Source organism: Primulina eburnea, chromosome 7 (assembly GCF_022965805.1).
Source record: "Primulina eburnea isolate SZY01 chromosome 7, ASM2296580v1, whole genome shotgun sequence".
In the NCBI taxonomy this organism is placed as follows: domain Eukaryota; kingdom Viridiplantae; phylum Streptophyta; class Magnoliopsida; order Lamiales; family Gesneriaceae; genus Primulina; species Primulina eburnea.
The window spans coordinates 5,354,446-5,464,574 of NC_133107.1; the positions used below are offsets into that span (position 1 = coordinate 5,354,446).

Sequence of the window (110,129 nt, forward strand, 5' to 3'; positions counted from 1 at the left end):
GGAATTGTTGTCTCTTGAACTTTAGGTTATAGGTTCAATTCTCACTGAAATCATTTTTTTATTCTTTTATTTTTATTTTTTTTAATTTATATATCAAAATTACAGTGTAGTCCCTCATTATTTCTTATAATCATATTTTGATTCTCATTTAGATATAAATCAAATGAATTATCAAAAATATTATACAAGCACGCAACGAATGCATCGGTACACTAATAATAATAAAAGCCGAGAAAGCTATTTCAAATTTGATAACTTCCAGACGCTGTTATTTATGGTAAAGTAGACCCTACCCCTGCGGGCACTGCCCGCAGGGTAGATCCAACGGCTCGGAAAAATCCGAGCCAATTTTTTTTTTTTTTAATACATGGTGGTGGGCCCGGATCACTCATGTGAAGTAATCCGGGCCGTTCACTGTCTGTGCAGCCACTGCCTGAACGGGCAGGGTGAAATAATCCGTTATTTATGAGTTATGACCCACTTTCATAAATTAGGTTTGAGAAAGTGAAAAGTTTGATGGCTAGTAAAATTGAATTCGGTTGGAGGGAACTATAAATTCATTATTTAATTCAATTTAATTTAGATCCAAAAACTAATAAGGTGAGCAATTCTGATTATTCCTTCCAAATATAAATATTATATTTTTTCGTTAATCTCAAATATTTAATTTAATATAAATAAATTTACTTTACTAAAACTTTCTATGAAGAGCTCCAAATGATTAAATAGAATATATACCACGCCTTAATTATTATCGTGTTAATAAATATTCGTTATCCAACAATAAAGATTTTTACTTTTTCATCAAAATTAATTTATTGGGCATAAAAATTAGAAGAAAAATAATAATAATCAAAGAAAACTCAACATTTAACACAAATAAAGAGACCTGACAAAAATTTATTATCGTTCTTATATAATTTAACATTGTTGTTGTGATATTTTCTATTTTTATATAATCATAATTTTTTTATAATATAATAACATTTTTGTCCATATAGTCATTGTTTCGTAAACTTAATTTTGACATAAAGATTAATTAAGGCGGTGGCCAAAAATAATATTTTTACGTTTATTGGATGTGATGAAATTGTACATTCCATAGCAGGATGTTACCGTATGGGTGCTCGTTTAGATGCTCACAATAAGTGCTCATAAAATCAATTTCTATATATACTAGTAGATCATAGCACACACGATGCATGTGTTTTGTAAAAAAATTGAAGTATAGAATAAATTTTTATTTTAAAATAAAATTTATAATTTTTTGAAATTGAAATGTCATGAGATTGAATAAATATTAGAAAAATGTTATTATAATGTATTGAATTGAATTTATTTATGTGTTTGAATTCACAAATTTCAAATTAATCGACTTGCTTGAATGAATACAATTAAAGTGAATTTCAAATCAACTTCATTCAATTTAGGTTGTATTTGAATAATTGATGAATTTGATTTATAGGTAGATATTTTATTTGAGAAATAGTTTGATGAATGAATTTGAAGTGAAACTCAAGTGTATTTAAACTTAAAACAAATAATATTGAAATTGAATAACTAAATATGAAGTACATTTGAACTTCACTTTGATTTATTACTCCAAACAGGTCATGTGATTTGAAATTTATTAAATCAAAATCATTAATCCAAGCAAGACCTAAAACATTTAGATTTGAGAAAGTTATTTGACTGAGGTATTTGAAATGACTCTGTATTATGATATATTTGAATCCACTAAAATGACTCAAAAAATAACTAGTTTGAGATTTAAATTACACTGTCAAATAAATTTACCAAAACAAACAAATTGTTTGTTGTTATAGATTTCAAATCATTGTCTTCAAATCCATCAATCCAAGATTCCAAACACAACCTTCTTGGATTGATGAATTTTATATTAAATAATTTAATGAATGAATTTCAAGTGACATAAATTACATATTTTGCTATGAATTTAAAATCCAAATAAGTCTATAAATTTGGAAGTTATGGATTTGAAATACATAATATCAAATGCATCAACTCAAACAGAACTCTATTCCAGTTTGAAATATTTAACAAAACAATATTGTTTGTGTTGGAAAATAGAAGAAAATAAAGAGTTTAGATGAATCTAGAGAAAATCCACGCTCATTGAATCACAAACTTGGCTATTATATAATATAGCCTTACAAAACAAATATAAATATGTAGTACCGAGCGCTTGCCGCTTTACCAAAAGCTATAGCTGGTGGTAATGGTACGAGTCAAATATTTTAAACCGCACAGCAGCTCAAGCACAACGGTTCGATCACTCTACTAAACAGGGACAATTATTACACCCAACAAAATAACTGAACAAACGTGAAAATAGTCGCATTTAAATGAATATTTGATCAAAGATCATTTCTCAAAATATCCTTTCAGCTGGTAAGTTTTTTTTTTGGGTGTTAAAATACCACAGGCCCCTCGTTTAAAATAAAAATCCAGACAGCAACCCCAATCTGGTTTTTTCTTGTCTCCCTCCGTATTTTTTATTTTACAAATACAGAGGTTCGTGTTTGTTTCTTTGCTATGACTCACACCTCTATTTTGATTTGTACGAAAAGGAAAATAAATGGTTAGTTAAAGGCGGACTTCATGCAACTGTAAAAAATTGTATTCGGATGCTTTTATTATATAATAATAAGGACAAAATATGTGAAATCCTATGTAGTTTCACCATTATGGTTAAAACCTCACTTCATCGGCTCCTTACATTGAGGAAAAAATTATAAATTCAGTCCTGATAATTTTTTTGTTGTATAATTTTATTTTTAATATTATATATATATATATATATATATAATTTTAACTATTTTTCGGCTGGTGGGTCGCTCACATAAAAAAATGACTAAAATTGTAAAATAAAAATTAATGGTTGCATGATTAAGACCGTCATTTAATAATATAAAAAACTAAAATCGCAAACAACAACATCCAAATTACAGTTTTTCCTGAATTCTTTTGACGAGAAACTGAAAAAAAATAGCAACACAATGGATGTATGAATGTCCTGTCCTGTTAACTAGTAGTTTTCCCATTCGATTTGAAGACTGGACAACGACCAAACTTGCCAAACACACACACACACACACACACACACACACACACACACACACATATATATATATATATATATATATATATATATATATATATATCGTGTGGCGGACTCATGAATATGATTTTACTCGGGTTAGAATTTTAAATTTTATAATTTTTTAATATTTTAAATTGATCTATCCAGGTTAATATCAAATCAATCCAAAATTCACACATATTTTTTTAAAAAAAATTTGGGCCACCCGGGCTAAAGCCCTAATATCATATAATGTGGCTCCGCCATTGTATATATCTTAAAAATATTTGTGAGACGGTCTCACAGATCATTTTGTTACAAGAATATTTTATTTGGGTCAATCAAAAATAATATTATTTTTTAAAGCAAAACTATTAATTTTAATCGTAAATATAAACATGATTATGTATATAATATTTTGTTGGATTATATTTCATGGCCAATTTAGCAATCTACATTCGATAGAGCATGTGGTATCCCAATCAATACATGCAAAACATACATATTTATGTTGTGTTTATTTTGGGTGATTAACATATGATAGAGTTGTTAATCCTAATTAATCCAGTATTTATTTACAAAAATATAAAAACAAATGAAATAACAAAATTTAAAATTTGTTAAACTCAAAAGTAGGGATGGTAATTTCCTCCGAACTTATTGTAGGATCCGATACCCGACCCGAATAAAAGAGGGTATGGAGTGATTTTTAGACCCGATTAAATAATTGGGTAATCGGGTATGGGGATTTCGTGTTTGGGTATGGAGGCGGGTTTGATATAATCCGACCCACGTCCTACCCGAATACCCGTTTAAATTAATATATATATATATATGTATATATATATATATATATGTATATAGTAATTAATTAGATTTATTTATATTAAATATTCATTTTCTCAAATCCAAGTAAATCGATACTTTTTCTTTTCTCTTCCCTTTCACTTTCACGTTTACGTTTCAAGGTTTTACCGCTCTTTTATTTTTCATTCAATTTCTCATCTTCTTCATTGGTAAGTTTATTCCATGTTTGACTTTAAAAATTGAAAAATAATTTATTTTTTTTAAATTGCGTACTTTTGTTCAACTAATATAAACTATTTTTAATATTTTGTTATTTTTTTTATAAAGTTTACTTTGCAAATTTTTATCAACAATAATTTTTCTTATTGTTCATTTAAATAATTTTTTTAAATATTCATAACTTCATTGAAACAATTTAAATTTGAAAAAATTCAATTGTATATGATAACGGGGTATTTGGGTAGGGTATGAGTATCCGATAATCCGATGGGTATGGGGATGTGGATGAAATTCAATACCCGATGGGTATGGAGATGGGTATGAGGATGAATTTAATAAATGGGTATGTGGATGGATGTATCAAATCCGACCCATACCCTACCCATTGTCATCCCTACTCAAAAGTTTATTAATAATTGGATTTGAACATAGTCCTTAATTTCAGTAAGTATGAATAATTTGCAATCTACATAAATGGAAATAAAATAAAAACATATTTTTAATTTTACTCATTTTTTATGACTTGAGAAAAATATTTCATAATCATTAAAGCACATTTTAGATCGAAATCTATTATTTAATTTTTTTTAGAATAATTAATTTGTACTATGATGTGCAATCACCAAACATGATTTGATATGCTATAGTCTTATGTGTAATAATTATGTACATTAAATCTTCTTTTCTCATGCTGCATGAATTGTTTATATTTGATATATGCATAATTTATTATGTTAAACTAAGGCCATATTTATTTTTATTTTTTTTAAATATAAAGCATGAATTTTTAGAATATATAGTCATTTCCTATATAACATGTCATTTCATTATTTGAATCATGGAAATCTCGTGACACATTGAAATTTTGGTTTGATATTTAAAGTTTAATGAAAGAAATGCGATTTGACTATTCTGCAATCTCTTGTGAGTCCTTTTATTTCTTTTCTTTTCTTTATTTCGACATAGAGTTTATTATTATTGAAACTCGCATTTGACAAAAATTTATGTGATACGGTCTCATGGATCATATTTTTTGAGAATCCATGAAAAAATATTACTTTTTATTGTGAATATCGGTAGGGTCGACCCATCTCATAGATAAAGATTCGTGAGACTGTCTCACGAGAGACTTGCTCATCGAATTTTAAGATATTGATATTAGATAAGTTACAAGTAATCGGCTCAGTTGTTCAATTTCTAATTCGACTTATTGGCTATTTTAAAAAAAATAATTTTTTTAATATATTTTCATAAAGTTTTGTACAAGAAATCAAATAATCGAAAATATTTTAAAATTAAAAGAAAAACCTAGAAAAATAAAAAAATAATCATGAAATCAGTTTATTTATTTAATTTGAAATTAGCGAGAAACTTCTGGTCTGCCCCGTAGCCAAGCCTAGCCTAGCCTAGCCTAATTGGGCAAGCTAAAGTAGCACAAAATATCAAATAATCACGCTCTTAAATTGATTAGCTATCATAATAATCATATTTAAAATCGTAGCTTTAAATTTTTCTCGGCGGTGGAACGGCACGTTGACTTGCTGGGCCCAACTTGTTCAGCCCAAAATCATTCGTTTTCGTGCTCCACAAACTTGCTTTCTATTTTTTTTCCAATTGAACCCTTTCTTTGAAAAATATTGAGAAACGGCCCTAAAACTTCACATTTCTAATTTGATGACATGTTTTTGTTTCATCAAACGTTTATCTCGAGTTCTATAAAATATCATAGTTACAAATCATTATGTTATTCACGTATACATATTTATCATCTCTATATCATATATCATGAATAATCTAATTAATTAAACGTTTACGTTTATTTTTGGCAAAAATTTGTGTGAGACGGTTTTACATGTCGTATCTTGTGAGACATATCTCTATTTGGATCATCAATGAAAAAGTATCACTTTTTATGCTAAGAGTATTACTTTTTATTGTGAATATGAGTAGGGTTGACCAATCTCACAGATAAAGATTCGTGAGATCGTCTTACAAGAGACATGTTCTTATTTTTTGTCTTTATGATTATTGTGGGTTTATTCTTTTATTTTATATCTTGTGATTTGTGAAACTATCTCACGAATCTTTATCCATGAGACGAGTCAACTATGCTCATATTTATAATAACAAGTAATAATTTTAACATAAAAGTATTATTTTTAATGATTACCAAATAAGATATGTGTCTCACAAAATTAACTCGTGATCGTCTCACAAATAACTAATACTATTCCACGGGTTTATTCTTGTACCATAACATATAACATCTTCATCTAAATTTAAATCAGACCCTTCTTCAAATAAATGAATGAGACGATCAATCAATTTTTTCACAAACAAAGAGTCATCTAGTCTTCTTAATCATCCAATAACAATAATAAAGATGAATATTTAATATGATTCGAGCCATAAATTAATTGAATTTTGTCATCTAGTCTTTTGTCCTCGTGAATTGTTTGCTTGTTTCACAATGATATATTACAATTGATTAAGACTTGATTCCCATTCCGACCTATATTTATATAAGAGTATGTCTTTTGTGAGACGATCTCACGAATCTTTATCTTTGAGATGGGTAAACCCTACTGATATTCACAACAAAAAATAATATTTTTCCATGGACGATCCAAATAAGATATATGTCTCACAAAATACGACTCATGTGACTGTCTCACACAAGTTTTTGTATTTACATAATGTGTGTTTTTTAGTCAAAAGTAGATAATTAGTTTAATCTTGTAAGAGCCAATTTTGCTACTTTTGTTTTAGGCTAGGATTGATGCAGCAAATGTTAGATATATTGCATGTTGATTAGGGCACTGATTAAGTTTTATGGGAAATTAACAGAACATTAATTATTAATTATAAATTAATTAATAAAAGAAATGTAGCCATTTAAGGAATTTATGTGAAGCACACTCCAATCAATTATTTGTCCCTACTTATTAATTATTGCTTATTCCATAAACAAAATATTTATGATAAATTAATCGTTTTAATTTCCGTATTTAAATGTCGGTTTCAAACCACACTGGCGTGGGAGTTAAAATTGATCGATGATATTTTGTAAACTAATTAAACAATTATCACATGTATTGATTATATTATTAATGTGTTATGTATGACACTACAAAAAAAAAAAAAAAAAAAAAAAAAATTAGCGACGGTTTGGGTAAAACGACAGTTTTAACGACGGTTTGAAAGTCCGACACAGAAGTGCGCGTCGCCTTCTCAAAGCGACGATTTTTGAACACACGTCGCTTAATAGCGACGGTTTATTTAAAGAAGACCGTCGCTATTTAGCGACGGTTATACAACACCGTCGCTAAAAAAAGCGACGGTTATTTGAACACGGTCGCTATATAAAGCGACGGTTTTTACATTACCGTCGCTTAATATAGCGACCGTTATCACAACACCGTCGCTATAAAGAGCGTCGGTTGTACAAAAACCGTCGCTATTTATAGCGACGGTATATGTAAAACCGTCGCTATATAGAAAACCGCCGCTTAATATAGCGACGGTATGTAACAAAAGTCCACCTGATGCACCGCGACGATAATAAATTTAAGCAAAAATTAATGTATTAAATTTACACAAATAAACTAATACGTAAAAATTAAATCATGTATTAAATTTTCGGTACAAAAAAAAAACTTTAAAACCTGATGTTGTGCGAAGATATAGCTGCTTCCACGTGACGCTGGAAAATCGCCTGCGTAGCAAATCTACAAAATAAATACGAAATAGTTAGTACAAAATAAAAAAAAAACGAAACTTCGAAAAATTTAGAGAGTTTTGTTACTACCAGAGATAGGTGAAAATCGCTCAAGAAAATTGTTCGAGAACTTCAGTATAAATAAAATCATAGCGACGGTCTAAGGTAAAACCATCGCCAGTAGCGACAGCTTTTCCATAAACCGTCGCCGATTTAGATCGGCGACGGTTTTCGATCTCAATATATTACGACGGTTTAATAAACCGTGGCTAAAAAAGCGACGGTTTTTCAAAAAACCGTGGCTAAAAAAGCGACGGTTGTTTTTAAACCGTGGCTTTAGAAACGACGGTTTTGTTTATACCGTCGCCTGTTTATAGTAGCGACGGTCTATTAAAAGGGTCGCAATATATTACGACGGTTTATTAAAACCGTCGCAATATATTACGACGGTTTATTCAAGCGGCTAAAAAAGCGACGGTTTATTGTAAACCGTGGTTAAAAAAACGACGGTTTTTTATTAAACAGTGGCTAAAAAAGTGACAATATTTATTAAACCGTCGTTTTTTTTATTTCGCGACGGTTTTGTAACAAACCGCCGCTATATGGCGACGGTTTTATAACTGTCGCAACATCTGCGACGGTTTCTGTAAAAATCGTCACTAAACCTTCCGTTTTTTTGTAGTTTGACACATGTGATGCATGTAATTCATAAAAAAATAGAAATAAATGGTTTTTTAATTTTAAAAGAAAATTTATCAATTTTGAAATTGAAATGATAGTTAATAATAAATAGATATCATTTTAAAATTTTGGATTTGTTTAAATAGTTTTTAAGCTACAAATTTTGTATCCAAATCCACTATTACTGCAGAATCTTGAATTTATTTTTCTATTTCGATTTTTTTTTTGCCCAAAATCCTCAAATTTAATTCTAAAGTTTTGGAGTTTTTTTTTTTATTTAGTTAGAATTTTTTTATATATAAAAAAGACACATATACTATTTTTCCATGAAAATCCCTTCAGATTCATTTTCCAACTCGATATATCTGATCGCTAGCTGCGTAATTTTTGACGATCCATTTCAATTTTGGGGAAAAAAGGTTAAAATTGAAAATAAATATATAATTACTACAATAAGACTGCAAATTGATCTGTAACAACAATAAATTTGAAAAAAAGTGCAGGTTAATATACTAAAAATATAAGTTTTCCTATAAAATATATCAAAAACGACAACTCATGGAAAATAATTTTTATTTTGAATAAAATATACAGAGTATTGATTAAAATAAAATTAAATAAAATTTGACTTGCATTATTTTGAATTAGAATTGTCTATTAAAAATCAATATCTTGTTCTTCAAAAAAATTACCATCATTTTGAAAAAACCTTTTTTCCATACCTTAGATTTTACATGGTGAAGAATACCTTGATGTATGCTTTTAGAGAATTTTTTGAACTCCTATATATATATATATATATAAAGCCTTTTAGTTAAGCTATTTATTAAAAATAATTTTGATGAGATATATTTGTATATATTATATATATATATTAATATATTACTAATATTTTATTATTCAAAACATTTTTCAGAAAAAAACCACAACGATATAGTTACATTTTATCAAAAATGTATCGTTAATTAAATTATAATTTATATTAAACTTACGAATACACAGTAAATTGAACTATATGAATTAAATATTTATAACCAGTATGGTGAGAAAAAAAATCAGAAAATTTAATATTATTTTATTTAATTATATGCATCATATAATAAATGACCGACTGAATCTCGTCCAATTGACATGCGTTCATAACTTGTTAAAACGTATACCCTCCAAATATGATCCCGCTGGGACAAGTTTTGTTAGATATCCAAATTTTAAATTCTTTAATTTGCTCTGATGTATTAAATAAAAATGGATTTCATATTTAAAATATATTATTCAGATTCTTTCGAGTTGAGGATCTACATTCAAATTCAAATGCAACATAATATTAAATCATTCCATACTTAAATATGCACTTATAATACCATGGAAATCGATGATTTCGTTCGAATTTTCCCTCGTACGATTCCAACTTTCACCTTCAATCGCTGCCAACCATCGATGAATAGCAGTTGTAGTTCTCAAATTTTGGAGAAAATGAGGCAGGCGAGACAACTATCGTCGATCGTTGTGACTGGTGAGTTGGTAAATGAGTGCGTTGAAGCAAGTTTAGGGGCAAGCTCGACGAACATGATTGTTTTGGAAAAAAAGTGATGAACAAAAAAGGAAAAAATGTGTATTAAACATTGATCGATCAAACAAAGCATAATATTATTTCGGAATTGTTATTTACACTCTATTTGTTTTTTGTTTTTTTTTGTATTCTACTTTATTAATAAGTTTTACACATAAAATTGAAGTATGTAACCCAAACTTAGTGCAACTAACAGATCTCCGTTATTTATTCAATATTATTTCATTTCTTACTCATTTTTTTTAATAATCACAATATCGATATTTATCCTCACAATGCCATCAATCCAACCAAAACGAAAATCAAGATCAAAATAACGTGGGAGACCATAGCTAACCAACATAAAAACTGATGTGAGACGATTTTATAGGTCAATTTTATAACATAAATTTTCAACTCACCATTATTAATGAAAAAAATTATTTTTTATCCTAATTTTTTTTCACTTTTTTGTATGGATCGAGTTTATCAATATAACGAAAATAGATAATTGAGATGTCACATAAAAGACTTCGTCTTATTAATACACAAGGCAAAAATTTGTGTGAGACGGTTTCACAAATCATATTTTGTGATATAGATATCTTATTTGAGTCATCCATGAAAAAATATTAATTTTTATGCTAATAATATTAATTTTTATTGTGAATATCGATAGGGTTGATCCGTCTCACAGATAAAGATTCGTGAGACCGTCTCATAAAAGACCTACTCTCAAATCAATTAGTGAAAGATTATTTCAAAGAATTCAATATTTTTTTTTATTCTGAGCTTGAATCAACCGAAAATCACTCGAAATAATAAAGATTAGGATCAAATCTACTAAGTTCAAGTTTAGATTAAAAATAACACTAATTTTCCCAACGAAGCTTGCATAAGTAGGCCAATAAATATTTAAAACTTATTGATGACCTCCTATAGCCATAGCATCCAATAATTCGATTTCACTTGGTTTAAAAAAGGAAACGGAAAGAAGAAACAAAGGACTGTGTTATTGTCGTGTAGTAATGGAGGGAGCGTTTACGGTGGCTGTAATTTGACGAGAAGGACGAGGCCAAAACCGACAACCGAGCAAAACATAGGTGATGGCAGAAGAAAAAATTATCAAGAATCAAAACAAAGTACTACCACTTCGTATTGCAATTATATAAACAAATAAATGGAAATGGAAATGGAAATGGAAATGGAAATGGGACTGTGTAGGGTAGGTGTAGGATAGGACAGCTTTTTTTCTCTTTAACACAATTTTTTCACTCCCCCATTAAACAATTCTTGAATATTTGGTTTTCTCTCTCACGCATATTCACTGCTTTTTGGGGGAGAGAGGAAGAAGAACCTGATGCCCTTTACGATGTGTGAGTGGGTGGTGCTGTTTTCTCTTCTTACTCATACATACAATCACCTGTCTCTATATCTCCCTCCCTCTTTTTATCTCTCTTTTCTTTCTTTTTTTTCTTTCTTTTCCATCAGTCTATTACATTCAGGGTCGTGTTTTCTATCTACTCTATAATTGTTGAGAATAACCCCATTTGTTGCTTTACTTGCTAGAACAGCTTACAGGTCTGTGGATTGGTGTCTTATTGCCTTCGTAAATCGGGTTTTCTTTTCATTTTCTCCTTTTTTTTTGTTTAACAAGGGGATTTGTTGAAATCCCTTTGCTTTTTCTATCTGGGTCTTTTCTTCATTTGCGATCTTTTTCAGATTTTTTGGCCTTTATTTTTTCTCTCTGCTTTTTGGCTGTTGGTGGTGAATGAAAAAAATTCACCTGGGTTTCGAGCTCTTTTTTTTAGAAACTTTCTTCTAGATTGAAGTCTGTGTTACGATCTATGGTTCTCGGTGATTCGTGGTGCGGTTCGTTTGCCTTTGAGGAAGGATTTACTCCACCATTAGTTTCTCTGCAACCGAAGCAAAAATAAATCTGGTCCCTGGGCATTCTAAAATTTTCTCTTCATATGTCTACTGTTCACTCAGACTGACCAAAGATTTGGATTTGGGACCTTCCGAGTCTTTTTTCTCATCCATAGATATCTTCGACGGATGACTTTAATTTCGAGCTGGCTTTATACTATATTTCATGTGAACAAGCATAAAATTTTCTTGGGTCTTCTTTCATCCACGGTCATCATTTCAAGTCGATTTTACTTTATTGGGTTTATTATTTGAATTGCGTGGATCCTTAGTTGTTTCCCATATTGAAAAGCTTCGGCGAAATTCATGAACTTTGTCCTAGTTCTGCCCACATAAAATAACGTTTAATGAGGGTTTGATCATTGCTTGTATCTTTCTTTATCTGCCAAAATTTGTTATTTTCTTGCTAAATCAGGCTGTCTGAAAGAGCTTAGATGACTTGTCTGTTGAAACTCTTCAAAATCTCTCTCCGACCACATAAAATAACACTGTTGAGGGGTCCATAATCTACTATACTTGCAGTCTTAACTACCTGTTTTCCTCCATCAAAGTTCTTTATCTTATGCAATATCGATTCTTTTCAGGACTCAAGGATGGATGGTTGAATAAAAGGCACAGTAGCTGGAGTTGTTCAGTTTTTCGGTGGCAGCTGTGGACCTTGTTGAGAGAGGCCTTTTAGGCTACTGTTATGCTGAAAGCCAAGTATAAGAAGATAAGGATTTGCTTTGGTGGAGGAGGAGAAATATCAAATTCTTGTGTCTGTTGGCTACACAGCACAAGAAGAAAGAAAAGGGTATCGGCAGATGTTATCCACTGAAGCTTCTCCACCAGTTCTCCCACGTCCTTGTGTTATCTCACGACAGATTAGTGCTGGCAGTAATATTTTTAGTATTGATGAGAGGGATTCTGATAATAACCAGCAACAGCTTGAGGTAGATCTGTTCAAGTCAGACCTTGATGACAACAACAACAACCCACTTCCCAAGTTCTCCATAAGGTAATAACTTTACCTTAATTATCTGTAGTAATTTTTACTTTTGATTGTTTTGTCTGATTTTGGTTCATCCATCACTTGTTTCCTCGAGATGCATAATTATCTCTTCACCTTGCTTCCCATCATTTGTTTCCTCAAGATCCATAATTATCTCTTCACCTTGTTTTAAATTCATATTTTATTTTAGATTTATTCCAATCTTGGATTAATGACCTTGTGTATTAGCAGGTCTCGGTGTAGCTGATCTTCCTTGTGGAAATAAACTTGTAATTTTTCTGATCTTTTGGATGACCTCCAGTGGATAGTCAATTCTGAGTAGCTATTTTTAGGAAATCAGTTTCTTTGGTCATTTTATGAGCCCATGTCTGTGGAATAATAAGAAATCGACCAGCTTGAGTTTTTTTTTTTATTGAAGCCTTCAAATTTGTTGAAATTTCTTTTCTTTTCTTTCCTTTCCTTTTTTTTTTCTTTTTCGGTTTTTTGCCAAGAGATGTGAGTTATTTTTCTTGGGACATTCACATTGATCTTGAGGTACACTTTTTTAGATATGTTTTACTACTGTGCTGGAAATCATGGCATAAATTTATTTAATTTCGGTATGTATTTGTATGTTAATTATTTACGGAAACCACTTATCTTTCTTGCAGGGATTATGTTTCCAGTGCACGGGGAAAAGATATCAGGAATAATTGGCCATTTTCTCAGAAGAATTTGCAACTTTGCCTGGAGCATGGCGTGACAGATGTGTTGCCACCTTTTCAGTCTCTTGATGTTGTAAGAAACCCATCACGAAAGAAATGTGTTGATGTGAAGCTTCCCGCATTGAGCGATAAGATTTTGTCAAGTGCATTTCAGGAAGAAAAAGAATTTGAATCGACCACCTGTCCTTCGTGCTCGAATATAAATTCTGGTCCGCTGATTAAAGCTCCTTGTTCAAAACCAGAAGCGGTGAGTTCTTCGGTGGAAAAGCCCGATTCTTCGGCTCTGACATCCAGAAAGGTCGAAAAAAGCACTCAAAACTCCGGTAAGAATTGTAAATTGATTGTGAAGTTGGGCAAAATTGCTGAACCTCTATCAATCGAACACTCTGAAACTATGGCTTCAAAAGTGTGCCCGGTGTGCAAGACTTTTTCGTCTTCCTCTAACACCACTCTGAATGCCCACATCGATCAGTGTCTTTCTGGGGTCTCAACAATGGACTTGATATCACATTCTAGAGTGAGTAAGCATAGAATAAAGCCAAGAAAAACAAGATTGATGGTGGACATCTACGCAACAGCACTACACTGTACATTGGAGGATCTTGATAAAAGAAATGGAACAAATTGGGCATCAAACATGGTTTTTTCGACCAAGGATTTGGAGGCATGTCCAAAACAGAAGAAGAAGAAGATAGATTCGTCTAGCGACGTGGAAGGCAACGTGGAAGGTGCTGTATATGTTGACTCAAGTGGCACAAAGTTTCTTAGTTTATCAAAGTGCAGTGATCTTTCATTTAATTCAAATGCTAAAGATAATTGTGGAACAAGGAGGCTCATCGCAATGAATAAAGAAAGCAAATTTCCTTTGAGAAAGAACAGAAAAGTTCTTATCAAGAGACACAAATCACTGAAGCATTCTCATCATGGACGAGCTAGTTCCTCTCCGGAGCCTAGTCCTTGTCCTGAGGTGCGCTCCATACTTTCCTCCTGCACTTTAAATTTTATTTTTATCATACACAATGAATAAAAGTCCGAAGTATACGACTCTGTGGTTTGCATGTTTATTCTTTTTTAAAGAAACACAATATCGAGAGTGGCAACATTTTGAGATGGACACACTGCTTCTATTCGCTGTCAAACAAATGTTGTGTTCAATTATTAATTAGTTTTATACGCTGCTAATGACTTTATTAAGTCCGTTCAGATTTTGAAAAGCCTTAGGGCTTTCTTGAAGTAATAAAATCTTTTCTCCCCGTAAAAAACTTGAAATGACTGAATTTGCACGCTATCAAAACATGAAATGGGTTTATTTACAGGTTTACAATGTTCAACAAAAGAAGCCTTTCCTTGAAGATGCTTACGAGGAAGAATGTACCACACAGCCTGTCAAAGCCTCATCTGGTGAGATGGGAACGGTAAAGCAGTGGGTAGTAGGCTCAAAGCGTAATGGTTTCGGAAAAATCAGTCATGAACATGAACACCAGCGTCCAGATAAAACTGACACGAACTTGATAGTCAAAGATAGTCATTCATCACGTGGAGATTCATTCATTAAGGGAACAAGTAACTCAAATTCCCAGGTTTTCTCTGATGAAAATGCTCTTTTACCATCCGAATGCCGCAAAAGAAAGGAAAACTTGCAGTATACTTCTCGTGATGAACACATCAAGCAGCCTTATTTGCGGAAGAGGGCTGGATTGTCCGTGATGACGTCTCGAGACTGTCATGGTAAGAGAAACTGTCTCGCGCTGCGTAAGTGCATTATGAAACAGTCAAGAAAAGATAGCCCCTTGCATCAAAACCGCCTTATAGACCCTCCGAGTGGTACAGAAAATCTGAACTTTTCTGGGGGTAACAAGAGAAATGAGATAAATACCAGTACGGGTTTAAATGCCGAATGCTCTTTTAGCAATTCAAGAATGTCCCACCATCATGCATTCTCATATGGATGTAAGGATTTAGCATATCCGAGGCAACCACCATTGGATTATGTAATTTCACCTGGACATAATAAGAAGTCATCTTTTAGGAAGAAGTTGTCTGCCACTCATGCATCTGTTCCCAAATCAAAGGACAATTCAGGGAACATGCATTTGAACTTCAAGAAGCCTAGGCTGCGTTACACGTCAGACTCAGATGATGAGGCAGTAGTGCCACGATCTGCAATTTGTAGACGAGATAATCAGGTAGAAAAACTGAGTGTAAATGCAGCTCAAATGGAAAAAACTTCTGTTCAGTCATCCACTGGGCCAGCCAGGGTTTTGAAAATTCGAAAGGAGGGCATATTCTCAAACTCTGGTAAAGAGATGGACATGGCTTCAAAGGGCTCTGAGATATCACCTGAGTTGGATAATCATGGTGTTGGAAAGAATATTGATTCTGTTATGGGTGGCAATGTTCCTGCAAGTACATCGAACGTCTTAGATGCTGTGAAAGAGGCTAAAATTCAAGATGAATTTGTTTGTGAGTTGATTTCTGAAAGAGCCGATGGAGAAGCATTTTTAGCCTTGAGCAAATCTTTGGATTCTTCATTCTATGAGTTTGCTGGTCCATCGAATGTCAAAAGTGTTTCACAAGGTTATAGAGAAACATACAACAAGCATTGTCCGGCCGAACTATTATTGGGTGGTGAACCAGATATGTTTTATGCAGACAAAGTTGCCAAAAGTATGACTAGTTCCAATACTAGGATGATGGGTGAAACGGATGCTAATGAAGTACAAGGAAATTACTATGTTGATGTAGATCCAATACCCATACCAGGACCTCCAGGCTCGTTTTTGCCAAGTCCGGGGCGTATGAGCTCAGAAGAACTTCAAGGAAATTCTTCATTAACCACCTGCAGGATTCAATCTTCTGAAGACAAACATGAATCGATGGATGTGGATTCGTTAGATTCTCCTATATCATCTGCCTCGATGTTGTCTGCATCTGCTGCTGGAAGATCTGATTCAGTATCAGCGAAAAACTTGTCAGAGCTTTCAGATGGTATTCAAGACCAGAGTCGATTTAACATCTCCGAAGATAGGGTTGTTGAAAGTTCCAAACTTTCTGAACTGGCCAGTCGTGTGGAAGGAGAGCCCGAACTTGATGAATCATTGGCCGACTTGATGTTAACTGCAACGAATCCTCACATATTCAAGAACAGTCAACCGTGTTGTTGCTCTAGGAAAGAAGGAGCTTTTCTAAAGGATTCTCTTGATTGTGAAGGGTCGCAAATTTTACGGCAAAGGAATACTGCTTCTCTTGCACTTTGTACCCAGGAAAAGCATTTTGGTGGCGATCTGAGCAAAACACCCCACAAGTCTAATGTGATGTCACAAACACCACCCAGGGAAGTGCGAACTCCCGGAGCTGAAAAATGTATGTCAAATTCACAGACGGGGTATGCTCCTATAATCGTCTCTCAGAATTCTGAGACCAAGTTTCCAACATGTAGTGATTGCGAGTCTCCCAGTCCATCAACTACTAATCCTGTACTCAGACTGATGGGAAAAAACTTGATGGTAATGAACAAGGACGAAACATTGTCTCCTCAAATGATGAAAACCCATTTAAGTATAGCGAAAGACAGCCATCCTAGCATGCTGTCCATTGTTGATAATGAGGTTACAACTCTCAGGTTTCCGAATGAGTGCTATTCCATTCATCAAACTTTGTCTCAAGTTCCTTCCAGATATGACTGTATGCAACCCAGCATGCTGGCACAACATTTAGATGCAAGTTCCTCAAATTGTTTCGAAAACACTGCTAAGATAAGGATTCAAGGGTCGATCCCACATCCATCAGCATTTATGCTCTCAAGTAAGAAGAGTATTGGTGGAAGTCTTGCAACCTCTTTGGAACACCACGAGTTTGCCAGCGGGAGCAATCTGATTTCTGAATTCGGATCTAGTTTTGGACCAGCTTCCATGACATATGGTGTTGAGAAAGTTAAAACTCATGGGCACCAACTAATCCGGTCTACAGACTTCTCTGGTTCGAAAAACAAGGAAACACTTGTCATCAATGAATCACCGGAAAGTGAACCTGGGTTGGCTGTTAAAGCAATACATGGTGGGGCGAAGATAGAAGCAAGGAGATCTCCAGTTGGGATTTCTGCTCCAGTGGTATTTGGGCATGAATCAAGACATGTGAATCCAGCTTTCTGTAATAATCAGACACGGGGATATCCTGTCTGCAGTGGTTCTCAAGCTTTTTATGCCGCCGATATCCAAGTGCCATCTTCTATGGGAATCTTTAGAGCAAATTCAGTTCAATGGAAATGCACACCAGAAGGTTCAGCCATACTACATCCAAATTCGCTGACAGCTTCATCTCCAGCTACTGGTCATCCAAGGTCTTCACTGTATTTTTCTCCTGGCTTTTCAGAGTCATTTAGCTTTACTTGACAGGACCATTTGCTCATATCACATGCATGGCTTCGTGGTGAAAGTTTCTTGCAACGTATAATATTCAAGCACGCACGTTACTATCTGGTTGACCGCTTACACATCAATGGCAATAGTTTATTTGAACGACGTGAGCACAATCTAGTGAAGGAGAACCAGCGTATACGTATGGCAACAGATGAGTTTCAACTCCGGTATTAATTAGCTTTGCTTGTTTATAATATATAGAAAGCATCTGAAAAGTCTGGTAGTTTTAAAGCAGTTTTGAAGCTGAAAGTTTCCTGGAGGCATATATATGTAAAACAACTCTTTGAATAATGAGTCACCCGGAGAAAACTTGGTTCTTTCTACATCTTTTTTATTCCGCGTTTCCTCCTTGTTGCATGTTCATGCTTGTAAAATGTACATCAGTTCATTTAAATCCTAGATACACCAAAAAAATAAGGTCAGAGCTGGAAAGGGAGTTTACATTAATACTTGGTTGTGCTTAATTAACCATATATAGCTCGTAAAAATGGCTTAAATAATTTTTACTTAGGACATATATATATTCAGAAGCACTGTCACACACATGATTTACTTTAAAGACAGAAACCCTTTATTTCATGCTTGAATTAAACGGTAAACAATCATGTATATTCATGAAACTTCAGCAACAACATTGAACCCACGTGCTTCTTCTTCTAGTATAAGATCGGATTCGAGGGTTTTGTTTCAGGGATGAAAAGGAAAGAATGCTGCATGAAATATAGCCGTTGTGTGCTGTGAATTACCGATGTGATACATGTGTATGAATGTGAAGAAAAAAGAAAGAAAGAAAGAAAGACAGACGGATTCATATAAAGACAATACAGGCAATATGCCCATTTTGGTCACCACTAGTTTTTGTCGCGATAAAATCAGTAATCATTTCCCTCTCTTTTTACCTTACATAAAGTTTGGTGGGTATTTTGCATAATCTTATCTCGACTAATAATTAAGTTCGATAGTTGTCTACCAAACTTTTTTTAATATATGTTTTTCCCTTTTTCCCAACTCCGATCTTTGTTTGATGTTGTTCCATGCATTTATTCTTAAAAAAACCTTTTATTCAGGATAAATATTAGACATTCTGATCATTTGAAGAAAATTATATGTTTGCAACTGAAAGCTTTCTGGTCACTGAAATAAAATGATAATTGTCCTAGCTATCATAAATTTTTTTTCTTTCTTGAATTCAAATCGAGGCATTTATATATAATTTTAGATTATTTTTTTTGATTTAATAGAAATTCATTATCTTGTTCTACAACAACTCAAAAACATCCAACGAATTCACCACAAAACTCTCATACGACTGATTCTCATTTCACGAGTCAATTTTGTGAGACATATCTTCGACCCGATCCGATTTATGAAAAATTATCAGTTTCATCCGTAAATATGGATCAATTCAATCTGTATCACATATATAAATCTGTGAGACTTACTAAAACTTAATCCGAATTCACATTCATTGCAAAGATTAGTGCTGCCATTTTTAGGATAGTTGGGTGGTGTTATATAGATTTTGATGTTACTGAATTGTAAAATTATAAGTTATCTATCTTGAAATGGATATTTGTGTATATATAAGAACGATAAATTTATGGAAATAGTGCATAATTAATATTTAAAAACTTCATATATTAATTAAACTAATCTAACAAATAGTTTTCTTGAAATAATTATAAATTTAATTTGACTGATCGAAGAGTTCAAATTGATCATATTTCATGTACTTCCGTTGCTAAATATTTTATTAGTTTTTTTTAGCAATTATTATTATTTTATTAGTTAAAACCTTTTTTGTAACGCCACTTATCTATATTATGATAGGCCCCATGCATGCAATAAAAAATATATTATATTGTTCTTGCATGCCAATCGATCGACTTGACATCCACCATATCTTCACCCGACCACGCAAGTCAATTTACTAACAACGTAGGAATTAAGGCACTAAAGTCAAATTCTTTAGATATAATAATATGTAAAAGCCTCATTTTTATTATTAAATTGTTTTATATTTAAATAAAAATAATATTATAATTATAAAAAAATGACGAAGAGTTATAGTGTAATTTTAATTGATTATATTTATATATGATCATATTATAATTGTAAAAATTAATGATGAATTAAATTATAATTTAAATTGATTAAATCAAAAACAAAAAAAAAAACCAAAAGGAAATAAAATAAAATAGAACATAACACCGATTTTTTGTCTATGTTATGCTTAGACTTTAGGTAGTGTTTGAATACATTAAAAAAAGTGATTATATATTTTTTTTTATTACAAATGATTATTAATTTTTCTTTACAAATTTGAATTTTTTTTTTTTAAAAACCTCATGATCATTTTTAGGCACGTATAAACACTATTTTAATAATGTCAAAAATTTGTGTTAGACGGTCTCACGGATCTTATTTGTGAGACGAATCTCTTATTAAAAGTATTACTTTTTATGCTAAGAGTATTACTTTTTATTGTGAATATGGATAGGATTGACCCGTCTCACAGATTAATATCCGTGAGACGGTCTCACATGAGACACACTCTTTAATAATACGAATAGATAGATATATAAACATTATTTAATTGAAAATTTCAATATCAACTCTTATATTTAGTCAATTCATTTGGCAGACAAATTCAGTAAAATCTAAATTGTTTACTTAAGTTTCTTGAGCCTAGCTATATCATAGCTAGATTTCTCTGTCAAAGCCATTCGAGCATTTCCCAATCGAATTGCTTTCAAATTAATGTTAACGGATGGTCTACGATATGCTACAAGAGGGTAATATTTCTTCGCTCACGATTCGATGGTCGTCATTGACTCAAAAATGTGAGATTCATAAATATCTATCGGATAAATATATGTTGAGGCTGCGTTTGGTTCGGGTGATTAGCCGGGATAGATTATTTTATCCCGGCTAATCACCCGTTTGGTTGGATTTTTAGGAAATACGAGGGCCCGTGATAAAATTGAAAAGCCCGCACTGTAGCTACTATTTGTTGGACAAATAATACTGACAATTTAGGTGTGATAAATTATCCCACTCTTAATACCTCCTATTTTTCCATTTTTACATTTCTCCTAAATTCAAACTCAAGTTAGCGACGGTTTGTAAAAATCTGTCCCAAATAGCGACGGTTTTTTCAAAAACCGTCGCTAATAGCCACGGTTTTCTCAAAAACCGTCGCTAATAGCGACGGTTTTTCAGAAATTGTCGCCGATCTAAACAAGATCGGCGACGGTAAATCCGTCGCAAGACCATTCGGCAGACCATTTCCGGCAAATCCGTCGCTAATAGCGACGTTTCAGGCCCTCTCACCCGCCGACCTTTTCCGGCAGACCATTTCCGCCCGACCGCCGGCCACCACCGCCACTGTCGCCGTCGCGAAGGGGAAGGGCAAATTCGTCTTTTCATCAAAAAATTCAAAATAATCCTACACTTAAAAATCTTACCAAACATAATATTATTTTACACCATATATTACAATCCTATCACAATCATTTTCTTTATCATTTACGTACTAATTATTAGTTTACTCTATCCTTCAACCAAACGTAGCCTGAGGGTAGTACTTCATCCGTAATTGAGAGGTTGATTGTCGGATTTTGCGAAAAGAACGTGTAAATGGTGCAATTTGTTTTGAATGTGACGTTGATTTAACCTTTTTAGATTGATCCTTAACTCGACTGTTTGCGCTCTCATTTGTATTTTTTTTTAATTAGAATACTTCATATGTGATTACATGCAATTAATTTAATTCATTATAACAATATTATGGTTGGCAGCATTAATTATTTAGAGATATTAAATCAAATTAATTATACATACTTGCGCGTGGGTCGCAGAATTTTGACTTTTAGTTCCGTGCATGACTTGCTATTTGTTGGACCAAACACAAATTTCGACGAGGAAGTTTAAAAAGTTAATGTTTTTTAAAATTAAATTATCACAATAAATCTTAAGATGTAAATTTAATGTTTTTATAATTAAATTATAGACCACAGCATCTGTCTGAAGCGAATTTGTATCTATTTATTTCATAAATTAATGTGGTCTTTAGGAAAAATATTTTCAAGTGTCAGTGAATCCGAAACCGTATGTTTAAAGTTGCGTTTGAGTAAAATGATTTGGATTTAAAGAGAAAGTATTCCATATTGAAGTTATACCTCAGAAAATAATTACTTGAGATTTGAAATATTTTATAAAATAAATGACAAAAACTTGTGTGAGACGCTCTCACGGGTCGTATTTGTGAGACGGATCTCTTATTTGGATCATCCATGAAAAATATTATTTTTTATTGTGAATATCGGTAGGTTTGAGCCGTCTCACGGACAAAACGGATCGCTTTCTAGATGATTCTAGAGAAGAAGGTCATTTTACCAATCTTTCTCGTTACTTCGTTCTCTATTTCTATTTTAGAGGATCCGAAGGAAAAGGGTTTGTTTCCAACTAGCTAAAACAATATGTCGATGTCTCTAGTAAACCAAAGTCGTCGTTGAATAGCTATTTTGCTTCAATTTATTTCTTTAAAAATTGAAAAGAAAATCGAAGGAAGGCGTCTCACAGATTAGGATCCGTGAGACGGTCTCACATACCCATTCCAAATAAATTTTACTGTTTATTTATCCAAACAAAAGATATTAAAGCTGCTGTTGGAAGGATAAGAATACGTTTCAATACCCATAAAAGTCGGGAATTGGGTGGAACCCATAAATTAAATTAAATTAAATTTTGAATTAAATAATTTAATAATTAATTAGTTGTACATTTCTTTTTTTGTAAGCCACTTCCGTCATCTTTGTGGCCATTTCAACTTCTTAGCTTTTCTTTTTTCTTTTTGGTTTTTATTTTGAAAATTAATCCCTAAAAGATATAAATAATGGTAAAATATAAAAACATCCTTAATTTTGAGAATGCAGAAACTGTTGCCCTACATGGATGAATAGTAGTTTAAAACAAAACTTGGGATGAACCCCATATTTTTTTTATTTATTTATTTTGCGAATTTTTTCGAGTTATTCGCGAGTTGATTTAAATATAATAAAGCTAAAAATAAGAAAAAAATGTTTATGATGAACTCTTTGATCCATAAGAAAAATTTTCTAGACTTTCTAGACTCACGTATCCTCTCTCAAGTGAAATATGAACAAATCATTGAATATATATAAATATACTACTTTTCAGTACAAACTATTTCGGATATGATATAAACAAGTGTTGATGATATAAAATTCTTTGATCTATATGTGTTTTACATTTCATCTTTAAAACTGAAAGTGTAAATAATAATTTTGTACCAAATTTGAGTGAACTGATATCATAATATATAAATGAATACGTTGATTTAATATTTTTGTATCTAAACTTTGTTTTTACATAAGTGCACCAAAATTATTAATTGTTTTATACCCAAACATGTATTAAGTGTTGATATTAAAAGATTTGTTTCAATCTATATTCAAAATCTTATTTTTTGTACAAGATCCGAGACATTTGATACTTAAAAAAATATATATTAACATCATGTTTTCAATATTTTGCATCAATTTTCACGTGAAAATACATGTAGGACGAGGGAATAAATTTTTTTTTTTTATGTTCATAAGGGAGTTTATAAATCTTTTTATTCATGACAAAAAATGACCTTAAACCTAAGTTTTTGTTTAATAGTTTAAAGATAATTTACCCATGCATTAAAAGGAAGATTTCATGCTATCCTTAGCACTAACCCAAGAGTGTATTTAACGACGAACATTTATCAATACATGTAATGTACCATGAAAATTTGATAAACCTCGTTGTGTCGATAAATTTATATTCTTAAATACTCTCTTAAAATAATGTGTCAAGAATAACATAACCGGACCGTGTTCACAATCGGGCCAGTTTCGAGAAGTTTGGGCTCAAACATTTGGCCCAATAGTGAACAATAGAAGCCTCCTAGCCCTCTTTGCAATTTTGACTTTAGGCTGGGGTGGAGTTGCGGAGAGGGACAAGAAATTGGAACGTTGGGCATCTTGCTGAGGTTTGACCAAGATACTTGCTGGGTCAAACTTGCCCTTATTCCCGAGATGCCCGCCACGTCGGCCTCCGCCGCTCCCGCTTCTTACACTACAATACCGATTTCCGGTGGGGCCGTGATTTCTCGATCTACGCAGAACCTCACTGCGTGCCTCTCCAGAGCCCGCCCTTGGCCGGAGTTCCTGGCCACCACCGCTGTCATCGACCTCCCACCCTCGTTCTCCGCAGCCACCCATCGATTACGCCGAAACTCCAGCTACTTCTCCGTCAATTACGCCATAATCGTCACCGCATGTGCTGCCGCATCCCTGATCGGTGCGCCGATCGCGCTGATAGTCATCGGCTTCGTCTTCTTCCTGTGGCTCATTCTCCACTTCTTTCGCGAAGACCCATTGTTGATCTGGGGCTATCATGTAAATGATTTGGTGGTTATTCTGGGTCTGGTTTTGGTCTCCATTGGGGCCCTGTGGATCATTGGCCCGTTGAATAACCTTTCGATTGGCATTGGTGTCGGGCTGTTGATCTTCGCCATTCATGGAGTCCTGAGGAATCCTGAAGGACTTTTTCTTGACGAAAACGATGCCGTTTCCGACGGGTTGGTCTCATCCCAATCCACTGCTTTCAGTCCCCATAATCGCAGAATTCAGTTCAATCAACCCGTGTAATTAACTCACATCATTTTATTTTCTATATATATTTATTTTGCAGTATGATTTTATTTCTTTTGTGTGTGTGTGAGTGCGTGAATGATCATTTTTCGCGTGATTTGATCTTTTTCGTAATTGTATTGGGTGCAAGAAAGTGTTTTTTTTTTTGGGAGGAAAACATCACAGATCGTTGTGTCTCGGGGAGTCGGAAATTTGTTTTGAAGGATATTGATTGTTTGTTTTGCTCGTAATTTGTTATAATCATTTTTTATCACAGATTATTTTGAAAACCTTGTATTTTGAGTTGTTTTTGATGTAATTGCCGAAATATGTGAAAGATTGGAGGTATGATTTGAAATGCTTCAACACAAGTATGAACTGGACAGAAACTTAACTTGAGACAGTGGTCTTCCAATTTTTATTCTGTTGTTCGTCAGATAAGTTTTATGATCAGCTCCGATCGAGCACCTAACGTCACTTCCTCTGTATGGTTGTGTCATTGGGCTGAGCTCCAAAGTTTGACTTCTCTGAAGAGCTGACTCCCTGGCCAGCAAAAGAAATCGATTTTCAAGCATCTGGTCGAGTTTCCTTCTCGATTTTGGTGTTGGATCTGTTACACGCACACGCTCCTGCTGCTAAAGCTATTGCCCACGGCCCAGTTTAATTCAAAGCGCCAACGATTGGCATGCTTGAACCTAAAAGCCGCAGCCTGAAATTCTACCTAGATTCGTTGCAGTAGGAAGCGAAGGTGGAATGGAGCCCTTTTGGCAACTATAATACCGTAGGTTCAGTGAACGAGTCTGGAACTGGGATTGGCTTGGGTTATGCTATCCCGAGAGTTTTGAATTTCACATGAACACCATGTGTAAAAATACTTTTTCATAGATGATCTAAATAAGAGATCTGTCTCACAAATACGATCCGTGAGATTGTCTTACACGAATTTTTACCTATAATTATATATAAAAGATGATTTGATCCGACACCAAACACTAAAAAAAACCAAGATTTTGGTGAGATTATTTTATAATTTTTTATTAGTAAAACAAATAAATTTTATTCATATTTATAATAAAAAAAACAAAATGGAGCTCAAGTTTCGTAAAATAATTTGGCAAAAACTTGTGTGAGACGGTATCACGGGTCGTATCTGTGAGACGGATCTCTTATTTGAGTCACTCATGCAAAAGTATTAATTTTTATGCTAAAAATATTACTTTTTATTGTGAATATGAACAGGGTTGATCCGTCTCACAGATTATGATCCGTGAGACGATCTCACATAAGACGTACTCAAATAATTTTTAGAATGAGAGACGCGGACAAGAGTCATGTGTGTTCCACATCAAATAGCTATTTTCTCATGGTCCCCACTATGCATTATCCTGCACGCACGCTCCACTGAATCTTGTTTCTTCCAATCATTTCGGTTTTAGATTTTATTTTACAGCCATAAATTTTCGAACCGGCTCTAGGGTTTCCACTTCTTCCCCAATAAATTCAACGTTTGGTTTATGGAGCCCAACCCTAAGGTACGCGTCATTATCAATTCATGCATTAGGGTTGTCGATTGAGCTTCCATCCTATTAAATGTTTTTCACTCGTTTTAGATTATTGCAACTTTTCGTTTGCTTTCCATCTTTTAGAAAAGAAAAGAAATTGGATTGAGTTTGAACTGAAATGAATTCCGAGGGAGCCGATCGGAATTGAATTCCTATATTCTGGAGAATTTACTTTGTATTCGATAATTCCCGTCGCTGGAATGAATGTTGTTTGTTCTCGATATTGATCTGAATAATATTTGGGCTATAAGTAGTTGGGAATTAGATGAGTTTTACATTAGATGGATTCGGTAAATGAGTGCGTGGAAGATATGGCAGGGATTATGAACTTCTCCGCTGCTGAAAACATTGAAGTTACTAGCCCATGTAGCAGTCGGAATAATGGGTCTGGTGTCGTTGAAAATAATATTTCTGAGGGAAAGCTGACGAGTCAGGGTTCTGTTTCATCCATGAATGCCACTGCGAGAAGTTTGGATGATTTTGCTCTGCTTGGTCATTCAGGGACATATCCGAAGAATGGAGAGATTTTGAGTAGCAAGTCTTCATCAACTGAAGCTAGCTCTCCGAATACAAGGAGCAAGACATCGGCGGCTGTGGAATTTCCCCAAAGGAGTTTTGGTGGGAAGAAGTTTACAGAATCAACACCACAGGGTCAGCGGGGAAAAAGTTGGATTGTGGCCACAAAAAAATCTGGAGAGGACAAGGTCAACATCGAGAAGGAAAACTCTCATTCCAGCGTGGAATCTGATATGCGAAGCTCCAATTTTGTGTTTATGCAGGGAACATACCCCACAAGTTATGGAATACAGAGCAAAAGATCCACTGATTATGATGGAGATAATGGCAATGGAGTTCAGGGCATTCAACAGAAGCATAACAATGGGCTTCAAGATGGTGAGGCCGTATATAAAGATTATTCAACTGAACACATCAGTGATGACACATCTTGGGCGATTAAAGGAGGGAACCCGGATTCCTCAACGGATCTGGATCCTCTGGCTGAATCTATCTTTAACCTCGAATCTGTAAAGGAAGAACTAAAAAAAGGTAGGTCCATCTCTCCCTTTTCATGTTTTGGCGTTCATATCTATGAATAATTTTGTTTAGAATCATATTAAAGTTTGAACTTTAGCAGTTGGAAGACCAAAAGATGTAGCTATATCTCACTTGTCATGAAATTAATCGGTCTTCCTTTTCCATCTATCATCTATCTCATTGACTCGTATTGATATAGAGGTGCTAAAGTTTCGGGAAATCAGGCAAGATGTTTTAGTCACCGATCCAGGACTGGACTTACCCACAGAGTTTACAAATGAAGATCAGAATCCACAAGAAACAATATATGTGCCATCACAATCAGGCGAAGGCGTGCATAGGTTTTCCTTTTCCCCACAATCTGAGGTGTTGGAGACAGAAAACAGACATGTGGAAACAGAAATCGAGGACCTCTACATGCAAAAAATCAAAGCTGAAGTAGAATTTCTAGTTATATCAAGAGCGGTGACAGCAGTCCCAAACTTGAGGTCTGATATTGTAGATCGAATAACTATTTCAGAAGAACAGAAAACTATGGCTTCGAAGCAGACCCAGATACTCAATAAGCTTGGAGGCACGGAAAAGAAGGCTGCGATGCTTGACAAAGAAGCTGAGAAACTGGGAAAGTTTTGCGAAGACATTGCTAGTGCTGACGAAACACTGAAGCTACAGAATAGGGTCTGTAAGTACACCACATGTTTCTTCATGCAGCTAATATCATTAGCACTCATATTAGGAATCTTTATGCTCCAGTTTTCACCAATATCTGTAGATAACGTTCCTACTTAAATATGTTCATAACCTTTCCTTTTCCCCGCTTGACGATGCTTAGAATTTTGGTGTTTGATTAAATGTTCCTATGTTAGTTTCCACATTTTCTCACTGAAGTAGATGTGTGGATAAAATCTTGAGAGCCCTGGCTCTTTCCTGTAACAGAATTTTAACTTTGTAAATTATCTCATTTTGCTTGCATTAATTTATTTTATTTAAAAGATATTTGCACTAAGATTGATCAGGATTCACTTTTATTGACCTTTTACATTTTGTCACAATTTATTCCACGTGTAAGTGTATTATCATGCCGGCCCTGTCACAAAAACATAAATACAAAAAGAGAAGTCCCCAAAATAGACCTTTATTATGCCTCGTTTATTTTTCATCTTCTTGGGATGGTTTTTTCCCCTAAAATAAAAGCACACACTCATCCCATTTTTAATTTTTGCCCAATTTATATTTATCGAGTACTTTTATTATTTCTATATTTTCAACACAATAACCATTACTTTTAGCCAAACTTTCTATATTATTTCTATATTTTCAACACAATAACCATTACTTTTAGCCAAACTTTCTATAACATTCCCTGAAATATTTTATCATTATGTTATATTCTAATTTAAAATAAAAATTATTTTCTTAAATACTTTATGATGTGATTCGGTAATTAATGCCAGAAATTTTTTATTTCACCAAAACAGAATCACATGGCACAGTATTTTCCCGAAATAAAATAAAAATAATCTCAAAGTATTTTTTTTTCTAAACCCCCAAACAAACCAAATAAGTAATCAGTTTTTTTTGCGTGCATATGTATGTATATAAACAAGGTTCAAATGAAGTTCATTGCCTAAAAAGTTTCGGTTAAATTTCTTATTATATATATATAAATCAAATATATTTAGTAAATCTATACGATAATCTTTTGCGCGTTGGGATTTGAGTTGTTTTACAGATCGGTTTCCCCAAGCGTAGATATTTATATTGTTATATATATTAGTTCGACACAGTTATCACCCAGGATCCGTGGCGCAATGGTAGCGCGTCTGACTCCAGATCAGAAGGTTGCGTGTTCGATTCACGTCGGGTTCAAATCCCCGATCTCTACGGATTCCCCTTTTTTATTTTATTTTTTTTCCCGAAGACCAAAAAGTAGTTACTACTTGCTTGTCCCGCAATCTGTACTCTTGTCACAAAAGCTTGATATGTTCTCTGATTCGCAAAAGGTAGCTCCTCCATCGATCGGGCTCTACTCTAGCCAAAACTCCAATCTGTGAGTGGCGTGCAGCGCAAGTCGAGGGACGGGAACGTTTCATGGAGATTTTTCTGAAGCGTCCACAATCTAGCAGGGTATGTATTCTCTGTTATTTTTAACTCAACATTTCAGATATGGAGACTACACAAACATTACTAGAAGACTGCTAAGCCATCTTCTCAACGTTGTGTGATGTAATTGTTCCTGCTGTTATATATATATATATATATATTTCTTCAACAAAATTGGAAGACACTCATTTTTCTTCCAATTTTATTTTGATGGTTGACTTGTGCTCCATTGTGTATTTTGCAGACAGGCAGCCATATACGAGGTACTGGTACTCCAGGTGCAGTTGTAACCAATTGACAAGGGACTCGTGGATTTCAGTTGCATCTATAAATTAAGTTTACGAGGTTACAAGTTTTAGTGTTTTCAAATGGCACTCCAATTATTTATTTATGTAGAAAATCATGATGATTTTATTCACAAATTTCAGGGAATCTCCGGCGTAAATAACTCTAGCACAGATCTATGCCATTTTATTTTTCAACTCGAACGGAGGCAAATTTAGAAGTGGATTTCACCTTTGAATACCTAAATTGATGCCACATTAAGAACATACACGTGGCCAAATGTTTTAAACAAAAATTAAACAAATAAAAACGAGTTCATAAATTATTAATGACAACTTATCTTGTAAGAAACACCCGAAGTTCCTTAAAACCAAGGAGAGTATACAAGTATGATATATAATATGCTCCCCTAAAATTCTAAGGTGTGACACACACAGCATTCCTTATCAATGTCACCGTTACTAAGTTTTTTTATTAGTACTAGCAGCACATGTTTCGGCTTGCTCCAACCTCAACTTGAGAGGGGAGTATTTTATCCCATAGCATACTTCTGAGTCCAAGATCGAGCTGTAGTCTCATACTTGGCTCTATCGGTCTTGTACATGTGAGCAATCTCCGGCACAAGAGGATCATCTGGGTTTGGATCAGTCAACAAGGAGCAGATAGAGAGTAGTACCTACAGAAATTAAAGGTAGCAGATGCAAGTCCTACTCAACACAAAAACACCAATCAACTGCATAATATAGTCGAATTCTTTGTTTATTTGTTCTCCTTTTACCATTGCTCAACACTCATATCATAAATTCGGTTACACAAGAAAATTGAAGATTGGGGTATCAAGATTGCAAGAGTAATTTACTGTTAAAATGGTATGGTATTATCTTATTTATAATTCTTCCCACAGTACTAAAGGCAATTAAGCCAATTACTTAAGTGGATGATGAAAGGTGACACGGTACACGTCCATGGAGACTGATGTAGACCAAACAATAAATGGGCATAATAAGAATTAAAGCACATACCTTCGAAACCGTTAAAGCGGGACTCCACTGCTCTTTGAGAATATCCAAACAAATACTACCATTGCTGTTGATATTTGGATGGTAAACCTTGGTTTTAAATGATACCTACTCGATGCGCAAGAAGGCAAAAGTAATAACTTATCTTGTGTAATAAACAAAAATATACAAGACTTGTATTAATCGAGTTACTTTTGGCCATGGATGTACATGATTAAGGCCGTATCACCATTTTTTTATCGACTTAAAAAACATATTTGATCAAAACCAAGGAGAAGGTAGAAACCAAGACACAGAGCAACATCCATTCTCCTCTTATGTCTAGGTGTTAATGATTTGTGGAAAATATAAGCGCTTAGATGTAGGATTTAATCAGAACAGAATAATCTTGTTTGAGGAACAAGTTTAAAACTTGGATTCAGATATGTTAGATGTTAGTTCTCCTAAATCAAAATCATCCAAACAAATAGAATGAATTTTAAATCATGAATTTGAAACCATTATCATTAATTTCAGAAAACACGAAGCAAATCCACCCAAGTGATATGGATTCCAATCCCACTTCAGGAACGTATAATTAAGACAAACACCACATACATTCTAGCACATGATCAGCAATCTCTCTATCACTCACAACTAAAAGCATCGTATGCCAGTTATTTCTAGCCCAAGAATCATGGACAAGTTAGCAACAAATTAGTCATTGTCAGTAAGGCAGTGCTATTGTCTATGGATGATCACATTCATAGCCATATCCGAAAGGGACAAAGATTGAATTAAAAGGTAGGCTACCTTCGGTGGCTTGAATGGATAATCAGGAGGGAAATGAATAGTCACAAGAAATACTCCCCCAGCAAATGGGCTGTCTGAAGGACCCATGATGGTAGCTTGCCAATGGAACATATCTTCCCCAACAGGCCCTGCATGAAGTTATGACGTATAATGTCAATTAATTCATGGAACTTAATTCTAATATGTGAATGGTGACGAGGTCAAGTTTGAAAATCGATTACACTCAGTCCATCCAGCCAGTACAGATATGTGCCAAAGGCTATGCTCAGAATCACAGAGGATTGACAACGTAATTTAAAATTTTAACTAATATGAATTGAAACAATAGTCTGTAATACCGAACAAAAGCCAAATTCAAAATTTTAACAGCATAAACGTAGAAATGTCATGGGAGTAAGCAGACAAAACATTGAAGTAAACTTAAGAAAAATAAAACGGAATGGCAAATCACGGGAAAACAATTTTTGACTAACCAGCACTGCAGGATGTAGGAGGGTCCTTCTGCAAGTCCTTCAGTTCTTTCTGAATCCTTTTAGAAGCCATGTCTATATTTTCTCCTGAATTAGAGAAATGGCACCCCAAAACATGAAAAGATGAGCATGGTTCATAGGAGTTAAGGAAAGATGTTACAGAATCACAGTAACAGAGTATCAATGCGACTATCTAACAAGTTAGACAACCACTTTTAGTCATGATTCACATATCAAGTGATATCTAATTTTTAGAAGACAATTCCCAAAAAAGCAGATGTATACATCTGCGGTATGAATACATAAGTCCTTTAAACGAATAAACGATCAAATTCTAGAGCCAGACAAATAATACAGCCAGTAATGCTTCTGGCTTAAAGCCATATTCTTCCACAACACAATACATGCACAAATAAAGAAATTGTTCATGATCGCGTTTGTAATTTCTTTCTTCTGTGATATCAAAACAAATTAACTCCAAAAACATAAACTATACAACAAACTGGAAAAGTCCAAATATAAAGCAGAACCTCGATGCCAACTATCTGGTAATGTCTTTCATCCTATCAGAGCAGGCCAAAACAAATCAAAATTATTTCCAACAAAGAGAATTTTAATTTTATTTCGTATCCAACAAACCAAATACCCAAATATACCAGTTTCTGAATAACCACTACTTCGACCGCAAGTCCCGCTCCTAACCAAAAAAAATTGCACACATACAACCAGGGCTGACACAGATTTGCACTCAAGGGTCAAGTCCGAGGGTCAAAACTGAACTGATGAATAAACATCATTCTGGCTTTCAAAAATATTGGGAAAAAAATTTCTCGAGACAACACGTTTATTCCTGACTAAATATACGAATTTTAAAATCCACACGAACAAAATTTCTAGGCGTAAAACCCAATATATTATTCGTCGGCCACTTTCGCCCTTGCATAAGAAAACCGTATCGCTTAATCACAAAACCCGTATACACGCACTCAAATACACGTACACCGAAAGGGTCAAATAGAGCAGAAACACTTTACACTTCCATCCAATTTCTTATTCCCCCAAAAAAGAGAAAAACGATAAAAACCCACCAAAATCGTATCTACAATTTAGGCATAAAAGCCTAAATACACCGTACCCCAATAACCAATCAACAAAACCACCAATCAATCTAAAAACTCACACAATCGCGTGTATAAAATAATCAACCAAACAAAAAAAGATATCATGATCATCGATCGAAAGAGCTCCAGTACTGTACGATTACGAACCTTGCGAGCGAGAAAAGGAATCCTCGGAAGCGACGAGAATCGGATGAGAAAAGGGTACAGGGGGCAGAGAATTAAGGAGAGGCGCATATGAATGGAAATCTGGGGGCTTTATATACAGATAGAGATACGCATGCACCGCGTGGCATCTTTGTTGGCGGTGGTAAAGCGGCCCGAATATCTATGACATGCACGAATTTAATACCTGGATATATATTTTAAATTATTTATTACTTGTTATAATTTTTAATTCCTTTTTTATTAAGATTTAAATCAAATCAATATTCATAATTTTTTAAATCAAATCAATATTCGTGTAGAGATTTTAGAGAGATTATGTTTTCGCAAACGAGTGATTTTGTTTCGAGTATAAAATATAAAATTTTAAGGTAAAAACTTGTGTGAAACGGTCTTACGGGTCAACTTTATAAGACGAATTTCTTATTTAAATCATCAATGAAAAAATATAATTTTTATGCTAAGAGTATTACTTTTTATTGTGAATATGGATAGAATTGACCCGTCTCACGTTATATATTCTCTTAAAAAATTAATCGATTAAATTTAGATTCAATTATAACAATTTATCCTCAGTTTCAAAACAAAAAACACAATGTCCTAGTCGCATATTGAAAATGCGCTTGCTGAGCACTGAGTCGAGGCGAAATCTCGTGTAACACGTTTTTTCGACACTGCCGCAGGTCCCTGTCAGGCTGTCACCGTTCCTCCGCCGCGCCACCACTGCCCTCGCCCATTCCGAACTTAGCAACCACCAAAGTCAACGCCGCTTCAAACCGCCATTCACCGGAATCTCCGGTTGCCCGTTGTCTTTTTTTTTCCTCCTTTCATTTCTTGTGCAAAAAGAAAGTAAACGAAGACCGACTAAAGACACGTATATAAGCACAAGTACAACTAACCCCCGGCTTAAGCTTTCTATACTGCTACTTGACATCGCCGCTCAGGTTTTTACCCCGATTCGGAATTTTATTACAACAACGATTCAAGTGCGGAGGATGCATCTCTACAATGCATGGTTGCCGCCCCCGGTGGCTGAGGAATCGAAGCGAGAGAAGCTGGCTTTTGCTGGAATCGTTCAGTCTGTTAAGGAGTTGTACAATCCAGACGATCCTGAATCCGTTTATGCTACTCTTAAATGGGTCTCCGTTCTTGACCTGTAAAGTGTTATCACGCTCAATTCTTTTATCTTTCTCAGCTTAATCGCTTTTAAGTTCATCGTGTTGCCCTTGCCAAATCGTTGTTTCCGTGATTGCTTGAATCTGCGATTTTGTGATGCACTGAGTTTTGGTTTGGCAGTCGTGCTCAGTTCGGAATTCAATTAATCATTTTGGTACTTTTGGCTTCCATCTTCCATTGGACAAGTCAAGTGTGTGGTCATCCCGCTCCTCTGTTTAGCAAAACTGGACGAGTGAGAGAATGGTTCTTCACTGGAATAGGATCTTTTCCCGGGAACAAAAGAGTTTTGGTTGAGATACTGATTATTTACTGATATAATATAGGGAAAAAGTTTCAAGGTTCAACAAAAAATTTATAACGTGTTCTTCTGTCTAGCAACATTGTTTCCTCCTTCACTCTCTACCACCATCCCTCTCTCTCTTATTATGCACATGAGTGGTGTTCTATTTCATTTGATTTTGAGATTGATTGTTTGCTCATAAGTGCATGTACTGTATAGAATATTTTTGTGTTGGTGATTATGTGAATTTGGAACTTCGTAATTGGTCGAATGTTTTCACTAGTTGAGTTCAACTTAGTAGTTAACCGAGGCTTGTATTTATTAAAAGTTCCCCGTCCTCTCTGTCACCCTTCTTGTTGCTGACATTGTTTTAACCTTAAGCTATGGGCCTAATTAGTTCTGTTATACCTATATACCATTCAGAATCTCAGATAGTACAGTAATATAATTACAATGATCAATCATCTCGCCTTCATTATTCGGATGTAAAAATGGAAGGCCTGTGAGCCAGTGGTACTCGACCAGAGCACAATTTTCCACCCCAGAATATTTCAATGTTTTATTGATACAACATCCCAACACCAGAGGAGATTCCAACACATTCCTTGTTAAAATTTCCCAATTAAACTGAGTTCTAGGACTGTAGAAACAGCAGATGTCCTTTTTATCTACAGGGGATGCTCTTGACTCATTATTGTGATCCTAAAGTTTACTCTTGTTAGACATTGATGCATATCAAGGTTTTATTTGTTTTTTAATTATTCTAGCTTGGTCATGCACCACATCTTTTTTTATTTTGCATTCCTACAACTATGGTCATTGTGTACCTTTTTAAATAGATATAACATTAATCAGCTGACGACATCTTTTCCATTAATTGACTTTATTTTAGAACAATTTTCTTTATCTGAACAGATCTCGAGGTTTTGCTTAATTGATTTTGATATTCCTATTTTGGCATGCATCATTTAATAACTATATGGATCTGAAGGTTTTGTTATTTGCCTTAGTTATTCCTAGTTTTTATGCACTTTGTGTTGATTCATTTATTTTTAGTTTTTGTGGATGGATCTCGAGGTTTTGTTTTACCAGATTTGGATATTATCTTGTTGTGCACTATAATCAGTTCTATGGTTATTTGTATCTCTAAGAGGTTTTCTGTTTTGTGTAAGTTTTTTCTCTTTTGTCCTGCAATTTGTGATTAACAGTGTAAATTGACATTCTGTATGTTCGTTTGCTCTATTCATCTCTGTCAAACTTTATTCAGGCCATCAAGTTCATATTAAGTTAATTCTTTTTAATGAGCAGTGACATGTATGTCTGTTTGATTGATAAAGTTTACTCTTCATTCATTGAGCAGATTTGTAAAGGCCAAGAGTGAGCTATCTGTCGAAGATGTCTCTGCCATGGTAGAAATTGGAATGAAGCTGTTTCAAATATCAGGGAACAAGCTTCATGCTCAGGTGAGGATATCTGTTATGCGAGTTCCTGCTGGAGGTCTTGTCCACAAATTTTAACACGTGCTCTGATTTTTTTTTTTTTTGGGGATGTGATTTCTTTATTAGGTTAGATGGGGAAACTTTCTAGTAAGACTGTTGAACAAATACAGAATACAACTGTCCATGAAAGTTCAGTGGAGGCCTCTGTATGAAGTTTTGGTTCACACACATTTTACAAGGTGAGATCATATGTGTGACTTTTGTGATTTTATTCTACAACACACTCTGAGCTATTTGGTGTTAGTGATTCTATGAAGACGTGATTTCTTTTTTTTGATCAGAAACAAGATTATTTAAATTATATTAAAGAAGTTTGAGTACAATATTGCGGATGAGTGATCCGCATTTATAGGAGCACTATAAAGATTTCCGGACATTCAAATCATTACAAACTTCCAATCCCTAACAATTTCATTAATCGATAAGTGATTAAATCCTTTAACCCTTGAGATTGTAGTCGCCACTCTGAACTTAATGAGCTCCCATACCGCACTTGCTTCGGCCGGTGTGTCGTTGAAAATTCTGTTATTCCTCTCTAGCCATATGCTCCAAAACAAGACATGAATCAAAATGTACCATAAAATGTTAGCTCTGCTCCCCGAAGGTAAACCTGGATCGATGGTAAACAAATCTCTTGCCCTATGTGGAAACACCCATTGGAATCGTAGCTCTGCCATGACCAAAGTCCATAAACTACGTGAGTACGAGCAGTGTAGTAGTAAATGATCCTGAGTCTCTTCATTTCCTTGACATAACGTGCACCACTGTGGACGCAAAGCACACGTTGGCCATCTTCTTTGCACCGAGTCCGCCGTAGGTAATTTTTCCAACGCCACTGTCCAAGAGAAAATCTGAATCTTTAATGGGACAGGAACTTTCCAAATATGATCTTTACAAGGAAAAATAGCAAAGTTTTGAATTGGAAAGAAAGAATTGTAGAAAGATTTTACCGAAAACAATCCCGAAGACTCCCCCAGCCATACCCTGTAATCCTCGACACCTAACTGAACCCTGACCGTATCTAGCACACCCACAAGGCTAACGAATTCTCCCAACTCTAAATCAGAAAGATTTCTCCTAAATCTCACATCCCACCTATAAGTTTGTCTACCCTGATCATTAATCACCTCTAAAAAATTAAGAATAGGTTTGTTTGACACAGAAGAGATTCTATACAGACAAGGAAAACGATCTTTGAGTGAAAAACCCGCTCCCCCCCACACATCCTCCCAAAACCTAATGAAGTTCCCCCCTCGCAAAACCGAATCCCACCTAAGATGAATTGCCGGGAAGGTACAAGAAATGAATTTCCAAGGGCATCTGTAAGTAACATTCGTAGCCAAACCCAAATCCCATCCATTATCCTGAAGTCCATAGATGCTTTTTATCACTTTTATCCACAAAGTGTCCTTCTCCTTTGTTTGTCTCCACCACCATTTTCCTAGCAAAGCTCTATTCCTCAAGGCAATATTCCCCAAACCCAAACCACCTCGGTCCCTCGGCTTGCAAACCTGTTTCCAGCCCACTAGGTGACAATGTTTTTCCCCGTCCAATCCGTCCCAAAGAAAATCTCTCATCATCTTTTCCATAATTTTTGCCACCTTGATAGGAACCTTGAACAAAGACATGTAATATGAAGGCATAGCGCAGATAACTGATTTTATCAGTGTTAATCGGCCCCTCTTCACTCAACTCTCAGTACAATAGTTTCTTCACTGGTTGCCTTGTTATATGGACTACTCTCGGTATGGTTTTGGGCATAACTATGTTATCAACCTCGGTTCATTTGGTAAAGCTAACACTGCACTTGTCAACTTTTGTCTGGGAGTCTAGTAAAGAACACATACAGTAGCCATGAATGAGAAAAACTTAAAAGATTTCTTATTATTTTTTCTCTATTACAACACATTACAGAACTCTGTAGTCTGTATATATGGATTGAGTAGGGCAGAATATTCTCCTAATTTTGGGCCTATACATAAAAAATTAATTGATTTCACCCACTCCAAGTAGTTCCTTCTGTTCAATTTTTGAACGGTTGTCTTGGAGTATTATCCATTCTGCTTGGATTTAACGACCCAGGATGCGGAGTTGGCTGCTGTGTTTTTGTGGTCATCGCATCTGACAAAGAATTGGATGCCATTGCAAAGTAGAAAAGAAAGAAAAAACAGGAAAAGGTATTATCAGTCTATGGTAAACCCTAGCTCTCGTAACGTGAAGGATTACGTACAGTAGCCATGAATGAGAAAAACTTAAAAGGATTTCTTATTATTTTTTTCTCTATTACAATGCATTACAGAACTCTGTATATAAGGACTAAGTAGGGCAGAATATTCTCCTAATTTTGGGCCTATACATAATGTGTTAATCGATATACCTGAACAATATAAATAAAAAGATCTAATCATATCTTTCTATTATTTGCAATATACCTATCAATTTTCTACGCAGAGGTACTTGAGCTTCACCAGATGGTTCAAGTCAATAATTTTTTTGTGGTTAAAAAATTGATAGTTCTCTATAATTGTTGCATATAAATTACAATCAAAAGGTTTTCAGAATTCTGTGCTTTGTGGCATTTTCTGGTGTCTTCTACTGTAGTTTGCAAATAGTATGCATACAAATTAAGTCTCAATTTTTGAGTCAGGAATACTGGCCCAGAAGGATGGAGATTGAGACAACGACATTTCGAGACAGTTACTTCTCTTGTTCGATCTTGTCGGAGATTTTTCCCTTCAGGTTCTGCATTAGAGATATGGTCTGAGTTCAGGTATTTCTGTTGTTTATTTTCTTTGAAATTTAGTTTTTAATGTTTGCAATGCTAAATCACGAGTTTGGCCTAATCAATATCAGGGGGATAAATGAGTTGAAGTAATCTGCATAATAAAAATTTATGTTTCTTGTGTAGTTGAAATTGTGCTACTCATTTAATTTGACCAGATCATGTGATGTGTGCAACATAGATTCTGGTGCATGTCGTGGATACAATTTAAATGACTCACCTTCTGAGTACTTGAAAAAAAAAAAGATGAGCTTTGTCACTTCATGTCGTTATAGATGAAAAGCAGATTTTAGGTCACTGGACTGAGTTATTTTTTGCTTAGATGCCGCGTTGCACACAAATAGGATTTTCTTGTGTCTGACTTATGCTCAGGAAATATTGGAAATATTTTCCAAGAAAAGATGCCAGTACCTCTGTGGTACTTCTGCATTATATTACTACTCTCTCGCTAAGAATGGGAATCTATAGCATCATAACAAGTTAGCTTATAAATGTTTTGTAGCCAGTGGAGATTACTTCTCAGATTTGTTGGCTGCTTTTATTTTTGATTTGTTTACTTTGTTCTTTGATGGTTGACTGTTGGTGAAATAGTTCGTTAATCTTTTGATTTCTAGCTTAATCATTACTGGTAAATTCAATGTGATTTCAGTTACCTATTTATTATGTTATTTCTTATAAGTGAACACAAATTTTTAATTTTCGGTTGTGATATAATTTCTTCAAGAAACGTATGTTCAAATAATAGCCATTTTTTTTATAAGAAATGAAATTGTTACCATATATAACGAAATTTATTAATATATGGTAACAAATTTCATTAAAAAAATCGTTCGCATGTAATTCGTGATATGTTGGACCACTTGTCCACTAATGAAATTTGTTCTCTTCAATGAGTTTTTCTCTATTTTAGTCCTGAATTTTGCTTCTGATCTCTTGAGCCGCTATTATTCACTGTTCGATATTATTTCTAAGAGAAAGAGCAACTTTGGCCTTTCAATTACATTCTTCCGATGCGTTCGATGAATTTTTTTTTTATTATCTCAAATGTTAGTTTAACTCATGCTTTATTGGATGAAATACATTTTCAGATCTCTAATGGAAAATCCATGGCATAATGCTTCTTTTGAAGGTGTTGGATTTTTGCGTCTTTTCCTTCCTACCAACATTGAAAATAAGGATTTCTTTCAGCGGTAAACGGCTGCATTGTTTTTGTCCAATTATTTTGTGATAACTTAGGCGTGGCTTCATCTTTGGCGTTATTTTTCCCCCTTTCATTGCAGGGAATGGGTGGGAATATGTTTAGATCATTGGAGTTCAATACCAAACTGCCAATTCTGGAATAGCCAATGGGCCTCTGTTACAGCTCGTGTCATAAAGAGCTACAGGTTCATTAACTGGGAGGATTTCACACCAGTTTTATTCAATATATACTTGAATATGTTTGAGGTAGAATCTGTTTAGTTAACAGTTTTAGATGTTGTATTCCCATTTTTTAACTTTTAATATACATGTTACTGGGGATTTTCTACATCATTAATGATTAACATGGGATTCATCAAAGTCCCCCTTGACAACTAGGCGCTGCCATAGAAGTCAACTGACCACCAGTTAATATGTCCTCAGTAGGTTTTAACAGGAAGTTTGGCAGACTGGCTTGAGCTCTAGAGTTCAGATTTTGTTTATACTTTTTAAATATATATTTGATGCTATTTTAGGTCTGCTTTCTCTCTCTCCTTTTCCTGATATCTGTTTTGAGTTTTGAGGTATAGAAAGTATTTCATTTCCAGTCATTTTTTAGTTGATATAAAAGTATCAAAGACACATTTATGGATGAGTATATTGTTGAAATCAATGCAAAATCATGCAACATTTGTTCGAGGAACTTATGTTCTGAAATGAGTGCATGCATGATATATGTGTAGGTGCCAGTGGCAAATGGGAGTGGTTTATGTCCTTTTTCTGTAGATGTTCCCAGGAACACGAGATTTCTATTTGCAAATCGAACCGGCACACCATCAAAGGCAGTTGCTAAATCAATTGTAAGGCTTGTGTTTACTACCTCAATCTAGAAATGACCATTGGACTTGAAGTAATCGTTTTCATTACTTCATCTGATTGCTAATGCAGGTGTATCTGTTGAAACCTGGTAGCTTGGCTCAAAAGCACTTTGACAATTTGGTCAACCTTTTAGAGCAGTTTGTTTTCTAGAATTCTATTTACAGTCCTTTTCTTTTTATACAAAGTCTTGTTTTTCACTTCACGATTTATATGTTCTGTTTTTCAACTTTTTAGATATTACCATCCTTCAAATGGTGGTCATTGGACTTATTCATTAGAACGGTTTTTGTTTCACTTGGTGAATTTATTCCAGAAGCGGTTGCATCAGGAGCATTTGTAAGTTTCCTTCAACACGAGTACCATTATGCAATAACGTGATATGCTTTTTTGACAACGGTTATTGTTTCAGGAGTAAAGATGCCAGTGAGCAATCTGAACTATTCATTACCCAGGTTGATAAGGTTTCTTTTATAAACACCGTGCTGAAGTTGATTGATCGGGGTCAGTATAGCAAAAACGAGCAGCTTTCTGAAACAGTTTCCGCCGCAACTTCTATTTTGTCATACATAGAGCCATCATTGGTTCTGCCGTTTTTGGTGTCTAGGTTTCACATGGCGTTGGAGACTGTAAGTTGCATATATGAGTTAACAGTTTATCTTGCCTTTTGTTCTATCTCCACTTCTAAATCGTCATCACAATTTATGTCGGAGACAGCAGCTTAAAGTTAAAAATCTATTTTTCGTGCTGGCAACTTTATTCATTATCAATTTGATGGCATTATCAGATGACTGCCACTCACCAGTTGAAGAGTGCCGTGACATCTATAGCTTTCTCTGGGCGAGCACTGTTTTTAAGTTCTTTAGCACCCTTGGATGTGAATTCAACTAGTGTTAGTGGACCTGATTCATATGCTGATCTGCTGATGGTTGCTTTATCCAACACATTACTTGGTATGGATGCCAATGATCCTCCTAAAACCCTGGCCACCATGCAACTGATCGGTTCCTTATTTTCCAGTGTGAGGGCTCTTTTCGCGACACATCTTTAAGGCATAAGCTGTTCGGACTTGGCTCAATCATTTTTTGTTTGTAGATGTCTAACTTGGAAGATAATATGAATGGAGCTTCACTGATTCCTTCAATTCGCTTCTCGGAGTGGCTTGATGAGTTCTTATGTCGACTATTTTCCTTACTTCAACACCTGGAACCTAGTGGTGTCCTGTAAGCAATAATATGATATCTCACTTTTTATCTTGTTGCTTATGCACACATTTACATATGCATGTACAGTCTGTGGCAATAAGTACCAGCTTCACATTTCCTTTGGTGTAATTAGCCATACTTACTGCAGTAATGAAGGCATTTATTCACCAGCAAGTTCAGGGACTTTTCTGGTTGAGGATGGTCCCTACTACTTTTGCATGCTTGAAATTATGCTTGGCAGGCTCTCAGATTCCCTCTACAAGCAGGTGATTTGGATCTCTATGAGGAAATGATTTTCTTTATGTTTCAGTTTTTATTTGAAAATATTGTTGTGAAACTGTACATAATAACCAGCAGGCACTTAAAAAAATTTCCACGTTTGTTGCTACAAATATTCTTCCTGGAGCAATTGCAGAGGTTGGACTGCTTTGTTGTGCTTGTGTTCATTCAAATCCACAAGAAGCTGTTGTTCAGCTCATTAAACCAATTTTAGAGTCAGTTATGTCCTCATTGAAGGCAACACCAGCCACTGGTTTTGGAAGTGGCATAACTATAACTGCCTTATCCTCTAGCAAGGTTTTCCTTCTCTAAATGACTCCGATAAGTTCAAGTCCCACCAGGATATTTTATCAGCTTATACTTGTGTTTCTTTAGGTCAAAGGCACTCTATCACCAGCTCTTGAGACAGCAATTGTTTATCAGTTGAAAGTTCTTTCAGTTGCAATTTGTTATGGTGGTCCGATGCTGCTGCATTATGGGAAGCAATTCAAAGAAGTTATTGTTTCTGCATTTGATTCAACATCTTGGAAGGTTTTTCTTCTATCTTATTGACTTGCATGGTCTAAGTAGTTTGTTTAACACTTGAAAGGTAGCTGAGGGAAATTTTCACGCATGAATTTTAGAGGCTACTAAGCTAGTAAGATTCATTAATTACATATTTCTCTAGTGTCAGGAATCTCCAGTGCTAAGCCCCCAAGTTCTACACGTTTAATATCTCAACTGATTATTGGATATAGGTGTATTCAAGTAGGGAACAGATAAGGTAAAAAAATCAAGATTGAGAACACAAAAAGTGGGAGTTTATCATGAGTTGATGTTTTGATTTTGAAAAGAGACATGCAACTATTTCTGAAGGTGTGGTAGGAAAGATGATTCCCGAAATTATGTTACTCTTGATCCAAGGCACGGAGATATTAGATGACCTGCGTATTCCTGTTGTTGTTTGGTTTTTGAAGATGCTAGATTTATTTTTCCCCATCATGATCGCAAGCTGATTTGAATAACATTTTTTATTGTGGTTTTTTTATGGTCAAATTATGGTTGGTTTCTTGCTAATTATACAATATGGAGTAACTCAGCCGGAATCTACTAACTGGATGCATTTGGTATCCATGCTAATTATATTTGCATGCCTTAATGGAGTCATGGAAATGTTAATGTTATTTTTTTGTACTTCCATGGTAAGTGATCTAGAACTTAACTCAAGCAGAATTTAGTGAGCAGAGAAATTATTTGGTCACTCATAATTAGACATCAAATAACAACCTGTATTCTTATCTAGGTGTATACTTCCTTCATGCACTTGAGATGGTAATTGGATTAGTATGCCTCGGTCGAGTCACGGACATGTTATCTATTCTTTTGGGGAAATTAATTGTTGACGATACCTGTTCTTGGAGTTCCAAATTTATATCCATAAAGTTTTGAATAAATTGCAGGTCAATGGGGCTGGTGATCACGTCCTCCGTTCTCTTCTAGGGAGCCTTCTTCACTATTATCCCATGGATCAGTACAAGTATGCCGACTCTTTCACAATTGGTTCAGATACTTTATGCAGAATGTAGGCAACCATATGTCAGTCCACACACTCGTTTCTTACATTCGGTATAATATCATGTCTTTTTAGGTGTGTTTCGACTTACTCTTTTGCTACTTCACTGGAGGAATGGACCAATACAAAAGATTTTCCCCATGATAAGCCACCAAAGTGGCATGTACCTACGAAGGAAGAAATTCAATTTGCAAATGAGCTACTGAAAATGCACTTTGAAAATGCCATGGATGACCTGTTAACAATATGTCAATCTAAAATGCACTCTGATGCAGGTAGTACCTGGTTGGCCGTTGGTCATCTGAAATTAGTTTACCTGAGCATGTAGCTTCCTTAAATGCTCTATTTACCAGACTGTTAGGTACTACTGTGGAGCTTTATACCATGAAGTTATATATACGATAATTTGGTGAGATACACATGCATGCATAATTGTGTTTATGTGTCTGTGATCTAAGGTTCTAGTGATGGTTGTAAGTTATCATTGTGGAATGTATTGCACAAATGATTTCATGAAACCTTGATATCTAGTTTGCGTTTGTGTAGCAAAAAAATAAACACAAGTTTTCTTTCGTTTTTCTTCTCTGAGTCATCAGTAAAAGATTCTATAGTTTCTTTGCAGTCTTATTGACTGATTGATGTGTACTTTAACTACCAGGAGAAGAGAAAGATCACTTGAAAGTGACGCTTCTGCGTGTTGACTCTTCGTTGCAAGGTGTTCTATCATGTTTGCCTGATTTTGCACCATCATATCGGAATGGAATGGGCAACGATGCAGGCTCTGTTCATTTTTTGATTGCTGGAGCAACAGGTTCATGTATTGGTAGCTCAGAATTACGACAAAAAGCTGCTGATGTCATGCACGAAACTTGCAAGTACATTTAGTTTATTTCTTCTCTGCTAGCGTTGTCTCCTTGAAATCATGTTAAATGCTAGCTTATCTGAAACTCATAATTGTTGAAAACTTGCAGATATTTGTTGAAGGAGAAGTCTGATGACAGCATTTTATTACTACTCGTTATTCGTATAATGGACACATTAGGAAATTATGGTGGGGAAACCTGTTAGACATTTTCATACTTTTTGGTGTTTGATATCATACAGATTATTTCTTGGTAAATCCTTCAGGAAGTGGTGAATACGAGGAGTGGTCAAATCACAAGCAAACCTGGAAACTGGAGTCAACTGCCATTGTAGAACCTCCAATCAATTTTATTTTGTCATCTCACTGTAAAGGAAAAAGAAGGTAATGAATCAACTGTTATATCCTGTTGATATGTTGAGGCATGTGTATTTTGATGCTGAGTTTGTTATATAGGCCTCGGTGGGCACTTATAGACAAAGCTTATATGCACAACACGTGGAGGTCATCACAGTCATCATATCATTTATACCGTTCTTCTGGGAACATTTTTCCATCAGACCATTTGACTCTGCTTATGGACGATCTTCTTAAGCTCGCTTTGCACAATTACGAAACAGTTAGAGGGTATGTATATTACATCTTTTTTCCCATCTTTGTTTCTGTGCTTGAATGATGTGGAAATTGAGAGATTGAGAAGGTTCCTCTAATCTCATTGTGTACACTGTTATATGTCGAATTCTAAATTCAGCATTTTTGAGTGTAGTCAAACCTTTCTTCTCTCTCATTATGTCAATGAACATGTAATTACAACCAAAACTTCTCCACTTCCTTTTTCATTGATTATTGTTTACTTCTAAATTGTTTGTAATGTCCTCAGAATGGCAACAAAGTGTCTCCTCAAAATGATGAGAAGGTGGCCATCAACAATTTCAAATTGTGTGCTCACTCTTTCTGAAAACTTGAGAAATCCTAGCTCGCCTGAAAATGCAGTATTAGGTTCTTGTGCAATACTTTCATCCCAAACGGTTCTCAAGCGTATAACGGTACCACTTTTTGAAGAATTTACGTCAAACACTGTAAAGTAACTACTCTCTAATTCTTCTCTTCTTCTCCCTTAAATCCAGGACATAAAGTCTCTTTCTTCATTCCTTCGCGGAATTTTGTTCAGGTAACATTTTATGATGTTTATTTAGTTTTCGCCCCAAATATTGGTTTTAAGTAAATGATACATGTTTGATTAACTTCTTGTTGCTTTAAGTTCTCACCATGAATCACTGAAGGCTCAGAAAGCAATCACCGAGGTGAGATTGTTTGATTCATTCCACTTTCCCTGAGTTTAAGCCAGTTTAAATTTTCAAGGTTACCCCTCAAGGAGTTCTTTGATAACATATGCTATACATGAATAACATTAGATGTGATGATAACAGCTTTTTGTCAAGTATAACATTTATTTTCCGGGAGTATCAAGAAGCATTTCCCGGGCAACTGGCAGTCACGCAGATGGGACAGATTTTGCAGATCTGATTACTGAGATTGGTTCTATGAGTTTTGAAAGCTCCAACTTGCATTGGCGGTACATATTGTTCTTGTTAATGTTTATTGGAATTACTGTTACTTCTATTTTTTTAACGAGTTTTATTGATACTATTGCTGCAATATCAACAGCTTAGGTCATCGAATGTACAGTGTCAGGATTATGCATATCTGCTTTGCTTTGCGGCTGTGATTACTTTTTTTTTTGGTGTGCATAACTACAAATTGGATTAATTTATTTTTCTTTAATTTCAGGTATAATTTAATGGCTAATAGAGATTCTGCTGTTGCTGGCTATGGCATCTAGGAACGATCCAAATTCATCTATAGAAGTTTTGAGTGAAATTGCTGGTTTGTAATTAATATCTTGTGATGCCTACTATATCTGATTGTGATCAGCTGAAATTTTGTTTCTTATAGTTTTACTACTTTATTATCCATTGAATTTTCTGTCTGCTGTTTAATTTGTAAAATTATTGCATGATTCACAATTTCCTCTGATTCCATAATTTTCAAATCCTATCCATTTCAGGTCACTTTTTGAAGAATCTGAAAAGTCATCTACCACAAACCCGGATACTTGCAATTTCTGCTCTAAACACACTTTTGAAAGAGTCACCGTACAAACTTCCTGAACATAACATAAATGTTACCGGTGAATTGCAGAGATATGCCAAGTCATCCCTTGAAGGAGCTTTGACGGATATTTTTCAGGAAGAAGGATTTTTTAACGAGACTTTAAATAGCCTTTCTCATGTTCATATTTTCACAGACGCGGATGGTGCCAGTTCTAGAGAGAATTATGGAAACACTTCCTTGCAAAGTTTTGCTGACAAGTCAATGACTCGTTTCTATTTTGATTTTTCTGCTGCCTGGCCTCGTACCCCTAGTTGGATTTCTTTATTCGGAAGTGATACTTTTTACTCGAGCTTTGCACGGATTTTTAAACGGCTTATTCAAGAATGTGGCGTGCCTGTTTTACTTGCACTAAAAAGTTCTTTAGTGGATTTTGCGGATGCTAAGGAGAGGTCAAAGCAATGTGTTGCTGCTGAGGCTTTTGCTGGAGTTTTGCATGCCGATGTTTCCGGCATCTCAGAAGCATGGGATAGCTGGATGGAGGTCAAATTGCAGAACATTATCCATGCACCCTCTGTGGAATCTATTCCAGAGTGGACGGCTAGTATTCGCTATGCAGTCACTGGGAAGGGAAAATCTGGAACCAGGGTTCCTCGTTTGAGGCATCAAGTAATTGGCTGTCTGATGAAACCTTTACCTCAGACAGTTGCTACTTCTGTAGTTTCCAAACGCTATACTTTTCTTTCAGCAGCTTTCATTGAAGTATCTCCACCACGAATGCCTGAACTTGAAGTTCAGATGCATTATGAACTTGTAAATGAATTGCTGAGTAATATGAGTCACTCGTCTGCGCAAGTGAGTAAAATTATTTCCTTTACACATGCTTGAGAGTGTGTGACGTCGCTTTCTAGTTGTCGAACTAAGTGCTTTATTTTCTTCCTGGCATATGGTTATTGATTTTTTTTAGACTAGTATTCTTAAAATGGATTATTCTTTTAGTAATTTCCACGAGCAATTATCTTCTCCTTCGAGATGACCAAGATATGAGTTAGAATTAAATGAGGGTTTTGCGGTATAATATCTTTTCGTCTAAGCTTGAAAATTGATGACCAAAGATTGTTGTGATTTAACTGTGCCTTAAAGTTGTGCTTGTGGGGAAAAAGTATCAATTTGGGATGATAGGTGTATATCCAGTAATTTAGAAAGGAATTTTAGTCAAACCCTGAGCAGAAGCAATTTTTTACATTTCTCTAGTCTTTGTCGAACTTTCTCTTCATGCGTTTGGCCATCCAGTCAATGATTTTATTTTAGCAAGGTTTTTTTAACTTTTAGTGAATTATCTCGAATGTACAATAACAGTTGGGTAATAAGAACAATAGTCTCACTCTTCAATTTTAATCTCTTTACTACTTCGATTCCATATTTTTACGTTTTCTTTTCTCTGATTTTTTTTCCTTATATAATTCAAGTTCTCCTCTTTTCTTTTTATGTTTTAGTTATTGATGGTCTTCATCTTTCTTGCCATCCATTTTCTCTTGCTCATGGGCTCGCTATATCAAAAAATTCTGCTTCAATTCTTCTTTGAAAGTCGTTGGCTTTGTCTAATAAAACTATGTTTGTAATGTTTTGATGGGATGTTTCTTCTTGTCGTCTTTGGCAAGTAACTGGATCATCAATTATTGAAATATTTTTTTGATAGTTCTGAAATAGCATGGTTGTTTTCAATACTTGCAATTTCAACACTGGTAGATCATAAATTTGTCCCAGTCGAACTATCTATTGTGCTGTTTAAATCTACACCGTGAGTGTTCTTAGCAGAAACCATTTTCTCATTCCCATGTCTGGAAAATGTAACTTCTAACGCTCTTTTACCCACAAAATTTACTGCTATCTTCTGTCAAGTTTATTAGTCTTGTCTGTACAGGTCAGAGAATCTGTTGGTGTTACCCTTGCTATCTTATGCTCAAACCTTCGGCTTCACGCTTCTTTTGGCAATGATCACCTGCATAATGCGGGTACCACATGTGCGGATATAGGGGTTGCAGAATCTTGGGATCAATATTTAGTAAAGCATGCTTCTGAACTGGTAGCTAGTATACAAAACCTTAATGCATTGGAAGCGTTGGTGATTCCAACCAAAAAAATATCTGAGAATGGGATCTCAAATGACCATTCTAAAGTTGCTATGAAATGGCTGGAAACGGTACATGTGCTGTTAAAAATATCATATTTATTTGATTGGTTGGTAGGTAATTGTTGTCACTTTAGTAAAGCAACTAACCCGATTTTCTTGCTACATGTGTAGTTGTTTCATTTTATGATCTCATCTTTGAAGTCTGGAAGGTCCTCGGTTTTGCTGGATGTTATTGTGCAACTTCTTTTCCCTGTTATATCTTTACAGGTAAATTTTGTCAGGCACCTTTTGAGCTTCTGCAATGATCTTTTTTCCCATTTTTATTTCCTAATAAAATGCATGTGATACTGCACAAGTTTAATGATTTTCCTATTTATATTATTATTTTGTATTTTGTTGTTTTCTAGAATTATTTTTAAAATTAACTAATCGCATTAAAACTAGAATAATGTTAGAACTAGAAATCTAATTGATCAGCACCTGAAAGTGAAGGTCTGGATTAATGTTTGTTCCTTGTGAATGAATAATTTTCTCTTCACTGAAGAGTAGATGAAGTACAAACAATTCAAAATAATTTCACTTTAATATTTTGAAAATTGGATCAATTTATTAATGAATTGTGTTACGGACCCAAAATAATGGGCCCAAGTCCACGCGCCTTGGAAGTATCTAGAAATGGGAAGGATATATAAATTTGAGTGGGGAGCGTTAGACATTCGGTTATTAATTCGTATCTTGTGACTAGTTTGGCTAGGGAAATACTAGCGTTTCTGCTAGGGTTTTGTACAGAGTGTATCTCTGGGAAAACTTTTTCATTCTAGTTGCAATATAGTTTCAGTTCGTAAATTTTGTTCCTAACAAATTGTTTACATGTTGCATGGTTCAACTAAAAGGTGTTTAGATATATGACGATCTCTCAGTTTTCCATCTATTATTTGAAATAATTACACACTGTTATCCCTGATTTCTATCATTAGTTTGTTAATTGTAGTTTTGAGCCGTCATTCAAATAAGCAAGTACTGCAATGTCATTTCATTAACTTGGTTACAACTCTTAATAGAAGCATAACAAAATGAAAGGTTGTGTTGGCCAGATATTTTACTTTATATCTCTGTTAACAATGCTGTGATGTTTGTTGTGTCCTAAGTCTACACTTAAGCTTGATTATTGTTCCTGATAGGAAACATCGAATAAAGATCTATCGAATTTGGCGAAGGCAGCATTTGAATTATTAAAATGGAGGGTGTTTGGGGAACCCCATCTACGCAAAGCTGTGCCCATTATTCTTTCTTTAGCTGAAGATCCCAATTGGAGAACTCGATCTGCAACTCTGACGTTTCTGCGAAGTTTCATGTACAGGTATCCTAGCTGATTTTGAATTGGTATATCTTTATGTAAGGCACATTCAAGATTCTGTAGAACGTTCTCGTGTTTTTCTTTTTACACCTTACACCTTTAATTGAATTTCCTACATCACTTTTGTTGAAGTTGAAGAAATTAGATGTGCATTTTTTGAGTATCTAATGAGAGGACTTGGTTTTCTCGCATGTCCAACTATCTAAATTATTTTTTTATTGTTTGTTATGTATGTGTTTTATCATATCTCCCTGAATTCAATAATTGCAAGTTATGATTATTCTGATTCTACTTTTACTCATGATGTCACGTGATGAGTCAGTTTCAAAGTGGCTCTACTTTATTTCGCTAGTGGGAAAGTAATATAGCTGTTAGTTTTAGTATGCCATTGCTAATCTTTGTGATTTCCTATCAGTATTTAATATTACTTTGCCATCCTGCTACAGGCACACTTTTATTCTCTCCAACACGGACAAACAGCAGATATGGCAGACCATAGAGAAGCTACTGACAGACAATCAAGTTGAGGCAAGTTTCTCATCTGATACATATCTTGTTTACTCGTTTTACAAATTTAGCTAGTGGTATCAGTTTACAAATCATATGGCATAAACAATGATCAGTCAGTCACCTTTCGCAATATGAGTTATGGCATGTATAATCATCACAAACCTTTTCAGGTTAGGGAGCATGCTGCGGCAGTTTTAGCAGGGTTAATGAAGGGTGGGGATGAATACCTAGTTTATGATTTTCGCAGTAGGGCTTATGGGCAAGCCAATCTTGTACTTAACAAGAGGAAGCAGAGGTGGTTTTCTTGCTTGGACTTTACATATGCCATGCTCTTTATTGACCTCCCTCTCATCCCCGGCATTGCCTACCATTACTTTTGAAGATGATTTTAAGCCCATTCCATATAAAATTTGCCAGTCTTTGATTTCTTTGTAATTTTTACATGCTCGTCCTTTCTAGTGAGATGAGTATGCAGTATGATAGCTTTCTATATTTATTGTTATCTGAGCTATCTTTAATTTGTTGAGCATTGATAAATGGTTCTTTTATGGATAACATTTTATTTAACATTCAAATAGATATATCCCTAGAAGCTAAAGAATTTGAACATTTTGGTAGAGCTAATCTTATTTTGTAAGCTGCCTTCACAAGTCATTAACTTATATTGTTGTTTGTGCCCTGCTGATTATGCAGTCTTTTTCAGAAATGTTCAAACATATTAAATTTTAGCTTTCTATTTTACCTGATTGAGCATTTAACAGGAAAAAAATCACATGTGAACTCGAATCAATTAGAAATTTGGAAAAAATCTTCCTTTCTTAATTGTTTTAGTTGTGCTCAAATTGAAGAGTGGTTATCAAATTTATCCTTTATGGCATTTCCATCTCCATAATATGGTAATTATTATTGACCAACGGGAATGGTGCTCAATGCAAGGTTATTATTACTCTAACGTGGAATTATTTATTTAGTCGGGTTCCTGTTTATTTCTGTTTGTGCAATTTCTTACATATATTTATAGCTGGTATTCACATTATCTATGTGAGGAGGCATCTTCGATATGTTGTGGGTTTTGGCTCCTGAAATATCGCAGTTCTTATGCACTCCATGAATCAATGTCTCTGTCCTAATCTTTTATCACTCTTTTGCTCTTACAGAAGCAAGGTTTCTGCAGTTCCCATTGCATCTATTCATGGTTCCATTCTTGCTTTGGCAGCTTGCGTGTTATCGGTTCCTTACGATATGCCCAGGTATGTTCTATTCTGGACATATTTATCTCGCACTAAGACAGTCAGGAAAGAGCATAGAAAATTAGCAGTGGGCGTTATTCTCTTGCACACCACAATTTGCTTTATTCATGTTTGAATAATCTAAGATCACAAATTGTAATCTTAGCTTGTATTTCACTGATTACTCTGTATGATGTTCTGTTATTTTTCTGGGGTTATTCTGCTTGGTAAATTTTTGTGAAATGAATTTCCATATTAAGATATATGTTAATTAGTCGTAGCCTCTGTTTCGAAGATGCTATTTTGTTGAAATTTTCAAACTATTGTTAGTAATTCCATTTGTTAGCTTCAGGCTTATTACCGGTACCATGGCTTTAATTATGAATGTTGGGCAATAATATTTTAGAACCCTGTTCATTTCTTAACATGAAAGTTGAAAGATGTTTTGATCTGTAAATATATTTTACCCTGATCGATATTCTAGACCTGTATTGACAAGTGCTTTGATTTTTTGGACAAGTGATTTATATGCAATAGTTAATTATCTAAATTCCTGTCCCAGTTGGTTACCTGACCATGTCGCCTTACTGGCTCATTTTGTGTCGGAGCCATCACCCCTGAAGTACTACTGTTACAAAAGCAATTGCAGAATTCCGTCGCACCCATGCTGACATGTGGAATATTCAAAAAGATTTGTTCACTGAAGAGCAACTCGAGGTATGGCCATATAAGTGATTTCCTTTTCTGCTGTACAGTTGTCTGGTATGAGTAGGAGTCAAACATGAGCTCTTAATTAACGAGTTTATCATCCATTCTTGCAGGTTATGGCTGATACGTCGTCTTCATCATCATACTTTGCTTGATGTACATTGTATTTTAAAACAGCTCTCCCCTCACCCAAGACCAATAGACAAAAAAGGAATACAGCAAGATATACATTATTTGATATATTTGTAATGATGTAATCAGATTATTATTTGAAAGGTTTTATTTACATTTTTTCTTATCTATGACTTTGCTATATTTTTATGTGGAATATATTCTCGCCCCATTATTCTTAAAGTATAGGATTGATCAAATCGTCGGATGGTAAATCCCACAAGGAGCAGTCTGAGTTGAAAATACTGGATCCAATTCTTGTTTCTTTTCTGGTTCCGGAGTTCTCCCCTTGTTCATCCTCAAGGTTTTCATGAAAATGACCATGCTGGTCCCCTGCAGTGCATGTGCTCCCAGTGCACAAACTCTGGCTCCATGGAGATACATCCCCATTATTACCGAGAGATGCAAGTTCGTAGTGAAATTCAGAATCTGATCCTGGATAAGCATTAAAAGTTCTATCAAGATTCATAGAAGTTGCTCCAACAGGGTCCCAAGGCTTATTTAGTGGAAACAAATAAGGCGCTTTTATGGCCTTTGACAACCCAAATTTGATCTTTTCAATGGTATCATCTTTATTATCCTCTGGTTTAATGGAAATATTGTGGTTAGATGGAGCTGTTCCACATTGCTGCATCTGGAGGTCAATACGTCTCTTTGTGAGCAGATGAAGCATTTCATCTTTGAAGCACCCAAGGGCTGCTTCGGCCAAATTTGGAGCCTGTGGTGGTGGAAGTGTGGCTATCTCTGTTATGAGGTGAGAAAATGGCTTGTGTGTAACCGGATCAATTCCCATACCGGAAAGCTTCTTCTTAAGTTTGGTGTTCCAATGATTTTTAACATCATTGTCTGTACGTCCCTGCAGCTGGGCAGCAATTACAGACCATCTGTTTGACACAAGGTAAGCAATCCCTACTGTTAGAAAACCTTTCAGTACTCTTACACATTTCGTGCTATATCAAATCGACGAATAAAAAATAAATTTTAATCGTATGAATCATTGAATAAATCTATTTTCTGAGCTCGGTATGGGATATTACCGGTTTCCGAGGACCGAGTGAAGGGTTACTATAGTCTGCTCTTCTGCCTCTGAGAATTGTCCTTGTTTGAGGTCTGGACGGAGGTAATTGGTCCATCGCAATCTACAGCTCTTCCCACATCTCTGAAGACCTGAAAATTCATATTAAGTAATGAATCAGCCAGCTTGATAAATTTCCTTGAAGATTAGTAATGTTATCCCAATCACATATCAACCCAAGAAAATATTAGATCCGAGAAAAACCTGCATGCTTGGGAATGAGACGCCAATTCCTAGTTCCATTTTGAGCAATGTAGGACGACAGCTTCTGGTCTTCCTCCGGAGTCCATTGCCCTCTTTTGACGTTCTCCTTTTCACAGCATGGAATTCTACCCATTTCCAGGTATGAGGTCAACTACTTTATATGATTTATAGACAGGATATACGAATCTAACGTTTTGTATAGTCGGATGTATATTCTAAAGAGAGAAAATACTGAACATGCCGTCAGTTGGTGATCTTGGGTGTGTATCACACGGTGGACTGGACGTGTAGTTAAATAGAGAGAAACGTATGCACAGTGGTGGTATTGGAGTTGCAAATGCATATAAACTGCATGATTTTATTAAAGAATTCAACGCCCCATTGCTCGTGTGAAGCAGAGGCTGGTAGCTCACCTGCAAGACGCCTGGTCAACTCTCTCTCTCTCTCTCTCTCTCTCTCAATGTTTTATGTGTGTGTGTTTTGGGGTTGACTGAGGCAACAATAACATGAGGCAAGGAAAGGTGGGTTGGGTGGTTTACAGATTAGATCATACAAAACAACAGGGATCTTTACAGATTTTTCGAAAACTAAGGTTGCTGTCGCTTCATGTTTCTTGCAAAAAAAATCATGGTTTTGTCTCTATTTGATAAAATAATCTCGTTTGCCTAAGCATTGCAAAGGTTTCCTGCAAGAGTGTATGGTCGGGTTTTATTTACCTCCGTAGACAGACCCGAGTGTGTCTGTGTCTGTGTCTGTTTCTGTTTGTGTGTGTTTTATTTGGCTCTTTTTTTTTTTTTTTTATTTTGGGACTTGTGAATTGCAAAGGATTTCTTTTCGGCCCGGTATTTTTATAATGCTAAGCATGTCTTGTTAAGAGGAACTAAAAATTGATTTATTTCGGAGATGATGAATGGAACTCACAATCGAACCAATTAGATAAAATCAAGCAGAAGATCATTGAATTTGATTGATGTGAACTTAAGCCAGTTCTTGATCTCAAGTAAAATTACTAATATTTCTGAAAATATGATTAGAAAATTATGCTAGAAAAGTTTGAGATGCGGACTCAAATCGAAACAACAAACAACAAATATATATGTGAAAATCATGAATCTGAATATTTTCATCCAAAATCAAATTATAAAATTATGTATGAGCAAAATTTTCAAATATCTTAAATTTTGTCATGGAAAATTCTTGAATTGCTCTACGCAAATTTCTTGAATTTGTAATCTTTTTATCATTTTTAAAAAATACCTAAATTTATTTAAATATATGTTGGTTTATTTTACGAAAAAATAAAAAAAAGTGTGTATGTATGCCCACTTATTTTTTTTATATTTTTACTAGTAATATGATTAATAAATATAATAATTTTTGGAATGATAATAATATATCCATTGATTATTAGTATTCCAAATGGATCTATTATCATTCCAAATATCATCATTATTTTTTATTAATCATATCACTAGTGAAAAATAAAAAATGATAAGTGGTTAGACATAAATATACAATTTTTTTTCCAGAAAACTAATCAACATATATTTAAATCAATAAATGAATTTATAAAATTAAAGAAGCAAGAATTTTGTGTCATAATCTAATTATTATTATCATCATCATCATTATTATTATTATTCAGTAAAAATAAAAAATTAGGACAGGTACATACACACTTTCCTTTACTTTTTCTAAAATTAAACCAACACATATGTAAATTAACAAATAATTTTTATAAATAAAAATAAAAGAAACACAAAGTCAAAAATTTTGTATATATATATCGGACAATAACTTGTATTTTTTTGTTATTCGTCTCATATATCGTATAGTTTCCATATTTATTATTTTATCAATTTATTCTTATCAATAAATATATTAATAAATTCTAACAAATTTTTTACCCTATTAAAGCACTCAGTAAATAAGGTCAAAATGAAAAATTTCTTTGTAGAATTTATTGTCCGATATTTTTCTTAATTTCCGTAAAAACATATATAAGCTTATATATATGGGACGGATGGGTCGAAAACGGTTCACTTTATGCTATATCAGATGTAATACACCTGATATATTTTAACATGAGAAGATCAACTGTATTAAAGCATACACTTGTGTAACAAAATAGAAACACGATTCTTAGACATAAACAGAGTGGGATAACTTTGTGTACTGAAGAGGGAGAAATATAATATGGCCTTGCAAGTTGCAAACGAATAATTTTAATGGTCGACATTTACAATTTTTATCAATTCTTATAATGAATTATAAACTTTGTGTCGACTCTCAAGTTTTATAATCTGTATCGAGTCTTATAATGAACAAAACTTTGATATATAATTTTTTTTGAATTTTTAACCTATGTTTGATTTGTTATTTGTTCCCTGAATTTGCTCCAACTTCGTCATCAAGTAATCAAACTTGTATCGATCCAAATGCTCCTTGGAAAAACTCTGAATACTTTGACTTAATAAATGTATGTAAATTAAATTAAAATTTATGTCACCAGAGTCCTACACAGACTGTGGCATTGCTTTTGCCATTGATGACGTTCGAATGAATGAATAATTATAGTGTACATAAGTTACAACAATCACGAGTATACCTTCAAAAGTTGAAATAAATCTAAATATTCAGCCGCCAAAAAGAAATCCAGCCGCTTGTTCTTCATTGCCATCGAAAAACTTGAGCGCTTGAATCACTTGTTCCCTCCCAAAACCTAGCTCAACCAGCTTCGCCACCTTAGCTTCAAAGTCAGGTCCCTGCTAACACACTTGATTACTTAGATGTCATAGCTCACATAACTTCATCCACTTACCAAAATTCAAACTGAAGAAAACTAGGACATATGCAACTTTCCGGTGGAACTACAAAAAAGTGGAGATCAATGCAAAATAAAAAGTACCTGGGAACTGTTCTTGTCGGTACTTCCTGTAGGTCATATAAAAGATTAACATTAGCTCTACACCACATAATTTTCACCGTACACATACAACAGCTGGTGAAAAACTAAATCAGAAGTGAGTTTTAGCAAAACAAGTCTTGCAATGTAAATAAATGGTAAAAAGAAACATTTGTGTCCCTGGTAATTTATTGCGTTCCCAGAAGCTGCAGCAGTCAGGTACACCAGAAAACATTTCACAAAAACTTCTTATCTATATCTCTTGGCATTCATTTTAACTGCTCATTACAAGTTGCCATGCAATCTTGTTTTACCGTCAATTTTATACACCTTATGTTTGCATAGACATAGCAAGCACTTAAGTTGGACATGCTCAAATGAAGTAATGGTAGATGCTTAAGCAAATAAATTAGAACAAACCAGGAGGTGCTCCTGCTGGATTACTATCTTTAGCAGCAGATGTTGCCTGGTAATGGGAAGACAATAATTACAGGTTATCCAGTGGAAATTATATTTTAAATAAGAACATTGAAGTTCTAACAAAATACAGTGGTAAGAAAAGCTCTTAACAAAATTACTCAAGCATGCTGCAAATGATTTAACATTGAAGAAATGAATTGACCCCCACCTTAATCAATTTTTTGGAAAATTGAGAGGTAACCTGGCCTATAACAGGATAATAGTTCCTTATAAGGACAATTAGTGGGAAATGGGCAGCTTATTTTATGGCTTAGAAGCATCAGATCACACTATTCTTGCATAATAAGCCAGTCTCACAGTTTTCCAGATTACACTTAATTTATGATCCAAGATTTTAAAATTTGTGGTATTTTTTTTAAATTTATTCTAATAATAATTTCGAAAGTTGAATTAGCGATCAAACAAAAATCGTGAAACAAAACAGTAGTTGAAAATATAAATTTAAAAGAAAAATATGTGAGCATGTGAGAATTGTAGTTTGAATAGTTGATTTGAAGCATGACAAAAATATTTGATCAAAAATTTTGAGGATATTTTTTCCTTTTTTCCTTTTCTTTTTTTCGAGTAAGAACTACAACAAAAATTTCATCAGAACTCCACATCAGTGGCAGCTGATTCCACATCCTTTAAATTTTTTTCCTGGAAGTCAACTACAAGTAAAATAAATTCTGCTAATTTTTTGGGATGCTCAACTGGAGAAAATAAGCGAACACGTCAATCACCAACCAATCAAAGAATGAGAGAAGGTACAAATACAACTGAACTACAAGATTTTGTGAACCCTTACTTGTGCTCCTGAGCTAGAAGCTTCTTTGGCATACCGCTCTTCATCCAACAAGCGGGTTGGAATATCCTTTTCTGAATTTCAATACATATTTGGCAAAAGATAATTCAGACAACAAAATTCCTCAAGAAAAAAAAAACTGATGCACAAAACGAGTCACATCATCGATGTAAAAGTAAGCCTCGGATGCAATTTATAGACAAAAAATACTAAATATCAACCTGCCAAAAAAGGTACCGCAACCTCTCCTCCACCAACTCTGAGTACATTCTCCTTTAGGTCGATAATGCACTGCACATGATTGTTTGTAAAGTACATCTATATAAAAATTATTTATACAAATTATGGAAAAATACAGGTGAAGATAATACTTGGTGCTTGCGGAGCATATCCAGACCAAAAAGAAATTCCATGTTCGGAGAATCCAACACCGTGAATGAACAAGGATAAAATATGCTTCCTATCTGCAAGTTGCAACGAAAAATGTTCAAATTCAGAGGAATGTTGCTTCATCTAATACAAGAAAAAAGGCATCAGCATCAAAGAGGGATAAGAATATCAAAGACAGTAGACTGAACTAAGTCAAGGAAAAAGCAAAAAACCTAACGAATAACTCATATTGTGTCATACCTTGATTGGGGCAACATGTATCCGACCAACAATCTCAGACTGGCCAACTCCATGAGCAATCCCCCTATACCTCGTATCCAAAAGCCTCAACAATCTGGGAGAGTGAGAAATGGTAAATAGAATTACTATCTGCTTCATATAATAGCTGAAGAACCAACTAATTTCTTTAAGAGGGGGGAAACAGCATGTCTTACCCACAACGCTCCGCACAACTCCTAGATATAATTGTAGATTGCGCTCCACTATCAACAAAAGCCTGAAATAAATACAACTATAATGGCTTTCTTGGTTTATTTAAATAAGAGAATGTTTTGCATCCAACAATAAATGAGCACAAGTCTTCGATCAAATAACCGTGATGTTGGTAGAGCCTATATTTTAAGTTAATAAGAGTTTCAGTTAAAGGTACAGGTTGAAGCTACAGAACGGTATATGGTTCAATGGCTATATGTTAACATATAATCACACTCATATAAGACTAGCATTTGTGTGCCAAAATGCACATCGATGACTTCCTTTTGGTAGGCGGATTGTAAAACCACACTACTTTACCAAGTCAGTACCTTCAACGGAACACCATTAACTTCCATGTCGACGTACAACATTATCTGAAAAGAAACAAGATTTTACTCATCATCAAGAATAAAATGTATGGCAAAATAGACAAGCATACCACTCTTGCAAAAGCTTCAGGGTTGTATTCCAATGCAGCAGCCCAGTTCTCATCAATGCCTTTCTGTCAACCACAAATGCAATTAATAGGAACCCATCAATTATCAATTATTAACAGAAGACATGAATAGACTAGTTCAAAAGGCCATATACCAAAAAGGGGAAAGCTTCTAAACACAAATTTACAGTGTTTTCCATGTTTGGAACACCCATAAAGAGTCACAGTGAATAATAAAGCAAAGAAAATCAAATATTTAAACAAAATTTACTATCAATAAGAACAAAAAGCCTTAAGATTTCCACACAAAATAATATTGTTGTATTACAGATAACAACAGAAACAAAGTTCTTTGGCATGGTCCTTCACAATCACATAGCCAACACAAAAAGAGACAAATATTATGAAAACAGCAATTCTAAGTAAAGCTTTGAGCATCTACATCAATCCTAAAGGTAAATTATCAAAAACTTCACTGAGATATTGTAACCAAAGTAATCATGAGGTGACCTCAAAAGCTTTCGTTATCCTTGGAACCTTAATGAAGATGCATTATTTAACATGAGGAACTTGCATGAAAGATGAAATTTATAAGGTTTAAAACTTTAAAATCAGACAAACAATTTTTTGACAAATCTAACTAAATAAAAATTTCAGGGAAAATCTTGCAAAATATAAAAGAAAAAGAACATTGAACTCGTGATGAACAACCCAAGACAGTCAACATCAAATAACGACTCCTAAAAATGGAGAGGATGGAAAGAACGTACCTGGCGAATGGCAGCTTCAATTTTCCTTTGTGCGTCCACATCAAACGGGTCAGCATAAAGTAAAGCCTAAGTCAAGAAAAAACTTCAAGAAAATTAGCTTGCCAAATAGAAGTGCGAGAAAATTATATCAGATAAAATAAAGTGATCCATCATATCCGGGTCAGCTATTCGTTCCCTTATATGACCAAGTAGAAGCCAAGAAAAAATCTCAGGAAAAAAAATTATACAAAAACCATAATGTTTAAGTTCCAACTTCGAATCTCCAATTATTAGATGCATGCAAATGGTAAATCAACACATACAATTTCAGGGATATTCTCTTCGCATTTTTTTGGATATAGAAACAATTATGCAATCAAGTAACAAAACCATTCTACAACTAAAAATTAAGCCAATCATTCACAACTAATTGGAATCAAATGAGAAGAAGTACAAGGGTATATCATATGGGATTTGATTACCATCTCCTCTTCTTGTCGACGTCGTAATTCAGATCTCTGGAGATTGCGCGCACGTAAAAGGTCTTGCAACTTGTTGAGATCATTTCCAAGAATGGCTTGTGCTAACTCAGGATCGCTCTGACAGATGGCATATCAAATAATTATAAACAGTCATTTTATGTTAGTTATGGATAAAAGAAAAAACACAAAAAAAATCCATAAAATTAAATTTATAATACAGTTTATTCACATTTCAAAGCCATAAGCAACAATTTAGTATCTTCAAACATTATCAGCAGAACAAAGAAAATACTTGTGAGTGAAACTACAGAATCATCATGAAGAAATATTTGAAATGGTATTCACCCCCTACAAAATCCATAGATGAAGGCAGACTCCATTAAGCCAACAATTTGAATTAGCACATTAAGTTACATCTCTGTTAGTATTACTGTTCCCTTCTCACTTTTGTTAATAGAGATTGAACGATGGACATTGGTTCCGAAGTTTAACTTTTGCAAAGCATCTTGTAAATAGACTTGAAATTAAGTAGGCAGTAAAGAGCAGATTTCTTCATACCTGAAACAACTGGGTCATTACATTAGAATCACCTCGTAACTGCTGCTGGAAAGCGGAGGGGTTCACAGCTGAACCATCAGGATTGAAGGCCGCTTCGTTTACAGATGCTCTACAACAGGTCAAAACAAAAGCATTAACATACGTTCCAAGTGAAGGTAAGGAAGACATGCCAGAATGTATTAAAAATTATTTCTGAACTTGAATAGAATTATACATCATTACCAAAAAGAAATGCATTAGAAATCATAATTGCAACTTATTAAAGGGAACCTGGAATGGGAAGATGAAGCTTTAGAGACCATCATGACCAAATCTCCATCACCCACACCGAGAGCACCCAATTTCTCCGCATTCCTCATCTCTCTACCATTATACAGCAGCTGTTGCTGCTGGAGTGGAATCTGCGTCTGTAAGTGAATCAACGTTACAATAATGTGCAATTTAAAATTCAGAAAACAGATCACAAACCAGAAGCTTAAAAAGGGCAGATTTAATCAAACCTCAACTTCCAGAAGAGCTTTCAGATTCTCAACCTGTGATCAAAGAGATAAAAAAATTGTGCATTCATACAACGGTTTAAACGAGGGGAAAAATGAACTGAAGGCAAACCACGTCCTAAAACAAAGAAATAGGGATTAAGAGTAACCAAAAGAAAATTACAGATTCTTCACGATCCACGTCTAACGTAAGAATTTGCTCGTCGGCAGTCATTACAGTAATCTTCATCTTCTTCGGTTGGATTCAACTCGATTTCTTCGATGAGAAGCGAGACTGTCCAGTGCCTGATACGAGTCGATCCAATAACCTTTTTTCATTATATATTTATTTATTATTTATTATGTTATTTCTTATCCCCTATTATGCCTTTGTTTTTTCCTTTCAAAAAGTAATATAAAAAAAGAAAAAAATCGTATGTTATCTTGCACTCCCATTTTAAATTATATATATCTTTGATTTTCATTTTAATATTTTTAAATAAAAAATAAAAAACGCGAAGCGCGACGAAACATCAATTTTATAAGCATTAGCGTGTATAGTATAATTAAACCTTGATTTTTTTTTTAACTTTTATTGTAATTTTAATTTCAACTTTATTTAAAGAATCAATAGGTTAAATAATATATATAAGCATGTCAATACATTTGGACCTTTAAGATTTTTTGTTGGCAAAATTTGTGTGAGACGGTCTCACGGATCGTATTTTATGAGACATGTCTTTTATTTGGGTCATCTATGAAAAAATATTATTTTTATGCTAAAAATATTACTTTTTATTGTGAATATCGGTAGAGTTGACCCGTCTCAAATATAAAAATTTGTAAGACCGTCTCTCACAAGAAATCTACTCTTTTTTTTTTATCATTTTATACTGAAATATGTAATATTTACAAGTTCATTCTTATAATAAAATTTAATTTAAAATGTAAAAAACGATAAATGTGGTAATTTTTTCATGTTTTTGGACGAATCGAAACATTTTGTTTCCACATTTTGCGTTTAATTCATATTTATTTCTCTTTTATTTTAATAAATTTATAATTCACCTACAACTATGATATCCAATCATGTAACTTCTTTCAGATTCTTGAAATTATTATAATGTTATTCCTTTCATTATTTTTACTCCTAGTTTATAAAATATAAGATAAAAAAAACCATGAGATAAATAATTTAATTTTGAATTATCGTCTTTAAGTAGAAAATTTTAAATTATATAGATAAATTAATATCGAGTGAATTTCAAATCCATCCAAACACAATCAAACCATTGAAATTGGACGGAAGTAAAATGGTAATGTATATTACCATTTTGTTTCATTTTATCTTTAACTTCTCAGAAACGTGATATGTTCATGTAGATTATCATTATGACAGATAAATACAGGTATCTGTCGCTAATACCCGAATTTGTAAGTGCTGCTTTGCCCGACTGGGAATGTGTCGTTGCTACGAAATATACTTGGCCCATTTCCTCCCTTCCTATTAAGGTATCCAGGGTAATCACTGAGGCGAAATGGAGCTGCTTCAATGAACTCCAACCCTGCCTGTTTACCCAATTTTTTGATCTCCCATGCACTGAATGGATACTCCGTTTTGTGAGTCACATGCACTTCCCCGCTCTCTCTGATCTTTACCATCCTCGCAGCATTTCTCAGAAATCCCCGCACCACTTCCTGGTGAAGCCTGAAACAAATGTAACACACACATACACTCTCCTGTATAATGTGTGAAAAAGAGAACAAAACAAGGAGAAGTAATGAATGTGATCGATTAGTGAACGGTACTGGATTTGCATTGTGTTGGTTTCTTTATAGGTGAAACCGGCATGTGGAAAATTAAACACGATTCTGTCGAACAATCGGTTTTTCAGGAGTGGATGTTCACACATGGTGCTGGCATGGACTCTGTGTATTACTGTACACCCCTTGTTTTCCAGCTCCACCAGATTTGCGGCCGCAGTTGGGTGTTTGACCGCCAACATTTCTGCGATACGTAAACAATCGGGCATCGATCAACTTCATGTACATATGAATACATAAATGAAATATGTCCACACATGTGCTTGTTTTTACCGTACCTTTAGTGTCCAGCGATGTGGCGACGATGTTTGAAGCATGGCCGAATGCTCTAGCCAGGCAGGCGGCGAAGGAGAAATCTCCCTCTCCGACGAGCAAAATCTCATGCCGATTGCTGTAGTGTTTAATCCATTTCTCGGCTTCTCCTTTGTCACCAGATTGCATCACTGTGTATTCCATCAAATTTGTGGATTGTGGGTTTTAAGCACCTTGAAGATATGGATTTATTTATAGTATAATATAAGAAATCGACATGATTATTATGGTTAATAATTTGAAGAGTCGGCTATCGAATTCTTGGTAATGATTACTTGGTGTTATTTCCTAAAGACGAATCTTGTTGATGCATGCATGATTCTGAGGAATCTGTTTCATATTAGTGATGGTTTATGGGATGTTCATCAGTTTCAAGATGTATAATTTAATTAATTTCAGATTAGAACTTAATCCGCTTGGAATGTTCCATACTAATTAATGGTGCCTAGGATTCTTAGAAATTATTAATTTTTACATGAAGTAAATGTGCTGGCTGGTATAGCTAGATTCAAATATTTTCAACTCTCATATTCTCGCCTCTAGCTTCTAACTCCTAGCTAGGGATGACAATAAGTAGGGTATGGGTCGGATTTCATATATTCATCCACATTTATTAAATCCATCCTCATACCTATTGGGTATTGAATTTCATCTTCATCCACATACTCATTGGATTATCGGATATTCATACCCTACCTAAATACCCTATTATCATATACAATTGAATTTTTTCAAATTTAAATTGTTTCAATGAAATTATGAATATTTAACAAATTATTTAAATGAACAATAAGAAAAATTATTAATGATAAAATTTGCAAAATAAACTTTATAGAAAAAATAACAAAATATTAAACATAGTTTATATTAGTTAAACAAAAGTACGTAATTCAACAAAAATAAAATATTTTTCAATTTTTAAAATCAAACATGGAATAAGCTCACCAATGGAGAAGATGAGAAATTGAATGAAAAATAAAAAAGCGGTAAAACCTTGAAACGTAAAAGTGAAAGTGCAAGGGAAGAGAAAAGAAAAAGTATCGATTTACTTGGATTTGAGAAGATGAATCTTTACTATAAATAAATATAATTACTATATATATATATATATATATATATATATATATATATATATATATATATATATATTAATTTAAACGGGTAATTGGGTCGGGTGTTGGTCGGATTATATCAAATCCGCCTCCATACCAAACTCGAAAATCCCCGTACCCAATTACCCGATTATTTAATCGGGTGTAAAAATCCCTCTATACCTTCTTCTATTCGGGTCGGATATCGGATCCTCCAACATGTTCGGAGAAATTTGCCATCGCTTCTCCTGGCAATGAATTATTATGATTATTAATTACTTCCTTCATCTAGTACTTGTCGTACTCGTTGCATGTTTGTACAGTACGGCTTTTGTAATAAAGTTATCTTTGGATTAAAATTGCTAAGGGGTCAAATGATAAGTATCAAAATGAATGGGGATGATTGTAGAATTTAAAAAAAAAATGTTTATCTCTTTAATTAAAAATATAATCTAATTGCATTCATTTCTTTAAACTAAAATAGCTAGCGAACCGATTATCTGCTTAATAACACGTAAACCTTGCATTGAACTAATAGCTTAGTAATTCTAGCGCCTCCGTAGTAATCCCTAGTGCCTTAAACCGAAATTTTGATTTTTTAAGCATTTATCAATTATTCTTTAATGAAAAAGTGGATTTTTTTGACAATTTTAAACTTGAAATTAGACATGCATAACAGTTTCTCGGATCCGTTTCTGGTCTGGTTTCCACCAATTCATGATCGGCAGATTTGGAAGCGGTCGGAACTGATTCGACATCGGTTTCAAGGTAAAAACCTTGGAACCAATCCGAACTGCGGACTGGTTCTATAATTATGGTATGGGTCGAACCGGTTCTGGATTTCGGATCTGAAATCCATTATCTTTTAATGGGAAAATTTTTTATTGAGTTTTTTGAGTGGAAACAATATGATTAATCATTAAAAAAAACTTATACATTGATTTTTATAATTGAACATCTAAAATTCATCATGATTTATTAAAATATATTTCGAATACTTCGGATATTCGTCTGGGCTTGAGCTTTGAAATTTGTTGATCGCTCTATGTCACGCCCCGAAACTCGGGATTGACACTGGCGTCGCTCATCAATCACAAAATCGAAAAAACGGCCAGCCTCGTAGCACAGTATAAACCGAAACCAGTTTATTTCCAAAATTCGCAAAAATAATCATTGTCTTTACAACTGAATAAATTGAATAAATTGCGGAAGCGTTTACAATTAAAATAAACCTACTAAAATTCTTAAATCTTTGCAGCATAATTCTCGATATTTAAATAATTTCACCATCCCCAAAATTGATCTGGCTCTTCTTGTTCAACTTGTTCCTCTGATTTCTCTTCGGATTTATCTGGGAAGGTTGTAAGGGGTGAGTATTTAGGAAATACTCAGCAAGTGGGGGCCGTTCGAGTACACAACAACATGCATAAAGAATTCGAAATACACACACACACACCATGCATAATTTGACTCATACCACATTCGTATCATTGACCTGACACTGAGATTCCTCTACTTTCAATGGTTTACTGACGTCAGTCCCTAATTTTTATTCCTCTAAGGGGGTGAGGCCGAATCGGTTATATCCCCACCGTATGAGGGTCATATCATAGTTGGGATTCCCTCCCATTTCAAGTCGAATCCTCATAGTGTCAACATAAAACCCATGCAGAAATCGTAACCAGAAGGGGTAGAAGAGAATTGTACTCGACCGAAATTCAATAAAACCAAAACTCATGCACCGAAAATACACATTTTAAAACAAGCCCACTTACCTTAAATTTCTTGAAGAAAACGTGAAAACTCCGGTGGCAGGACTGTGGCAGCGCTTCGCTGTGCTCGAAAATCCTAAGGAACTAGGGGAGGGGAACTCGAAAATTTGAGAGTAAAATGGTGTGATTTTCGAGACACTGAGCCCTCTTAATTATAGGGGTTGGTTGCTATCCTGATCGTGTATCAAATCGCGTTTGAATTCTGAATTAAATCTTCATCTAAAATCGTGATCAAATCTACCTTTATTCTTTATCCTAAATTTCGAATTGTATGTATATATCACAAGGATAATTTTCGAAATTATGCCTTGCCCAGACTGCAAAATTTCAACTTTTGTGTCTAATTCCCAATATTCGGTAGATTTTGGACTTCCTAAAATAATAAAAATTATATTTCTTAATTCCCACAAATTTGCTTACTTAAATCCGAAATTATTAGTATTTTTCCACAAATAATATTTGGATTATTTTTCCTAAAATCCTGGTAGTTGAACTTTTAAATATTTCCCAAGACTGCATTTATCGCGTAGACTCTCCCTACTATTTTCGAAAATCCTTAACAAATATTCCAATATTATTTTCGAAAATTACATGATAAAATCCTCAAGATTTTTAGTTCCAAGATTGGATTATCTTCTTGCTTAAATCTTGATCCAGGTGTATCAAATCTTAGATCTGTATCCGGTAAAATTCTGCATAACTAAAAAAATACACATGATATTATTTAAATTCTTGAGAAAAATATCGTACACGGTAGAATTATCCAATCTAAAAATTACAACTACTATCACGATAAAATCGAGATCTCGGATTTTACACTCTAGTTGTCCTATTCTTTTTCCGCCTGCAAACAAATATTGCAGGCATGTTAACATGCTAAGTTTTTCTAGCTTTAAATTAGTTTTTTGTTCACCAGTGATTCTTATACATACTGAAAATATTGATTGTGAAGCAAAACTTGAACATTGAACGATTAGGACATATCTTGCAACTATCCGCTAACATTGGATAAAGTTGAGAGTTTACTTTCTACTAATCAAGAACATCGAAATTCTCTGTAGTCTCAATATATTGCTTAGATAAATTTGGATCTCGTTATAATTTGTTATTGTCACTGATTTTCTTTTGAACTTTTGTCTTTTCAAAATTTGAAATAATTTGAATCTTCAACTTTTGCTTTTCTCTATTGGCCTTTCCCCTCGCTAGACACTCAGTTCACATTGTTCACTAGCTAGCATACAAATCAAACAATTCTTGGAGAGAATGAATGATTAACGTCTCTTGATCGTCAACATTCTTTCAAAGAAATATAACATAATATCAAAAAGACATGTCTAACCCACATTGACTTTGACTATGATCGAGTAATGTTGCTAAGTAATACACAGTTGTGATATTCTCTCAATTTTTTTTAAAAAAAATTCCATATTTGAAACAAAATCACGTATGACAACATCATCATGATAATCAATAAATTTAAAAAATATTTGAAAATCAAAAGTAAAAACATGGTTGAAGTAATGCCCAAAAAAATTGGATTGCTTCTTTAAAAATTTATAACAAAAAAAACATTTACTCGAAATATTTCAATCATAATATGTCAACATTAAAAACTATATATTATTGTAATATGAAGTAACTAAATCTTGAAATCGTGACAGAGTATAAAGCACATTATATAAAGAATTTCATCTAATTTCAATTAAAATATGAAAATTTTAAATTTATTCTTGTTTGATTTGATTATTATTTTCCAATCACGTCCATGGCTTCTTTCATGTAATTTTTTCATGTAATTATTTTTACATACTTTGGATTTTCTGTTATAATATATATATGTTCATCACATACACATTTATGTCTGCAACGGTGTACTTTATGCCAAAACCAAGGAGAAAATCAGGATCACTTACTAGTACATTGTTCTTTTACGCGAGGAATATGGATAAAGGTCATGCAAGGGTTGAGTTTTCAGTGGATCTTTCCGAGAAAGGCACGAAACATGTTCATTATTGAGCCCGGATTTTCAGCAGGGATAAAAGCTAACAGATTATGGCTTTTGATCATTCATTGCACTTTTTGGTCGATATGGCTCGAGGAAATAACAGAATATTCAAAGACAAGTTTGCTTCCGCGGAAGAAGTATGGGAGTTGATCACATTCAGGGTTGCGAATTGGACAACGAAACTCAAGGAATTTAATCATTTTTCCATTTCAGACATTGTTAGGGACTCAAAGTTTGTATTGTCTTGAAGTTTGTTTCTAGCATAAATTAATGTCGTGGATTACTCATTCGTTACATATGTAACACTTTTATTTCCATTGCAATTTAATTTAAGTAATGTTTCCTATAAAAAAATAATTATTATTTATAGTTTGATGATGTGATGATAATGAAATCTTAAAATTTATATATTAAAATTTGAATTAACTATTTCATATAAAAAATTATTTCATCTATAGATAAATTATTACTAAAATTATTTTTTTAATAAAATAAATAAATCGTTGGAAGCAAAAAACACGAGCATTTGATTTTAAATTAATAATACAATACAAACACAACATTAAATATTCGAATTACTATATTGTTCTTACAAAAGGTCATTTATTACATTTCGTAATTCAGAGTGAACATATCTGTATTTGGATCTTATTTTGCAGATATTGGAGGATTGTGGTCAAGGTCTCTAATTAATTTTGTTATATACATTCATCTTCGCTCGACAACTACTTAATATTTATATATAATTTGTTATCTTTAATTTGTTAAGTAACTTTTGTCTTATAAGAAACTTAAAATTAAGAATTTTGGATGGATTTCTGTAAAATTTTGCTCTCAATTAAGGGTTAAATTGCATAAATTATTCCCTAAAAATTCCGAGATTTCTGAATCCTCCATTTAAAATAATAATTTATTTGTGTATTCAAATTTTGAAGACATGACACTTGTCTATGTATATTTTCAAGAGTACATGTGCTCCAAAATTGAAAAGACTGATAGTAGTAATTTTCAACTATATGGGGAATTCAAGGAGTGTGTAATTAACCCATCAATAAAAATAGTTTTTTTCAAGGGGAACATGTTTTATATATTTTTAAAAGCAAAAAAGCTCGGAAAGAGAAGGGCGAGAGGCATGCAAAATAATATATATATATATACACACACATATATATATATATAGTAGGTCTTTTGTGAGACGGTCTGACGAATCTTTATCTGAGATGAATTAACTCTACCGATATTCACAATAAAAAATAATATTCTTAGAATAAAAAGTAATATTTTTTCATTGATGACTTAAATAAGAGATCCGTCTTACAAAATACAATCCGTAAAACCGTCTCACATAAATTTTTGACATATATATACATAAGCATGAGGAGGGAAAAACAAAGAAATGAAAAATGGAGTCCATGTATCCAGTATCAGTTTTTTGCTGCGCTCGTGTACGCATGGAAGGCGATGGCTTCGAGGTGGATTCGGCCCAAAAAGATCGAGAAGCTGCTGAGGCAGCAGGGCTTCAGAGGGAGCTCGTACTGGTTTATGTTGGGAGACTCAGGGACGGATCCAGGAATAGAAGTTGGGGGGCCTTGAACTCAATATGATAAGTTATATATTATTAAAAAAAATTTACATTATATCGTTCAACGAAGTTGTGCTCTACGAGATTTTAAAACATAAAATTCATCAATAATAGAATTTACATCAATATGTTTAGGTAAATCTCGTTCAATATAGAGTGTCAAACAATCGGCAAGAAAGTCATCCTCCATTTAATTGCGAAGTGCCGTCTTCACATGCTTCATTGCTGAAAAAGCCCGCTCAGTAGTGGCAGTAAACACAGGTAATGTCAAAACAAGATTAATGTTTCATTTTGAAAAATTTCAAGTTATAATCCTAAACAAAAATAAAATAATTATTAAACAAATAAACAAGTAATAGTCAATCAACAACTCAACAACAAACAATCAAGAAACCACAAATCACGCACAAAGAAGCTATAAAAAACAAAATAAAAAATGTATAGCCGATTCTTACCTGGATTGTTGCCTTGCCGATGAGCAATTCGATTTCTTCGGGAGTCCGCAATTCTATTTTGTCGCTAAAGGGCTTGGGACTAGGGAGAGAAATTTTGTAGAATTAAGGTGGGGCGGATCAGAGGATATGGGATGAATTTGGTCTCATCCTTGTAAATGGACGGGACTTGATTGGACTAAGACATTGATGTATGACGGTTTTTGAAACAACCGTCGCTATTAGCAACGGTTTTTCAAAAAACAGTCGCTAATAGCGACTGTTTGGATTAAAACCGTCGCCGATTCCTTCGGCGACGGTTTTACTAAAACCGTCGCAAATATTAGCGACGGTTTCTGAAACCGTCGCTAAAAAAAAAAGTGGGTTGGGCTACAGCCCAATACAGCCCATACATAAATCCGTCTCTGGGGAGACTTGAAGGAGATGGTGGCGATGCACGGAGAAGCTAAATCCAACCCCATTGCTTTTGAGGATGATATCAAGCCGAGAATCATGCCTTTTCTCATCAAAACCCTCCGCAAATATGGTACTTTTATTTGTTTTTCACTTCTTCTTCTTAATTATCATTATTTTTTCCCTCTCTTTTTGGAAAAAAGTACAGAAGCATTCTTCTTTGTTTTATGTGTTACACTATCTTTTTTATACATCGTCTACAATGCAGAACACTATAATTTCAGTCATATTGAAAACAATATTTTTATCATATTTTTATCATGACCACATATAATTTGCAGGAAATGGATCCTTCATATGGATGGAACCAACACCTGAAGTTATAATCATAGACACTGATCTCATCAAAGAAGTGATGTCCAACAATTATACGTATATGAAGTAATCTATCCCGAATCCGATGGCGAAGAAGCTTATACAAGGACTTGTGCTTCTCGAGTTGGACAAATGGGCCAAACACAGAAAGATCATCAACCTGTTAGAGTAGATGATCTGCAAGCCATCGGTTGGCTAGGGATTTTATTGACGTAATAAACAATCTTTATTTTAATATAATTTAACTTTTATTAATGGTTTCGTTATACTTTATCTGTATACACATGCAATCAGCATAGATAAAGTCCTTAATTATGCTTTAATACAAATTAATCGTAATTCGATGTTGAAATTCATTTGTAAACACTGCATATTCTAAATTCGTTCCTAGTCGATTCAGCCGTCTAAAACATGGATAAAGGTCGCTTGAGCTCGAGACTAGCATCTGTGATGTTGTGTACTGCTTTTCTTGGTAAGGGCATGGAAATGTCCAAACATTCAAATGGGTAGTCATATGATGATTATACTGAACAACCCATCCTCGGACTTTCCAAGTGGTTATCATTCATCGAGAGGATAAGTCCGTGGTTATGATCGTACACCATTACTCCTTACGACCCGAAACAACTCTGAGGCTCTATATGCTAGGGCTGTGCTTTGACTCATTTACCGGCTCTAGGAGAGTAATCAGGTGACGAGGTTGGGTTCAGTTGCGACACATATAGGAGCCAATGCATTGTAGTCGGGGATTCACTGCTCACATATGGGTGTGGATATTCTATGTGATCTGATGTAATAATATTGCATGGAATATCTGGCCAGAGTACGAGATGTACGTTGGAGAATGAGTTCTCCAATAGTACACGCGATGCCACTATTATAGTTATCACATTGTTATCGAATTAATATGCATCCCTCGATGAACCAATGGTTGCAGATTCGATCGGGATATATGAGATGAAGGGACCGTACTGTACGTTAATCATAATCGGCTGGTTCTTGCAGGCACTATCAGTGATACCTAGGGGATCATGGGACGATGCTACTAGACGCTCTTACCATGATCCGATGGGTGTAATCAGAAATGAGTTCTGACATTCTTGATCAAGGTGTTGATGAAAAGAATGAGGCTAACTAGGGTAAGCCCGAATAAAGGATTATGTCCTGAATTACAAAGAGTTGTGAACTCACGGCTAGCTGTATCCCTGAACCATTGAGGGTCACACAAGCACTGGATCGTTTGTTCCCGTTGAGAGAATAAATTCAAGGAGTTGAATTTATATTATAATATAGTAAATTCAAGGAGTTGAATTTATGATAATTAAATTTTGAGAAAATAAATTCAAGGAGTTGAATTTATGATTTAGTAAATTCAAGAAGTTGAATTTATGAAATTTGGAGAGAATAAATTACACGAGTTGAATTTATAAAATTTGATAATTTAATTTATTATACTCAAAAGTTGGGTTTATTAAATATTAAATTTTGGAGGTGATAAAATTAAAGGAGTTGAATTTATAATTTAAACTTTAAAATTCAAATGTTGAATTTATAAAGTATTTAATTTATTAAGCTCAAAGGTTGAGTTTATTAAATATTAAATTAAAATTGGTGGGAAGTATGTTTAATGGGCTTGGAGGAGTACAAGTCCAACATACTAAATAATTAAAGTTTTAATGGACTTTGATTAAATTAATTAAACTAGTTGGACTAGTCCAGTTAATTAAATCAAGCTCATTAATGTTAATTATGTAATTAGGTTATGACTTAATTATAAATAGTGTATGCAAGTCAAAACCCTATCCACCACAACCTTCACAATTTTCGAAAATTCCTTCCTCCTTTTCTCCAAAATTTCGGCCTCCTTACTTTGAGAAAGGGATTGAGCAATCTCTCATATTTTTCTCTACAACGTTAAAACTTCTTCCAAATTTTCTAGTGTAATTTGGAAGATGAACAAATCATCTAGTCGTGGACCTGATTAGAAGAATACACAAAGGAGATCTGAAGAAAGTTCGTAGGAAATTCGTCAAAAGCTATCTTCGCCAACCCCGGGATAGTTGGAGCCGAGTGATCTATTCATCAAAGATATAATTATTAAACCCCCTATGAATGTTTATAATAAAATCATACGAGCGTTCAAAGCAAAACATATTTTGATTGTCAAAATAAATAAAAAAATTAAAACTTTCGCTGCGTTTGAGCGTGTAGAAAACCAAGATCAACACAACCCTGCTTTATATCTCGACAAATTGAAGGTTTGGTTCACAGAAAACAAATAAAATTTGTAATGTCTCGTCACACATGTCTGTTTGTTGGAGATATATGAATAGTTTTTACAACACAACACTGTTTTCAAAGAGGTAGAGCTAATTGTTTTTACAAAATACTAAAGATGGATGTCAAATGGTCGCCGGCGGCAAGGTACGTACATTATAAGTGATCTATATATAAATTTAACGACTGTTTTTCAGCAGCTTATGGTACCGGCCTTTTACATGAGTTGTGAAGAAGTTTTGAACAAATGGGAGACCCAAATTTCGGGGAAAGGATCGTGTGAGATCGATGTGTGGTCCTATATACAGAATTTAACAGGAGACGTGATATCAAGAACAGCGTTTGGTAGTAATTTCGAAGAAGGTAGAAAAATATTTGAACTTCAGGAGGAACAAACAGGGTATGTTATGAAGATTATACAGTCCATATATATTCCTGGATGGAGGTAAATAAGACAGCGAACTGTATTTAAAAAAAGGGATTTTACATTGAAGTTCGTTTTTTCAAAATTATATAACTGAACATTATGTTATTTATTACTGATGAGCAGGTTTTTGCCAACCAAAGTGAATAAGAGAATGAAGGGAATGGATGGTTCTTCATATTTTGTCTCGATAAAGATATCGAGTATTACTTCTACTTGTGAATTGAATTCGATGTCTTTACTTAGTTCCAATTATGATCGATGATGTAATATGGATCGAGAGTAATGAATAACTCTCTTCCATTTCTTTCTAGCTATTGTTGGGGAAAACCCATAAACCGCAGAATCCATCACGTTAAATCATTAAGAATTTGACTGAAAACTTAAGCGGAAGCGTACCTGAAGCCATAATCCTGAAAGTTTAGAACGTGTCTTGATCTTCCAGATCTACGCGCTCTTTCCTTGAGAGAATCCTTTAGTTTCTCTTCAGAACTTTTTTTCTTAATGGGGGAGAGAATAGTGAAAGTGACAACGCGAGATCTGGGGACCATGACCCTTATTTATAGATAATATCTTCTGATATTTCCGTTTTAACCCATCATAAAAACAGAAATTACACTTATGTCTCTACACATTAAAGACCCACAACCCATCAGATACATTAAAGCCCAATAACCCGAAACATTAATTGATCACTTTATTTTGGACTTAACTTAATAGACAACCCACACACATAATTATTCACATATAAGCCCATATAAATAAAATTGATCTAACAATCTCCCACTTGGGCTATATGTGCAACCTTATAATTATGTTTGTGAAAATAACCTTATGAGCTCAAAATTGTTGTCATTCCGAAATGTATCTATAACCAATCCGGTCCATCAATCACATCAACATAGGATCAAAGCAGTCTTCGCTACACTCAAGGTAACTCGACCCATCAATGGTCACATATGCCAACACAACTGAATGACAAGGATCATGAAGTGGATGTGTAGCATGGAAATTTCATGCAATGTGACCGCAACATGCCTATTTCCAACTGGTCCTCCCTTTAACCTTATTGAGATCAAACTTTAAATCATAATCAGAGTGTGACTTAACTTGAAATTTATTTCTGCAGAAAATAAATTTACATAACTGTAACTGAAAATGTCTACAACTGAAAAAAAAGCATTTAAAATAACAAACTCCCACTAAAACTGAATTTCCTCAATTGACATAACACCCATACTAGCAGTGTGCTCATGAAACTGTTTGGGTGGTAGTCCCTTAGTAAGCGGATCCGCAACCATGGAGTTTGTACCGATATGCTCAATAGACAACTTTCCACTCTGAATTCTTTCTTTAACAACCAGAAACTTGATGTCAATATGTTTTGACTTCGTCGAGCTCCTGTTGTTATTGGAATACATAACTGCTGATTTATTGTCACAATATAATCTTAGTGGCTTTTCAATGCCATCAACAATGCGCAGTCCCGTGACAAAATTTTGCAGCCATATTCCGTTATTAGATGCCTCATAACATGCTACAAACTCAGCTGCCATGGTGGAAGAGGCTATAAGTGACTGTTTAGCACTCTTCCAGGAAATGGCACCTCCAGCAAGGAGATAGATGTAGCCCGACGTAGATTTCATACTATCTTGGCATCCAGCAAAATCGGAGTCAGTATACCCAATGATCTCAAGCTGATCCAACCTCCGATATATGAGCATGTAATCTTTTGTTCTCTGAAGGTACCGTAAAACTCTTTTGACTGCTTTCCAATGTTCCACTCCTGGATTACTTAAATATCTTCCCAACATTCCTGTCACGTACGCAATATCTGGACGTGTACAAACCTGAGCATACATCAGACTCCCAACTGCAGATGCATAGGGAACCTTCTGCATTTCTTTTTCCTCAAAATCATTCTTTGGGCATTGTTTGAGACTAAATTTGTCTCCCTTAGCCACAGGGGTATCTGTTGGTTTACAATCTTGCATTCCGTATCGCTTGAGAACTTTCTCGATATAGCCTTTCTGAGATAATCCAAGAATACCCCGAGAACGATCCCGATGTATCTGAATACCCAGTACAAAAGATGCATCACCAAGATCTTTCATCTCAAATTTCTTAGCTAGAAATCTCTTGGTTTCATGCAACAACTCTATATCGTTGCTAGCGAGCAGAATGTCATCAACATATAAAACCAGAAAAATATGCTTACTCCCACTGAACTTATGGTACACACAATCATCGACCAAATTCATCTCAAAACCAAACGAGATGATCACTTGATGAAATTTGAAATACCATTGTCGAGATGCTTGCTTGAGCCCATAGATGGATTTCTTTAATTTGCAAACCATATTATTTGTGTCTTTGGACACAAAATTTTCTGGCTGCACCATATAAATCGTTTCATCAATGTCACCATTTAGAAACGCAGTCTTTACATCCATCTGATGAAGCTCAAGATCGAAATGCGCCACCAAAGCCATTATAATCCTTAAAGAGTCTTTCGAAGAAACCGGAGAGAAAGTCTCTTTATAATCAATGCCTTCTTTCTGTGTAAAGCCTTTAGCGACAAGACGAGCCTTATATCTTTCCACATTGCCTTTCGAATCCCTCTTGGTTTTAAATATCCATTTGCAACCAATGGGCTTCGTACCTTTAGGCAATGGGACAAGATCCCATACTTCATTGTCCTTCATGGACTTTATCTCCTCATTCATGGCATCATTCCACTTTTGAGAGTTAGAACTATCCATGGCTTGACGGAAGTTAATAGGATCATCCTCCATCAATCCAATGTCTGCCTCATGTTCTTGAAGAAATACAATGTAATCGTCCGGAACTGCATTTCTCCGCTCTCTAGTGGATCTCCTTAATGGCATAGGTTCTGGAGGTGATTGAGTTTGTTCATCTGGAATGGGAGGATCTCTAATATTGTCTTCCTGTATTGTGTCTTGGTCAAAGTGAGGAATATGATCCTGACCAATGTCCAAGACACCTGTGGGAATATTTACATATTCCTCTTCAAAGACAATATCCCTTACTTTATCTCCCCCCGCAAACTCAACATCCTCAAAGAACCTGGCATTTCCTGACTCAAAAATCGACTTACTCGTGGGATCATAAAACTTGTACCCCCTAGATCTTTCAGAGTATCCAATAAAATAACAACTAACCGTCCTTGAGTCCAGTTTCTTTTCATTAGGCTTGTAAGGCCTTGCCTCAGCTGGACATCCCCAAACGTGCAGATGCTTAAGACTGGGCTTTTTACCCGTCCAAAGTTCATAAGGGGTTTTGGTCGCTGCCTTAGTTGGAACCCTGTTAAGGATATATGCTGCGGTCTTTAGTGCTTCTCCCCAGAGTGATTCTGGTAAGGTAGAATGACTGATCATACTCCTCACCATGTCCTTAAGCGTTCTGTTTCGTCTTTCAGCAACACCATTCATAGTGGGCGAACCCGGCATAGTGTACTGTGGGACGATACCGCATTCCTCTAGGAATCTTGCAAAAGGTCCTGGACGTTGTTCACCTGAACCGTCATATCTACCATAGTATTCACCACCACGGTCAGATCTAACGATTTTAATTTTTAAGCCAAGTTGATTTTCAACTTCAGCTTTATAGTTTTTGAACACATCCAATGACTGTGCCTTTTCATGAATGAGATAAATGAAGCCATATCTTGAAAAATCGTCTGTGAAAGTTATAAAATACTGTTGACCATTCCAAGAAGCCGAAGGGAATGGTCCACAAATATCAGTATGTATAAGTTCTAAGACGCCTGAACACCTATTGGCTTCAAATCTCCTTTTGTTGGTTTGTTTTCCCTTTATACAATTAACACAATTATTAAAATCTGTGTAATCTAAAGGTTCGAGAATTTCGTCTGACACAAGTCTCCTTATTCTCTTTTCAGAGATATGACCCAATCTTTTGTGCCATAACGCAGCTGAATCCTCACTGGTTAATTTTCTTTTAATGCCTCTACTTGTTTGCAGGGTTTCATTAAATGAAGCAATAACATCCAAAGAATAAAGATTATCGTAACCTGATAAAAAACCAGAACCAACCAATTTTGAATCGAGAAACAAACTGAATATTCCATTTCCAAACGAACAAGAATAACCAAATTTGTCCAATGCAGAAATGGAAATCAAATTCCGCCTAAAAGACGGCACAACAAATGTTTCATAAAGATCCAAATATATTCCAGTCTTTAACAACAATCTAAATTTTCCTATTGCCTCAACTTCAACTTTGTTGCCGTCACCAACATAGATGAATCTTTCAGCATCACTTGGTTTTCGGCAATCCAGGCAACCCTGCATAGACACACTGATGTGAGTTGTTGCACCAGAATCTATCCACCACGTGTGTCTAGGCACTGAAGTTAAATTAACCTCAGAACAAACCATATTCAGAAGCATACCTTTCTTAGCACGCCAAGCGTGATAATTACTGCATTGCTTCTTCATATGCCCATCACTGCCACAGAAAAAACAACCAGAACTTTGAGAATCACTAGGATTCTTCTGTTGTTTCTTCGAAGGCTGTGTATCCGCAGCAACCTTATCCTTCCTTTTCTTTCCTTTATCCTTCGAGGTAGAGGCATAATGAGCACTTTCTGTCTTGTCTTGCTTCAACCTTTCCTCTTCCTGGACACAGTGCGAGATGAGCTCATTCAGAGACCAAGTCTCTTTCTGACAGTTATAGCTCACCTTGAACTGGTTAAACTGAGGAGGAAGAGATATCAAAACCAGATGCACCAGCAAGTCCTCAGAGAGGTCAAGCTTCAGTGCTTTTAACCTTGAAGCAAGATGAGACATTTCCATAATGTACTCCCTAATGTTGCCGTTACCTCTGTACCTCATTGAAATGAGGCTTGCCAAAAGTGTACCAATTTCAGACTTTTCACTTTTAGCAAACCTCTTTTCGAGGTCTTGAAGGAAAGCCTTAGCTGTAGCAATGTCGCTAGACATTGTGCCCCTGAATGTTTCCGGAATGGCCTTCTTCATGATCATCATACACATGCGATTTGATCTTTCCCACCTTTCAAACTCCCTCTTTTCATCAGAGGTACTCTTATCCGTAATGACGGGAGGAGAGTCAATCCTTATCGCAAGGTCTAAATCCATGACTCCGAGAACTATCAACAAATTCTCTTGCCATGATTTAAAATTCGAGCCATTTAACATAGGAATAGAATTTATGTTGGAATGAATATTTGCAGGAGTCAAATCTGAACAGAGAACAAAAACAAAACATACATGCTCAACCAAATATCCAAATAAAATAATCAATAAATTCAAATAATGTAAACCTCCATAAACAGAATATCGAGCACTCCATTAATGTTTCATCTTTGGACAAAAGATTAACTTGTAAGTGATATCCTGGCGCAGCAGTCAAACACTGATAGTAACTATCATGTCAAATAACAACCTTCCTTTGGGCCGATTTATTATTCACATGAAAAAACGAACAACTATCACATGTTTACCACCACAATTGCATATGTGATTATATTAAATATTAACCTTCCTTTGGGCCGATCAATATTCATATAAATCACATATACCCAAAATCCTTTTGTATTTCAAAATAAATTTAATTTCCATAAAAGACGTCACTTTGGCGACATTTTATTTCAATTAATCAATTTTAAAAATACATATAACCTTATCATTATTTGAACTAATGAAAATTTAACCTTAACCGAATAAACCTGAAACCGAAAAAAAAAAAAAAAAAAATTTTTTTTTTTTTCGGATATTCCGTACGGGCCGACCGACCCGAATCCGTACGACTCGGGCCGACCCGGGTCCGTACGGCCCGACCCAAAACCGTATGTGTCGGGCCGACCCGGGTCCGTAAGACCCGACCCGAAACCATATGGGTCGGTCCGACCAGTTCCGTACAACCCGACCCGAACCGTACCTTTTTTTTTTTTTAAAAAAAAAATCCGACTTTTCGATTTTCCCTTTTTTTTTTTTTTGAAAAACTGGAAGAAAAATCGAAATCTTATACCAAATCTTTAAAATTTACAACCAAATCTTTTTACCAAAACTGAAACTTTAAAAGATTTGATTTTCAACCAAAATATTTTCCAGATCTGAAGCCATAGAACAAAAATTTTCAGATCTAAACCAAAATATTTTTCAGATCTGAAACCGTATCAAAATATTTTCAGATCTGAAAACATATCAATATATTTTTCAGATCTGAAGCCATATCAAAAAAATTTTAAACAAAATTTTATTTTCAGATCTGGATCCAAAAAGTATCCAAAAACTTTAAACAAATCTCAATGATTCAAACATGAATGGCTCTGATACCACTTGTTGGGGAAAACCCATAAACCGCAGAATCCATCACGTTAAATCATTAAGAATTTGACTGAAAACTTAAGCGGAAGCGTACCTGAAGCCATAATCCTGAAAGTTTAGAACGTGTCTTGATCTTCCAGATCTACGCGCTCTTTCCTTGAGAGAATCCTTTAGTTTCTCTTCAGAACTTTTTTCTTAATGGGGGAGAGAATAGTGAAAGTGACAACGCGAGATCTGGGGACCATGACCCTTATTTATAGATAATATCTTCTGATATTTCCGTTTTAACCCATCATAAAAACAGAAATTACACTTATGTCTCTACACATTAAAGACCCACAACCCATCAGATACATTAAAGCCCAATAACCCGAAACATTAATTGATCACTTTATTTTGGACTTAACTTAATAGACAACCCACACACATAATTATTCACATATAAGCCCATATAAATAAAATTGATCTTAACAGCTATCTCTAATCTTGTGAAGTTGAACCAAATATATAATGAAGTTGGATGGAACCAACAGTTAATGTTTATTTATGAATCGTCAATCATATTTAAGTTTCATAAATATTACATTTCTCCAACATATGGAATTTTCATGCTTCAGAGAAAAAGGATGAAGTAGCTAGCATTCCTCGTTAATTTCGAGGAAGGCATCAGCAAGTCTCTTTCCAACTTCGACTGATCCTGCCTTGTTCAGATGCACCTTGTCGTTAGTTTTTATCCCCGCTCCTTTAGCATCAACCGTGACAACGTGTGGAAGCTTTATGTCCATCTGAGCTTCTCTGACCAGCATCTTGAATTCTCCGTCTCCGGTCATCATCGCCACCTAAATATATAGAACATGTCGTAAAGTTAGACAAATTTCAAGAAATTGGAAAAATATTCCTACATTAGCTTTTTCATGAACATGATAGTGATGCCTTACTGATCAGATCATCAGGCTAGATAATGTGAACGATATTCGTTTGGAATTTGGATAATGATATCGATGCATGTATGCATATCCGTTACGATAATGTTGGTATATATATATTGACGTACCACAAGCACTGGCAACTCCGGTAGTCCTAAATCAGCCCGCACATCGGTGATAAACTTGACCAATCTACTTCCATATAGCAGAGCATCTTCATAGTGAAGTGCGTCACTCTCACCTTGGTACCAAAGAAGAGCTTTAATCTCGCCTCCACCTTGCAATGCAACCTTAGCCCTATTCACCATCTGTGTGAAAAGACCGGTCTCGTTGCCTTTCATCCACTGCATGATACTGGTTTGTCCATGCGCACAAGGGACCAGACCGATCGTCCCAAATTCCGGGTTCTCGATCAAGATCCTATTGGCAAAGGGCATTCCTGGCCCAACTCCCACAAATCTCTTGTCGATACCATCGTGAAGGCCGGGGTCGGCCGCCTGTTTCCACGTCTGGTTGGCGTCGAGCATGAGAATTTGCGGGTGCGAGAGAAAGTATTCCGGGGGGTAAGTACTGTTGTCGTTATTATATCCTCTACCAGCCATATTGCTTTGTCCGGCTAAGATGAAAATGCTTTTATAACTTGAATCATTTTCATTTTGGAATAGGTCTATAGTACCCATGCTAGAACATGACAGAAGCATGAAACAAGCAAGAAGAAACAATTTCTCCCCCATTATTGTTGGAATTTAAAGATTAAAGTTTGGCAAAAGGAGGGAGCTTGAGAGCTAGGGAAGGAGAAAGGGACTTATTTATAACAATAATCTTCATGCAAAAAGGTTCAGAGGAAGAGATGGACTTGAGGAATGGGGCACACTTCTGTCCATTACTTCTCCCACTTTCTCCTCCCCTTCACCCTTCCATTGATATATGCAAAATATATGGGATTGTGGTTAATTTTTGTGTATGTTTTTTCTTCGACAAATAAAATAACTTGGCTAAATTTGATTATATTATATAATATAATAAAATAATATATACATGATTTAATGGATCTGAAATTTATATTTTCAAAAACTATCTAAAAAATTGTAACTTATAAATTAATATCAAAGATTTCATATTTGAATTTACGCAATTCTTGTGTAAACACATGTTATTAAATTGGATTTAAACCCAATTGAGTTTAGGTTAATGAGATGTTATTATTGTTTTAATGAGAGCATGAAATTTTTCCCGTAAATTGGGATTGATCTTCATAAAATTCAATTAATTAAGTAAAGCTCGAATTTGGAATATTAATATTGAATCTGAAAATGATTATTATCAAAACATATTTTAAATTAATTTAAATAATATTTAAATAAGATCACTGACAAAGATCTTATATTATTCAATATTTTTGTGTTTAATTTGGTATCAAGTTCCGATTTACAATAATCTTCATAAATTCTAAAACTAAAAATAATTCAACTAAGAGTTAAAATACTTCTCTACCGGGGGCAAGGAAACTTTAATTAAATCTGTTATTCAGGCCATCCCCACATATGCTATGAGCTGCTTCAAAATACCCAAGACCATATGCGATGAGATCGAGAGGAACTGTGCCAACTTCTGGTGGGGCATGGAGAATGGAAAGCGGAAAATTCACTGGCAGACATGGGAACTTCTTTGTAAGCCTAAAGTGCAGGGTGGGATGGGATTCAGACGGATGGAGGATTTCAACCGTGCTCTTCTGGCAAAGCAACTCTGGCGTTTGATCCGATACCCAGATTCTCTTGCTTCTAAGGTCCTCAAGGGGAGGTATTTTAAACATGGAAACGTGATGGAAGCGAACCTGGGCAGCAATCCATCTTATATTTGGCGATCAATGCTGTGGAGCCGAGGAATACTAGAAAAGGGACTCCTCTGGAGGGTAGGTAACGGCACGTCAATCAAAATCTTTGCTGATAAATGGATATCAAGTATGGAGTCGAACATCGGGACGTGGGAAGAGCCATGGCGCAGGGACTCGACGGTGAACGCCTTGATCAAGGATGGATCATGGGATGTTGATCTTATTAAGAACTGCTTCAACCCATGGTTAGCGGGGGAGATCCTTCAGATCCCGTTGTCGTCAAATAATTATTGCGATACGAGATTTTGGAGATATGACAGGAGAGGGAAATACTCGGTCCGTGATGGATACCGTCTTCAACAAGGTTTATTTACCCAACCAGAAAATTGCTCTGTACTCAAGTCGCAAGCATGGTGGACATCTCTCTGGAGCCTCAATCTACCTCCGAAGGTGCGGATATTCTGGTGGCATGTGTCTCATGATATTATACCGACCAATCTAAACCTGCTAAGGCACCACGTCCCGACACAGGGGGCTTGCGTGATCTGCCACAATACTCACGACACAACATGCCATTCGGTATTCTTCTGTAAGCCATCTCGGAACATATGGAAGGGTACGGAGTACTATCACATTATGAAGATGGCCAAAGCAAGCAATACAATTGACTTCTGTGGGTGGATGAAACAAAATCTATCGCAAGGGGAGTTTGAGAAATTCGCTATCCAAGCATGGGCCATATGGAAAGAAAGGCAAAAAATGCTGCATGATGACAGCAATCGCAAGATGGCCGAGGAAGTCCATTAGAGCTTATCATTTCTTCTAGACTTCCAGAAGGCAAAAGCTCTTGATCTCCAAATTAATCCAGCCCCCAGCGAAAACGCAGTGAAAAAGTGGACAAGACCAGCCACAGGTACTTTCAAGCTTAATGTTGATGCTTGTATAAATGAAAGTTTAAATAGATACAGCATTGGAGGAGTCCTTCGAGATTGCCAAGGAAAATTACTTTTGGCATTTGGAAAGCAAATTACTAAACCCCTCTCAGTGGTCCATGGGGAGCTATTGGCTATTAAGGAAGGAGTAATAATGATTTATGAAAAGAGGTTTCAAGAAGTTCTAGTCGCATTAGATTCTGTATTGGCAGTGCAATCAGTCAAAGCCATACAAGATGATCTGGGTTATTCAGGCATTTGTGCAGAAGAGATTAACCTACTGGCTCATGCCCCAGTTATCTCTGACTTAGTTTATGAGCCTAGAGTGACGAATAAGGTGGCTCATAAAGTGGCAAATTTTGCTTCTTCTTCCCCTTCACCTTTTATCTGGATGAATGGTGATTTTCCTCTTTGGTTGGTTGAACTTGTAATGAACGATTATTCTTCATAAATTACAGGCTTACTTCAAAAAAAAAGATTATACTCACATATATTTTTTTTCGTTTAAAGGTATTCATTACCAAAAAACCATATACCACTTGTCGACAAGGTTTTCAAGTGCTAAAAAAATAATTTTGTCTAATGGAATTGAGCTTCTCGTATTATAATTTTTTTTAGTAAAATGCATTAAACAAAAAAAGAAATTATAGTTTTTTACTATTGGATTTTTTTTTTCTTGAGCCTTTTTCAAAATTAAAGCTCAATCAAGTATTCAAACACCCTCTTGGACAAATTTTGACGACAGCAATTATTCATTCATATTATTATTTGACATTATAAATAATATGGGTATCCCAAAGAATCTCCAATCATGAGCAATTCTGGTAAAGCAGAGAATATTCAGACATAAAATTCCACGGGCAATCATAAAATCAAAAGCAAAAATTTGTGTGAGATAGTTTCACAGGTCGTATTTTGTGAGATAGATTTCTTATTTGAGTCATCCATAAAAAATATTATTTTTTATGCTAAGAATATTAATTTTTATTATGAATATCGGTAGATTTGACTCATTTCACAGATAAAGTTTCGTGAGACCGTCTCACAAGATTTCCAGTCAAAATCAAATATAATCATTATGTGATATTTCCACTCTCTTGCCAATATCAAGCCACTCCACTATTTCGAGGTGGTCAAATAACTCTTACAGGTTTATTTCATTTGAGGTCGGCTAGAGCTTCACAAAACCATCTATGATGGTTATGAGGCGGGTCTAGATATGAGGTCCGATTAATCGCAGGGTTTGGTTCGGATCGGATCTTGGTCAAACTTAAAACGTGATCGTGTCTAATTAGGATATGTTCAATGAGATGTTAAATGGCATTAACCATCTCTCCTATGCGAGGCATTAGAGAGACGTTCATTTAATTATGTTGTTATAATAAGTATGTAGCAGCGGACTCAACGATTTTGATGAGTTGGTAGATATTATAACAACCCACCACTGCATATGTTCTTTAATTTGGAATAGTAACTGGGATTTTGTATATATTTATGATTATTATAATGGGTCTCAAAGTTTATTTTGCTATCATTCGATGTAAATAGGGTAATCTTCGGACAAATACAGTATTAAGCGATGTAAAAAAAAAATTTACCCGAACATAAACTTGAGACAAGATAAATTATGAATTAACCAAATTAGTTGGAACATTAAAATTGAACAAAGACATTTAATTATATTTCCAACTTTTGAAACAAATCTTTAAATTATGTACTCAAGATCGAACAAGCTTAATTCGTCACCAGTCCACACAGAAAAGACATTATTAATGTAGTTAAATACGTACAATCCTTCCACACAAACCGATCAATACTTGTAACGATTTACGAACAAGCTCTCAGAAGCCAAACCGTCGCCACTTCCCCCACCGTATTTCCCCAGCGTGGCCTCAGAATTGGCTTTGCACCTCCCCGAGAATGCTGCCTGAGCTTTCTCTACGCTCTCCTTCTTTCCTCCCCATGTTTTGAGCGTACTCTGCTGTAGAGCTCACACGAATGAGAATGACAGTGTCCATGGCTTGGGTATATCCAACTTGTTCATGGCATTCAAGTTCAATGTCGCCTCTTCCTCACTCTGCCCACCTGATAAGAACACGATGCACGGCACCACTGGCCGCTGGGGGCACCGGCGGAGGGCTGCCACTGTGTATTCAGCATTCACCTCCGGAGTCACCTAAGTATGCAAAGGTTAACAAATCAAACACCTATTTAAAATAAATATATTCATCTCTGATCATATATATAATTACTATCGCGTATCAAAAAGTTGTGTTATTCTATCGTATTTTCAAATATCAAGATTCAAGACATATTGTTGATTATAGAAATTTTGTATATATTACGTAGAATGCAAAAAAAATGAAAAAATATTATAAAAGTTGATGAATGCTTGGAGAAACTTGAAAATATCCATATATTGGTCTCAGTTATTTGTTTGATTATAAAAGAATTCGATGAATATAAAATGATCCAATTATTATTACCTTGGGAGTTGGGGCCGTCGGAGCCAGGAGTAACCATGTTAGGCTTCAAGAGGCCGGTCCCTTCCAACAGCACATGCTGCTCATTCAACGCCTTGTAAACCGCCGCAAGCACAGTTTCAGTCACCGCAGCACATTTCTGAATATCATGGCTCCCATCCGTCAGCACCTCCGGCTCCACAATCGGCACCAGCCCATTTTCCTGACAGATTATCGCATAACGAGCCAAACCTTGTGCGTTCTGCTGAATACTCAACTCAGACGGTTCAAATATTGGAGTGTATTCCTTGTTTGACACGTGTCGGAAGGTAAGCCCAACGAAGTTTATCGTGGTGGGATAAAGGAATGAGTGATCTCTCTCAGTGCCAAATGGCGACGCCATTGCCAATATCTTATACTCTAGATTGTTTTTATCCTATGCTCTATTTCTTGCCTCCAAGAATATAATTTGAAGAGTTCCCAATTACAAATAGTTTGATTAAAAAATGTGGGGAGGCTATTTTTCAAATCCATATTTCACGTATTTACAAAGAATTCCATGTTAATTATAATGAATTTCAAATTCACTCAATAATAACGTCATTTGAAATGCATTCTATTTTGTCTTACATAAGTAACATGTGAATTTAAAATTTCATCGATTGTTTCATTTCAAATAATAAAATTATAATCGAAATCCATGAATTTCAAATTCATCTCCTCAAACCCAATCAAATTTTTTTCAATAATCTCCTGAGAAATCATCTCTATTTTTTAATGTAACACGAAAGAATATTATTTTAAAATTAATTATTAAAATTAATAAGTATTAGTGTTTGAATAATTATTTAAAAATACTGATATAATATAATGAATTTATTTAATTTTTAAATATTATTATATAAAAAATTGTTATGTTATTGACATGACATTCAAACGATGATAACAATCTTCTATCGTTAAATTTACTTATTTATCTAGTGAAACTATTACTAGTTAAAAGAAATAAATTCAAAAGATCATATATTTTTTCATTTATCAAAATTTTAAACAATGAATAAATATTTTTCAAAAATTCAAATTTTTTGTCATTTATCAGATGTATAAATATTGAAGAAAAATTAAAATTATTTTTGAAAACTGTTAAAAATATTTATGTTAATATTTTAATTAAGACACTTTATAATAATAATATCAATTTACCAACAACCAATATATTAAAAATTCACAAACGAAACTTTTTTAAAAAGTTAGAAAATATAATATTAAACAGAAATCTCTTTTATTTAATATGATAAACAGTAAGGAGAATTAAATATTTAAAATTAACATAAAACTAAAAACCATTGTACAACTGAAATTAAATGAAATAATATAATCAATACAGATAATTAAATACAGTTTATATTTTTACGAGACATCAAACTCAAATTTTGACATAACAAAAACTGAAAAGACTTCAAATTTAATTACGTATTAATTTTTTATTTGTTTTCAAATATTAATGCTTTAGGTGAATATATATATATATATATATATATAAAGAAAGAGAGATGGGAAAGAAGCAAGATATTCTCGTTATAAAGAAGCAAGATATTCTCGTTATAAAGAAAGAGAGATGGGATCACGGGGATAATAAATAAGAGTGATTGGGGGTGCAAAGAAAAAGCATTTGTGGAATCATTTGAATTAAGGGATCCAACGTTTATACTTGGCCTACTTGGGGACATCTCCCCTCCCTCTTTATTTCAACTTTCAAAATCCAACGTACACATTTTTTTTTTATTTTTTTTTTAAAAATAAAAAAATAAATCTACACTAGTCAAATACTCTATAGTCTATACTAGTCAAATGGTATACAACAAACACGAACCATATATTTAGTTAAACAAATTTGAATGTAAGGATATTTTTACCATGAAACATTATGAAAATAAGACATTCAAATCGACCAAAATCACTTCTTCATTCTATTGTTGGTTAAATGAGGAACGAGAAACTTTGAATTTGGGGTGTGACCGAAAGATAAAAAAATTTGGATAATGAAATTAGCAAATTGGATGACAACATTTGTGTATGTACCCCAAGTCATTCATGATTTATTGATGGTTGAATTTGTCTAATGCAAAAAAAGATTATCATCAGTCAAAATTAAAGTGATTAGATTTTTGTAAAGCAAACTAAATTCCCAATTAGACAACGTTCGAAACGCCCCACGACATATTCCACATGTCGATTTATGATATGTCCTTTTGAGTGTTGGCCTCCATCCAGTCACACTTGCCAAAATATTAACTAAATTTTCCTGAGTGGGCATTGGAGGAAAAAAGGGCGAGAGTCGCTTTTAAAAAATACAAAAATTTATGTGAGACGATCTCACGAGTCATATTTTGTGAGACAGATCTCTTATTTGGGTCATCCATGAAAACTTATTACTTTTTATACGAAGAGTATTACTTTATTGTGAATATCGATATGATTTACTTGTATCACAGATAAAAATTCGTGAAAACCGTCTCACAAGAGATATACTCTTACTTTTTATGCTAAGAATATTACTTTTTATTGTGGAAATCGGTAGGATTGACCGGTTTCACAGATAAAGATTCGTGAGACCGTTTCACAAGAGACATAATCTTAAAAAAATGGGCGAGTCAGAGACCCTGGGTTACACTATTTCCAATGGTTCACAAAGGATTAACGTAGAATGGGATTTTCAGGAAAATAATGGTGCTTTCAAGTTTGTATATATTTAATTCAACGTGATCAAATAGGAGGCCTCGAAAAAATAAATTTAAGTTGATTTCATTTTATTTTCAAAAATTAATATTCCACCGCAATTAAACACAATTCAATTTTTGATTACTATGTGATCCTACCCGACCCGACTCAACCCAACACACATACCTTTGATTTCAGGGTCTTTATAAATTCCCTGATGCTTCACCACTTTGAGTGAGTCTTCTCTCTCTTGCCAGAATTCTGCATTGAATGAACCCTCTCCGAATTTTGAATGCTTCTCAATTCAATGCTCACGAGGACCTTGTTTGAGCTCCCGTTTTGAACTGTTTCAGAAACCCGATCAGCAATCGGAATCCCAGGAGCGATCTTGCTTCCTCTTGCCAAAGTTCAGGTAACTTTTAATTTGCCATGTTTCAAAGATTTCAAATTCAATTCCAGCTTCTTGAATCCTTTACTTTTCCATCTTACTTCTTATTTACACTCGTGGGAATTTGAAAACACCGCAAGATTTTTTCCTGATTAAGCACATGCAGATATGGAGATTCCCGTAATAATAATTTCAAATTTTTTTCTGATATTTGAAAAACTGGAATCCAAGTACATCTAATTTGGTCGCCCATTACATTTCTTGGATCCATCCCTTGAAATTGAAACCCACAAGCTTTCTCAGGGAACTCTTTCTGCCACTGTTTCCCATCTTCGTCAATGGTAACATTGTTTCGAACGAACAATAGTATCTTAAAATGAATTGACCAATAGGAAATGTGATATTGACAGTTTTAAAGAAAAGTTGGCCTTGTGAAGAGAGAATGCCGCAAGAAATAAGCTACAGTTGCGGCTCAAAATTCAGCTCCCCGGGGAAGAACTTGAGAGGATTAAAGGGCTTGATCCACAGCAATGGAGAAACTTCATACCCAGAAGAAATCATCAACGACCGTGAATTAGCGCAGAGAAAAGCAGATGAATCAGGTAAGTATAATTTATATAGTATTTCATTAACATTAAAGATTATTAGTATCGGGACTTTTTTCTTTCAGCAACATTCAGTTATATCGACAAATCAACAATTTTCATTCACATAGCTTAAAAAATATCGAAAAGATAGAGAGAGGGGTTGTTCCTAGGAAAACTTACGAATTGTCTTTTGAAAAGGGAAGAGAGGAGACGTGCTACAAATAATAATGAAAGTGGTCACCATTTTAATTAATTCAATTCATGATTAAAGATGAAGCGTTAAGAAGTAAGGAATCCACCATTTCCCATATTAAATGAGACGGGATCGGTGTAGCCTTTGGCACCGCTGAACTTGCGAAACATGATGGGAATAATAATAATAAAACTAATCAATTGCTTATAGTTTCCGCTTGCCATTGGTGCTCTAAAGTTGAGACACAAATCATTTTTAATGTCGAAGAATTCTATTTAGGGTGGACTCAAAAGTTCAAATATTATTTTTCAACTGGGTTCGGATTTAAAGTATCCTTTTTTTTTATTTCGTAATGATTTCTTACATTGTGATATTCCTTTGATGAGCCTCACTGTGAATCAAATCTGGATCCGAAGCTAATGGAAACCCAATAACATAAAATACTACTACACTGAACCAGAATAAAATAATACCACAATCAACTTAATCTAAAGGAACTGCAAATTAATGTCAGTGGAATTAGAACAGAAGTTCAAATATTTCAGAATCTCGTACAACAGGACGAATTCAACCACAGACAGTAGCCCCGAATCTACCGAAATGTCAACAATCCCTAACCCTAGAAAGCCCTAACCTCCAAATCCATATAGGGTGCGGCCTTGCCTCTTGAGAGCGTAAACGACATCCATGGCCGTCACGGTCTTCCGCCGGGCATGCTCCGTGTATGTAACAGCGTCACGGATAACGTTCTCGAGGAAGATTTTTAGCACACCGCGCGTCTCCTCGTAGATGAGGCCGCTGATGCGCTTTACTCCACCTCGGCGAGCCAGACGCCGAATCGCCGGCTTGGTGATGCCCTGAATGTTGTCCCTCAGCACCTTGCGGTGCCGCTTTGCTCCGCCCTTTCCCAAACCCTTGCCGCCTTTTCCTCGCCCAGACATTTTTCTAGTTCAGACTCAGAAATAGAAATCACAGAGAAATATTGCCAATCGAATTTGATTTTGTCTTGGTAATGGGGGGAAGGGATTGTCGAGGATTGTGTACTTTATATGGAGAGATGCGAGAATTTGATGGTTATTTTACCAACGTCTGATTCTATTGACAATCCACGGCTGAGGATTGCAATCCCCGTCATTTACTAGGTAAGGTTTCTAAGCCGTTGATGAAAAATCGACGGCTATCTGATGATGATATCGGGGATCCTTCTTGGGTGGATTAAAAGCTATACAGTTTTTTTATTTCATTTCATTATATGTATATATACATATATATTTTTTTTAATATGTTAATCAGTATTTATTTTCGATTTTATCATATGATATTTATCTATTTAATATATAATTTATATATGTTTAATTAAATTAAATATATAAATATCATTTTATTAATAGACACGATATACAAAGATAGTATGAAAACTATATATATAAATACCTTTTAAATTGATATGAAGTGTACAGGCGAAGATTGATACTGCAGCAGTACCATAATCAGCAATAGTCGATATAATAGGTCAGGAAAATATCCATATCAAACATAAGATTATTAAATATAAATAATCAAAAAAACATTATCGTAAACTTCCGAAAACCACGTAGTATATATTTGTTTGTAAATAAAATTTCAATTGCAAAAATAAATTAAAGTTCTAATTTTAGTCCAGCATTTTAAAAGTATTATGTTCGTAATATATAATGAAACGTAGATAATATTTAAGTATACATGCAAACTACCATACTATTACTAATCATAGTATTGTGATATGATCACAAAATCCAAAAAAATAAGGCAAAAACTTGTGTGAGACGGTCTCACGGGTCGTATTTGTGAAACGGATCTCTTATTAGGGTCACCCATGAAAAAGTATTACTTTTTATGCTAAGAATATTATTTTTTATTGTGAATATGGGTAGGGTTGACCCGTCTCACAGATTACGATCCGTGAGACGGTCTCACATGAGACCCACTCAAAAAATAATTATAATCATTTCAAATTCTAAAAACAATAAATAAAAATTATCTTACTTCAATAATTGTGCTAATGAATGAAACCGTCTTAAAAAAAAATCACTGAACATCGTAATTTTTTTAATATAATTTATACTTCTAACAAAAAAAATGGTTATCAAAAAGCATTGGACATGAAAACACTATTATATATATATATATATATATATATATATATATATATATATGTGTGTGTGTGTGTGTGTGTGTGTGTGTGTGTGTGTGTATATAAATTAAGATTCACGTCACTTTCTAGCAACATTTATTTTTTTATGCATTTTTAATTTTAATTCATTTGTGTCACTTAGATGAGTTGGTATAGGTCGATTCAATTCATTATTACAATAAAAATTTATAATTTTGACATAAAAAAATATGATTTAATGAATTAGATTGTGCAGAAGATTTGTGTTACAAAAATTAACGGACTCATAAAAGTTTTTATGCTCTAAAATATATATTTCTTCTCTTGCATCAATAGTTATAAAATTCATTGGATAAATCTTAAATTTTGAATTTTTGTGAAGAAAATACTAATTTTATCAGATAGACTTTTATATTATATATATATATATATATATATATATGTGTGTGTGTGTGTGTGTGTGTGTGTGTGTGTGTGTGTATATAAATTAAGATTCACGTCACTTTCTAGCAACATTTATTTTTTTATGCATTTTTAATTTTAATTCATTTGTGTCACTTAGATGAGTTGGTATAGGTCGATTCAATTCATTATTACAATAAAAATTTATAATTTTGACATAAAAAAATATGATTTAATGAATTAGATTGTGCAGAAGATTTGTGTTACAAAAATTAACGGACTCATAAAAGTTTTTATGCTCTAAAATATATATTTCTTCTCTTGCATCAATAGTTATAAAATTCATTGGATAAATCTTAAATTTTGAATTTTTGTGAAGAAAATACTAATTTTATCAGATAGACTTTTATATTATAAATATAAACATAAATAAATAATTGATAAAATAATGATAAGTAATATTATATGTAATTGCAAAATTAAAAATGTATTTACAGCTAGGGATGGCAATGGGTAAGGTATGGGTCGAATTTGATACATCCATCCCCATACCCATTTATTAAATTCATCCTCATACCCATCGGGTATTGAATTTCATCCATATCCCCATACCCATCGGATTATCGGATACCCATACCCTACCCAAATACCCTATTATCATATACAATTGAATTTTTTCAAATTTAAATTGTTTCAAAGAAGTTATGAATATTTAAAAAATTATTTAAATGAACAATAAGAAAAATTAATGTTGATAAAAATTTGCAAAGTAAACTTTATAAAAAAAATAACAAAATATTAAAAATAGTTTATATTAATTGAACAAAAGTACGTAATTTAACAAAAATAAATTATTTTTCAATTTTTAAAGTCAAACATGGAATAAACTTACCAATGAAGAAGATGAGAAATTGAATGAAAAATAAAAGAGCGGTAAAACCTTCAAACGTAAAAGTGAAAGTGAAAGGAAAGAAAAAAGAAAAATTATCGATTTACTTGGATTTGAGAAAATGAATCTTTAATATATGTGTGTACGATAGGTGTGCAGCATATCAAAACTATATACATACATACATATATATATATATATATATATAAAGAGAAAAGAAAAAATATCGATTTACTTGGATTTGAGAAAATGAATCTTGGCAAAAACTTGTGTGAGATGGTCTCACAGGTCGTATCTGTGAGACGAATCTCTTATTTAGGTCACTCATGAAAAAGTATTACTTTTTATGCTAAGAGTATTACTTTTTTTGTGAATATGGATAGGGTTAACCCGTCTCACAGATTTTGATCCGTGAGACGATCTCACATGAGACCTACTCATGAATCTTTAATATAAATAAATATAATTACTATATATATACATATATACATACATATATATATATATATATATATATTTATATATTAATTTAAACGGGTATTCGGGTAGGGCGTGGGTCGGATTATATCAAACCCGTCTCTATATCCAAACTCGAAAATCTCTATACCCGATTACTCAATTATTTAATCGGGTCTAAAAATCTCACCATTTCCTCTTCTGTTCGAATCGGGTATCGGATCCTTGAGGAAATTGCCATCCCTATTTACAGCTCTCGATATAACATGCTAATATTGCAGCTGCGAGGCGATACCAGGCGGCGCAATGGCTGCGGGAGATGGACCACGGCGCAACGGAGGTGCTGCCGAAAGAGCCGACAGAGTACGGGTTCTGTTTGGCTCTCCGGAATGGCCTAGTTCTATGCAATGTCCTCAACAAAGTCAATCCCGGGGCCGTTCACAAGGTAATACAGAAAGTTCAGCTATACCGTAGTGTGAAGTTTTGGTTGTTCAATACATATTCTTCTCGTCATGTTTAATTTTATTTGTTAAATTTTGTTATTCAATATAAAGGTGGTGGAAAATCCATTGGTGGACGTGCAGGCCACGGAGGGTGCAGCACAGTCTGCTATCCAGTATTTTGAGAACATGAGAAATTTTCTTGTGGCTGTTGGTAAAATGAAGCTGCTTACTTTTGAGGCATCTGATCTTGAAAAGGTCAGCATTTCAATTGTTATGCTGTTTCTTGCTCCTTGCTTAATGCCTGTTGTGTTTATATCCTGAAAATGAACAAAATCTTGCTTCTTAAATGGTGCTCTCGTTTCCTTGTGCCATCCATAATGTGTGTAGGAAAGTGCTTCAGTATTATTCACGTGTCTTAAATGTCATGTGATATGACTTATGAGTCATATCAGCCCTATTCACTCAGCAACTTCCCTTTAGCAGATAGTTAGCAAGCATCTTTCCCTTATCTTACACAATCGAGCGTCGTCAGGACAAGACAGTGATGATTAACCTTGCCGGTTGCACATTCCCAGGGGCTAGCATCAACATAAATGATGCTGATGGAGGAGGAGGCTGATCTTCTTGTCTGGCCATTTAAGCACGTTATATAGCAATTTTTCTTCATATCATTGAAGTTTACAACTTTGTTGAAACAAATTAGAATACGAGTCCTTAACATATATGAGATTTTTTTAGTAGATAAGATTTTTGGGTAGTTCTGCCACATTTCGAAGAGAAACCATTATATATGTGTCACAACTTCTCCTTGTAAGTTATTTCATGTTTACTTTATTCCCTCTTTAATAGAATGTGGTTATAAATTTAATTTAAATGAATATTCAACTGTTGACAGGTTTTTTAGCCGCAAGCCCTGTTGATGACCATGGTAGTATCAGACCATGAACTTGATGATTATAACGAAACATTTTCTTTCTCTCTCTGTCTGTCTCGTTACAGAACATCAGGAAGCAAGTTCTATATATTCTCATTAATGAATATTAGCACTCACACCAAATTAACATAGTTATCTCACCTCAAATATTTATGTTTGAGGTGGTCTTGACTACCATTTTTTAGTACATTATTGGCTTTTAAATTGCTTTAACTTACAGGGTGGTTCATCAAGCAAAGTAGTGGATTGCATTCTCTGCCTGAAAGGATATCATGAATGGAAGCAATCTGGAGGAATTGGAGTCTGGAGATATGGAGGAACAGTTAGAATTACGTCCTTGAAAGAATCACCACATTCTGTAGTGGGTAGTGAAAGTGCCTGATGAATCAGTCATAGGTTCTGAATCGTCACAATATGAACAGTTGATAGAGTCCCTCCAATCATTTACTGAGTCACGTGAGGAATCCAGGGCCGCCAATGTACTCACATTCATATTCGATCATTTTAGCCTTTGTCTCTTGCAAGCTTATGTGGCAGAGAACAATGAATCTGGAGATGACTTGCCTTTAAATCCAATGGTAGGTAAGCTCATTTCTGTTTGTTTTATATCAGTAAATAGCCATATCATATAAGAAATACATGTCACACCAAATTTAGTACTCATTCTTAAGGCTAACACATAGACTTTGAAACTGAGAGTGTGCATGGCATTAAGTAAAATTTAACACTTACACATCACTCCAGTTTATTGTCAAATGGTGCACAAGGAAACATAAAATAACACATAAAGACGAAACATTACAAATGCTGGAGAATTTTGGGATATCAGGCATTTTAAATTGTTCCGCTTTCTTTTAAATTTTTCACCGTTTTTTTACTAAGGTTGTGTTTGGATGGAAAGATTTGACTTTGTGGGGGATTTCAAATGACTAGGTTGGAAATTTAGTTTAAAAATTAAGCAAAAAAAAATTAGTCGGGCAACAAGGGATTCCGAATCACTCATTATAATTTTGAGTCAAATGAATACGATGGATTATTCAAATCCTTCAACCCAAATGCAAACTAAGAGATTTTTGGTGTTGATCATAAAGTTCAAAGCAGTTATATCCCTATATAGTGAACACCACATTCTTTGATGGGTGTATTTGTTTTCATGTTTCATGGCATTGTAATTTTCATTTTCAAAGTATCCTTATCATTATTGTTTTTGTCTGACTGGGGAATCTGTAGGTCATTGATATTATGCTGAGGACGGTTGTTAAAGATTTTTCAGATTTATTGGTTGCTCAAAGTAATCAGGTAAAAATACAAGAATGTTTTTTCCAATTTCTATCGTATTGTGATTCATACAGAGACTATCTTCTACTAGAAATGATTTACCAAGTCAATTATCTCAATGGAGCGAGGTTTTGTTTCTTTGGTCTGCAGCTTGGATTATTTTTGAAGAAACTTCTGCTAACAAATGGCACTCCGCAGACAAAATGTCAATTCCTTGAAGCCATATCAAAGTACCTAGGCAAAAGAACTAGCCTTGCATCAAAAGATGTATCTGAATTCTGCATATGTGGTGGAAAAGGTGAACTGGCGTCGTCTAGGAATAAGGCCTCTTCCAGCCATGCAGTGCTGCTTGATTTTCAACAGAAACAACTAGAGGTGTGACCATACTGAAACTTCTGTAGTTTATTGTCTCATCTTATTTCCAATGTTAAAGTCGGCTTCTTATTTGTTGATTATGAAATGCTTTTATGTTATGTGTCTTTAAGAAAAATTGTATTTTATGTGGCTATATATTCATGTATACAAGTATTCACCTGCAATATTGTTATATTGCCTCATAATATACAATTTTCAGGATCTAAAAACACTTCTTAGAGAGATGAAACAAGAAGTCTACCAGGTTCACGTAGGACAGGAGAAAGGACTCCAATGGCTGGGTGAGATGCAAGCCAATTTTTCGACTTTATCTTTTTTGTATACCATATGTATGTATGTACCAAAGCATTCAAAATAAAGAGTTCACCTAGTTCGATGTTCAAAACTTTTTTTCCTGGATTTTTTCATAAAAGCATCATATCAAATTATTAACAGTGATACCTCTACCAGGGCACCATGTCAAGGGCCTTGAAGTGGCTGCGTCTTCCTATCACGAAGTTTTGGAAGAAAACCGTCTTCTCTATAATCAAGTCCAAGACCTAAAAGGTGACATATCTTTTATATTTATTTTTTCAAATTTTGTGGCTTCATGAATGCCCATTGTATAAGATTGAAGTTAATACAATACAATGCTATGATCACAGGAACAATCAGAGTTTACTGTAGGGTACGACCTTTCCTCTCGGAACAATGTAAAGGGCAGTCAACTGTTGATTATATCGGAGAGAATGGAAACATCATGATTGTCAACCCCCAGAAGCAGGGTAAAGAAGCAAGGAGGGTCTTCTCGTTCAACAAAGTTTTTGGGACAAATGTGTCGCAGCGTATGTCCTGACTTAATTTTCCTTTTAATTTGGTATTGCAGTCTGGCCAACTTCAAGTGAGACATTTGGAAATTTAGCATGTACTTAGCTTCATTAGTAGGAGAGGCAAAGTCTGAAGTTTTTATTTTTATGTATCATCAGCAATTTAAGTTTTGAAAACTTCTCGTTCTAACATGTTTTCAAATTTGCAGAACAAATATATGCAGATACCCAACCTCTGGTCAGATCTGTTCTAGATGGTTACAATGTTTGCATATTTGCATATGGTCAGACCGGATCTGGGAAGACATATACAATGGTAATGGGAAACTATCATTGCTTCCATTGCATAGATGTTTGTCAGTTTTGTTCTGTGACTCAAAATATGTCCTTTTGGCAGCATGAGCCCTTTAGCATTTGGACACGAATAATATTTGGTCTTGTGACCTCTGTGAAAACTAATTTCTCCTGTATAAAGTTCTTGAAGCCTTTAGAGTTGTTGAAGGTTACAAAGACAACATACACAATAAATACTAAGTTTGTATGTTTCCTTAAGCACTCATCTCGAGGTGAGTCAGTCAATGTCTAGAGAAGTTATACATGTTCAAAATTATTTCAATCTACTTTCCAAATGAGCCATCAGAATTTGGTTACTAAATTAAAGAATCCGAAAGAAGATTATCGACTTTCCTTTGGTACCTTAACAGTAACTAAATGATATTCCTGAAGTAAGACCCACCTGTTACCCTAATAGTAAAAGGTGCTTAGTGGACATTTTGTATGATAAAACTGAATATATAGGCCCATAAAAGAACATGACAAGTCATTGTATATTCCACGCCAACTTATTGGAAAGTCTACTTATCCTTGATTGTAGAGCGGCCCTGACTTGATAAGAGAGGAAACATGGGGTGTCAATTATCGAGCTCTGCGTGAGCTGTTTCAAATTTCAAATGCCAGATCAGATGTTGTAAACTATGAAGTTGGAGTCCAAATGATTGAAATTTACAACGAACAAGTTAGAGACTTATTGGTCTCTGATGGGAGTAACCGAAGATATCCTTGTTCAATTTCTTTATAGTGGCCAACGTAATAATTTCTCATTCAGGATTTACACTCCTTGGTAGTAATTATGAATGCCCTTAATTACTTTCACATTAGATATTCGAAATAATTCTCAGCGAAATGGTCTCAATGTTCCTGATGCAAGCTTGATATATGTTAAATGTACCCAAGATGTTCTTGATTTGATGAAAATTGGACAAAGAAATCGTGCCGTGGGTGCCACAGCTTTGAATGAGAGGAGTAGTCGATCTCACAGGTGATTTTTTTCTTTCGTAAATTCATATATTTCCTCATAAATTATTATATTATATGTTTAATGAATTTATCCCTTGCTGCAGCATTTTGACTGTTCATGTTCAAGGACAAGAACTAGTTTCAGGAACCACACTAAAGGGTTGCCTTCATTTAGTAGATTTAGCTGGAAGCGAGAGAGTCGACAAATCTGAAGCTGTTGGTGAGAGACTAAAAGAAGCTCAGCACATTAATAGATCTCTTTCTGCTCTTGGAGATGTCATTGCTGCTCTGGCACAAAAGAGTTGTCATGTTCCTTACAGGAACAGTAAGCTGACTCAAGTGTTACAAGATTCTTTAGGTAATGTGAAACCACAGTTAAACGTGTAATTTTTCATTCTATGCTATATCCAGACATTAACCAATGGCTTGCTTTTGTTTGCCTTGAATTTCGTGAGGGAGTTTTGATATAATAAGCAAGTTCTGAATATGCCATCTTATGATATTATGTTGCATTCTAGTTAAGTTAGCCATTTTGGAAAGCATGATGTTCTTACTACTGCTATTAATTTAACAGGGGGGCATGCAAAGACGTTGATGTTTGTGCATATAAACCCAGATATCAATTCTCTAGGAGAGACAGTTAGCACCTTGAAGTTTGCTGAAAGAGTCGCCACAATTGATCTTGGGGCAGCCCAATCAAATAAAGAAACCTGTCAAATTAGGGAATTCAAAGAAGAGGTCTGTTCTTCTGCCGATACATCTCTAATTTGGTTTTGATCTGTTCAGCTGACGTTTGACTGTTTTGTGGTATATTAAGATTTCAAACCTTAAATTATCATTGGAGAGAAAGGAAGCTGAATTGGAGCAGTTGAAAAGTCGCACGAATATTCGAGGCGCTGTATCACCTGTTCGGATATCAAAACATAACAGCATTCTTTTGAAGCCTGAAATTGAGCAACCACTTGTGGATGCTCAAAACACGGAGGTAAATGAAGAAAATTTTGTCTAAAGTAACACACGTCGATATTAAAATAAACTTGTGAACTAGAGTAAAATGTTCCTTTTTTCCATTTTCATGTCGAAGACAGAAAGTGGCTCGAATGAGGCAATGTAATAAGATATTAACTTTTGTGGTTTGACCATGATAGCTTCAATAGATTGGATGGTAAAAAAACGTCTAGAAGGCTTCAGTTTTATCATGCCGAGTTGGCACTAAAAACCTTGGGACATATTTATGCTATGTTGCAGGTAAGAAGTTGTTCCTCTGGTAAGCACAGAAGACTTCGATTTCCCTCTAAATTCATGGACAAGGATGTCACGCCAAAGATCCCCGTCTCCGAAGAAAGACCTGTAAGCTCCATCAAGCCAAGATCTCCATCTCCTCCAGTTAGGAGATCGATATCCACTGACCGAGGTGCCCTCACCAGACCTAGTGTTTCAGTACATAAATCTACCACCATTGCACATGCAATAGCACCATCAAAGGTTAACGTGCGTCTGTATCAAGAACCACTAAAACAAGATAATTTTCCAGACGTATCGAACAGTCTCCAAAGGGTCACTTTTCGAAAAATTAATTCAGAAAATGAAGAGGAGCAATTCAAACAAGTGCTAAATGTAAGGCAGGGTGGCATTAGAAAAACCAAACCAGAGAGTAAGACAAAGGCCAGGCATCAGTCATCTGCTAGAATTCACAAGTCCGGAGTTGCAGATAAACTGCTTTCAGATATGGACTCTGGTAAACTACTGGAGCAGACCCAAAAACTTGATTTCTCAGATCCTGAAAATGACCCTGGACCTGTCAGATCGCCAGCTAATGATAGCATTACTATGAAGAAGCTACACAGGAACTCCTCGAGTGACTCTCAAAATGTAGAGCCAAGGTATGGCTTGAGCTTAAATTTGTTAGCAACCAAGCTAATGTTTTCATCATTCTGAAATTTGTTGGAGCTTATCATGAAATCTTGCAACTAACTACATGTTTTTAAACGTGATTTCTTTCTTTTACTTACAATACAAACCCTCTTTCTCGACCAGAGAACTACTGCAAAAGGCAAAGGAAAACAAATTTTCCGTCGTATGTCAGAATGTGAAGGAATCGGGCAATTCATCTCTGCCAGAATATCAAAGGAGCAGATCTACGCCACGCGGGAAATTCATTATTTGATGGTTAGAGAATTTCCGAGCATGAGGTCACAAGTCTTGAGTGTATATATGTACAGAACCTCGCTAGACTCCTTGATTCAAGATTGCATGCTCTCAAACTAAAAGTTCAGTAAATCATTTGCTCAGTTAACACAGGGGGACCTGCATTTTCCTCTTCTTACTAGTTTTAAAGATGTCCCGTAGTAAATGTCATCCCTGAAACAGTCTTGTTTTTACAGGTCATATTGAGACATTCATGCGTTTGAATATACTGTGAAGTAGTCTTTGTGTTGCATATCTCTTCACTTGAGCTTTAGAAGCTACAGAATGCTGGTGGGCTGCTGCTGCTTCTTAAGTAATTTTTCCTAAAAAAATTTATGATTATTATTTGCTTATTTATTAATAATATATCTATACGAATTGTATTTGTTAAGAAGCATCCGCGTTTGTTCAAAAGAGAGACGTCCGCATAAAATACACTTTGCAAGATTAATTTAAGTGAAATATAAACAATACGATCGAGAAAATTATTGAACAAAGCAGAAGGCATCGCATGCATATGTTCCATCGTGTATTTCTATATATATAATATAATATAATTATCTGATCATATACAATGAAGTAATTTAAACAATAAAAAGTAAATCAATACAATGATTTATATAACCTACTTGACGCATAAAGTAAACAATCTTCAGCTTGAGCAGTTGTCTTGTAGATCAAGAAGATATCAACCCGAAACGGAAGATGAAGATATTGATTGATAACCTTTGATCATGAAACTGAAGGAGAAGATGCCAATTGATAACCTCTATTATGAAATTGAAGAATAAGATACGATTTATACAAATCAAAGGATGTAGAAGATGACATAGATTTGGAAAGTGATGGTTATTTTGATTTTTGACATTTCATTGATCACATTTTCAAATATTTTATATTTACTTTGTTGAAATTATTTTGTTATTATCATTTTTCATAAAGCGTTTTTTGCGCCTTGCGCTTTTAAAGGCTATCGATTTGATGTCTAAAAATCTCTTGAACGGGGGATTCCAATGGAGAGTAGGTATCTTGTGAGACGGTCTCACGAATCTTTATTTGTGAGACAGGTCAACCCTACCGATATTCACAATAAAATAATACTCTTAGCATAAAAAATAATATTTTTTCATGGATGACTCAAATAAGATATCTGTCTCACAAAATATGACTCGTAAGACTTTTTGTCTCCAATGGATTATGAATGCTTAGCTTAGATCTTTCCTACTTCCATAACACTTTCAAGAAAGAAAAATAAAAATTCACCAATAGTGTCACTAATCTGTTACTGGATTATTGATGGTGTAGTTATTACTTGTGCAAGCTACACAATCAGGCCTTTTATGAGAAATATAACAATTTTCCAAGAAAACCCAAAAACTCATGGCTTAATCAACTTGCATAAATGTGGCTGTTCCTTGACATTTGCTATTTACTGAGAAATATTTCATGTCGGAATGTGCTTCGCCCTACTCCATCCTCCTAAATGCATGTTTGTGTTAATTTCTGTATATGGGGCCATCTTTTTCATGCAACGTGCATGGTGTTTTAAGCTAGGGAATGGTGATTTTTTGTGTGGGAAGAATGGAAGAAATAAAGGTGCCAGTGTTGCATTTTTAAGCTCTGAACTTAGTGTTGCTTTGCTAATGGAGACCGTTGACAAAATATATGATCTAAGTTGAGGAGTTGCGCAATCTATCTGTAGAATAAATGGGAGAAACATTAAGGAAAACTGCAAATGTCATTTCCATTAACACATGGATTAGAAGAAGTCGGTACTCGAATTTATTTTCTCGGGTTGCTATTTTAACTTTGAATTGATTTCTTCAATTCTTAACTCAACCTTTTGGCATAGTGATCAAATGTTCTCGTTTTACTACGAAATATTAAATAGCTCCCTTTGAAAAGCAGTAGTTCTTGGACTCGAGGTTATGGTTTTCGAGTGTGTTGCACATAGATTAAGAGTGAGGGGCATTAGGTATGTGTTATTATGCCCCTATTGTTTTGCCTGTCGATGTCCACTTGAGGAACGTGGGGCTTGAAACTGTATAAGCCATAGTAAATTACCCCACCCCAGGATTCAATTTTCCGAATGCTAAAATACCGAGATACTGGATTCGTAGCTTATTATTCCATCTTTATCATCTTCTGGTTATCTAGACATTTTTTCCTGTTCTAGTAAATTTATCCTTAAACTCAAGTCCTAGAAGTTACAGCCTTGATTATTTAAGCAAGGGAACATTTTCCGATGATGGGATTGTCATTTCTCAACTAGGAACTATTCAAGAAAGGAGTGAATGAGGTAGATACGGAGAAGGCAATGAAACCAGAATTTGAGAATGATGGTAGCCAGTGAAGATCAAGATTCAGGCCTTGCAATGTCTAAGCTATCTATTGATCAACTTTTTGTCCAGGCCTCCAAGCAATGAATGCGGGAACCCAAGGGCCATATTCTTCCCCAATATAACGATCAACTTTACGAAGATCTCATTGTATTCCGGAAGCACAAGGAGATTTTACTAGTTTGTGTCAATTAGACGGTCTAATCACATTCGCTCTCCTAGCTCTCGTCTCTCAGTGTCAGTGTCAGTCAGGCCGTACCTTGTGAAACACGGAAATCAAGAATCATCCGGTGGCTTCAATATCGTGGATATAGTTGGAGTGTTACTAAATTTATCTTGAAGAAGTTAGAATCTTAATGTCCTTCATAGAGTCCTCAATGTTTATAAGCCACTTAATATAGATGCACTAAAAATCGACTCCATGTTGGGTCAATATCTCGATGTTCTCTGTCTACCTGATGCAGTTGACCATGAAAAGAATGTGATTTTGGACGAAAATAACAGTTGGTCGAGGGCTATTGGAAGAAAGGTCACTGTCGTTTCTTGGAGACTAGACATCCAATGCAAGTTGTCAGAGCTTACAAAAGTCTGTATAGTTTTCTTTACAATTAGTTTGACCCAATCGTTTGCAAGGAGATTACAAAACACGTGGTCTCTTTATAATCATTGGATCAACACTTGGGGTATTACCCAACGGTAGGGTGGTCGAATAAATCTTCTCTTTACCATGAATTTGTGTATCAGTCAACCCCGGTTAAGGGTTTTGTGCCTGTAATGCATGTGCTCATTCTTATGGTCATGGCCCATGAAAAGGGATTGATTTATATATACATTTAAAATTGCAAGATGCATAGGATCTGAGTGCAGTTGAGTTGGTATTCTCAATTCTGATTTCTGGTTGAAAAAGATGTGCTTTGTCCCTTCTTTACCTACTCATTTATGGCTTTTTAATAATGTTCATGACATTTAATACCTTTATATGTGCATGAACTAGCATGTGGATCTATATATACATCGACATGTTTAGTTTGGTGGAGGAAAAGTGGTTGAAGCACCAAGTGGTTATGAGGTAGTCAAAGATATAGCAAATAATTGTGTATTTCAAAAAATTTCAAACTAGTAAAACTGTTCCAAAGTCAATGTCATGGTTATGTTTTGCATTATAACAAGAGTTAGTACTATTTTTGTCAACAGGACAAAAATTTGTCACTTATTTTATAGGATTGTTTACAAGGATACATAAATGTCCCAGATTCATATCTTAGTTTATCACATAAACACGGGATATAGCTAAGGACCAGGGGACCATAACAGCAGAGCTTGAAAGCTCGGTTGGCTCCGGAGTAGAAACTCAGGATCTTACTAACTTACTTGCCTTAAATGCCTATTTTAGAAAATACACAACACAATCATTGTTTTTGCCTATATTTGTATGTCACATTTACTCACTAGTACCAGGGGCATAAATTGATTTTCCACTTGAAATGCATTCCTCAATTAACTACGAGTTATATCGGACCGTGCTATTAACAACAGAAAGCTTCTGTTACAGTTGAGCTGAAAATGTAGTATACCGACTTTTCTTGTTTAAACAGATTCATCAGAGAATTCAAAAGAGCAACTAGAGGAGCCTTGCAAAACCACGTTCTTGGTACTAGGAGACCTATGATTGCCCGATATATTTCCTTTCAGCAAGTCGGTGTCCGTTCTCACAGGGTCCGCATGCCGGATTTCTTCGAGCATGGCCACAATATCTTTCATCATAGGACGATCATCAGGACGTGCCCCAAGGCACAGAAATGAAACAGCCAATGTCTGTAGCATTTCATGCATCTGAGGGTCAGCTCTGCCCCTTAGCTTTGGGTCCAAAATATCAACTGGGTCGTGCTTACTGTGCAAGTGTTCTCGAACCCATTGAACCAAATGCGCACCACCTGGCAACGTTGGGTCTAAAGGGTGCCTTCCTGTCAGAACCTCTAAGAGAACAACCCCAAAACTGTACACATCACTCTTTTCCATGATACATTGCATTGAAGCATGTTCTGTGAGACAAAACGACACAAATTCAAGTCAATTAACAAGATAATTGAATAAGGTGGCAGAGCTAGAAGTTTCGAACGGGGAAACAAAATCTTGTTATTCTATATGTACAAATGAAAATATATTAGCTTCCATGAAACTTTAAAAGATGGAAAATGGTATCGTTAAATCAAGAAACGAGTTTCAAGTATATCTACCAGGTGCGATGTAACCATAAGAACCAGCTAAATGAGGTCTCTGGCTCTGTTTTAAAGTATCTCTAATATCTGTTTCTCTATTTAAAAGTCTTGCTAGACCAAAATCAGCAAGATACGGCTCCATTTGACGGCCTAATAGTACATTCATGGCTTTTACATCACCATGTATGATCGGTGGAACACAGTCATGATGCAAATATGCAAGAGCATGTGCAATTCCCAGTATTACATCGTATCTAGCTTCCCAGTCTGCCCGTCCCTTGCCAGCTCCATGAAGAAGTGAACTCAAGCTCCCATTAGGTAGGTAATCGTAGAATAAAAGTTTCAGTGTCGTGTTTGAACCCCAGCCCAGAAGCCGGACAATGTTCTTATGTCTGATTGAACCAAGAGTCCGAATTTCAGAATCAAATGCTCCTGATTCTTCGGATGACCACATCTTTTTCACGGCTAGAGTCGCTCCACTAGGAACTGTAACCTTGTACACAACCCCGGAGCTTCCAGTCCCAATGACATTAGATGACGTGAGGTTTCGTGTAATGTCATCAACTGAGAACTCCATCTTTTGATACAAAGTCATCTCCCAAGTGTCCTTTTCAATAGATTTATTCTTAGCCACTTGGGAGCGTACTAGCAGGTAAATAGCGAGCAGCGCAAGCACTGCACTGGTGCTGACAAGAATCGGCATCGCTATCTTCATGGTGGGTTTATCATGGCCATAAGTACCAACAGAGGGGATAACTCCACCAGAGATGTGGAGATTTTTGTTACCTGCAAGGTCACTGAAAGGCAGCTTCCGGAAGAACGGGGTGTTAGGCAAATCACCTGAGAAATCGTTGAACGACACATTGAGGGACACGAGGTTTTGAAGGTTTTTGAGAATTTCAAGGGTTCCAGAAAGTTTGTTGTAGGAAAGGTCGAGAACTGCTAATTTGCCAAGATTTGAAAATTCGTCTGGTATCACACCAGTGAATTGATTATTGCTGAGGTTTAGAGCGATTTCCAGTGATGGAAGTCTGCCCAGTTCTTTCGGTATATCACCGAAAAAACCATTGCTCCCAAGATCAACTAGTTGTAGCTTATTGCAGGACATGATTGCAGATGGGATACTGCCAACTAGTTGGTTGTTCCCGAGATTGAGTTTGGTTATTTTCGTTAAGTAACCGATGCTAGGAGTTAGGTTGCCAGTTAACCTGTTGTCTGAAATGTCCACAAACTGCAGACTTTTCGGGAGGGTATCAGGTAAAGGGCCGGTAAGAGCGTTTGAGTGAAGATCAAGGAACTCGAGGTTTTCACAGCCAGAAATGGAAGGAGGAATGCCGCCTTCAAGATGATTGTTGCTCATATCAAGAAAATTTAAAATTTTCAACCCTCCGATTTCCAATGGAACAGTACCCCCCAACATGTTGTCACTTATTCTGAATCTGTACAAATTCGTACAGTTTCCTATATCAGGCGGTATAAAACCCGAAAGATTGTTGGAGATGAGGAGCAGTTTTGTCAGATTTGTCAACTTAAAAATCTGTTTTGGGATCGGACCAAAGAGCTGATTGTAAGAAAGATCAAGAGCCTGGAGATTCACACACTGAGATAAAGATTCAGGAATCATGCCTGTTAAGTTATTCTTCCAGGCGAAAAACAGGTTCAAGCTGGTTAATTCGCCAATCTGAACCGGGATTTCTCCATAAAATTGGTTATTGTCGACTTCAAGATGAGTCAGAGCACCACATTTGGATATCTCAGAAGGTATAGTACCGGATAGCTGGTTGACACTAAACTGCAGTTCCTGGAGCTCCAAAAGATTCCCAACACTTGTTGGTACGCTCCCTGTCAATAGATTCTCCGACAAATCTACAACCCTTAAACCGCTGCAGCTTCCAAGCTCGAATGGAATTGTTCCGACCATACTGTTCTGCCATAACAGTAGATTCCTAAGCATTTTGAGTCCCCCTATCTGTCTTGGAATCGAACCTGTGATCGAATTCTGATACAAATACAGGTTCTGCAAGTCGCTGCAGTTTCCAATCTCTTCAGGGATTGAACCAGACAGCATAGATGTATACATTGCTATTGTTTGAAGCTTTTTAAGCATCCCAATTGACGCCGGCAAACTCCCAGAAATGCCGGTTTCTGCGAGGCCAAGAATAACCAAGTTGCTGCAGTTGCCAATCTCCCAAGGCAATTCACCCTCCAGATTCTGATTGCCCCCAGCTCTGAATGCCTCAAGATTTCTCAAATTCCCTACAGTCCTGGGAACCTCGCCGCTGAGCTTGTTGTCAAAGAACATAAGATTCTTAATCATAGTGAGATTCCCAATCTCCGTAGGGATGCCACCTGTCAACAGATTTGTGTCGACGGACAAGTCTTGAAGCTTATTCAACCTGCAAATTTCAACCGGAATCTCCCCGACAATGGAGTTATCGCTGATATCAATCATAACCAGCTCAAGATAATCTCCAAACTCTTTCGGGATCGTGCCAGTTAGATTCGCGGACGAAAGAACCAGAGTATTCAGTAACCTGAGTGACTGGAAATTTGAAGGCAATGGACCCTGCAAGTCTATTGATTGCAAGATAATCTTCACCACGTCGCCATTGGAGTTGCAGTGTATGCCATACCAAGTACAGGGACTTTGGTCTAAAGCACTCCAATCCGAAAGAGCCTTCGAAGAATCATTCAATCCTTTCTTCCATGTCAACAGAGCTAGACCCTGCTCATCATTAATGGCGGAACAAGAAGTGAAGAGAAGCATAGAGGTGGATACAAAGAGAGAGGTGAAAGAGAAGAAGAGATGAAGAAAAGTGGAGGGATGGTTTCTTGAGGGTGCAGCCATTGCTGCTGCAAAGAGAGAAAGTGGAGGCTAGGATCAGTTCTTCGGGATTGTCGAGGGGGGAAACCCCATGTTTCGTTTATAGATTGAAAGAAGAAGATTTGGATCCAAATCCACTTTTTTATTTTTCTATTACTAAATTGTTTTGGTATTTTGCTATTAGGTGAAGAAGGTGATGCATTCCCCATTTAGGTTCTTTTGGTTTTTTAATTCAAACTAGCAAGAAGCACGTGCGATGCACGTAAATATTAATTATTTAATAAAAATTAAAATTTGATATTTTTTAAAAATAATTTGATTCATTTTTTTATTTATATTGATTTAGTCTTTTGTCATATTAGACGAATA

At 34.9% G+C, this 110,129-nt stretch overlaps 13 protein-coding genes, 1 long non-coding RNA gene and 1 other non-coding gene across 21 annotated transcripts; 7 read left to right on the forward strand and 8 right to left on the reverse strand.

The window, feature by feature from the left end:
- Positions 1-11,296: 11,296 nt before the first annotated feature.
- Positions 11,297-18,442, forward strand: LOC140836878 (uncharacterized). Of its 5 annotated transcripts, none has more exons than XM_073202741.1 (4): positions 11,297-11,453; positions 12,591-13,003; positions 13,648-14,668; positions 15,018-18,442. In XM_073202741.1, exons 2-4 carry the CDS (start codon positions 12,810-12,812, stop codon positions 18,090-18,092), a joined length of 4,290 nt encoding a protein of 1,429 aa, XP_073058842.1. In that variant the 5' UTR covers positions 11,297-11,453; positions 12,591-12,809; the 3' UTR covers positions 18,093-18,442. The 5 variants fall into 5 exon arrangements, with proteins under 5 accessions (XP_073058842.1, XP_073058841.1, XP_073058840.1 ...); XM_073202740.1 differs by lacking the exon at positions 11,297-11,453 and adding an exon at positions 11,461-11,658; XM_073202739.1 differs by lacking the exon at positions 11,297-11,453 and adding an exon at positions 11,472-12,019.
- A 5,607-nt stretch (positions 18,443-24,049) lies between these two features.
- LOC140836054 (PRA1 family protein G2-like) lies at positions 24,050-25,727 on the forward strand. The gene has a single exon (XM_073201466.1). It carries the CDS (start codon positions 24,209-24,211, stop codon positions 24,821-24,823), a length of 615 nt encoding a protein of 204 aa, XP_073057567.1. The 5' UTR covers positions 24,050-24,208; the 3' UTR covers positions 24,824-25,727.
- A 469-nt stretch (positions 25,728-26,196) lies between these two features.
- On the forward strand, positions 26,197-28,374 carry LOC140836879 (WPP domain-interacting protein 2-like). Of its 2 annotated transcripts, XM_073202745.1 has the most exons (3): positions 26,197-26,337; positions 27,147-27,414; positions 27,602-28,374. In XM_073202745.1, exons 1-3 carry the CDS (start codon positions 26,320-26,322, stop codon positions 28,189-28,191), a joined length of 876 nt encoding a protein of 291 aa, XP_073058846.1. In that variant the 5' UTR covers positions 26,197-26,319; the 3' UTR covers positions 28,192-28,374. The 2 variants fall into 2 exon arrangements, with proteins under 2 accessions (XP_073058846.1, XP_073058845.1); XM_073202744.1 differs by lacking the exon at positions 26,197-26,337 and having other exon boundaries at positions 26,344-27,414.
- A 787-nt stretch (positions 28,375-29,161) lies between these two features.
- LOC140836882 (uncharacterized) lies at positions 29,162-30,358 on the forward strand. The gene is made up of 2 exons (XR_012119183.1): positions 29,162-29,533; positions 29,750-30,358. It is a non-coding gene; the product is annotated as an uncharacterized lncRNA (long non-coding RNA).
- On the forward strand, positions 29,200-29,271 carry TRNAW-CCA (transfer RNA tryptophan (anticodon CCA)). The gene has a single exon. It is a non-coding gene; the product is annotated as a tRNA-Trp (tRNA).
- On the reverse strand, positions 30,109-33,518 carry LOC140836880 (ubiquitin-conjugating enzyme E2 5B-like). 2 transcript variants are annotated; one of them, XM_073202746.1, is made up of 5 exons: positions 33,340-33,518; positions 32,075-32,158; positions 31,602-31,729; positions 30,813-30,917; positions 30,109-30,466 (listed from the first exon to the last, which is right to left on the reverse strand). In XM_073202746.1, exons 2-5 carry the CDS (start codon positions 32,142-32,144, stop codon positions 30,323-30,325), a joined length of 447 nt encoding a protein of 148 aa, XP_073058847.1. In that variant the 5' UTR covers positions 32,145-32,158; positions 33,340-33,518; the 3' UTR covers positions 30,109-30,322. The 2 variants fall into 2 exon arrangements, with proteins under 2 accessions (XP_073058847.1, XP_073058848.1); XM_073202747.1 differs by having other exon boundaries at positions 32,075-32,146; positions 33,340-33,500.
- A 455-nt stretch (positions 33,519-33,973) lies between these two features.
- LOC140836883 (proteasome activator subunit 4-like) lies at positions 33,974-53,394 on the forward strand. The gene is given in 37 exon segments (XM_073202748.1): positions 33,974-34,510; positions 36,171-36,273; positions 36,376-36,488; positions 38,957-39,079; positions 40,180-40,281; positions 40,372-40,537; positions 41,014-41,130; positions 41,219-41,286; positions 41,384-41,485; positions 41,559-41,775; positions 41,934-42,167; positions 42,242-42,369; positions 42,500-42,617; positions 42,709-42,927; positions 43,006-43,161; positions 44,070-44,146; positions 44,258-44,457; positions 44,841-45,057; positions 45,154-45,233; positions 45,311-45,428; positions 45,501-45,671; positions 45,925-46,090; positions 46,172-46,215; positions 46,306-46,348; positions 46,475-46,620; positions 46,836-46,857; positions 46,859-46,931; positions 47,113-48,011; positions 49,081-49,359; positions 49,462-49,557; positions 50,472-50,650; positions 51,094-51,175; positions 51,328-51,452; positions 52,315-52,407; positions 52,949-53,009; positions 53,011-53,103; positions 53,208-53,394. Coding segments are annotated over 37 exon segments (5,433 nt in total). The 5' UTR covers positions 33,974-34,349; the 3' UTR covers positions 53,250-53,394.
- A 49-nt stretch (positions 53,395-53,443) lies between these two features.
- LOC140836884 (transcription factor MYB80-like) lies at positions 53,444-54,754 on the reverse strand. The gene is made up of 3 exons (XM_073202749.1): positions 54,545-54,754; positions 54,303-54,432; positions 53,444-54,149 (listed from the first exon to the last, which is right to left on the reverse strand). The coding sequence occupies exons 1-3, from the start codon at positions 54,675-54,677 to the stop codon at positions 53,444-53,446; spliced, it is 969 nt and encodes a 322-aa protein (XP_073058850.1). The 5' UTR covers positions 54,678-54,754.
- A 2,258-nt stretch (positions 54,755-57,012) lies between these two features.
- LOC140836885 (protein DNA-DAMAGE INDUCIBLE 1-like) lies at positions 57,013-62,626 on the reverse strand. Its single transcript, XM_073202751.1, has 16 exons — positions 62,463-62,626; positions 62,303-62,335; positions 62,073-62,209; positions 61,803-61,911; positions 61,245-61,361; positions 60,784-60,849; positions 60,017-60,079; positions 59,907-59,951; positions 59,538-59,599; positions 59,344-59,437; positions 59,085-59,177; positions 58,935-59,004; positions 58,717-58,787; positions 57,870-57,915; positions 57,453-57,478; positions 57,013-57,309 (listed from the first exon to the last, which is right to left on the reverse strand). Exons 1-16 carry the CDS (start codon positions 62,526-62,528, stop codon positions 57,181-57,183), a joined length of 1,227 nt encoding a protein of 408 aa, XP_073058852.1. The 5' UTR covers positions 62,529-62,626; the 3' UTR covers positions 57,013-57,180.
- A 1,071-nt stretch (positions 62,627-63,697) lies between these two features.
- On the reverse strand, positions 63,698-64,543 carry LOC140837444 (uncharacterized protein At4g26485-like). Its single transcript, XM_073203605.1, has 3 exons — positions 64,381-64,543; positions 64,088-64,286; positions 63,698-63,986 (listed from the first exon to the last, which is right to left on the reverse strand). The coding sequence occupies exons 1-3, from the start codon at positions 64,541-64,543 to the stop codon at positions 63,698-63,700; spliced, it is 651 nt and encodes a 216-aa protein (XP_073059706.1).
- A 17,095-nt stretch (positions 64,544-81,638) lies between these two features.
- Positions 81,639-82,833, reverse strand: LOC140836055 (probable carbohydrate esterase At4g34215). Its single transcript, XM_073201467.1, has 2 exons — positions 82,172-82,833; positions 81,639-81,956 (listed from the first exon to the last, which is right to left on the reverse strand). Exons 1-2 carry the CDS (start codon positions 82,775-82,777, stop codon positions 81,753-81,755), a joined length of 810 nt encoding a protein of 269 aa, XP_073057568.1. The 5' UTR covers positions 82,778-82,833; the 3' UTR covers positions 81,639-81,752.
- Positions 82,834-86,526: 3,693 nt separating this feature from the next.
- On the reverse strand, positions 86,527-87,674 carry LOC140837447 (fructose-bisphosphate aldolase 5, cytosolic-like). Its single transcript, XM_073203607.1, has 2 exons — positions 87,296-87,674; positions 86,527-86,948 (listed from the first exon to the last, which is right to left on the reverse strand). Exons 1-2 carry the CDS (start codon positions 87,672-87,674, stop codon positions 86,800-86,802), a joined length of 528 nt encoding a protein of 175 aa, XP_073059708.1. The 3' UTR covers positions 86,527-86,799.
- Positions 87,675-90,211: 2,537 nt separating this feature from the next.
- On the forward strand, positions 90,212-102,633 carry LOC140836886 (kinesin-like protein KIN-14F). The gene is given in 19 exon segments (XM_073202752.1): positions 90,212-90,404; positions 90,791-90,982; positions 95,341-95,504; positions 95,614-95,757; positions 96,657-96,814; positions 96,816-97,014; positions 97,667-97,735; positions 97,865-98,089; positions 98,289-98,370; positions 98,540-98,635; positions 98,734-98,913; positions 99,105-99,211; positions 99,770-99,948; positions 100,049-100,213; positions 100,296-100,549; positions 100,766-100,929; positions 101,009-101,176; positions 101,440-102,074; positions 102,229-102,633. Coding segments are annotated over 18 exon segments (3,279 nt in total). The 5' UTR covers positions 90,212-90,404; positions 90,791-90,822; the 3' UTR covers positions 102,359-102,633.
- Positions 91,578-92,185, reverse strand: LOC140836056 (histone H4). The gene has a single exon (XM_073201468.1). The coding sequence runs from the start codon at positions 92,099-92,101 to the stop codon at positions 91,790-91,792; it is 312 nt and encodes a 103-aa protein (XP_073057569.1). The 5' UTR covers positions 92,102-92,185; the 3' UTR covers positions 91,578-91,789.
- Positions 102,634-105,932: 3,299 nt separating the features above from the next.
- LOC140836887 (LRR receptor-like serine/threonine-protein kinase RGI3) lies at positions 105,933-109,925 on the reverse strand. The gene is made up of 2 exons (XM_073202753.1): positions 106,955-109,925; positions 105,933-106,759 (listed from the first exon to the last, which is right to left on the reverse strand). The coding sequence occupies exons 1-2, from the start codon at positions 109,782-109,784 to the stop codon at positions 106,305-106,307; spliced, it is 3,285 nt and encodes a 1,094-aa protein (XP_073058854.1). The 5' UTR covers positions 109,785-109,925; the 3' UTR covers positions 105,933-106,304.
- Between the last annotated feature and the right edge of the window lie 204 nt (positions 109,926-110,129).

What these genes read in the sequence shown, in the direction of transcription:
- LOC140837444 (XM_073203605.1), bottom strand. Translation starts at nt 64,543, where the DNA reads ATGCAATCTGGTGACAAAGGAGAAGCCGAGAAATGGATTAAACACTAC. An exon ending in CACATCGCTGGACACTAAAG is followed by an intron (nt 64,287 to 64,380) that starts GTACGGTAAAAA and finishes TACGTATCGCAG; the next exon opens with AAATGTTGGCGGTCAAACAC. An exon ending in ACCAACACAATGCAAATCCA is followed by an intron (nt 63,987 to 64,087) that starts GTACCGTTCACT and finishes CATTTGTTTCAG; the next exon opens with GCTTCACCAGGAAGTGGTGC.
- LOC140836887 (XM_073202753.1), bottom strand. Translation starts at nt 109,784, where the DNA reads ATGGCTGCACCCTCAAGAAACCATCCCTCCACTTTTCTTCATCTCTTC. An exon ending in TTATGGTTACATCGCACCTG is followed by an intron (nt 106,760 to 106,954) that starts GTAGATATACTT and finishes TTTGTCTCACAG; the next exon opens with AACATGCTTCAATGCAATGT.
- LOC140836884 (XM_073202749.1), bottom strand. Translation starts at nt 54,677, where the DNA reads ATGGGTAGAATTCCATGCTGTGAAAAGGAGAACGTCAAAAGAGGGCAA. An exon ending in TCTCATTCCCAAGCATGCAG is followed by an intron (nt 54,433 to 54,544) that starts GTTTTTCTCGGA and finishes ATGAATTTTCAG; the next exon opens with GTCTTCAGAGATGTGGGAAG. An exon ending in CACTCGGTCCTCGGAAACCG is followed by an intron (nt 54,150 to 54,302) that starts GTAATATCCCAT and finishes TGTGTCAAACAG; the next exon opens with ATGGTCTGTAATTGCTGCCC.
- LOC140836885 (XM_073202751.1), bottom strand. Translation starts at nt 62,528, where the DNA reads ATGAAGATTACTGTAATGACTGCCGACGAGCAAATTCTTACGTTAGAC. An exon ending in AAGCTCTTCTGGAAGTTGAG is followed by an intron (nt 62,210 to 62,302) that starts GTTTGATTAAAT and finishes ATTCACTTACAG; the next exon opens with ACGCAGATTCCACTCCAGCA. An exon ending in CTGAAGCTTTTGCAAGAGTG is followed by an intron (nt 59,952 to 60,016) that starts GTATGCTTGTCT and finishes GTTTCTTTTCAG; the next exon opens with ATAATGTTGTACGTCGACAT.
- LOC140836056 (XM_073201468.1), bottom strand. Translation starts at nt 92,101, where the DNA reads ATGTCTGGGCGAGGAAAAGGCGGCAAGGGTTTGGGAAAGGGCGGAGCA.
- LOC140836879 (XM_073202744.1), top strand. Translation starts at nt 26,649, where the DNA reads ATGGATTCGGTAAATGAGTGCGTGGAAGATATGGCAGGGATTATGAAC. An exon ending in AAAGGAAGAACTAAAAAAAG is followed by an intron (nt 27,415 to 27,601) that starts GTAGGTCCATCT and finishes GTATTGATATAG; the next exon opens with AGGTGCTAAAGTTTCGGGAA.
- LOC140836055 (XM_073201467.1), bottom strand. Translation starts at nt 82,777, where the DNA reads ATGGGGGAGAAATTGTTTCTTCTTGCTTGTTTCATGCTTCTGTCATGT. An exon ending in CGGAGTTGCCAGTGCTTGTG is followed by an intron (nt 81,957 to 82,171) that starts GTACGTCAATAT and finishes CTATATATTTAG; the next exon opens with GTGGCGATGATGACCGGAGA.
- LOC140837447 (XM_073203607.1), bottom strand. Translation starts at nt 87,674, where the DNA reads ATGGCGTCGCCATTTGGCACTGAGAGAGATCACTCATTCCTTTATCCC. An exon ending in CGACGGCCCCAACTCCCAAG is followed by an intron (nt 86,949 to 87,295) that starts GTAATAATAATT and finishes ACACAGTGGCAG; the next exon opens with CCCTCCGCCGGTGCCCCCAG.
- LOC140836878 (XM_073202741.1), top strand. Translation starts at nt 12,810, where the DNA reads ATGTTATCCACTGAAGCTTCTCCACCAGTTCTCCCACGTCCTTGTGTT. An exon ending in CTTCCCAAGTTCTCCATAAG is followed by an intron (nt 13,004 to 13,647) that starts GTAATAACTTTA and finishes TCTTTCTTGCAG; the next exon opens with GGATTATGTTTCCAGTGCAC. An exon ending in AGCCTAGTCCTTGTCCTGAG is followed by an intron (nt 14,669 to 15,017) that starts GTGCGCTCCATA and finishes GTTTATTTACAG; the next exon opens with GTTTACAATGTTCAACAAAA.
- LOC140836880 (XM_073202746.1), bottom strand. Translation starts at nt 32,144, where the DNA reads ATGGCTTCTAAAAGGATTCAGAAAGAACTGAAGGACTTGCAGAAGGAC. An exon ending in TCCTACATCCTGCAGTGCTG is followed by an intron (nt 31,730 to 32,074) that starts GTTAGTCAAAAA and finishes AACTTCATGCAG; the next exon opens with GGCCTGTTGGGGAAGATATG. An exon ending in CCGCTTTAACGGTTTCGAAG is followed by an intron (nt 30,467 to 30,812) that starts GTATGTGCTTTA and finishes TAATTTCTGTAG; the next exon opens with GTACTACTCTCTATCTGCTC.
- LOC140836054 (XM_073201466.1), top strand. Translation starts at nt 24,209, where the DNA reads ATGCCCGCCACGTCGGCCTCCGCCGCTCCCGCTTCTTACACTACAATA.